The sequence below is a fragment of the Oryctolagus cuniculus genome, chromosome 15 (assembly GCF_051225735.1).
Source record: "Oryctolagus cuniculus isolate XC-2025 breed Fujian yellow rabbit chromosome 15, ASM5122573v1, whole genome shotgun sequence".
NCBI lineage: Eukaryota > Metazoa > Chordata > Mammalia > Lagomorpha > Leporidae > Oryctolagus > Oryctolagus cuniculus.
Genome location: NC_142881.1, coordinates 95912253 through 96024901, shown reverse-complemented (window position 1 = coordinate 96024901; position 112649 = coordinate 95912253). Strand labels below are relative to the sequence as shown.

Below are 112649 nucleotides of genomic sequence, written 5' to 3'. Positions count from 1 at the left end.
TTGGGCCATCCTCCACTGCCTTCCCGGGCAACAGCAGAGAGCTGGACTGGAAGAGGAGCAACTGGGACAGAACTGGCATCCCAACCAGGACTAGAACCCAGAGTGCCAGCACTGCAGGTGGAGGATTAGCCAAGTGAGCTGTGGTGCTGGCCAAGATCATTTATTTTTTAGCATAGTAAGGTCATCCAATCCTGAATTCTGTGTCCGCTCCTACATTAATGGCAAACATATGGATGGGGCTGCCCTGAGAGCCTGAGGTGCCTGAGGACTACCACAAGTGTGGGGGTCCTCACTGGGTGAGGATGGGATGATCTTGCATGGGTTATTGCCTCGAGGTTGTCTAAGTTCATTCCATGAGTATTTGGGGGTGGCTGACTAGGTATTGTTGCGTTGTCTGCTGCCATGTCATTTTCACTGTGGGAACGCTCTCTCCCTAAATCATCAACTGTTGCCTGTGAGGCAGAGGCCTGGAGTGACAGGCTCTTTTTACTCACAGATTCATTGTGTTTGGTAATATGTGTGTGCTTCTGAGAGTGGGGTATCTTTCCCATGTTTGAACACTTAAGAGCAGTGCACCACACCAATTCTAGCCAAAGGAAAGACATGCACAGCACTGCTGCCATAACAAAACAAATTGCTAGCACCTCAGTGGCTGATGGCATTCTGCAGGGGTTCTCTGCCTTAGACGGACAGACTGTGGTATATCAGATTGTACATATGTCCTGTGCTTAGTGGGGACTTCCTTGATTCATTAGGTCAAGGCCGTATGCCCACATGGTGTCTCTGGAGTGTCACCTCTGTCAAGTGAGGGAAGATGACTTGGTTCTGAATTCTGGGATGATCAGCCCCTTATGTGAATTTGACGGGCAACCTGAAAGTAAAAGGAGGAGCTGAGAAGCAGCGTTACACTTCTGGGTGATGTGTGCCTACCTGGGGCACTTAGACTGAGGACAAAGAGAAGGAAAGGGGCATAGGAGGGGGTTCTGTGCTCACCCTTACAGAACCAAACAGCACACAAAACACTGAGGGGCCTACTTGCCAAAATCAAGGGGGGACCTTGTCGAGTTTGACAGCCTATTTCTCTCTCAGTCACATTGGGCACCAGATTTTGAGGTTGATGCATTCTGAGAGGAGGAGTGTTGTGAGAGCAGGAGGCATAGAGCCACCACACAGACCCCGGGAGTCAGCCTGAGGCAAGCAGCCCGCAGACTTATTTATTTCAGTTGGTACAGCAGCTTAAATAGCCAAGGCAGCCAATCTGGTCAAGGGGCTGTCTATGCCCTAACCAATAACAGCCTGTTGGCAGGCAGTTTCCAAAGCCATACAATCATAGCCTGTTGTCAGGCAGGCTCCATTGCCATGTGGTTTCCAAAGCCATCCAATCACAGCCTGTTGCCAGGCAGTTTCCATTGCCAGCAGCCATCTTGGCATAGCCTTCTCATTGCACCACAAAAGTCCACCAAATTTTTGAACTCAGAATATTAAAATGTGAATGTAACATAAATAGGAAAATGTCTTATGAACTAAACAGGGTGAATCAATATTTTACAAATGAAAAGAGACAACAAACCATTTCTACAAACAAAATTTCAGTCCCAGATTTATGGAACAGCCCCCAATTTTTTTTTTTTGACAGGCAGAGTGGACAGTGAGATAACTTTTAAGGAAGAAAAAAATTTCTAAATTTTGCAGATTCATCCAAAGTGGAACCAAACAGGAAATAGTTTTGGTGTGAATCAGCATTACATTGATGACATAGTCAGACAAGGACATGAAATAAAAATGAACTTAAGGACCATCTCTCTATATAAGAGATACAAATATTTTAAACAAAGTATTATTATATTAAATTACATATTGTGACTGAACCCCTATAATGTAAAGGCAGGACCCATCATTTCATTTGTTTCCCTAGACCAAGGTCCTTGCTTGTCCTTTAGCAAAAGAAATTCACTGAATTGAAGAAGTGATACAGCTGTGCTGACAAATCATCAGGCTCGTGTGATATGGGATAAGGTAGCTAAGTGAGCTGGAGGTCAAAAACCATAAAGCCCTGCCCCATGTAATTCTACAATATTTGTCAGAACACCTCCTTTCCCAGGAAACCTTCTTTTCATCTGGGACCTAGGGGAAAGTCATGTAAATATGTATATTGAGCTCCACTTGGAATTTTATGGAGCTGCCATATACCTCACAAGTGACCACATTATCTCATAAAAGGAGGTGCCGGGAGGTGCTTATGCTGTCTTCCATTGGAGATCAAGACTAATGGAGGTGATGAGGTGCCATCTCTGTATTTCCTTTCTCCTACTCATTCTCTCTCTGACCAACTCTACTCTTCAATTATGCCCACTCATGTTTGTGCTTGCTTTCTTACCTTTTAAATATACTTTATTACATCATTCATCACCTATGTGCTTGCACCTAGAATGCTTTTAATGTAAAAGGCAAAGGATATGATTAAAATTAAATGCCCTTCTCCCACAGTACAAGGAGGCACTTGCTCCTGTAGTAGATCAAATCCTGCTGGTCAATATTCCCTGGATGGGTTTGTTTAGGGGGATTCCGGGTTCAGCATGGAAATTCCAGGTCTGGGCAAAAGACAACCACCACTTATATGTAGTCCCCCAGACTAACTGAAGCCCACTGGGCCATTGTAAAAAAAATTCCCTAAAGTGCACCATGCCACCAATCAAAGGAAGGTCATGAGTACCACTGAAACACCAGGGCCTTGCGCACAAGATAAACCTCCACCTGTCAGCCCTAGCTTTCATTTATAAAAACCTTCAACCCTTACTCCTTGGGGAGTCTAGGAATTAAGCAATAGCTGCATGGATTCTTGCTCTGTCTTTAAAATAAACACCTTTTTCCTTCTACATTGATGTCAGTAATTGGCTTTCGGCATGTTGGACAAGTAGGCCATGTTTGGGGTTCTAAAACAACACTTCCAACTGGTTTGGGGGGTTGTTCTGCAAAAATATGAAATGATAATAAATTAATAATTAACAGAATATACTAAAATGTTCAAAGGAGGTTAACAGACCAGAACAAATAGAGTAAACATTCACATGGATGAAAAATTCAAGAGAATAATGTGATCATTTAGAGTAAATGTTAAAAAACATGTAATAAAATTCATCATTGGGCCATAAACACACAACAACTAATAGAATATTAAAATAGCAACTTCCACATTCCGACTAAGATTGTATAAAATGAACCTATGGCAGCATAATTACTACAGAACATTGCAAGCTTTTTTCCTGGGAACAGATCTAGATAAGTCTATCTCTTCTCATTGTTTCTTTCCAACTTCATCTTGGAAGTATAATCAGGCAAATAAAACAACAAAAAAGGAAATATTAGGTATAAATTTTTGATAAACTTTTAAGCAACAAAATTGTTAATATATTGGATGATACTATTGTATACAGAGAAAATACAACATAATCCCTAGGTAAATAAAACTAATAAGAGAATTAAGCTTACTAGGTATAAAATAAATACATAAAAATCAACTGGGTTACTATGTACCAGCAAGAAACAAATGGAAAACTTTTTAAAGGACAAAACACAGACTAGAAATCAAATGCTTATAAGAGAAATGAAACAAAAAACTAACCTACATAATGTTTTTAGTCTTAAAATCAATATAAAAAATTGTCAAACAACCTCATAAAATAAGCTATGAATACAAAGAAAAAGAAAGGCCCACAGTCCAGCCAACATTTTGTAAATTGTAGCTCATGTGAAGCAGGTTACTGCAAGCGCAGGATCACGAGATCTCAGTAGGATTGTGATCACTGGAGGGAGGGAGAAAGAGGGGGGATCCAAGGAGGTGGGACCATCGAGAGGGGAAAGTGCCTCCTACTGCCAGAAGAGTTGCCATCTGAGAGAAGGAGGCAGCTTAAGTCCAAGCTTCTCCCCTCTCCAGGAATAGTCGCAAGGAACCTTAACGAGATTCTGATTGGCTACACCTTTTCTGACTTCGTGCATTCTTGCCGGTTGGGCAAATTGTTCAATCAAGACACCCAGGGGCATCATTGGGGAACCACGTGCGATATTATTTTTTGGCACCGCTGTACTCAACTCCCCGGATCTGCTCCCGAGAGAGGCCTTAGCTGGCTCCATTGCTCTGCAAATTTTGGTCATCACCAGACCCCTCAAGAGGGCGCCTGAATATCACGGAAGCAAGGAAATGGTGAGTGTGTTGGGCCAATTTGCTCGAATTGAGCAGGTAGCTGGGCCCCTGGGCATTCTGTCCTGTTCCTGCACACAGAAACTTCTGGTCAGCGCTGGAGGCCCTCTGGATAGCCGCACATCTCCCTAAATAGTGTGGTAGGATGAGAGGTCCTCAGAGGGAATATGCCTGCAGATATGCTATTCACTGGGGGGATCTGCTGTTATCTGTAGGATCCTTAAACCTTCCTCTCATACCAGGGGTGATCTGGTCCCCCTGAGTTGGGAAACAAGATTTCTAGTCCATGACCCTGACCTCTCAGCATGGCTCTTCCTCGGGACCTTAATCTGTATTCTCTTGTTAGTAACACAGTATCAGACTGGGTAAGTTACAAAGAAATGGTTTTATTTGGCTCAAGGATTAGGTCCCAGGTTTGGGGGCAACATCTGGTGCTGGCCTTCTTATTGGCAAAGGCCTAGCACAAGAACCATGTGGACCAATAAAGCTGAGTATAGGAGAGGCTAATGTAAAGTGACTGCTGAAACAGACCCCTGGAGATAAACCTGCAACCCATTAATCACATGAAAGAATTGATCCTAATCACCTCCTCTCAGGTTCCACATGATCTCATCTCTTACTATGATAATTTGGATTAAATTTCCCCACGGGTTTCAAAGGGGACAAACCATTATATGTGGAAATAAATCCTAAATATCTGCATTTAGCCCCACATTGTCAAATGGCACCTTCCCCTCTGAAGTTCCCAACACTATTAAATATTTTCTGCCATGATACCTTTCATTCAGCTTCAGTATTTCAGCATTTTTCCAAAGAACAATCAGCATTTTCCCCCAGGAATAAAAAATGGTTTGTTTTCTATTTGTGAACATTTCACATAAGAAGACAGTGGAGAAAATCTATTTATCATTCTCATGTAAAAACTCTGCTTTGGTGGATGTTTAGAGCAGTGTTGCATCCATTCATCAGCTAAAATAGAATATTACAAAAACAAGTGACAGTCATATGTGAATTTAATTGAAAATGAGAGGCAAGGCATCTGATTGGGACCATCACTCCTTACCAGAGTGTGGTCCCCAACAGCAAGTTACACAGTTTTTTACAGTCATTCTTCCACTAAGGCTCATAATTTCAAACCCATGGTATGCAGTGAACAATAAAAAAAAAAACAGAATATGGTTGTAAGATAACAGTTAACAATAACAAACCCAGGAACAATAACAACTATAAAATATGGTTGCAAGATAACAGTGCAGGACACATTTCTCTCAACTTATTTCCTTGGAATTTTGGCCCACATAGTTTTACAAGACACACCATTAGCCATTATCAAGCAAAGCTAATATGTACAGAAGCAAGAGATCTGAAATCATATCTTAGCCACACTTACTCCATTTTGATTTTGATTCTACAACAGGTGTTAAGATGTCACTTCAGATGTCCATATTCCATATCAGAGTATCAGCCTTCCTTCCAATCCACTTTGCTGCTATTACACACTCTTGTAAGCAGTGGATGATGGCCTAAATACTTGGATCTCTATCACCCATATGGGAGACCCAAATTCAGTTTCTGGCTTCTGGCTTCAGCCTGGTCATCTTTGTTGCATGCATTTGAGAAGTGAATCGATGAAGGAGGAAAAAAATTCTTTCTTTTTCTGTCTATTTTTCTACATTTCAAATGAGTAAAATAATTTTAAAAAATATTTGCACATGTCCTTTTAGCTACCATAAATGCAGATATCTCATCATGAATTGTTGGCTTGTTCCCTTGTAAAGTTTACAAGGTGGTGTCTCCTGAAAGCTCCCTTCACTCTTTTCCTTGTCCTAAGTTTCAAAACTGTGTGAGTGGTGATCTAAGATGCTCCCAGTGGCTCAGTCCCTAGGACTGTGCAGTTTAATCCTAGCTCATTCTTTCTGGAAGAAAGCAAGGTAGTAGCTTATGCCCTAAGCCTGAGAAGTAGCTGTGGTATATCCTTGATCTAAAGAGCTAACCCATAGGGACATTAAGATTCTCCTCTCACAAGAACATTCTCATTCCTGGGAGACATGTTAGTATCTGTTCATTCAGTCATATATCATCCATCCACTGGTTCACTCCCCAAGTGGCCAGCAACTGCCATAGCTGGGCTAATCTGAAGTCATGAGTCTGGAGTTCATTGAAGTCTCATGGTGGGACAGGGGCCTAAGGACTTGACATCCTCTGCTGTTTACTCAGGTTCATCACTAGGGAGCTGGATTGGAAGTGGAGCAGCCAGGACCTTCTCTCTCTCTCTCTCTCTCTGACTCTGCAACTCTGCCTTTCAAATAAATAAATAAATAAATCTTTAAAAAAATCATGAAGAGCTACTACAAATAGCTATACATCAATAAATTGGAAAATCCTAGAAGAAATGGAATGTTTTATGGACACATACAATCTGCCAAAATTGACTCCCAAAGACATAGAAAACCTAAATAGGCCAATAACCAAGATGGAGATTGAATCAGTAATAAAGACCTTTTAACAAGGAAAAGCCCAGAACCAAATGGCTTCACTGCTGATTTAAAAAAAATTATTTAAGGTATACAAATTTCATGTATTTCATATATACTGACTTAGGAACATATTGATACTTTTCCTCCCACCCTCCCTCCTCCTCTCTCTCCTTTTGCAGTCTTAATTTTTATAAAGATATATTTTCATTTTACTTTATACTCATAAGATTAACCCTACACTAAGTAAAGAGTTTAACAAATAGTGAATGCTACTGATCTTAAAAGTTCTTCCTCAGTCATGACATTGTCTGTGTATATAAAGGCTATAGATTTTTCTGTTGATTTTATATCCTGCCACTTTACCAAACTCTTTTATGAGTTTCAGTAGTCTCTCAGTGGAGTCTTTTGCATCTCCTATATATAGGCTCATGTCATCTGCAAATAAGAATAGTTTGACTTCCTCTTTTCTGATCTGTATCTCTGTGATTTCTTTGGCTTGCCTAAGGTTTTAGCTAGAGCTAAACCTTCAGGACTAGATTAAATAACAATGGTGAGAGTGGGCATTCTTGTCTGGTTCCAGATCTTAGGAGGAATTCTGCAAGCTTTTACCTTTTCAATAGGATACTGGCCATGGGTTTGTCATATATTGCCTTGATTGTGTTGAGGAATGTCCCTTCTACATCCATTTTGCTTAGGGTTTTCATCATGAAAGAATATTGTATTTTATCAAATGCTTTTTCTGCATCTATTGAGATAATCATATGATTTTTCTTCTTCAGTTTTCTAATGTGGTGTATCACATTAATTGATTTGTGAATGTTGAACCATCACTGAATACTGGGATAAATCCCACTTGGTCATGATGAATGATTTTTCTGATGTTTTGTTGGATTCAATCAGCTATTTTGTTGAGGATTTTTGTGTCTATGTTCATTAGGGATATTGATCTATAGTTCTTTTTCTGTTGCATCTTTTCCAGGTTTAGGCATTAAGATGATGTATGCTTCATAGAAGGAGTTTGGGATGGTTCCCTCCTATTTGTTGGAATTAGTTCTTTTTAAAATATCTGCTAGAATTCAGCAGTGAAGCTGTCTGGTCCTAGGCTTTTCTTTGTTGGGAGGGTCTTTATTACTTATTCAATTTCCATCTTGGTTATTGGTCTATTTAGGTTTTCTATATTTTCATGACTCAACTTTGGTAAATTGTATATTTCTAGGAATATATCCATTTCTTCTAAGTTACCTGGTTTGTTGGCATACTGCTCTTTTAATAGTTTCTGATGATTCTTTTTATTTCTATGATATCTGCTGTTATATTTCCTTTTCCATCTCTGATTTTATTGGTTTGGGTCTCTTCTTTTTTTTTTTTTTTTTTGGTTAGTTGTGCCAATGATGTATCTTTTTTTAATCTTTTTAAAAAACCATCTTTTTATTTCACTGATTTTTTTGTATTTTTTGTTTCAATTTTGTTTCTTTTCTAATTTTAACTATTTCTTTCCTCCTACTTGTTTTGGGTTTGGTTTGTTGTTGATATTCTAGGTCCTTGAGATGCATGGATAGCTCATTTATTTGGTACCTTTTCAGTTTTTCCTGGTGGCACCGATTGCTATGAACTTCCCTCTTAACACTGCTTTTGCTGTATCCCATAGGTTTTGATATGATGTATTATCACCTTCATTTGTTTCCAGAAATTTTTTGATTTCTTCAATGACCCACTGTTCATTCAAGAGCTTGTGGTTCAGTCTCCATGTGTTTATATATGTCTAGAGATTCTTGAGTTGTTGATTTCTAGTTTTATTCCATTGTGGTCAAAGATGCATGGAATAATTTTTTTTTTTTTTTGAATTTGCTGAGACTTGCTTTGTGGCCTAGCATATTATCTATCCTAAAGAAAGTTCCATGCACTGATGAGAAGAATATGTATTCTATAGTGTCAATTAACTTTATTGTTCCCTGCTAATTTTCTGTCTGCATTATATGTCCGTTGCTAAAAGTGGGGTATTGAAATCTCCCATTACTATTGTATTGAAGTCTGTCTACCTTTAGGTCTATTAACATTTTTTAAGTAGCCAGGTGCCCTGTAATGGGTGTATATACATTTATTGTAGTCACATCTTCTTCTTGGTTTGATCCCTTAATTATTACATAGTGCCTTTCTTAATCTCTTTTAACAGTTTTTATGTTAAAGTCTATTTTCTCTGATTTTAGGATGGCAACACGAGCTGTTTTTTGGTTTCTGTTACCATCGATTATCTTTTTCCATCATTTCAGTTTCAATCTGCTTGTATCTTTGTTGATGAGATGTTTTTCTTGTTAAGTAGAAAATAGATGGCTCTTGTTTTACAGTCATTCAGCCAGTTTGTATATTTTAACTGAAGAACTGAGGCTATTTACATTCAAAGTGACTGTTGGTAAATGATAACTTGGTTCTGCCATTTTCCATAAATATTCCTATTGTTGACTTTGGATTTCTGCCTTCTCATCCTTTCATAATGCTAGCTATCTTTCTGTGTTTCTGTGTGTAGCATATACTTAAACATCTTTTGTAGGCTGGACAAGTGTTGCCAAATTCTTGCAGTTTCTGTTTGTTATGGAAGATCTTCATTTCACCTTCATTCATAAATGCGAACTTTTCAGGGTATAATATTCTGGGTTGACAGTTTTTTTTTTTCTTTTAAGATTTGGACTCTATCTCACCATTCCCTTTTAACCTGTAGGGTTTCTGATGAGAAGTCAGCTGTGAGTCTAATTGGCGAGCCTCTGAGGGTAATCTGATGTTTCTCTTGTGCACATTTTAGAATCTTTTCTTTATGTTTCACTGTAGAAAGTTTGACTACAATGTGTGGTAGGGAAGATCTTTTCTGGTCCTGTCTGTTAGGAGTTCTATGTGCTTCCTCTATTTGAACATCTCTTTCTTTCTCCGAATTGGGGAAGTTTTCTGTAATTATTTCACTAGATAGGTTTTCTATTCCCTTCTCTCTTTCCACTCGCTCAGGAACTCCTAAGATGCACATGTTGGGTCATTTGAGAGTATCTCATAAATCTCCAACACTGTTTTTAGGTTTTCTAATTTCTTTTTGTTTTATTTATTTATTTATTTATTGCCTGATTGTAAGATTTCTGAAAGTTTGTCTTCTAGTTCAGATATTCTTTCTTCTGCCTCATCAAGTTTGCTGTTAAGGATTTCCACCACTTTTTTTATTTGATCATTTAAATTTTCATTTCTAAAATTTCATTTTGATTTCTCTTTAAGTTCTCAATTTCTTAGGAAAAAATTTTCATTCATGTCATGTATCATTTTCTTTTGTGGATTTGCTTCTGATTTTTTTTTTGAGTGACTCATCCTATGATTAATTTTCTAAATTGCATTTCTGGCATTTCCTTGATCTCTACTTTAGCATTCTAATGTTGAAATGTTGTGTTCCTCTGGGAGGGTCATGGTGACTTCCTTATTCTAGTTTCTTGCATTTTGGTTCTTATTTTTCAGCATTTGTGGAGTTGATTTTTAATTTTTCCTTTTGTTTGTTTTTGTCTTTGGGATATGCTTCTGTGGCTTCTTGGAATGCCTGCCCTTCCAGTGACTAACAGGAGGTATATGGTGAGTGTGGCCAAGGGGCTCTGGCCAATGCTTTATGGTGGGACAAGTTTCCAGGGTAACACCTAAGTTCCAGGAGCATGGGGGAAATCAATACCCAGCTATGCCCTACACCTTTACTTGTAGCCACCGAGTCCCCATGGTCTCAGCACTCAAGTCTCCCACAGTTGTTGAGTCCAGAGGACATTGCTGGCACAGACACCCATCTGTCCTTCATTGCTGTCCAGCTGTCTCCCAGCCAAGCTCTGAGTCAGTGGGGGCTGTGGGCCATGCCCACTGTTTGAAGTTCTGGATCACACACACCCTAGAGTCACTGGCTGAATGCCTGCCTGCCACTGCTGCCAGCACTAACTTCAAGTGTCCTGTCTCAGTGAGCTGTTATGTGCACACCTGCAGGCTTCTGTAGTTTTGCCCTGTTTTAAAATGGCACCTGCCCTCTCTCAGCTGGATCACAGTTTCTGTTTTGGAGTCATTGATTGGAATTGGACAACCCTCTACACTTCCACTAGGACCACTGACAACTGCCAGCAACTACCAGCACCCTGGACTCCAGTCTGGACACACACCATATTCTCTCTCTGCTCTAACCTCATGGGTTGGTACCGTCTATCCTCCCTCCATCTCAAGAATGCTGCCAGCTCTGGCTTTCCATAGCTTTGGCTCTCCACCCTCTCTGGCTGCATATCAGCACTCACTATGCAGGTTCAGGCCATTTCCCCTCCTCCCATGGGGCTTCCTGGGTGTTTTTTCTCTCCAATTCTCCACCAAGAGTGTACCTCCTACACTATTCTCCTTACTGTTTCTCCCTAGCCTTTGAAGCATGCCACTCCCTAATCCTCCATTTTTTTTCTTCTTCTGGTCCTCCTACTGATTTTGGGTTTGGTTTGTTCTTGTTTCTCTAGATCCTTGAGATGTATTGCTAGATCATTTAATTTTTGCCTTGCCAACTTGTTGATGTAAGCACTGATTGCTATAAACTTCCCTAAACACTACTTTTTAAGTATCCCATAATTTTTGATATGTTATATTGTCATCTTCATTTGTTTTCCAGAATTTTTTGAATTCTTCTATGCTTTTCCATGACCTACTGTTCATTTAGGAACATGTTGTTCAGCCTCCATGTGTTTGCATGTTTTCTCACATTTCTTTAGTTAGTTAATTTCCAGCTTCATTCCATTGTAGTCAGAAAAGATACATGATATTATTTCAGGCATTTTTTTGTTTATTGAGACCTGCTTTATGGCCTAGGATATGATATATCCTAGAGAAAGTTCCATTCACTGATGAAAAGAATGTGTATTCTTCAGTTTGGGGACGACATGTTCTGTAGATAACAGGTCCATTTGGTCCATGGTGTAAATTTGTTCTATTGTTTATTTGTTTGTTTGTTTTTTTGCCTAGTTAATTTGTCCATTGATGAAAGTAGTGTGTTGAAGTGTCTCATTATTGTATTAGAGTCTGTGTCTCCCTTTAGATCCACTAACATTGCTTTTAGAAAGCCAGACGCACTGGTATTGGGACATGTACATTTATTGTAGTCATATCTTCGTATTGAATTGATCCTTTAATAATAACATAATGCTATTCTTTGCCTTTTTACAGTTTTTGTGCTACTCCTGATAATTTTTGCTTTCCATTAGCATGGAATACCTTTTTCCATCCTTTCACTTTTAGTCTGTTTGTATCGTTGTTGGTCATGTGTGTTTCTTACAGGCAGCAAATAGAGGAATTTTATTTTTTTTAATCCATTCAGCCAGTTTGTACCTTTTAATTGGAGAATTATTATTGATAAGTAAGGAGTTTGCCCTGCCATTTTCCCATAACTATTCCTATTGTTTGGTTTGGAGTTCCTTTGTACTTTTACTAGATTTTCTGCCTTTACATGCTTTCATAATGATGACTACCTTTCTGTTTCTCTGTGTAGCACATCCTTTTAAAGCATCATTTATAAATCTGGATGAGTGGTGACAAATTCTTTCAAATTCTGTTTGTTATGAAAGGTCTTTATTTCACCTTCACTCATAAATGAGAGCTTTGCATGGTATAATATTCTGAGTTGATAGTTTTTTTCTTATAAGACTTAGACTATGACTCTCCATTCTTTCCTAGCCTATACGGTTTCTGATTCGAAATCAACTGTCCATCTAATTGGAGATCCTCTGAAGGCAATATGGCATTTCTCTCAGGTACATTTTAAAATCCTTTTTTTATATTTTCCTGTTGAAAGTTTGACCACCATATGTCATGCTGAAGATCTTTTCTGGTCATGTCCATTAAGAGTTCTATGTGCTTCCTGTACTTGATTGTCCCCTTTTCTCCAAATTAAGGATGTTTTCATTTATTACCTCACTGAATAGACCTTTTAATTGATTCTGTCTTTCCACACCTTTAGGAAATCCTAAAACCCGTATGTTTGTTTATTAAATAGTATCACAGAGGCTGGCACTGTGGCTCAATAGGATAATCCTCCACCTTGTGGCACCGGCACACCAGGTTCTGGTCCTGATCGGGGCACCAGATTCTGTCCTGGTTGCCCCTCTTCCAGGCCAGCTCTCTGCTGTGGCCAGGGAGTGCAGTGGAGGATGGCCCAAGTGCTTGGGCCCTGCACCCACATGGGAGACCAGGAGGGGCACCTGGCTCCCAACTTTGGATCAGTGCAGCGCACCAGCCACAGCGGCCATTGGAGGGTGAACCAACGGTAAAGGAAGACCTTTCTTTCTGTCTCTTTCTCTCTCACTGTCCACTCTGCCTGTCAAAAAGAAAAAAAAAGAAAAAAAGAAATAGTATCACAGAGTAGTTTTTTTCAGGTAGGGTTTTTGCCCATTGAGGATGCCTGGGAAGATTAGCTTTTGCTGGCTGAGAAAGGGTTTATGAATTTGAGAGTTTATTTGAGAATGTAGTTATAAGAAATAAATTATTTGGCTTTCTACTTATTGTCTAGCACAGAGATTTTAAAGCCTTTATAATTTCCTGAGTAATAGGTGTAGCTCTGATTCTTCATAACACACAGCTTTCTGGCAATAACTGTGAGCTCACTGTACAACTTCAGAATGGAGAGAGTAGACCATAAACAGCAAACATGCTTGGGTCTGGCATCTTCAAGTTCTCTTCTAGCTCTAGATGGGATCAGAATTGAACTGTCTGATAATTAGTAGGTGTTGGGGAACTGGGTTGGTGTTCAGGAAGCATGGAAACTTTGGTGTTAGAAGTGACATCCAAAAATTCTGGGGCAGGCACTATGTTGCAGTAATTTAAGCAGCACTCACATCCCTTATGGGTCTCAGTTCAATTCCCAGCTGCCCCATTTCTGATCCAGCTCCCTGCTAATGTGACTTGAAAAGCAGCAGAGGGTGCACCCATGTGGGAGACCTCTAAGTTCAGTCTGAAGTGAATATAGCTATTTTGGGTTACTTTGGACTATTGTTCTAATAGTCTATCTTTCTGCATGTTTTTATATTTAATTTGTGTTTTTATATTTATGTTACTTTTATAATACTTATTTGAGATCTTGCTGCTGCTGAGTGTGGGCACCAGAAGATCATGGAAAAACTCCACCTTGAGACTCCGACCAACACTGCTTGGCACCCAGTGCTTACCTCATCGATGAACATGTACTCCCATTTTGCCACTACTCAAGCTCTGTGGAGAAGTTCCACAGCACCACAGCCTTCAGAATGAAATTAGAAATGCTGAGGGGCCACTGTCATCACCAAGCCAAAGAATAAAGGTAAGGAGGTAAATAAAGCCACAGAGATTAGAACAAGAATTCATTTTATCTAAGTGGAAGTCAACATTTTACATTTCAGCTTTTTTAAGATTGTTCAGTTTGGATTTTGCCTTCTCCCTTAAAGAAGTTTCAAATTTCATTAACATTATTATAATTTATTAAAGCAGAAAGATTTGTTTCTTTTTTTAACTTTTATTTAATGAATATAAATTTTCAAAGTACAGAATATGGATTACAATTGCTTCCCCCCCATAACGTCCCTCAAACCCGCAACCCTCCCCTTATCCACTCCCTCTCCCCTTCCATTCACATCAAGATTAATTTTTTTATTCTCTTTATATACAGAAGATCAGTTTAGCATACATTAAGTAAAGATTTCAACAGTTTGCTCCCACACAGAAGCATAAAGTGAAAAATACTGTTTGAGTACTAGTTATAGCATTAAATCTCAATGTACAGCACACTAAGGACAAAGATCCTACATGAGGAGTAAGTGCACAGTGACTCCTGCTGTTGACTTAAATTGACACTCTTGTTTATGGCATCAGTAATCACCCTAGGCTCTTGTCATGAGCTGCCAAGGCTATGGAAGCCCCCTGAGTTCACCGACTCTGATCATATTTAGACAAGGCCATGGTCAAAGTGGAAGTTCTCTCCTCCCTTCAGAGAAAGGTACCTCCTTCTTTGATGACCCATTCTTTCCACTGGGATCTCACTCGTGGAGATCTTTCATTTAGGTCCTTTTTTTTCCCCCAGAGTGTCTTGGCTTTCCATGCCTCAAATACTCTCATGGGCTTTTCAGCTGGATCTGCATGCCTTAAGGGCTGATTCTGAGGCCAGAGTGCTGTTAGGACATTTGCCATTCTATGGGTCTGCTGTGTATCTCACTTCCCATGTTGGATCATTCTCTCCCTTTTTGATTCTATCAGCTAGTATTTGCAGACACTATTCTTGTTTATGTGATCCCTTCGACTCTTAGTCCTTTCATTACCATCAATTGTGAAGAGAAATTGATCACTGGGACTAGTGAGATGGCATTGATACATGCCACATCGATGGGATTGAATTCGAATCCCCTGGTATGTTTCTAACTCCACCATTTGAGGCAAGTCAGCTTGAGCATGTCCCGAATTGCACATCTCTTCCCTCTCTTATTCCCACTCTTATATTTAACAGCAATCACTTTTCAGTTAAGTTTCAGCACTTAAGAACAATTGTGTATTGATTACATTATTCAACCAAAAGTATTAAGTAGAACAAACAAAAACAATACTAAGAGGGATAACATATTAAGCTGCTCATCAACAGTCAGGGTGTGGGCTGATCAAGTCACCATTTCTCATAGTGTTCATTTCACTTTAACAGGTTTCCTTTTTGGTGCTCAGTTGTCACCTATCAAGGAGAACAAGTGGTATTTGTCCCTTTGGGATTGGCTTATTTCACTCAGCATAATGTTTTCCAAATTCCTAATAGGGATCACTTTTCAGTTAAAATTTAGACACCTAAGAATAATTGTGTGTTAATTACAGAGTTCAACCAATGGTACTAGAACAAAAAAATACTAACATGGATAAAGTATTACATTGTACATCAACCGTCAGGACAAGAGCTGATCAAGTCACTGTTTCTCATAGTGTCCATTTCACTTCAACAAGTTTCCCCTTTGGTGCTCAGTTAGTTGTCAGCAATCAGGGAGAACATATGATATTTGTCCCTTTGGGACTGGCTTAATTCACTCAGCATGATGTTTTCCAGATTCCTCCATTTTGTTGCAAATGACTGGGTTTCATTGTTTTTGACTGCTGTATAGTATTCTATAGAGTACATGTCCCATAATTTCTTTATCCAGTCTACTGTTGATGGGCATTTGGGTTGGTTCCAGGTCTTAGCTATTGTGAATTGAGCTGCAATAAACATTAATGTGCAGACTTCTTTTTTGTTTGCCAATTTCATTTCCTTTGGGTAAATTCCAAGGAGTGGGATGGCTGGGTTGAATGGTAGGGTTATCTTCAGGTTTCTGGGGAATCTCCAGACTGACTTCCATAGTGGCTTAACCAGTTTGCATTCCCACCAACAGTGGGTTAGTGTCCCTTTTTCCCCACATCCTCGCCAGCATCTGTTGTTGGTAGATTTCTGAATGTGAGCCATTCTAACTGGGGTGAGATGGAACCTCATTGTGGTTTTGATTTGCATTTCCCTGATGGCAAGTGATCTTGAACATTTTTTCATGTGTCTGTTGGCCATTTGGATTTCCTCTTTTGAAAAATGTCTATTGAGGTCCTTGGCCCATCTCTTAAGTGGGTTGTTTGTTTTGATCTTGTGGAGTTTCTTCATTTCTTTGTAGATTCTGGTTATCAACCCTTTTTCAGTTGCATAGTTTGCAAATATATTTTCCCATTTTGTCGGTTGTCTCTTCACTTTCCTGACTGTTTCTTTGGCAGTACAGAAACTTCTCAATTTGATGCTTTCCCAAATGTTAATTTTGGCTTTGACTGCCTGTGCTTCTGGGGTGTTTTCCAAGAAGTCATTGCTGGTACCAGGGTTTTTCCAATGCTCTCTAATAACTTGATGGTGTCAGGTTGTAGATTTAAGTCTTTAATCCATGTTGAGTGGATTTTTGTGTAAGGTGAAAGGTAGGGGTCTTGCTTCATGCTTCTTCACGTGGAAATCCAATTTTCCCAGCACCATTTATTGAATAGACTGTCCTTGCTCCAGGGATTGGTTTTAGATCCTTGATCAAATATAAGTTGGCTGTAGATGTTTGGGTTGATTTCTGGTGTTTCAATTCTGTTCCATTGGTCTATCCATCTGTTTCTGTACCAGTACCATGCTGTTTTGATTACAACTGCCCTGTAGTATGTCCTGAAATCTGGTATTGTGATGCCTCCTGCTTTGTTTTTGTTGTACAAGATTGCTTTAGCTATTCGAGGTCTCCTGTGTCTCCATATAAATTTCAGCATCATTTTTTCCAGATCTGAGAAGAATGTCTTTGGTATCTTGATTGGTATTGCATTGAATCTATAAATTGCTTTTGGGAGAATGGACATTTTGATGATGTTGATTCTTCCAATCCATGAGCATGGAAGATTTTTCCATTTTTTGGTATCCTCTTCTATTTCTTTCTTTAAGGTTTTGTAATTTTCATCGTAGAGATCTTTAACGTCCTTGGTTAAGTTTATTCCAAGGTATTTGATTGTTTTTGTAGCTATTGTGAATAGGATTGATCTTAGAAGTTCTTCCTCAGCAATGGCATTGTCTGTGTATACAAAGGCTGTTGATTTTGTGCATTGATTTTATACCCTGCTACTTTGCCAAACTCCTCTATCAGTTCCAATAGTCTCTTAGTAGAGTTATTTGGGTCCCCTAAAGAATCATATCATCTGCAAAGAGGGATAGTTTGACTTCTTCCTTCCCAATTTGTACCCCTTTAATTTCTTTTTCTTGTCTAATAGCTCTGGCTAGAACTTCCAGAACTATATTGAATAGCATGGTGAGAGTGGGCATCCCTGGCTGGTACCAGATCTCAGTGGAAATGCTTCCAACTTTTCCCCATTCAATAGGATGTTGGCTGTGGTTTTTTCATAGATTGCTTTGATTGTATTGAGGAATGTTCCTTCCAAACCCAGTGCTTAGAGTTTTCATCATGAACAGGTGTTGTATTTTATCAAATGCTTTCTCGGCCTCTATTGAGATAATCATATGGTTTTTCTTCTGCAGTCTGTTAATGTGGTGTATCACATTGATTGTTTTGCCCACATTAAAGCATCCCTGCATACCAGGGATAAATCCCACTTGGTCTGGGTGGATGATCTTTCTGATGTGTTGTTGCATTCTATTGGTGAGAATTTTATTGAGGATTTTTGCATCTATGTTCATCAGGGATATTGGTCTGTAATTCTCTTTCAATGCTGCATCTTTCTCTGGCTTAGGGATTAAGGTGATGCTGGCTTCATAGAAAGAATTTGGGAGGACTCCTTCTTTTTTGATTTTTCTGAATAGTTTGAGAAGACTTGGAATTAGTTCTTCTTTAAATGTCTGGTAGAATTCAGCAGTGAATCCATCTGGTCCTGGGCTTTTCTTTGTTGGGAGGGCCTTTATTACTGTTTCAATTTCTGTCTCAGTTATGGGTCTGTTTAGGTTTTTCAATGTCTTCCTGGTTCAATTTAGGTAGGTTGCATGTGTCCAGGAATCTATCCATTTCTGATAGGTTTTCTATCATCAATATTGTAAACCATGTGTTGCAGACATTGTGGATACTCATATTCTTCAGAAAAATTATTTCTATTTTACAAGGCAGTTAGTTGGCTGGATTTAAATTCTAAAGTGTATTCCTTACAATGGTCACTAGGTAACTCTATTTCTTTCAGCTTCTTGTGACTGCTTTTTTATTGCTTTTTTTAATCTGAAGTGTCCCATATAGTGTACTGTAGTGTTTTATATCCAAATTTAGGGACTTAAATTCTTTGGTTTTCTCTATTCCAGGGCCTATTTTTTTCTCCCATTCTTTGGTTGTCTTTGTAGCCTGAAATTTCTACCAAAACACCCTAATTAAAGCTGTAACTTTGATTCCCTTTATCTATGTGTAAATAGGAAAGTGTCCTCTGGTAAAATGCACAAAATGAATAACTTTCTCTTCTGCCAGTTCCCTCAGTTCAGCATCTGCCTTTTATTGTGATGCACTCCAATTCCCAAATGGTTGTGCTACAAACTGTGAATTTTATATTTTTTTTTCTTTCATGGGTTCATCTTGTTGAATACTTTGTCATGAACATGATACTTTTGAGTTGTTTCTGTTATAAAATTTTCTCTACATTGTACTATTGATTTAAATAGTTGTTAGTTTGATTTTTTCCTCTGCATGTCAGGTCCTTCTTGAATAGGAATAATTTATGTAAAATGGAAATAGAACTAGCCAGATTTAGCTCAATTTAAAAAACATTTTGGGTTGGCGCCGTGGCTCACTAGTCTAATACTCTGCCTGCAGCACTGGCACTCTGAGTTCTATTCCTGGTTGGGGTTCCAGTTCTGTCTTTGTTGCTCCTCTTCCAGTCCAGCTCTCTGCTGTGGCCCAGGAAGGCAGTGGAGGATGGCCCAAGTGCTTGGGCCCTGCACCTGCATGGGAGACCAGGAGGAGGCACCTGGCTCTTGGCTTCAGATTGGTGCAGTGTGCCAGCCGTGGCAGCTATTCGGGGGGTGAACCAACAGAAGGAAGAGCTTTCTCTCTCTCTCTCTCTCTCTCTCTCTCTCTCTCACTCTGCCTGTCAAAAAATTTTTGAATTTATCAAATATATTACATGGAACAATATGTTCCCTTGTAATTTTAATTTGTGTTTCTCAATTATTTGTCCCTCTATATTCACCTTTTTTATACTTTAAAGAGTGTCTTTCTGGACTATGCACATTTTCCAATTATTTTGCCAACTATATTTTCTTTTCTTAAGATTTATTTATAAAGTCAGAGTTACACAGAGAAGAAGAGGCAGAGAAAAAGAGAGAGAGAGAGAGAGAGAGGTCTTCCATCTGATGGTTCACTCCTCAATTGGCCACAATGGCAAGAGCTGCACCGATCTGAAGCCAGGAGCCATGGGTCTCCCATGCAGGTGCAGGGCCCCAAGAACTTGGGCCATCTTCTATTGCTTTCCCAGGCCATAGCAGAAGCTGGATCAGAAGCAGGCACCTATATGGGATGCTGGCACTGCAGGTGGTGGCTTTACCTGCTATGCTACAGTACTGGCCTGCCAATTTTTTCAATATTTTTTATATTTCAAAATGTTTGCCAATTATTTTTTTTTCATATGATTGGTCATTTTTTGCTATTAGAAAGGTAACTTTTCTGTGGTGTAACTTTTTTCTTTTAACATTGTTTTGTGTTTTTTAATTTTGTCATAAGGAATATGGATATTTATATATTCAGATTTCTCAACTTGGGCTTAGATAGCTTCTGAATATTGAGTTTCAGTTAGAATGGACTTTCCAACTGCTGGTGTTGTGGCATAGTGAATTAAGCCACAGCCTGTAGTGCCAACATCCCATTCAAGTCCTGACTGCTCCAATTCTAATCTAGCTCCCCACTAATGTGCCTGGGAAAGCAGTGGAGGATGGCCCAAAGTCCTTGGGACCCTACACTCATGTGGGAGACCCAGAAGAAGCTCCTGTCTCCTGGCTTGCCTGGTCCAGCCCCAGCCATTGTGGCCATTTGGGGAGTGAAGCAGTAGATGGAAAATATCTTACTTCCTCTATGTCTCTCCTTCGCTCTCTCCCTCTCTCTCTGCCTTTCAAATAAATAATAAATAAATAAATAAATCTTTTTAAAAGACTTAATTCACTTTGTTTTCTTGTGTAAAATCCTATTTTGTAGCCACATCTGGAGCCTGGGTCCTCTGCACAAATACTCTGGTGTGAATCTTCATAAGATGGTCCATGCTTTCCTGATAGGGAGACTTGGTGAATACATTCTTTTTCCAGAGGTTGGGGATCAGATTGCTGTAGGTCTTGGGGATAGCATAGAAGGTGCCCTTTGTGGCCCAGGGTAGCAGTGCACCCACTGGCTGAAGTGTGGCAGCCACTAATGCCAGCTATCATCAGCAACTTCTTGGGGACACGGTGAAGACAATGCCAGTGCTTCTAGGAGCAAGAATTGAGGCACAATAGCACAGAGACACATCATCTGGTCACCTTGCAAGGCACAGTGTGGGGTTTGCCTATCTTGTTTCCCCAATAGCACCTCCACGTGGGCAAAATGGACAGCTTAGCAAGGATGATGGCCCCTCAGATGGTGGTGGCTATTTCCTTGGAGCACTTCACACCCAGGCTGACATGACCATTGTGTTCTTCAATGGCAACAAATGCCTTGAACCTGCTTCTATGCCTGCTTCTGCACTGACATGATCTTCAAAATCTCACTGAGGGATGTCCCCAGGGAAACATCAAAGATCTCGGACTCCTTGATGGGCAAGGAGAAGAGATATATCTCCTACAAGGATTTGATCTTCATGTTCTTAAACAGGTGGCCAAGCCTGGTGACAGGCTCCACGAGTTCCATGACCTTGGCTCTGGACCTGGCCCTGGCTTTGAACACAGCCATGGATGCCACTACCAAAACCTCAGCAGAAGCTGCCATGGCCTTCCATTCCAAGGTCCTCAGGGCCTCCAGACCCTCCTGCATCAGCATCACCCACCATTTGGTATTCTCTCAGAGAAGAAGGAAACGAATCTTAAAAAATAAAGAATGGACTTGTCCTACTCAACATTATAAATCAAACCCCACGCACATTTTCAAGCTGTTACATACTTGGTGTGAAATTCATCTTTAATTTTGTTCTGTATCTGTTTTCCACACCATTTATTGAAAGGTCCATAGGGCCACCCCATAGACTTGCAGTGACATCTATCTGTGAGGGTGAACTGTTCTAAGTAATGTTTTTTCTGGCTGTCTCAGAATATTAGGTGGTAGTAAATTAGCTTATGGTTAGGAAACCACTGACTTACAGGCTCTGCATTCAAAATGTGTAACAAATCTATTTTTCTCAGGGTGGTAGAATGTCCTTTACTAGAACATGGGTAGAGTTTGTGAGTGGAGAACAAAATAGGCACTGAATGAAACAGTGACACAATTAATCTGAAATTACATTTTCTTGGCCAGAATCATCTGGCCCTGCCTTGGTTTCTCCAGACTTGGGGAGGATAGGTTATTCTCCCACATGAAACAATATTGAGATGAGTGGGAAATGGACACTGCATATTAGAACTCCTCTTTCCGACATGTGTATCTCAACTTCATCCCATACCCAGGAGACAATCTTCAGGGCTCATTTATTCATCACTTTGTACTGATATTCAGGATCTCTGAATGATTCCAGAAATGTAGATCATGTCAAGATGTGGCTTCCTTTTACTGATAGACTCATGTCCCTAGCAAGCAAGATATCTGTTTTAGCCCTACTCAGAGTGTAGGTGTTAAGCACACTATACCCAGCTGTATTGATTTATTGGGAATTTTCTGTACCTATTGTCATTCTGAAATCCTGAAAATGTCAGGGTTTCTAGAAATATGGGGAAAGTAGTCTTTGCAGAGTGTGGGGAAGAAGAGAGTTTTTTATTTAAAAACTCCATACATGCTGATAACCATTCCTCCTGAAAGACTAAGCATGAGAATCTGTTCCTAAGCTGTGGTCCTGCTTAACAGACTTGTTCCTCTCCTGCATCTGCAGGTAAATAATACAATAAAATTTTTCCATCATTCATGCTGAGAGCTCTTCAGAGAAACACAGAAAAAGAAGAGAGAAAATAAATGGCTATTCAAAACCACTCAGCTTATTACTCCATTTAGTCAGTGAGTAAATTTTTTTTACTAAATGTTTCCCCACTTTTAAAAATGCTTATTTGGTTATTTTCTTCTACTTGAAAGAAAAAGTGACAGTGGAACTGAGAAGATCGTCCATCTACTGGTTCATTCCCCAACTGCTTGCAACTGTTAGGGCTGGCCAGGCTGAAGCCAAAAACCTGAAACTCCATCAAGGTCTCTCAAGTGTGTTATTCTTAAGTGTGTGAGGACCCCAAGCACTTGAGTTTTCCTCTGCTGATTTCCAGGGTACATTAGCAAGAAGCTGTGTTGGAAGCAAATTAGCCAAGACTTAAACTGGCACTGCTATGGGTTTGATTCAGGTATCCCAAACACTGGTGTACCATAGTACACCACCCCACTTAGAGAAAACACTAAAGATTGTAGGACCACATGACTGAAAATGGGGAAATATATTGATGTCATTTTTTATGTTACTATATCAAGAGAAAAAATGTTCTAGTCATAAATAAATACATTTTCCTGATATGTTAAAATCATAGGCCACTAGGACAGGAATCAACTTCATTGCTTTTGCATGAGCATTACAAACAAACATATATGTTCAATTGATGTGTTTTTTTCTCATTCCAGTTGTCCAGTGGATGATTTGGTTGTGAAAAACCAGGAGTGTCAAGACCTGAATCTGAGGCAAGATGTACTGTTGTTGAACAATCCAATCATCCTTTTCTTTATCTTCATCCTTTTTACATATAATGCTGTATATTTTTCTTAAATATATATCTAAGGTTAAATGTCATTATACCCACATTATTTGACATTTTGTTACAAGAAGAGGCCATATATGTCTCTAGAAGCATCTTTTGTTTTAAAATTTATTCTCTGTATTGTGGGATGACTAACCAACGTAGCCATCTTTCTTACGTTTTTGCATCTTTTTCTTGTACTTAATCAGCTTTTTATATATTTAAGTTAAATTTTTTTCTTCTATACAAAATATGTTGTTTGATATTATCTGTTATTTTAAACTCATCTGACTTCCTTTGCCTTTAAAGACTTAAATAATTAAAAAATTATTTGAGAGGTAGAATTACATAGAGAGGGAGAGAGAGAGAAAGGCCTTTCATCCACAGATTCACTTCCCAGATGGCTGCAACAGTTGGAGCTGAACCAATCCAAAGTCAGGATCCAGGGTTTTTTATGGGTCTTTCAGGTAGGTGCAGGGGCCCAAGCACTTGGGCCATCTTCTACTGCTTTCCCAGGCCATATCTAAGAGCTGGATTGGAAGAGGAACAGCCAGGACTAGAATCAGTGATCATAAGGGATGCTGGTGCTACAGAAAGAGGCATAGCTGACTACACCACAGAGCCAGCCTTATCCCTTGCCTTTAAAACATAGTGACAGAGAGAGGGATGTGAAGAATAAGATTTCTGAAAAAGCACTTTTAGTGAAGTGTTTTCTTCCTAGAACACAGAATGTGACCACAGGATCTGACTAAGGATATTTTATGGCCTTCTAACAAGAGCACTGAGCCTTTGTTGGAATGTTGGCTTCACAAGGACATGCAGCTGCTTTCCCAGATAGGCTTACCTAATATGTCTTGCAAAACATTTTTCAGAGAAACCTTAGAGTTATTTGAACATGCACATATACTGTTGTAATCCTTATCAATAAGGAAAAGACGCTGGGTTGGCCTGGCGGCACTTTTGGGAGGAAAAGTTTCCATGTCCTGTCTCTCCTTTCACTTGCACACCACAACATCTTGTGCCCAAACAGGGACCCTTAGCATAAAATGCAAGGGATGGCTCACCTTGCATAGCAATGGTTACAGATGCATCATTCATCTCTTTGAGATTTGGGTGAGTCACTAAGATGGGGGACTCCCTGTCCCCAGTGCAACAGAAACATAAGGATGAACTGCTTTATCCTCTTAAGAATGTGGGGCAGTCTTTATCAGAAAAGGTACTTGGACACTTGCTGCAAAAAAATCAATAGTTGGCCGGTGCCGCGGCTCACTAGGCTAATCCTCCGCCTTGTGGCGCTGGCACACCGGGTTCTAGTCCCGGTCAGGGCACCAGATTCTGTCCCGGTTGCCCCTCTTCCAGGCCAGCTCTCTGCTGTGGCCAGGGAGTGCAGTGGAGGATGGCCCAAGTACTTGGGCCCTGCACCCCATGGGAGACCAGAAGTACCTGGCTCCTGCCATCGGATCAGCGCGGTGCACTGGCTGCAGCCCGCCAGCCATGGCAGCCATTGGAGGGTGAACCAACGGCAAAAGGAAGACCTTTCTCTCTGTCTCTCTCTCTCACTGTCCACTCTGCCTGTCAAAACAAACAAACAAACAAAACAAAACAAAACAAAACAAAATCAATAGTTGCTGCCCTTGGTACTCTGATGGAAGCACTTTAAAAGTAACTGATTGACAGAAAATCAGTCAAAAGTTACACTTTATTCCAGTTTTACATGTGTGGTATCTCTGCTGGGATGCCAGTAGTAAGGTTACAAACCTCTTGGCAGCTCTCCCTGGCCAAGAGAGTCAGTCAATGGGCTTGTCCCTACTGCCTGAAGATGAGACCTCTGTGTTCCATGCTTACTGATGTAACAGTGGTGTCTGAGTCCCCTTCAGTTGTGTCAGTGGTACAAGGTATGTTTCAGGAAGCCAAGGAGCAAGGAGAATTACCAATGTTAACTGTCCTGTTGTTATATCTCAAAATGTCTCTCCCTGGCTTGAGCATCTTCCCTACGTTTACAGAGTTAAAAAAAGAGCTTGACAGAGTACAGGATGCAAAGTTCTTATACAGTGGGCATATTGGAGGGAGTTGGAGGGGTATATGAGACATATGAAATGGTGCCATGGGATTGGAAAACCCTAGTTAAAATTTTAGTTACCCTAGCCCAATACACTGTTTGGGTTTGAGAATATAAAGAATTGGCTTCTGTACAAGCTATAGATAACTTAAATAACAATGTCCCCATCATTTTGGAGTAGTTGTTAGGAGAAAAAGTGTATTCATATCTTGGTCAACAAATTGTTTATCCTTGAAAGGAAGCCCATGTGTGAATTTCTAGCATTGCATTAAAAGCTTGAAAAAAGATTCCTGATATTAAACACCCTTCCACTTACTTTTCTGCAGCCTATCAATGGCCAACTGAGGGCTATACATCCTTTGTGGGTAGGTTAGAAAAAGCTATGGAACATCAGGTAGATAATCAAGAAGTGACAAAAAATATTAAAACAAATGGCTTATGAAAATGCAAATCAGAATTGTTGTCTCCAAAGCTGAAACTACTATGGCAGCAATTTCAGTAAGGACTGAAACTTACAACACTAATTTACTGGCTGCTGCCCTTAAACATTCTGATTAAAAAAAAAGCTTTGGATGTGGGGAATTAAGGTCATTTTTAAAAGAAACTGTCAGCCTGGAAAAGCAGAAGAAGATGGCTCAACTCCTTGGGCCCCTGCACCCATGTGAGAGACCCAGAAGAAGCTCCTGGTCCTGGCTTCCAATCAGTACAGCTCCAGTTGTTGTGGTCAACTGGGGAGTGAACAATCAGATGGAAGACTTCTCTCTCTCTCTCTCTCTCTCTCTGCCTCTCCTCTCTGTGTAACTCTTTCAGTAAATAAATAAATCATTAAAAAATAAATAAAAGAAACTGTCACTGCCAAAATCAGTTATTTGACCTTCCAAAAAATACTCAAGATGTCATAAAGGATATCGTTGAGCTAATCAGTGCCACTCTGTTCTTTCAGGAAACTTCAAGTTGGGCCAGCCCTCAGCCCAGGCCCAACAGAAGGTGTTGACTGTCCAACAACCCAATCCCCTTCATCAACCTTCCAACAGTCCTTTCATGCTACTGCCCATAGTGCCTAAATAGATTCAGGAACCAATCCCCCTTGAAATGCCTGGCACTGTCTATAAGGTTCCCACACAATTAACAGGTCTCTTACCAAAAAAGTCTATGGGCAGTGCTGGCATCCCATGTGGGCATTGGTTCAAGTCCCAGCTGCTCCACATCCTATCTAGCTCTCTGCTATGGCCTGAGAAGGCAGTAGAGGATGGCCCAAGCCCTTGGGCCCCTGTAACCACATAGGAGACCAGAGGAAGCTCCTGGTTCCTGGCTCTTGGCTTCAGATCAGAGCAACTCTGGCCATTGCAGCCACCTGGGGAGTAAAACAGTGGATAGAAGACCTCTCTCTCTGCCTCTGCCTCTGCCTCTCTGTAACGCTGCCTTCCAAATAAATAAATATTTTTTTAAAGTCTATTGGACTAGTTTTGCCAAAGTCCCACACCTATAAAAAAGGGCATTTTTTTTCATTCCCAGAGTAATAGATGTTAATATACAGAGATTATTTATGTCCAATTGTGGTCAAACTTATCCCAAGAAATTTCCTCTCAAGCAGAACTACTTGTTCTTCCATTTATTTCTACTTCTAATAATGATGTTTTGTGGGGAGATCAAGTCTCTGGATCTATGTTCATATATTCTATTAATCAAATTTCTAATAACCATCCTCAAATGACTGTCCAAATTGAGTCTCAGAGGAGTTTTCTGGACTAGTTGGTACTGAGGTTGACATCTCTGTCATTCCTTCAGCACAGTGGCCTGCTTTAGGGCCTTCAGTTTCTGCTGACGCCTTGTGTGGAATAGGCAGTAGCTCCCAAACCCAACAGAATCATAAGTGCATGGCTTGTTACAACCCCACTGATCATCACTTTGTTGCTCATATTTACCCTTTAATTCTTCCTGTTCCATTTCCCATCTGGGGATGAGATCTTTTACAGCAATTTCAAGCCACAATATTTTTTTTTTAATATTTTAGATCCTACATGAGGAGTAAGTGCACAGTGACTCCTGCTATTGACTTTACAAATTGACACTCCTGTTTATGGCATCAGTAATCTCCCTATGCTCCAGTCATGAGTTTTCAAGGCTATGGAAGCCTTTTGAGTTCTCTGACTCTTATCTTATTTAGACAAGGTCATAGTCAAAGTGGAAGTTCTCTCCTCCCTTCAGAGAAAGGTACCTCCTTCTTTGAAGACCTGTTCTTTCCACTTGGATCTCACTCACAGAGATCTTTCATTTAGGTCCTTTTTTTTTTTTTTTGCCAGAGTGTCTTGGCTTTCCATGCCTGAAATACTCTCATGGGCTTTTCAGCTGGATCCGCATGCCTTTAGGGCTGATTCTGAGGCCAGAGTGCTGTTTAGGACATCTGCCATTCTATGAGTCTGCTGTGTATCTCGCATCCTATGTTGGATTGCTCTCCCCTTTATTCTATCGGTTAGTATTAGCAGGCACTAGACTTGTTTATGTGATCCCTTTGACTCTTAGTCCTTTCATTATGATCAGTTGTGAACTGAAATTGATCACTGGGCTAGTGAGATGGCATTGGTACATGCCACCTTGATGGGATTAAATTCGAATCCCCTGGTATGTTTCTAACTCTACCATTTGGGGCAAGTCAGCCTGAGCATGTCCCAAATTGTACCTCTCTTCCCTCTCTTATTCCCACTCTTATGTTTAACAGGGATCACATTTCAGTTAAATTTCAACACTTAAGAATAACTGTGTATTAATTACAGAATTAAACCAGTCATATTAAGTAGAACAGATAAAAAAAATACTAAGAGGGATAATGTATCAAGTTGTTCATTAACAGTCAGGGCTATGCTGATCAAGTCACCATTTCTCATAGTGTCCATTTCACTTCAACAGGTTTCCTTTTTAGTGTTCAGTCAGTTGTCACCAATCAGGGAGAACATATGATATTTGTCCCTTTGGAACTGGCTTATTTCACTCAGCATGATGTGTTCCAGATTCCTCCATTTTGTTGCAAATGACTGGATTTCATTGTTTTTTATTGCGGTATAGTATTCTAAAGAGTACATGTCCCATAATTTCTTTATCCAGTCTTTTGTTGATGGGCATTAGGTTGATTCCAGGTCTTGGCTATTGTGAATTGTGCTGCAATAAACATTAGGGTGCAGACCACATTTTTGTTTGCCAATTTAATTGCCTTTGGGTAAATTCCAAGGAGTGAGATGGCTGGGTTGAATGGTAGGGTTATATTCAGGTTTCTGAGGAATCTCCAGACTGACTTCCATAGTGGCTTGACCAGTTTGCATTCCCACCAACAGTGGGTTAGTGTCCCTTTTTCCCCACATCCTCACCAGCATCTGTTGTTGGTAGATTTCTGTATGTGAGCCATTCTAACCGGGGTGAGGTGAAACCTCATTGTGGTTTTGATTTGCATTTTTTCATGTGCCTGTTGGCCATTTGGATTTCCTCTTTTGAAAAATGTCTATTGAGGTCCTTGGCCCATCTCTTAAGTGGGTTGTTTGTTTTGTTGTTGTGGAGTTTCTTGATCTCTTTGTAGATTCTGGTTATTAACCCTTTATCTGTTGCATAGTTTGCAAATATTTTTCCCATTCTGTCAGTTGTCTCTTCACTTTCCTGACTGTTTCTTTTGCAGTACTGAAACTTCTCAATTTGATGCAATCCCAATAGTTGATTTTGGCTTTGACTGCCTGTGCCTCCAGGGTCTTTTCCAGAAACTCTTTGCCTGTTCCAATATCTTGCAGGGTTTCTCCAATGTTCTCTAATAACTTGATTTTGTCAGGTCATAGATTTAGGTCTTTAATCCATGTTGAGTGGATTTTTGTGTAAGGTGAAAGGTAGGGGTCTTGCTTCATGCTTCTGCACGTGGAAATCCAGTTTTCCCAGCACCATTTATTGAATAGACTGTCCTTGCTCCAGGGATTGGTTTTAGATCCTTGATCAAATATAAGTTTTCTGTAGATGTTTGGGTTGATTTCTGGTGTTTCAATTCTGTTCCACTGGTCTATCCATCTGTTTCTGTACCAGTACCATGCTGTTTTGATTACAACTGCCCTGTAGTATGTCCTGAAATCTGGTATTGTGATGCCTCCTGCTTTGTTTTTGTTGTACAAGATTGCTTTAGCTATTCGAGGTCTCTTGTGCCTCCACATGAATTTCAGCATCATTTTTTCTAGATCTGAGAAGAATGTCTTTGGTATCTTGATTGGTATTGCATTGAATCTATAAATTGCTTTTGGGAGAATGGACATTTTGATGATGTTGATTCTTCCAATCCATGAGCATGGAAGATTTTTCCATTTTTTGATATCCTCTTCTATTTCTTTCTTTAAGGTTTTGTAATTCTCATTGTAGAGATCTTTAACGTCCTTGGTTAAGTTTATTCCAAGGTATTTGATTGTTTTTGTAGCTATTGTGAATAGGATTGATCTTAGCAGTTCTTCCTCAGCCGTGGCATTGCTTGTGTATACAAAGGCTGTTCATTTTTGTGCATTGATTTTATATCCTGCCACTTTGCCAAACTCCTCTATGAGTTCCAATAGTCTCTTAGTAGAGTTCTTTGGATCCTCTAAGTAAAGAATCATACCATCTGCAAAGAGGGATAGTTTGACTTCTTCCTTCTCAATTTGTATTCCTTTAATTTCTTTTTCTTGTCTGATCGCTCTGGCTAAAACTTCCAGAACTATGTTGACTAGCAGTGGTGAGACTGGGCATCCCTGTGTGGTGCCAGATCTCAGTGGTAATGCTTCCAACTTTTCCCCATTCAATAGGATGCTGGCTGTGGGTTTTTCATAAATTGCTTTGATTATATTGAGGAATGTTCCTTCTATACCCAATTTGCTTAGAGTTTTCATCATGAAAGGGTGTTGAATTTTATCAAATGCTTTCTCTGCATCTATTGAGATAAGCATATGGTTTTTCTTTTGCAGTCTGTTAATGTGGTGAATCACATTGATTGATTTGCAAATGTTGAACCATCCCCGCATACCAGGGATAAATCCCACTTGGTCTGGGTGGATGATTTTTCTTATGTGTTGTTTTATTCTATTGGCAAGAATTTTATTGAGGATTTTTGCGTCTATGTCCATCAGGGATATTGGTCTATAATTTTCTTTCAGTGCTGCATCTTTCTCTGGTTTAGGGATTAAGGTGATGCTGGTCAAGCCACAATTTATACAAATTTAAAATAGGGGCCTCCACTTATGCATCCCCTCAATATACTGCTCTCCCCTTAACCTGGCTTCCTGGAGAGCCAGTATGGGTAAAACAATGGCAACTTTCCAAAGAAAAATATCTGCAGTGGAGGCCCTAATTAAAGAACAATTATAATTAGGACATATTGAACAATCTACTAGCCCTTGGAATACTATCTTTACTATTAAGAAGAAATCTGATAAATGGAGATTATTATATGACCTCTGGGAGATTGATGAACATATTCAACCTATGAGACCCCTTCAGTGTGGATTATCTAACCCCAATTTAATTTCTCTCAAATATTCTCTTTATAGTAGATTTAAAGTATTGCTTTTTTACCATTCCTTTGGTTAAGACTGATAGTAAAAAATTTTCCTCTATAGTGCCTGTTTTAAATCATTCTTAACTTGCTATGAGATATCAATGGACAGTTCTTCCATAGGAAATGTGAAATAGTTCTGCTTTATGCTAATATTATGTCCATCAACCCCTATGTCCCTTTTGATTTGAATTCCCCCATCTTCTTGCCATATATTATTTGGATGACATTTTGGTGGCTGGACCTCAGGTTTTGCCTTTTCATCTTCAATGATTAATTTATTACCTCTTACAATATGGACTTCATATTGCCCCTGAAAAGATACAAAAGGAAGCCCCTTACTTATACTTAAGCCACAAGTTGTTGATAACAAAATCTATGCCTTATCTTCCTCAGCTTTGACTACCAAACCCCTTAAACCTAATTCAGCAATATTTAGGACATCTTAATTGTGCTCATCCTTATGAACTATGCAACAACTACAAACTCCCCTTGAAGCCTTAAAAGGTAAGAATCATTCTGCTGACACTATTTCCATTTCACCTGAGATGCGGTCTGCTATAGATACAATTAATTTCAACTATGACAGAGTTTTGTTGACTGGATTCCTGAAAATACTGCTTTACAACTGGCTTTACTTCCCACTTATATAAACTCCATAGGAGTCTTATTACCTCAAGCTTCTGGAAGCATATTTTTAATGGAATAGCTCTACCTGCTTCACACTCCTCCTCACAATATTTACCCTTATATACAACCCATTGCTGATTTAATTGCAAAACTTCATAATTGATCACTTAATGTTTTGAGTCTTCACCTAATTAGCATCTATGTTCCCTTCTCAAAACAGGAATATGAATATTTGCTCCATTTCAATTAACTTATCAAATTGTTCTAACAGTATCATAACCTTCCTAAGGACCCACCCCCTCCATGTAACTCTTCTATCTACTTTACCTCTTTCCATTCCACTATCTCTAAAACCCCTACCCTCAAGCCTTGACAATATTTTCTGATGATTCTCCATATAAGGGTGTTATTACTTATTAATAGAAACAATATTGGGTTGTTAAATACACTTTATTCCCCCCAAAAAAACACAACATAGTGAATTAGTTGCAATAGTTTTGGCTGTATGTTTATTTAACTCTCAACCTTCAAATTTAATCACTGACTCCCAATATGTTGCCAATTTATTTCTCCACCTGACACTTGATCTTAATTTACTCAATTTTCCCCCTACACTTCAGACATTATTCACTAAACCCCATCATCCTTTCTACATGGCACATATTCACAGTCGTTCACCTCTCCCCAGTATATTATCAGAGGGTAATCAGTGTGCTGATCATGCTCTTCTTGTTGCTGCTCTTTTTACAGATCTTTTGCAAAGTCATGAATTTTTCTTTAATCTGCAAAATCTCTTCATAAACAGTTACACATACCCATCAGAAGAAGCATGCCCCATTAACTCTAACTGTACTCAGTGTGCTCAAACAACATTATTTTCCTTTTACTGCAGCTTATCCACATTAAGCTAATGAACTTTGGCAAATGGGTTTTACTCAATGTTTGTTACTTAAGCCTTTCTCTTACCTACATGTTGTCATTGACTCATACTGTTTATATTTGGGCCACCTCCTTAAAGGTGAATCGACTTATCTTGTTATCAAACATCTACTCATGGCAATGGCTGTCATGGATAAACCTAGCCAATTAAAAACTGATAATGCTTCCCACATACACTTCAGATATATTTTCCAGCTGTTGTTGTTTATGGGACATCAAACTAAAACATGGTATTCCCTATAATGCTACAGGCCAAGCTATTGTAGAGCATGCAAATCGCACTTTAAAAAAAAAGATTTTTTATTATTTATTTGAAAGAGTTACAGAGGCAGAGAGGGAGAGAGAGAGAGAGAGAGAGAGAAAGAGAGAGAGAGAGGTCTTCCATCCACTGGATTACTCCCCAGATGGCCACAACAGCCAATCAGAGTTGCACCAATCCAAAGCCAGGAGCCAGGGGCTTCTTCCAGTCTCCTACATGGATGCAGGGGCCCAAGACCTGGGCCATTGTGTACTACTTTCCCAGGACACAGCAGAGAGCTTGATCAGAAGTGTAGCAATTAGGACTCAAATAGGCACCCATATGCGACGCTGGCACTGCAGACAGCAGCTTTACCTGCTAAGCCACAGTGCCAGCACCACATCACACTCTTTTTTTTCTCATCTTTTCTTTAGTACCAGTAGTCGTTTATTAAAAAAAAAAAAAAATTAGAAACAAGGATCATAGCCTAGAGGCACCCAGGAAAAGGGGGAATTCAGAGACAGAAAATATGGCTCTAGAGATATTAAAGTGACAATGAGTTTCACTGAAATTTTTCACCCTTCTGAGAAGTGTCAGGTGTGTGCATGGACCCTTCATAAACTGCCGTTTACATTCGTGTATTTGCTTTTCCTGTGAAATAAAAGAAATGGAAACCCAAATGCTCGGTACCACATGCTTTTGAGGCTTAAACGTCCACTAACAAGCATGGTGTATCTCTTGGTTGAAGGGTGGGGAGGGGACCACTTTGTAGAAAAAAATAAATAAAACCGTTAGAAGAATCTCCTCAAAGGGAGACTGAAGTCAGGTTCCTGCCCCAGCAGCCCTGAGGGAAAAGGGAGCAGACATTGCCCCCTACTTGCACGTGGGATCACCCTTTCTCCTCCAACCTCCCTACACCTCTCCTCCTCAGGTCAGGCCGCCTTGGGAGGTCGCTGGGAGAAAAAGCGGCGCTCAGTCCTCCATGGCAAAGCCTTTGGTCTTTTCCTCCTGTTCCCCCACTTTGTAGCGCAGCAGCACGCGCAGGCGGCGGGGGTTGTCCCGGGAGGGCAGCAGAGTAATCTCTCCAGAAATGTCCGTGTCTTGCTCCACTTGCACCGGCTCATTCAACTAGAGGAGCGCCTGCTTCCAGTGTGTGGCCGGGTGAAAAGGCGAGGTGGACAGCACCAGGGGTTTCTCCGAATCCCCTCCAGGGAAGATCACCTGGAACCAGATGGCAAAGCCGTGCAGGGGCGCCGAACCGTCGCGCCCACCAACGCCAGCCTCCAGCTCCTGCTCCAGGCACGGGCCAGCTCAAGCTGAGCAAAGCGCTGGGGCCGGGCCAGCACATCCTCGCCGGACAGGCCCTGCACCACGATCTCCGAGTGGCCCATGAGGCAGCACGTGGCGGAGCTCTCCAGGCAGCTCATGCCCACGCCATAGTGCTGCTTCACCTGGCTCCAGAAGCCTCGGCGCCATTCCAGCATCTGGTCGCTGATGGGGGCTACGAAGAGCTCGGCAGAGGCCGGCAGGAGAAGCCCACCCTCCTTCAGCCACTTGGTCCGCGCGTGCAGCACGGAGCTCAGCATGGACTCGTGCAGGAGTCCGTAGCCCATCCATTCGCTTACGATGGCATCCACTTGCTCTGGCAGCTCCACTGTCTCCACCGGCCCCAGCAGGATGAGCACCCGGTCCTCCAGCCCGTTGAGCCGCACCACCTTGCGGGCCCGTTGCCAGATGGCGCTGGCCTCCACCGCGTACACGCGCCGGCCCCGGCCTGGGCACAGAAGACGCTGAGAATGCCGGTGCCCGTACTCACATCCAGCACCGTCTTCGCTCGCAGCGCTGCCCAGTTCCGCAGGATCCCCAGGCGGTAGGCGTCCGTGCGGACGCGACCGGCGATCATCTCCTCCGTGGACCGACACGTCCGAGTAGCACTCTAGTACAGCTGGTCCCGCTCCCGCTTAGTCCTCCCGGGTCGCGGCACGCCAGCCTCCAGCTCTCCACCATCTTCCTCCTCGGCTCCCTCCCCTCCTTCCCCGCCCCCCTCCCCGCTCCACCACATCACACTGTTAAAACCTTTTTACACAAACAATTAAAGAAAGGGGTAAACATTGCAGTACAAATTAATCAAGCAATGTCTATTATTTTATTTACACTTAATCATTTATCTTACCCTTCAGGCAGTTTTTGAACAGAGGAAGCCCAAGCAAGGAAACATTTTTGCCCCTCAAAAGCTGCACCATTGTCCATTAGTGGATTATAAACAAACTCCTGAACCAACATGGAAAGGACCAAAACCACTACTAATGTGGGGGAGATCGTGTGACTCTGTTCTCTCTCCCATAGGACCTGTGTGGATTCTTGCTTGTTGTGTTCACCCTGCATGACATCATGAGCTGCCTCAAGGACTTCAGGACCTGATCCCTCAGTTTCAACTTGGGTTCAAGAAAAGAGAGACAATATCTCACTGTCGGAGACCTCCTTGACCTGACAGACAAGTGGTTACCTGGGGAGACCTCAAGTCACTACTTGCTTCAGCTCAGTGGTTGCTTCAACAAGAACACCAAGAAGAAACCCCTGACACTCTTTTGATAGCCATAATGATTCAATTGGCAAAAGAACTCATTGTTGTTATTATGCTGTCTTATGTTGCTTTTTTCCATCTCTATTCAAGAACACCATCTGGTTAAAACAATTGTTTTCTATGGTTGCCTTGCCATAGCCTCATTGATCCTGATATGCTGCTTCTTTCTTTGCATCCCATCTTTGACTAATACTTGTAAAGGATGCAATCTTTGCTTTAAACAATCATATTACTGACATTTATTAAAAAAAAAAAAGTGGGGGGGATGCAGAATGTAGAGAGCAAAAATTCTGCCAAAGCACTCTCAGTTGAGAACATGTTTATCCTGAACACAGTGTGGCAGCTGAATGCAAAAAGCAAAATTACTGCCAAAATCATATTGCTAATAAACATTTATAAAACAAGAAAAGGGAGAAATCTGGAAAAAAGCTTTCTGCCAAAGCACTCTTAGTGAAGATATTTTCTTCCTAGAAGACAGAGTGTGACCACAGGGACTGATTAAGGGTAGTTTATGACCTTCTAACAAAAAGAGCATTGAACCCTTGTGGAACATTGTCTCCACAAGGACATGTAGCTGATTTCCCAGACATGTGTATCTGAAGTAGCACCTTGACAGTAGGGACTCCATTTTGAAGCACTTGAGACTGCATTCTGGGAAAGTAACCCCCACCATGAGACTCTGGTTTGCAACTATGATCTCAAATAGTCGGACAATAGCAGTGCACTACATCACCCTTGGCAGAGCACAAAAACCCCCTAGCATGATTGCTCAAGCTTGAAAGTAGAAAGGTTGTACCTGGGTTAATGATAAAGATGTGATTTGTCTATGTCTTACATATAATGTGAATTAATGTCAAGATCATAAATGATAATTGTACGATTGTGACTGGTATAGTCAAGATTATGATGAATATTGGTTTCACTTAGGTCTTAGGTTATGTTGACCCCAGTAACTATGTACTCTCTTTGGATTTTTTGTACTCTCTTTTGATCTTAGCAACCGTGTATAGCAACCGTACATTCCCTCCCTCCCGATTTTGCAGTTTTTGCCTTTACAAACCCTATGCTGTAGTTCCCCGAGGCTGCTCTGTTCTGGTCTGACCAGAGAGCCCCATCATGCTGGAAAAATAAAAATAAAATCCTTTGCAATTTGCATGAGAGAGGTCTTTTGGAGACGTCCCTCGGGCGGTGGGCGTTTCGGACTCTAACATATCTAATATGTTTTGCTGCACATGCTTCAGAGAAACCTTAGTTATATGAACACATGCATGCACTGTACAATAGGCTGTTGTAATTCTTATAAATAAAGAAAAGATACTGAATTGTCCTGGAAGCGCTTTTCAGAGGAAGAGTCCTCGTATCCTCTCTTTCCTTTTACTTGTGTACCCCAACAGAGGGGGAGAAAAAGAGATCTTTCACTCACTGTTTCACTTCTCAGTTACCCACAATAGATGTGGCCAGACCAGACTAAATCCAAAAGCAAGGAATTCCATCTAAATCTCCCATGAAGTTGATAGCCATTCTAGTACTTTTACCATTATCCCTCCTCCACCCAAGTGCTTTATCTGGAAGCTGAGTTGGAAAAGAAAAGTTGTGGGAACTCAAATCAGGCATTCAGATATGAAATGCAGCATCACAAATAGTGACTTTACCCACTGCACCACAATGCTCACCCAGATCTTTTACCTTTAAAATTTTTATTTTATTTCTTTTTTAAGCAAACTTTTCTTTTTCTTTCTTTTTTTTAAAAAAAGAATTATTGTATTTATTTGAAAGGCAGAGGTACACACACACACACACACACACAGAAGGAGAGGGAGAGATCTTCCATCCACTGTTTGTCTTCCCAAATTGCCACTGTGGCTGGAGTTGGAGTTGAATTAGAAGTGAATCAACTGTGAGCAGATTAATATGTTACCCCTCTTAGTATTTTTTTGTTTGTTCTACTTAATACTTTTGGTTGAATACTGTAATCAATACACAATTCTTCTTAAGTGCTGAAACTTAACTGAAAAGTGATCGCTGTTAAATATAAGAGTGGGAATAAGAGAGGGAAGAGATGTGCAATTCGGGACATGCTCAAGCTGACTTGCCTCAAATGGTGGAGTTAGAAACATACCAGGGGATTCGAATTCAATCCCATCAAGGTGGCATGTACCAATGCCATCCCACTAGTCCTAGTGATCAATTTCTGTTCACAATTGATCATAATGATAGGACTAAGAACCAAAGGGATCACATAAACAAGAACAGTGTCTGCAAATACTAGCTGATAGAATCAAAAAGTGAGAGAATGATCCAACATGGGAAGTGAGATACACAGCAGACCCATAGAATGGCAAATGTCCTAACAGCACTCTGGCCTCATAATCAGCCCTTAAGGCATGCGGATCTGGCTAAAAAGCCCATAAGAGTATTTGAGGCATGGAAAGCCAAGACACTCTGGGGGAAAAAAAACCTAAATGAAAGATCTCCATGAGTGAAATCCCAGTGGAAAGAATGGGTCATCAAAGAAGGAAGTACCTTTCTCTGAAGGGAGGAGAGAACTTCCACTTTGACCATGGCCTTGTCTAAATATGATCAGAGTCGGTGAACTCAGGGGGCTTCCATAGCCTTGGCAGCTCATGACAACAGCCTAGGGTGATTACTGAGGCCAAAAACAAGAGTGTCAATTTGTTAAGTCAACAATAGGAGTCACTGTGCACTTACTCCTCATGTAGGATCTTTGTCCTTAGTGTGCTGTACATTGAGATTTAATGCTATAACTAGTACTCAAACAGTATTTTTCACTTTATGCTTCTGTGTGGGAGCAAACTGTTGAAATCTTTACTTAATGTATGCTAAACTGATCTTCTGTATATAAAGAGAATCGAAAATGAATCTTGATGTGAATGGAAGGGGAGAGGGAGTGGGAAAGGAGATGGTTGCGATTGGAGGGACGTTATGGGGGGGAAGCCATTGTAATCCATATTCTGTACTTTGGAAATTTATATTCATTAAATAAAAGTTAAAAAAATAAAAAAAAAGAACTGAATCAACTGGGACTCAAACTGGCATCCATATGGGATGATAACACTGCAGGCAACGGCTTAACCTGCTACACAGGTTTCAGGTCCCTGAAACCTTTATTTTCAACTGACAAATATTTGCATGTTTGTGAGCAAAGTCTGAAGTTTTGATAGATGTGTTTTATCACATGTTTTATCACAGAATTATCAAATCAGGCTTTGAACATATCTATCACTTTATGTACTTTTTTAAAAAGCCACTCCTAGCAGTTTTGAAAAATTCAATACAGTTTAATCATCTGTCTTGTGCAGTAGGACAAAGAAACTAACCTTCTACTGAAAATTATATTTCCCTAGAGCACCGTCTCTTCTTATCCCTACTCCCACTTCCACCCTGCACCATCTAATATATATTCTTGCCCATATACCTACATGATTTTTACTTCTACAAAATACACATATAAACAAACTCATGTATTTGTCTTTCTGTGCCAGGCTTGCATCACTTATAATGCTCTCTGTGTTCATATATGTTATCCTAAGTGACATCATTTCCTCTTTTGTAAGAAGAGTAGAGTTCATGTGTGTCACATTTTCACTCCATTCATCTGTTGGTGGAAATGGTAGTTTAATTAGGTTAGCTGGTTTTCTGGGCTTCTACTCTGTCTTCTGCATCTGGGGAAGCTCCCAGGTGATGGGGGTATAATTTTCCCTATTATTAGGTAGCTAAGGATATTGTGTAGCCTCCCAGCTAACCTTGTGATTTTCTAAGCCTCTGAGCTAAGGCTGAGGCTGGTTTCTGACTTTTTATTGTCTTGTTGGTCCATTGATGGGATGTGTCAGTTTATTTCCCTATCAAGAAGTTTACTAGATAATATGTAATGAATCTCTTTCAACCTATTCCAATCCCTTTCTAGTAAACCTTTCCTCATGATATAAACTTAAAAGTTAACATATCCTTTCTAGAAGAGGAAACCTGAATATTGGCCTCCAAAGATAACATCTCTTAATCCATGCAAGCAAGAAATGCTGAATTATTTTGAAAGATGTTTTTGAATGTGAAATAAAGTTAATGATTTTGAGATTACATTAACCAGGTTTTTCCATGTGAACCCTGTGTATAATCACTTATGTGCTCATAAATCAAAAGTAAAGGGAGATTTACACATTAAGAAGAGGAGAGGGGCCAGTGCCATGGCACACTAGGTTAATCTTCCACCTGTGGTGCTGGCATCCCATATGGGCACCCTTTCTAGCCCTGTTGCTCCTCTTCCAGTCCAGTTCTCTGCTGTAGCCTGGTAAAGCAGTGGAGGATGGCCCAAGTGCTTCATCCCCTGCATTCACGTGGGAGACTGGGAGGAAGCGCCTGGCTCCTGGCTTAAGATTGGTGCAATTCCGGTCGTTGTGGCCATTTGAGGAGTGAACCAGTGAAAGGAAGACCTTTCTCTCTGTCTTTCTCTCTCTCACTGTCTGTAACTCTGCCTGTCAAATAAATGAATAAAATCTTTAAAAAAAGAGAGAGAGAATTTGATATCATTGTAAAGGCAAAGATGGGAGTGATGTGATCACATGTAATGGCAGATGTTACCAGAGCTGGAAGTGTCAAGGAACAGATTCTCACCTAGAGACTGATTGGAGCATAGTACTCCCTATACTGCAATTTAACCCAATCACAGCGATGTTGTATTTACATTCTCCAATACAGTGAAAGAACATATTTCTCTTGATTTAACCTGTAAGTCTGAGATCATGTCTTTCTTTTTAAAAAAATAAAGATTTGTTTTATTTATTTGAAAGAGTTACAGAGAGAGAGAGAGAAAGGTCTTCCATCCACTGGTTCACTCCCTGGATGGCTGCAATGGCCAGAGCTGAGCCAATACAAAGCCAGGAGCCAGGAGCCAGGAGCTTCTTCCCAGTCTCCCACATGGGTGCAGGAGCCCAAAGACTTGGGCCATCCTCTACTGCTTTCCCAGGCCATAGCAGAGAGCTAGATGGGAAGTGGTGTAGCTGGGACTAGAACCGGCACCCATATGGTATGCCGGCGCTTCAGGCCAGGGCTTTAACCTGCTGCACCACAGCACTGGCTCTGAGATCATTTCATATAGAATAAGAAACCAGATATCCTTGCAACTTGAATCCATGATGTGGCAAAAGTTCTGTCTGGCAGATGAACTAAGTCTTAAATGGTAGCTATGAAAGGAGCGATCAGATCTTCTGGGAAATTTTACAGAAGTTCTACTTGGGTGAGCAACAGATTGTTCAGATTGTTCAGATAGCTTCTTGATCCAGATCTAAGTGTGATTCTTCACAGCATCTTCTTTTTTTCTTTTTTTTTTTTAAGACTGATGTCATTTTTAAATCTTTTTTTAAAGATTCAAAGAGTTTGTTGGTGCCATGGCTCAATAGGTTAATCCTCCTCCTGTGGCACTGGCACCCCGGGTTGGTTCTAGTCCCAGTCGGGGTGCCAGATTCTGTCCCAGTTGCTCCTCTTTCAGTCCAGCTCTCTGCTGTGGCCTGGGAGTGCAGTGGAGGATGGCCCAAGTCCTTGGGCCCTGCACCTGCATGGGAGACCAGAAGGAAGCACCTGGCTCCTGGCTGCAGATCAGTGTGGCGCACACCAGCCGTGGTGGCCACTGGGGGGTGAACTAATGGAAAAAAGAAGACCTTTCTCTCTGTTTCTTTCTCACTGTCCACTCTACCTGTCAAAAGAAAAAAAAGATTCAAAGAGTTACACAGAAAGAGGAAAGGCAGAGAGAGAGAGAGAGAGAGAGGTCTTCCATCTGATGGTTCACTCCCCAATTGGCCGCAATGGCCAGAGCTGTGCAGATCCGAAGCCAGGAGCCAGGAGCTTCTTCCAGGTCTCCCATGTGGGTGCAGGGGTCCAAGGATTTGAGCCATTTTCTATTGCACAGCATCTTCTTAACAACATGGGTTTGTGGTGTGCATTTAGGGGCCATTTCTTTTTCTTTTTATAAAAAAAGCTTTATTTTACTTATTTGAAAGAGTTTTATATATATATATAAATTATATATATTATATATATATATATAGAGAGAGAGAGAGAGAAGGAGAAAGAGAGGGAGAGATCTTCCATCCAAATGGCCACTGCAGTGGCCAGAGTTGAGATGATCTGAAGCCAGGATCCAGGAGCTTCTTCCAAATCTCCCACTTGGGTACAGTAGCCCAAGGACTTGGGCCATCTTCTGCTGCATTCCCAGGCACATTAGCAGGGAGATGGCTCAGAAATGGAGCAGCTGGGACTCAAACCAGTGCCCATATGGGATACTGGCTCTGCAGGATCAGGCTTAAACCCATTGTGCCACAGTGCTGGCCCCTAGAGATCATTTCTTAAAACCAGATGGTGGTGTGTCTTTGCTTTTCCAATAGTTCTGATAATTAATGCCCCAAGCAATCACCTTCTGAACTCATTGTAAGTAATATTTTGTTACTTGCAAGCAATAATCCTGAGTGACACCATGAGAGTATCATTATTGTCTGAAATCCTCCAACCTCATTGAACTTTTTAGTTTGTCTAATTCCCATGTGGATCCTATCTTCCATTATGTTCAGAATTGGTCAGTTTGTCAGTTTGCTGTCTGATATTTGCAATCCATTGTGTTGGTTGATTGTGGTGAGGTTGAGGGCTTAAAGTTCTATCTGTCCTTTTTATTTTTTTTTTGAAGGGGATGATGGTTTTCTGGATGGGCATTATATCATTGCCTATGTTGATCAAAGTAGGGGGTGTTGTGATCTGGGTTTGTGGAGGCTTCTTTTACCTAGTGAATTTGTAACTTCAAAATATTTACCTTGCTGGCACCATGGCTCACTAGGCTAATCCTCCACCTTGCGGCGCCGGCACACCGGGTTCTAGTCCCAGTTGGGGCATCAGATACTGTTCCGGTTGCCCCTCTTCCAAGCCAGCTCTCTGCTGTGGCCAGGGAGTGCAGTGGAGGATGGCCCAAGTGCTTGGGCCCTGCACCCACATGGGAGACCAGGATAAGCACCTGGCTCCTGCCATCGGATCAGAGCGGTGCACTGGCCGCAGTGCACCAGCCGCGGTGGCTATTGGAGGCTGAACCAATGGCAAAAAGAAGACCTTTCTCTCTGTCTGTCTCTCTCTCTCACTGTCCACTCTGCCTGTCAAAAAAAAATATTTACCTTAATTTTAATCCATTACTTATGGTTAGTGCCTCTCTGTCCACCTATATATATATATATATATATATTAGTATATTTGACTATAGAAAATTAAAATGTTGTTTAAGTAAAGAGTACCAAATAAATACATTTAATTTTCTTCTATTTTATTTTTACTAACTTTCGTAAGACCATAGGTAATACCTTGCTTCAATTTAGTGGAAGAACATGTAGGACTTTGATTTCAGTCACACTACTGGTTATCCCATAAAGTTTTGGAAAGAAAAATAGTTCAAAAGCTGTGAAAGTGGACTTAGATCTCATGCTGTAGAAACACAAAAGTCAAGCCAGGTCTTTTTTATTTTTCTGATTATATAATTTTAAATTAAATTTTAGAGTTCTATTTGGATCAAATCATGGACTTTTCAAAAACATGAATATATAATTTATTCAGTTTTATAATTAATTTCCCCTAAATCTAGGTTTCTATAAATAATTTTTCATTTTTTTGGACCTCTTGCCTTTCTTCTCTCTATTTCTGGCTTTGGCTTTATAACTCCTGAATCCACCACTTTTAATGCCTGTATTCCTGATAACACATTGTGTGAGCTCTCTTGGTGGCTGCAGTTAAATCTGGCAGAAGTGAGGCTGTATTTCTTTTCCAGGGTCACCATATTATCATAAATAGGGTGCTTTAAGTTACAGACATTTAGTTTTCCTAGTTCTATACACTGGAAATCCAAGGTCAAGGCGCTTGCAGGCTTGGGTTCTCCTGAGGCCTCCTTCCCTGTTTTCCAACTCAGCTACCACATTGCTGTGTCTTCATGTGGTATGTTTCTTCTGTGCATGTCATCACAACATGTGTCCTTATAAGGACACAAGTCAGTTCAGACTAGGACCTCACATTTTTATATCATTTGACTTTACTAACCTCCTATAAGGCTCTTTCTCCAAATAAAGTCACATTGGGAGTTAAGGCTTTAAGATTTGAATTTTGGGGGAGAAACTTTTCAACTCACAACAGTGGAATAGAAACCAGTGGTCTGCTTCATCGACAGCCAGCTCACAGGTGGTGTTTGAAATGATGGCTGGGGATCCTCATTGTATTTTCAGTGCTATCTCTCTAATATGGGCACATGCACTCTCTCTCTCTCTCTCACACACACACACACACACATCACACATCTGTGTACACATATACAACTAAAATAGGAATATCTTGGTGTTGTGTACTGTAGGCAGCCTTTGGACAAATCAAGGCCAGTCTTGGCTTGTGGAGTTCTTGGGATAAGAAAGTCACAGACTCCCATCCTGAAGGAGGATGTTAATCAAGAACACTCTGTTAAAATTATCTGTGTTACCAGAGCCCTGATAAGTTGCTTACATATGTTGTTATCCTTTGTGCTCCTTTGTGCTGGTTATGTTTAAATACCACCGAGACATTGGAATAAATGAGCCTTGATCTGCCTTGTCGTTCTCTTCGCCCTTGTCCCTCTTTTAGGTCCCTCTCTCTACCTTAGGTTTCATTCGACTGGTGCAGCTGGCCTGCACAAGTGGTGCCCAAACAGGGATCTGAGTATGAGGGAAATGAAGTGAGAATCACCCACCCCAACAAGAAAAAGACTGCAGCAATAACAGAATAATGAAAGGAAGACAAGTACCCAATACTGCTTGCCTCTGGATCACGTGTGTAAGGGGAAATTATGGGACAAGAACAAAGTAAACAGGCCATGATAAAGGCAATAAAGACTCCATTACAGGCACAGGGGATAGGGTTAAAAAAAAAAAGTGAGCCATAGAACAGTTCATTGATGCCATAGGAATAGTCAGTCCTTGGTTTGCAGAAGAAGGAGTCCTGGATGAGCAACAATGGGATTTGCTCAGAAAAGATTTAAATGCACATTTAAGAAACAAAGCAAGCCATGATAAAGGCTGTAAAAACAAGGTAAGCAAGCCATAAAGGCTGTAAAAACTTTATTGCAGATGCAGGAAATAGGGTTAAAGAAACAAACCATAGAGCAATTTATCAGTGCTGTTGAAAAGTTAGTCCTTGGTTTGCTAAAGATGGTGTTGTGAATGAAAATGTAACTACTTACTCTGGAATTGGAAAATATAAATCAGTGTACACTGGACACCCCCCACTCTACATTTAAATATTTCAGTTGAAGTAAATGTTACCTTTGTAAAGTTAATATTACTATGTGAAATGAGGAATTGTGGTGATAAAGTGTCTGGACTACTCATTCTGTTTTTGTATTATGTACTAGCTCTGCCCCTATTGTTGATAGGAATGCTTGGGCAGATTATGCTTGGTTTGCTTTACAAAAAGAATGTAAATCAAAATATGCCACAAATGGTTAAGATTCCATGAAAGTACAAGAATGTAACAATTACAGATAAGAAGAGGCTACTATCATTATGGCTAAATGGTTACCTACCGTGTTCCATCCACTGAAAAATTTGTTGTCTTATCAAAAAGAAATGTTGCAAAAACTTAATGAAACACAAAATCACTAGTTTTAGAGTAATGCAAAATGTTAACGCATTTGTTAATTGGACTGTGTGCACCTCAACATGTTTGTTTAGCAAGTAACAATGCCTCAGATCTCCATGCCATGGGATTGTCTTGCCCATCCTCAGGCTGTCTGCAGCAGCTTGGGTTGTTATATTGGAACGGTGATGTTTTTTATGTCCTGACATGGGTGCCCAAGAGGCTAATTCCCCCTCAGATACGTTTCAATTTATCCTTAAAATTTGTTGAATATTATTGTGTTTGATTACTGGATTACTTGTATAAAAAATTTGTATTGTATTCTTTTTTTTTTTTTTTGACAGGCAGAGTGGACAGTGAGAGAGAGAGACAGAGAGAAAGGTCCTCCTTTTGCCATTGGTTCACCCTCCAATGGCCGCCGTGGCCGGCGCGCTACAGCCAGCGCACCGCGCCGATCCGAAGGCAGGAGCCAGGTGCCTACCCTGGTCTCCCATGGGGTTCAGGGCCCAAGCACTTGGGCCATCCTCCACTGCACTCCTGGGCCACAGCAGAGAGCTGGCCTGGAAGAGGGGCAACCAGGACAGAATCCAGAGCCTCGACCGGGACTAGAACCCGGTGTACCAGTGCCACAAGGCAGAGGATTAGCCTATTGAGCCACAGCGCTGGCCTGTATTGTATTCTTATGATGCAATGAGCCCATGTTATTTATGCCTACACCTCAATGCAACCCTAGGACAAAATGTAAGGACAGATTTTGGAAATGGAGAGGCTTGTATCTAGGTTTGGCTCTGATAAACAAGTAACTTGTCTGCCAGATAACCTCATGCTCCTTGGGAGCCTGGACAGTTCCCAGGGAGGAGGATAAAGGAATGTTTCTAATAAACAGGTGGGCATGCTTCATGTCTTGGCTTTCTGGCCAAGATCTGGGATGGGATGCACTGCTTGCCTAAAATCTTGGCAATGAGCCACCCTTGTCCTTGGGGGCTTTAAGAGGGAGCCAGAGCAAGCCTCTGCTGCTGCTGTTTCATCCCAGGGGAACACGTAGTCAATCTAAATGTTAAACATGCCCATGATGATTATTAATGATGTATAATTCTCAATATGGATCCTTTTCTGGTGCTGTGTAAAGATTACCTAGTGATGACCACAGTATTGTAAATTCTACAAAACATAAGTACAACATGAACATGGATTGATTGGCTACTGTGGCTGAGGTGTTCTGTGATAGTCTCTTTGATGAGGAATTAGCAAAATGTATTCATTTAAAAAGAGACATTCAGGACCTGCCACTCTGTTTGGTATGTCATTACAAAAATCAACAAGGAGGGTTATGCCCAATAAATGAGGGTGCTATAAATGTGGGCAGCAGGGACATGTGTGAAAAAATTGTCCGAAAGTTAAAGATCAAAATAAGACTTCTGGGATTTGCCCCCGGTGCAAAAGGGGAAGGCATAGGGCCAATGAATGTCACTCCAAAACTGATTAAAAAAATGTAATTCATTAAAAGAACAAAGCTCAAAAAACTAGAAGCAGGGCTGGACCCAGGCCCCATCCCAACAAAACCAACAAATTTTGGGGGCCATGATATTTTTTCCTCAACAGAACACCCTAAGTCCAAAAATTTCCCTCCACAGAGCCTCAGAGGGTAGTGCAGGACTGGACCTCAGTGTCACCTCCTATACAGTATTGACCCCTGAGATGGGCCTGCAAGCCCTCTCTACTGGGATTTTTGGTCCTTTGCCAACTGGGTTTTTGGTCTCCTACTGGGCAGAAGTAGTACAACTATGAAAGGGTTACAGGTTTTTCCTGGAGTTATAGACTCTGACTTTACTGGTGAAATAAAATTTATAGCCCAAGCCAATAATGTAATTGTAACTTTAACTCCAGGACACCACATTGCTCAATTGATTCTGCTCCCCTTGTCTTCAATTGGTAAGTCTTTTTTAAATAACAGAGATAATAAAGGTTTTGGATCTTTTGATGCTTATTGGATACAACCCGTAACTAAGGACTGACCCAAATTTTCCTTAAAATTAAATAGAAAATTATTCAAGGGTCTTTTAGATACTGGAGCTGATGTTTCCATTATTTCAGCAGCAAACTGGCCCACAAATTGGAAAAAGGAAATTACCATGACTCAATTATGATGTATTGGTCAGAGTCAGGGACTAGAACAAAGTTCAGAGTTGTTACAATGGAAAGATAAAACAGGCAATACAGACACATTTTAATCATATATTCTAGGAGGACTGCCTATTAACCTATGGGGGCAGAGTGTTTTAACACAAAATGGGGGCTTTAATGTGTAGTCCAAATGAAGTTGTTACCACTAATATGCTTCAACAGGGTCATTTGCCAGGTAAGGGTCTAGGTAAACAACAGGCATTACATCTTTTATTACTTTAACTGTTAATCATGACTGGAAAGGCTTAGGTTTCACTAGATGGCCACTGATCAACCTGTGCCCCATGTGGAAAAAATAAAATAGAAATCAGATGATCCCATGTGGGTGGATCAATGTCCTTTAGTGCATGAAAAGATAAAAACTACACAGATATTAGTGGAAGAACAATTAATAGCAGGATATATAGTTTCCTCTTATTCTCCTTGGAATAGTCCTATTTTTGTTATCAAAAAGAATCTGAAAGATGGCAGTTGCTTCAGGACCTTAGGGCTGTTAATGCTACTATGGAAATTATGGGGGCTTTGCAACCAGGTCTACCGTTGCCTACTGCAATTCAAAAAAAAACAAAAAAACCTCTTATATTGCAATAATAGATTTAAAAGACTGTTTTTATACTATCCCTTTATATCCAGAAGATTGGCCCCGATTTGCTTTCACTGTTCCATCAGTAAATTTTAAAGAACCTATGAAAAGATACCAATGGAGGGTCTTACCTCAAGGAATGGCTAATAGCCCTACTTTGTGTCAACAATTCGTTGATGTTGCCCTTCAAAAAATTCGCAAAATATATAGCAATTTATATATTATACACTGTATGGATGATATTTTGATAGCTGGACCCGAGGTATTTTTGGTGATGCAATGTCTGATGGTAATGAAAGAGCAGTTATCTGCTTTTGGTCTTATCATGTCCCTGAGAAAATGCAACTTTAATATCCTTATCAATATCTAGTCTTCCAAGTGTACCCACGAAAAAAATACTTCCACAGAAAGCCACCTCACAACAGGAGAGCTTAAACCTTTGTTTGATATCCTAAAGGGAGATAGTTCCTCTACCTCTCAATGAGTGCTTACTCGCGCAGCATGGCTGGCCTTGGAAAAGGCACAACAAGCCTTATCTCAGAGCTTTGTTTTTTATATTGATTATAATCAACCTTTAATTCTTATTATTTTGATTACAGATTATTTACCCACCGCTCTGTTGCAGCAAAAGGCTCCTTTACTTTGGATATATTATAGGCTACTCCTAAAAAGAATGTTGTACCATATTACAATGCAATAGCTGAGATTATAGCTAAAGGGAGACTAGAATGTAGAAAGATATTTGGAATAGAGATGACATGTATATGTCAACCATATACTAACAAACAGCTAATATGGCTCCTGTCTTTTACTGAAGACTGGCCTCTTGCATTAGCTTCTTTTTCAGGACAAGTTCATAATAACTATCCAGCAGATAAAATAATACAATTTTTACGACAACATCCCTGTGTATTCCCACAAAATACAAACTTTCAACCCTTAAAAAATGCTGCCTTGATATTTACTGATGGTTTTTTTTTTTTTTTTTGACAGACAGAGTGGACAGTGAGAGAGAGAGAGAGACAGAGAGAAAGGTCTTCCTTTTGCCGTTGGTTCACCCTCCAATGGCCGCCGCGGCTGGCACGCTGCGGCCGGCGCACCGCGCTGATCCGATGGCAGGAGCCAGGAGCCAGGTGCTTTTCCTGGTCTCCCATGGGGTGCAGGGCCCAAGCACCTGGGTCATCCTCCACTGCACTCCCTGGCCACAGCAGAGAGCTGGCCTGGAAGAGGGGCAACCGGGACAGAATCCGGCGCCCCAACCGGGACTAGAACCCGGTGTGCCGGCGCCGCTAGGCGGAGGATTAGCCTAGTGAGCCGCGGCGCCGGCCGTACTGATGGTTTTAACACTGGTCAAGCTTCTGTAGTTCATGATGGCTACTGTAGTTATTAATACCCCTTTTTCATCTCCACAGCTAGTTGAATTAGCTGCTGTTGCACTTGCATTGCAGTCTACTTTGGATGTAGCGGTTAATATATACACTGATAGTAAATATGTGTTCCTATTGGTGCCTCATTAGAAATTTGTTCATTCTTTCCTAAATCCTCTGCTACTTCTCCTTTGTTTTCTCACATTTGCACTGTCATTTGACAGCATACCTGCCCTTTCTTTATCGTTCATATTGGAGCACATTCCAATCTTCCTGGACCTTTGGTAGAAGGTAATCATTTGGCAGATTCTGCTCTGTGTGTATATTCTATTGAAACAGCAACAAAAGATCACGATTCACATCATTTAAATACTCATACACTAGATTTAAAACATAAAATTACTAGAGAACAAGCTCAACAAATTGCAAAATCCTGCTCTACTTGCTCTATTCAGTTACCAGTACCTCATTATGGAATTAATCCTTGCAGTTTATTCCCCAATCAACTATGGCAAATGAATATCACCCACTTCCTGGAATTCGGTAAACAAAAATATATACATGTGTCTATTAATACCTGTTCTGGATTAATTTTGCTTCCTTACATACAGGTGAAGTTACAAAACATGTTATTGCTCATTGCTTGCAAGTTTTTACTTCCCTAGGAACTCCAAAACAAATCAAAATGGATAATGGACCTGCTTATATTTTTGCCCCATGTTGGGTGCCAATAAAATAAAAAAGGGGGAGTTTGGGGTTTCTGCCCATTCTCCTAACAAATGGTTCTCACATGCTTTATTCATTTTAAATTTTCTCACATTGGATAAAGATGGTTATTCTGCAGCTGATCGACACTGGCATCCACAAACAGCTACGAAAAGAGCAATGGTAAAATGGAGGTATCCTATCACCAATCAATGGAATAGACCTGATCTGGTAGTAGTATGGGACATGGGCTCCTAAAGGATGGGTATTTTTATGCAACCAATTTGCTTTTACATCGTTAGCCCCTGATAATTTTCGCAACTGCTCATTGGGCTGTGTGGCCCCAGTGCTAACATCTGTATTTCCAAAGACACGACAGCGACACTCATTACCTGAGAACTGTGATGATACTGTCATCTTAACTGGAGACCTGCCTTTACCATAGCTATATAGCTAGTGGGAGTTCCTGGATTGGTTTATGGAAATAATCGTGGACTACAAAGGCTTACATGTCTGGTGACCAAAACAATCAATCTTACTGCTACTGCACTATCCAATATAGCTGAAGAATTGGATCAAGTTCACTCAGGAGTACTCTTAAACTGAGCAGCTATTGATTACTTGCTGTTAAAAGATCATATAAGCTGTGAATCTGTGCCTGGGGGATGTTGTTTTAACATTACTAACAATATGCCATATATAGAGTCTGTTATTGATAAACTCAAAAATGAAATGCAACACATGTTTATTACTAACCCCCTAACATTTGGAGGGTTTCAATGGATTCATTGGTTATTGGCTGGACTGCAACTGCTTTTCCTATTTTGTATGGGATGTTTTCCGTGTGTTCTGCAATTTATGCTAACTTTGCTGCAATCTGTATGAACTGAGGTTCATCATTTAAAGCTTTGTACAAAACCTCTTTTATAATAAAAATAATTGATATTTGGCTGTATATTTCATCTCTCACCTCATGTTAAACTGGAATGGTCCTCAAAGATGGGTAAGAAACTCAGCATCCTGTACCAACCTAAGACAGGGCTCTAGGCCAAGCTGCCAGAGTTACCAATGATGGATAAGGACAGAGATGACTGAGGGCAACCTAAGACAGAGGCCATTCTCAATAAAATCAAAAAGGGGGAGATATAGGCAGCCTTTGGACAAATCAAGGCCAGTCTTGGCTTGTGGAGTTCTTGGGATAAGAAAGTCACAGACTCCCATCCCGAAGGAGGATATTAATCAAGAACACTCTGTTAAAATTATCTGTGTTACCAGAGCCCTGATAAGTTGCTTACATATGTTGTAATCCTTTGTGCTTCTTTGTGCTGGTTATGTATAAATACCACTGAGATATTGGAATAAATGAGCCTTGATTTGCCTTGTTGTGTTGGCTCCATTCTCTTTGCCCTTGTCCCTCTTTTAGGTCCCTCTCTCCCATAGGTTCTGTTCAATTGGTGTGGCTGGCCCGTACAGTGTACAGGTAAAATCAATACAGTAACTCATAAGATGGATTACTAGAAAACATTAAAACTGAAGAGAAATAGAGAAATGATTAAAAATCTGCAGTTACATAAGAGCATTATGGTATCTACCTTTTATAACTCCTGAAAAATAAATACCATTGTATAAGAACCCTAAAAAAACCTACACCTGGAGGGCCAAAACTGTGGTGTAGTAGGATAAACATCTGCCTGCAATGCTGGTACCACATATGGGTGCTGGTTTGAGTCCTAGCTATTTGACGTCCAATCCAGTTCCCAGCTGATGACCTGGGAAAGCAGTGGAAGATGGCCCAAGTCCTTGGGCTTCTACACCTGTGTGGGTGATGCGGAACTATCTCTTGTCTCCTGGCTTTGGATCAGCACAACTCTGGCCATTATGGCCATTTGGGGGGTGAATCAGCAGAGGAAGACCTCTCTCTCTGTATTTCTCTCTCTCTATCTGCAACTATGCCTCTCAAGTAAATAAATAAATCTTTACAAAGAAAAATGTACTTACAGGAACACAGTGTACATGATGGATATTTCTTAAAGATGTAGCAAATTTTAAATCATGGATGCTATAAACTATCAATTAATATTATATGACAAATAGGAAGGATGCATTATGTACAAATATAAATATATTACTTTAGCAAATTTTTTTATTAGTCCTTCCTTTTAGCTCCTCTGCCTTATCTGCTAAATTAACTGCATGATGGATCACTGGATTTTAAAATTCCTGACATCTTTTACATAATATGAAATAGTTTTCTAGTTTATTCTCAGGTATTTTCAGCATGTGCCCTAATTTCATCTATTTAATGAACTAGAAGATGATTGCTACACAATTTAAAATAAAAATGTCAAATTATGATAAGTGTCACTTTAGCTTCTTGAGGGCCTCCAAAACCACGTCAATTATAATAAGTCACTCACAGGAGACTGACAACTGATTGAGTTTAATTGTTTTTAGTAACTGATGTATCATTAAAATACAGCAATTAAAACATAATTTACAGGATATTGAGCATTCTAACTATAAAATTGAATGATTTTTGGAGAGACTTCTGGCATGACAATAAATAGTTCTATAGATCTCCATTCTATTGAAAATTACTTTAAAACAAAATATAAAGCCAACCATGTAATGCTGTGTAAATGGTCTCGAGGACATTCAACAATGAAAAAACATTAATTAAGACAATTTACTAAGCTTCAGTAAGAACTGAAGACTCAGTGGTATTTTAATGCAAACCTGCTCTCCCACCCATTTCCTATCTCAGTGAATTGGAAACTTCAGACATGTGCAGTCAAGACCATGGGGTTCTGTCTCCTGCCAGTTGGCTGGCTAATATTCTGGATGTCACAATGAAAGAGATGAGGATGTGAGGAGTTACACAGGCTTATAACATATTATTAGTTGGAAGGCTGTTATGCCTATTTGGAAGGCACTTAGGCCAATTAACTGCACTTAGCTTTACCAAAGCTAGACAAGATAGTAATACCCACCTTCTGATATAGCTGTTATTTTGATCCTCCCCTGATTGGTTAAGTCTGGGTCAGATTTTCAGAAAGAGGCCAATCGGAGAGAGCCACTTCATGTTTATAAAGGGAAGACACTGGTAAGCTTCTTTGGCATCTCCTCCCTTGGAGCCCTCCCCCTGACTGCTGAGGCAGGAGGTGCTGGCTATCAACAAATCTCACTTTGCTCACTGTCCCTGTTTGCATACAAATTCTTTGACATGAGATGAGAGCTGAGATAACCCTTGTCCTCATTCCGCCACAATACCTTGATGTCATGACTCAGGTTTAACTCAAATCCAACTCTGATCAGCCTCACATCATCGCACCAGATGGATGAGCAAGTGACTGCTTATGCCTCTGTTTTTCACAGAGCTTCACTGTCCCTCATAGCAACCCTCTCTCTCTTCAGAACACCAGTTCCCTGTCAGCCAGTTAAAATCAGTTAGTGCAGCTGCCAGTCTTAAGACTCAGGGGCCAGGCTTGCTGACTAAGGCTGTATTAATTGCTTAGAGCTGAGACTGCTCTAATCTCTACTATGTGGATCTGTCCTTTGTGAGGGACTAGGAAATGACTTGAAATGACTGATGGATCCTGGCAAAAGACACCCAGATGACCAGAACTCATATTCTAGTATGGAACACAGAAGACCAATGAGACTTCACTCAGCCTAAATGAGCTCTACTTGAGGCCCCTGACCTAAGTGTTTCAATTGGTTAAAAAAAGGATGGCTTTAGGAGTATTGACTCAAATTAGAGAACCAGCTCAACAATCTGTGGGATATCTTAGTGAGGAGCTTGATTAGTGGCCAAGGGATTGCCGACCTGCCTCTCAGCAGTGGCTACAATCACCCTCCTGACTCCTAAAGCCATGAAACTTACCCTGGCTCAGGACTTAATAGAATATATGCCCCATAATGTAACTGGATTGCTGACCTCAAAAGGAAGCTTCTGGTTAACAGATAACCATCTCGGAGCCAGCACTGTGGTGTAGCAGGTAAAAATCATCATCTTCAGTGCCAGCATCCCATATGGGCACTGGTCCAAGTCTTGGCTGCTCCACTTTCTGTCCAGCTCTCTGCTATGGAAAACAGTACAAGATGGCCCAAGTCCTTGGGCTACTGCACCCACATGAAAGACCTGGAGGAAACTCCTGGCTCCTGGCCTTGGATTGGCTCAGTTCCAGCTGTTGCAGCCAACTGAGGAGTGAACCAGCAGATGGAAGACCTCTCTCTCTCTCTGCATCTCTGTAACACTGCCTTTCAAATAAAATAAACAAATCTTTAAAAAAGCAGATAACTCTTGAAATACCAGACATTATTACTAGAGGGTCCTGCAGTTTGGATCAAGACATGCTCCTCTCTTAATCCTGCCACTTTTCTTTGAGAGGTAATGAAAGTCCCAGGCAAGTTTGTGAACAGGTAGTCTTGCAGACATAGGCAGCCAGAGATCTTAAGGAAACTTCCCTAGAAAATCCAGACTAGGTCCTCTTCTCAGATGGGAATTCCTTTATGGAACATGGAACCTGCCGACTAGTAAAGGGCTCAGGCCATGATACCTGGTCCCATCATACTAGAGTAAAAGTTTGGACCTCTGAAACTCCAGGAGGCCAGATTCTGGAAGACAACCCCAGATACAACACAAGCAAGGACAAATGCTTGTGGGAAGCCACAAAAAGACTCGAGTTATTGTTTGATAAGATCCCACCTTGAGATAAGTAATCAATACAACTCAGCTGTTTGCTGCTGAAATTCTGGGTCTGCTCTTTGTCCTCAGTTCTCTGATCATCCTTATTTCTTGTATTCCTTCCCATAAAATAGCCCCATATATTACTTTAAAAACATCCTCCTACAGTTGTTTCTCTTTTTACAACCCATTTCCCTAACTGGTTCCAACACAGTGTTCAAACATCAAAGCAAGGTCCATGTGTGCAACTCTGACTAAAGTTAATGGGGAAGGTGTGCACAGTGCACTGAGTTTTTTAAAAATATTTATTTATTGATTTGAAAGGCAAAGTTACAGAGAGGCAGAGGGAGAGAGAGAGAGAGAGAGAGAGAGAGAGAGAGAGAGAGAGAGAGGTTTCCATCTTTTGGTCCACTCTCTAAATAGCCACAATGGCCAGAGCTAGGCCAATCTGAAGATGGGAGCTTCTTCTAGGTCTCCCACATGGATGCAGGGTCCCAAGGACTTGAGCCATCCTTTACTGCTTTCTCAGGCCCTAGCAGAGAGCTGGATAAGAAATAGAACATCTGGGACTCAAACTGGAACCCATATGGGATGCCTATACTGCACTTGGTAGCTTTACCTGCTATGCAACAGTGTCACCACCTAGTGCACTGAGTTTGTAATGGAGCAAATATAATAAGGGAAACAATGATGCATACTACAGCCATGCACTCACAGGCCAATTGTAGCCAGGGTGACATACTACATAGATGTGGAGATAGGCCAAACCATATGCACCAAGCCCAACCCTGATTTGGCCAATTGTCCCTTCCAAAGCCAGCCTGATTTACAGAGAAAGCTGCTCTGTTCTTTTGAGACCTTTTGATGTGCCTAGGTGGAATAAAATTTCACTGGTAAAATCAGACTGTCAGAATGGTAGCTTAGAGTCCTTGCCTTCAATTATGGTTTATACAGCCCAACCTCTTGATTTATAATGTCAAAATAGATATCCAAAGCTAACAGGTAACATCCTCTGGGTAAGAGACGGAACAGTGTTAAGCCCAACCAAACACCAACCTGGATGATATAACCTAACTGACCACACCAGATGGAGCAATAAAGACCTTGGCATTGGTCTAACCTTGTCGTTGGTCAAAGAAAAGGCACAGGCACATATAGCCATGTAATGAAGGGGGTTCTTACTAACACCACCAACCAACTTAAAGACTAATACATCTGTAACTCTCTTCACTAAACCAAGCTCTGTTAAATGTACTGGAAATTTGTGTACTCATCTAGTTTCCAATGAGTTAAATCAAACATACTTTTGCATGCATGGGGGAACCTCCTCTATCATGCATAATAAACTATCTTACAAGCTTTGTGTCCTCTAGGATCAAATAAATGGAAGTGATGAAAGGTGGTACTCCAGATGAAGCACCTAAGAAAATCTGCATTTTACCAGGGACTAATAGATTGACCCTCAGAGGACTGCTCTCCTGTTATTCCCCAATGACTTCCCCTTTCAGCATGAAGCATCCAGAACGGTCATCACCCCACACTACTTTCATCAGTTAGGTCCCATTTTTCTGAGGAGGGAAGGAAAGAGATGAGGATGTGAGGAGCTGGATGGGCTAATTGGCAGTTAGGCTGCTTGGAAGGAAGTTAGGTCAGTTACCTATGATTAGTTTTTTTTTTTTTTTTTGACAGGCAGAGTGGACAGTGAGAAAGAGAGACAGAGAGAAAGGTCTTCCTTTGCTGTTGGTTAACCCTCCAATGGCCGCCGCGGCCAGCGCGCTGTGGCCGGTGCACCACGCTGATCCAAAGCCAGGAGCCAGGTGCTTCTCCTGGTCTCCATGTGGGTGCAGGGCCTAAGCACTTGGGCCATCCTCCACTGCACTCCTGAGCCACAGCAGAGAGCTGGCCTGGAAGAGGGACAACTGGGACAGAATCTGGCGCCCCGACCAGGACTAGAACCCGGTGTGCCAGTGCTGCAGGTGGAGGATTAGCCTATTGACCCATGGTGCCAGCCTGTGATTAGTTTTTTAAGATTTATTTATTTATTTGAAAGTCAGTGCTACTCAGAGAGAAAGAAAAAGAGAGAGAGAAAGAGAGACAGAGAGAGAAAGAGAGAGAGAGGTCTTCCATCCAATGGTTCACTTCCCAGTTGGCTGCAATGGCTGGAGCTGTGTCAATCTGAACTCAGGAGGCAGGAGCTTCTTCTGGGTCTCCCACATGGGTGCAGGGGCTCAAGGACTTGGGCCATCTTCCACTGCTTTCCCAGGCCATAGCAGAGAGCTGGATTGGAAGTGGAACAGCTGGATCTCAAATCAGCATCCATATGGGATGTCGGTGCTACAGGCCGGGGTGTTAAGCTGCTGTGCCAGAGGACTGGCCCCCTGCAATTAGTTTTTATCAAAGTTAGGATTGTAATCCCCACCTTCTGATTAGTTGTTATTCTGCTCCTCCTCAATTGCATTTGATTTTCAGAAATCTGGATTTGATTTTCAGAAACGGGCCAATCAGAGAGAGCCACTTCATGTTTAAAAAGGGCAGACACTGACAAGCTTCTTTGGCAACTTCTCCCTTAGAGGCTCCCTCCTGACTGCTGAGGCAGGAGGTTTCTCACCTTCAACAAATCTCACTTTGCTCATTGTCCCTGTCTGCAGTGGAAAGTCTTCAATGTGAAACAGGAACTGAGCTCACCCTGTTCCTCATGCTGCCACAACAGTAATACAGCCCCATTTCTCCTCCTTTCCCTGTTATCTGTCACTAGTCCTATGCTCTGGTGAATACACCTCAAAGGTGGGTCCCAGACCCCTTTTGTGGATGTAGGCACTACACTGGGCATAGAACACTTTCATTTCATCATCTGTCACATTCAACACCCACAGCTGGAAAATCAACCATAATAATGATTATGGGCTAGGACTATGGTGAATACTTATTTAAAAACATTTTATTGTAATAAAATACATAAACATTGGACAGTCTAAATGTACATTTTAATAGCATTAATATTTTTTGCATTAATGTTCAGCTATCAATGCTATCCATCTGTAGAGTTTTCTTTTCTTTCTCAGGTGAAACTTTGTGTTCATCAAATGCCATTCCCTTTGGAAATGGAGTAGGATTAGATAAAGTCACCAGAGTAGGTCCCTCATGATTGGATACTGATGACTTATACAGATTTAGAGAGACCAAGAGTCATGTATGTTCCCTGTCTCTTGCTATGTGATGGCCTCTGCTGCCTCTGGACTGTGCCAATGATAAGACCATCATCAAATGCAGTCCTTCACCCTTCAATAAGAACTGTGAGCCAAAACAAACCTACTCTTTTTATAACTTTCCAAGTCTGTGAAATTATATTATTCGTAGCAGAAAAGAAACTAACACATTTGTATACACCACACATTGTTTTTATCTTCATCCTTCTGTGAAAGCTGGAGTTGCTTCCTCCTTTTTCCTTTTTTTTTAACTTTTATTTAATGAATATAAATTTCCAAAGTGCAGCTTATGGATTACAATGGCTTCCCCCCCATAACTTCCTTCCCACCTGCAATCCTCCCCCTTCCCTCTCCCTCCCCCCTTCCATTCACATCAAGATTCATTTTCAATTCTCTTTATATACAGAAGATCAGTTTAGCATATATTAAGTGAATATTTCAACAGTTTGCACCCACATAGAAACACAAAGTGAAAAATACTGTTTGAGTACTGGTTATAGCGTTAAATCACAATGTACAGCACGTTAAGGACAGAGATCCCACATGAGGAGTAAGTGCACAGTGACTCCTGTTGTTGACTTAACAAATTGACACTCTTGTTTATGGCATCAGTAATCACCCTATGCACCAGTCATGAGTTTCCAAGGCTATGGAAGCCTTTTGAGTTCACTGACTCTGATCATATTTAGACAAGGTCGTAGTCAAAGTGGAAGTTCTCTCCTCCCTTCAGAGAAAGGTACCTCCTTCTTTGATAACCTGTCTTTTTTTTTTTTTTTTGACAGGCAGAGTGGACAGTGAGAGAGAGAGAGACAGAGAGAAAGGTTTTCCTTTGCTGTTGGTTCACCCTCCAATGGCCGCCACGGCCGGCGCGCTGCGGCCGGCGCACCGTGCTGATCCGATGGCAGGAGCCAGGATCCAGGTGCTTTTCCTGGTCTCCGATGGGGTGCAGGGCCCAAGCACCTGGGCCATCCTTCACTGCACTCCCTGGCCACAGCAGAGAGCTGGCCTGGAAGAGGGGCAACTGGGACAGAATCCGGCACCCCAACCAGGACTAGAACCCAGTATCCCGGTGCCGCTAGGTGGACGATTAGCCTAGTGAGCCGCGGCGCCAGCCGATAACCTGTCTTTTTCACTCGGATCTCATTCGCAGAGATCTTTCATGTAGGGTATTTGTTTGTTTGTTTGTTTTGTTTTTTTGCCAGAGATCCTTCATGTAGGATATTTTTGCCACAGTGTCTTTGCTTTCCATGCCTGCATTGCTCTCATGGGCTTTCCAGCCACACCCAAATGCCTTAAGGGCTGACTCTGAGGTCAGAGTGGTGAAAATGAAATTTGGACTCTCTCTCTCTCTCTCTCCCCCTTCCAAATAAAGAAATATGATGTTTTAAAAAAATGCAATTTGATGTACATGGTTTCAATTTGATGTACTTGCTTTGTATATTTTTCTTTGATTTATTATACATCAATGTTATATAAAATGAATGATTGCCAACCCCAATGTCTCAAAAATTTTTCCCTATATTTTTTCTTAACATTTTAAATTCAAAGTTAAACTTTGAGATCACAACAGAGAATTTGAGGTGATCATTATTTATTTCAAGACAGATAGTCAACTTTAGCATGGTTCCAGTTAGGTGCTATGCTTTCCCCTAGTGAATTTTATAGCATTCCAAATATGTCAAATTGTGTTGGACTAATTGCTAATGTCAGCCCACATTCAAAGTGCATTCGTTGCTACCTCACAGGTGGAATAGGGAAAAATTTGGCCACCACTTATCTACCACAAACATCATTGTCATGATACATTTTGTTCAGCACAAATTCCAATTTGATCGTGTAATTTCTTTTTTTTAAATTTTTAAAAGATTTTATTTATTTATTTGAAATCAGAGTTACACAAAGAGAGAAGGAGAGTCAGAGAGAGAGAGAGGGAGAGAGAGAGAGGTCTTCCATCTGCTAGTTCATTCCCCAATTGGCCGCAATGGCTGGAGCTGCACCGATCTGAAGCCAGGAGCTTCCTCTGGGTCTTCTAAGTGGATATAGGGGCCCAAGGACTTTGGCCATCTTCTAATACTTTCCCAAGCTATAGCAGACAGCGGGGAGCTGCAATGGAAGTGGAGCAGCTGGGACTCAAACTGGCACCTATATGGGATGCTGGCACTGCATGCAGTGGTTTTACCCACTCTGACACAGCGCTGGCCTCTAACCTTGTAATTTCTTCCATCACTCACAGATTAGTATAATACTTGAATTTTAGTATTGGAAGAATCTTCTCTTCTTTCTTATTGACTTATAACTTAATTTCATTGCACTCACTAGTAAAATTTTAAGCTTTTATGCTTGATGCTTAATTTTTGGTTAAGTATATATACTATCTTGCTGAGGGTTCCAAAGAGTGCTCTATAATATTAGCTTAATCAATACATTGTAATTAATGTTTAGATTTGACTGAGTTTTTACTCATTTCATCAATTCCTAAAGGAGTATTAATTGTCTAATATTAAGTGTTGATGACTTTTAAAAATATTTATTTAAAAATATTTATAGGTAGAGGAGGGAAACAGGAGGGGAGAGAGAGAGAGAGAGAAAGAGAGAGAGAGAGATATCTTTCATTTGGTGGTTCATCATTCCCCAGATAGGCACAATGGCTGAGGCAGGCCAACATATAGCCAGGAACCAGGAGCTTTATCCAGGTATCCCATGTGGGTGTAGAGGCCCAAGCCATTGGGCTATTTTCTGTTGCTTTTCCCAGGCCATTATCAGGGAGTTGGATTGAAAATGGAGAAGCTGGGATACAAACTGGTGTCCACATAAGATGCTAGCATCACAAGTGGCAGCTTTACCCACCATGCCAAAATGCTGGCCCCGTGGATTACTTTTTCCTTATTTACTTATATGGATTTTGTTTCATGTCATTTAAGGCTTCATTTTTAGGTACAGTAACATCTATAATTGTTTTGTCATCCTGACATATGATACATTTATTAATATAAAGACTCTTTTAACATACTTAATGTATTTCACATTGAAGTTTTTTCTCTTACTAAGATATCCATTTGAGTTTTTATGATCAGAATTTGCATAGTGTAGCCTTCTAAAATTTGTATTTATTTGAGAACATAGAGAGAATACACAGAGAGGAAGAGACCCCATCCATTGGTTTATTTCCCAAATACCCACAATGGCTAAGAGTGGGCTGATTCCAAGTGAGGAGCAAGAAACTCAATCCAGGTCTCCTACATGGGTGTCAGGCAAGTTTTCTACAAATATTTCACTAGATAGGCCTTCTAATCCATTCTCTAGTTCCACACCTTCAGAAACTCCTAAGACCCATATGCCTGGTCATTTGATAGTATCCCATAAATCTCCAATGTTGTTAATTTTTCTCATTTCCTCTTTTTTTCCCCTTTGGTCTGACTGAAAAATTGTCAAAGGTTTGTCTTCCAGCTCAGATATTCTTTCTGCTGCATCACAAAATCTACTGGTAAGGCTTTTCACTATAATTTTATTTGATCTATTGAATTCTTCATTTTTAATATCTCATTTTGATTTCTTCCAAAAATCCCAATTTCATGGGATAAAATTTTCATTCATGTCATGTGTAATTTTCTTTAATTTGTGGATTTGCTTCTGACTGGTGCTGAGTAATCCTATGATTAATCTTTTGAATTCCATTTCAGGCATTTCATCAATTTTATCTTCAAATTCACATTTTTTTTGACAGGCAGAGTAGACAGAGAGAGACAGAGAGAAAAGTCTTCCTTTTTTCCATTGGTTCACCTCCTAATGGCCACTGCAGCTGGCACACTGTGGCCGGCACACCACACTGATCTGAAGCCAGGAGCCAGGTGCTTCCTCCCAGTCTCCCATGTGGGTGCAGGGCCCAAGACTTGGGCCATCCTTCACTGCACTCCTGGGCCACAGCAGAGAGCTGGAGTGGAAGAGCAGCAACTGAGACAGAATCTGGCACCCCAACGGGGACTTGAACCCAGGGTGCCGGCACCACAGGCAGAGGATTAGCCTATTGAACTGTGGCGCTGGCCAAATTCACATTCTAATATTGAAGTGTTGCTGTGTTCCTTTGGGAGAAGAGTCATGTTGTCTTCCTTAATGTTGTTTCTTGAGTTTCTGCATTTACTTTTAGGCATTTGTAGAGATACTTTTTTTTTTTTTTTCCATTTTATGGATCTTATCTTTGAATTATGCTTCTGTGGCTTAGTGGAATGTCTGCTATTTTATACCCAGGAAGTGTGTGCTGGGTGTGGCCAGGGAGCCAACAGGCAACATTGAGTGTGACACCCAAGTTGGGCATTAGATCTCTCTTTTTTTTTAATTTGGGATTTTTTTAAAAAAGAGTTTATTTGTTTACTTGAAAGTCAGAGTTACAGAGAGGCAAATGCAGAGAGAGAAATAAATCTTTCCATTTGCTGGTTCATTCTCCTGATGGCCACAACAGCTGGAGCTGTGCCAATCTGAAGCCATGAGCTTCTTCCAGGTCTCCCACATTGGTGCAGGGACCCAAGGACTTGGGCCATCCTCTACTGCTTTCCCAGGCCATAACAGAGAGCTGGATCAGGAGTAGAGTAGACGGGACTCTAACTGGCACCCATATAGAATGCTGGCATTGCAGGCGGCAGCTTTACCCACTACACCACAGTGCTGGCCATGATAGATCTCTTGTTATCAGAAGGGGGGCTAGGGTCACCTCTGTTCATTAGATCACACCCTCACTTCCTCTCTTCCCAGAGAGTTAGTGCCCAGGTATTAGCCCTCAGTGGTTGTTTTACTCACCTGTGATTCCACATGGACTATACAAAGGATCTGTGCAGTTCTCAGTGTGAGCCCAAATCCTGCTACAGTGACCCATCCCAGGCAATCAGGGAGCTCTGAGCATGTGGAGCTGCTCACAATGATTGCCCCAATACCCAGCTACACTCTGTGCCCTCTCATGCAGTCATGTGTTTTCACAGTCTCAGCACTCAGGGCTCCCACAATCATGAGGTGTCAAAAGTCCACTCTGCACCACTAGCCTGCCCAATCCTCAGAGTGTCTAAGAGTTTCCCAGAGCCTGCTGCCTGTGGGTGCTCTGCCTAGGCAGATTGAGCCCAGTAGCCTGGTGCTTGTGATTTCTTGAGAGGTTAAGGGCACTTCACAGTTTGTGACAGCCCCCTGTCAATCCTCCCAGCCAGACTCATAATCAGTGGGGAATGAAGATTTTTTCCCCCTGGTAAAATCTCTTGATCTCATGTATGCACAGTACCTGCTGGCTGCAACCCTACTCATTTCTCAATCATACTGGGTGTATACAAGAGTCTGCAGGTGGTACTAATGCCAGAATGGCTCCTTTTCCAAGCCCATTGCCAGGAGGGTGCAGCAGAGCTGCTGAGGATTACTCTGTTAACAAAATGGAAACTATCTCCACCAGTTGCTGAGTGTGCACACAAGTCCTGCAGCAGTTGCTACCTACTTCTGTGCAAAATGGTTCCCACCCTCTCACAGTCATTTGTTAGGTGCCATTTGTGGCAGGGGATAGGGAGAGAGACATGTCCCATTTCTTTTTCTCTGGGTGAGCAAGCTCCCTGTTCCCTTTGGGGCTCTCTGCCTACTCAAAGACAGTGTAGTTCACTAGACTCTCCCTCCAGCTATATCAGTAGTGGCATGGGGGCCACTGCAATGTGATCTCATCTTGCTTTTCAAAGCTGATGTTTACTCCAACTCAGGGCTGCTGTGTCCTTTATTGTGTCTTCTCATTGCTGCAATTCTGCACCTTCCACACAGATACATGGCATCGCTCCTGCTTCTGCAGAATCTCCACTGCAGCTTTTCCTGAAACTTTCTCCTGAGAATGCACTCTCTCCGCTTTTTTTTTTTTACAGGCAGAGTGGACAGTGTGGGAGAGAGAGACAGAGAGAAAGGTCTTCCTTTGCCGTTGGTTCACCCTCCAATGGCTGCCGCGGCCAGCATGCTGTGGCCAGCACATGGCACTGATCCAAAGGCAGGAGCCAGGTGCTTCTCCTGGTCTCCCATGTGGGTGCAGGGCCCAAGCACTTGGGCCATCCTCCACTGCACTCCTGGGCCATAGGAGAAAGCTGGCCTGGAAGAGGGGCAACTGGGACAGAATCACAGAATCCGGTGCCCCAACAGGGACTAGAACCTGATGTGCCAGTGCCGCTAGGCAGAGGATTAGCCTATTGAGCTGCAGCGCTGGCCTCACTTTTTTTTTTTTTTTTTTTTTTTTTTTTACTATTTTCGCCTAGCCTAGAGCAGACCACCCTGTCACTATTCTACCATCTTGGAGTCCCTACAATGAATCTTTTTTTTAAAGAATCCTTTGAAAGAAAGAGAGTTACCAAATCTCCCAGCTCAGAGTGGGTGGGGGCTGGGCTTCCCTTATCTCCTTTCTCAGTCACTGTTACCTGAGGTATCCCTTGTGTTTTCTCCCTGAAATTTGCAGTGGAAACAGGTTCCAGTCATCAAGTTCTCAGTAGTACTTCCAATTCAGTATCTTCACAGCCTCTTAGTTTCAATTTTCCCATTGAATGCCATCTTCCAGGCATTCTGGTGCTGCACTGACTTCAGTCCTCCATCTGGTGATGCAGCCTCCACTGTCTCCCAGAAGCTAAGCCACTCTGGCTACTGTCACTCTGTATGGAATTGCTAAAACCTGTGACATGTGCTTTCCCAGGAAGACTCCCACTCTGTCATCTCCTCAACTGTCTCAGTGAGAGAGCCACCTTCAAGTTCTGAAAGCAAAACTGCCTTTGATGAAGTGTCTCCTTAGCAGCCTAGTGGGGCTTCCCCTAGACAGGAAGTTTCCTTAGGTTTAGGATGTTATAGCCTCTGAGCATTATTTCTCTTTCAGATATGCTGTATGCTGCACATCTCTGTTGAAGTTCTCATTACTGGTGGTTTCAGGAAGACTTGGCTGATTAACCTACCTCAAAGGTTTCTTTCCATCCCTACCAAGTAAGGCCATGATTTTGGCAGGCTGAGCATATTTTCTTATTTTTCCCTTGCACTTTGACCCATTTTCCCCACTGTTTTCTGCCTTACTGCTGTTTATGAAGCCTTAATTGGTTAGAGATATGAAAGGAGTACATGGAAGGGGTTGTAAAAAGTATCTGGGGGCCGGTGCTGTGGCTTATGGATAAATCCACTGCCTGCAGTGCTGGCATCCCATACAGGTGCTCCCAGTTGCTGCACTTCTGATCCATCTCTCTGCTATGGCCTGGGAAAGCTGTACAAGATGGCCCAAGTCCTTGGGCCCCTGAACCATGTGGGAGACCCAGAGGAAGATCTTGGCTCCTGGCTTCAGATTGGCAGAGCTCCAGCCATTGTGGCCAGTTGGGGAGTAAACCAGTGGATAGAAGACCTCTCTCTCTCTCTCTCTCTCTCTGCCTTTCCTTCTCTCTTCGTGTAATTGACTTTCAAGTAAAATAAATAAATCTTTTTAAAAAATGTATCTGGTGTTTGAACAGACTTTGTCCACATTCAATCTTTTTGAGTAGGATAATCCCTCCCAAAGGAAACCCTTCCATTGGCCCAGCGTCTGTGCAGGCGCAAAACATGTGGTGGTCCATTTACACTAGTTCATAAATGGAATTTGAATTCATGGCCTGAGGACCTACTTGAAAAGTCATGTAATAAAAGTAGCATATAATTTACCCTGATCCTCCTAAAACCAAGAAGCTGAAGCCTTAATATCTCACTATCTGTTGAGACCCCTTGCAGATTACCAAATACTACTATTATTCAAAATAAAACAGCAGCAGCTCAAATTCTTAAGTCAGGGTCCCCTAGATACCATAGTTATTAGCTTAAGACCAGCATCTGTAAAATTGGTTGCATAAAACAAAACCACTTACCTGTTGACTCAGTGGCCATAAATTATAGCAACTCAGCCAACATCAAATTACACACTATGAAAAGCTTAAAGCTGTGTGCTAGAAGTTCAAGAGGGTAGGAAAACACCAAGTCACAACAATCATATTACACAATATGGCAGACAACAGGCCACTGCAAATTTCTAAGGATATGGATCTGCATGGCGTGGTCCAAAAAAAAGCCTCAGTCTCTGAGTATTCCTTTGCTCTTGATACATGACCAATAACAGAATTTCTTCAATGTCCTACAAAACTTCCAATGCCATAAAATCTTAACCAAATATAAAGATCTCTTACATTGGGGAATAACAAGTTTTCAAAATACACATCAAAAGTCTATACTCTAAGGCACATTTTTTATTTTTATTTATTTTTAAACTTTTATTTAGTAAATATAATTTCCAAAGTAAAGTTTATAGATTACAATGGCTTCCCCCATAACTTACCTCCCACCCGCACCCCTCCCTTCTCCTGCTCCCTCTCCCATTCCATTCACATCGAATCATTTTCAATTATCTTTATATACAGAAGATTGATTTAGTGTATATTAAGTAAAAATTTCATCAGTTTGCTCCCACACAGAACATAAAGTGTAAAATACTGTTTGAGTACTAGTTATAGCATTAATTCACATTGGACAACACATTAAGGACAATCCCACATGAGGAGTAAGTACACAGTGACTCCTGTTGTTGATTTAACAATTTGAAACTCTTGTTTATGGCATCAGAAATCTCCCGAGGCTCTAGTCATGAGTTGCCAAGGCTATGGAAGCCTCTTGAGTTTGCTGACTTCAATCTTATTTAGACAAGGTCATAGTCAAAGTGGAAGTTCTCTCCTCCCTTCAGAGAAAGGTACCTCCTTCTTTGATGGCCCATTCTTTCCACTGGAATCTCACTCGCGGAGATCTTTCATTTAAGGTTTTTTTTTTTTTTTTTTTTTTTTGCCAGAGTCTCTTGGCTTTCATGCCTAAAATACTCTCATGGGCTCTTCAGCCAGATCTGAATGCCATAAGGGCTGATTCTGAGGCCAGAGTGCTGATTAGGACATCTGCCATTCTATGAGTATGCTGTGTATCCCACTTCCCATGTTGGATCGTCCTCTCCCTTTTTTATTCTAACAGTTAGTATTCACAAATTTTTTAAAAAGATGAACAATTTCTGAGTGTTTTCTCTTAGGATTAGAGCCAAGGCAAGAATGTATATCTTTTCCACCCTTATTTAACATATTCTTGGAAGTTCTAGCCAATGTTACAGGAAAATAAAAATATAAGAATTTGAATAGAAATTAAGAAATGAAGCTGATGTCCAACTTTGGCCTGTTTAGGTAGAAAATTCTAAGAAACTCATTGTTTAATATCTCTTCAGACTACCAAATAAATCCAGAAAGGTTATAGGATGCAAGACAAAGATACAAAAATCAACTTTCCTGGGGTTGATGTCTAAAGCAGCACATAACGCATTGTTTTGGATGTCCAAATCCCATATTAGAATGTCTAGGTTAAAGTTGAGCTCTGTTTCAGATTCTAGCTTCCATCTAATGTGCAGCCTTGGAAAAAGTAGATGATAGCTTGATTATTTAGGTCCCTCTCACTACCATAGGAGGCCTGGATTAATTGCCTGACTCCTGAATTTTGCTTGCCTCAGCTTCAGCTATTGTAGGCATTTGGTGGAGCAAACTAGCAGATAGAAGATCTCCTTGTTTCTATATCACTGCCTTTCAGATAAATAAAAAATTAAATCAACTTGCTTACTGAACTAAAGATGCAATATCCTGAACAATTGCTCAAATAATGAAATACTTGGTATAAATCTCTCAAAAAAAACATAAGACTTATATGTGGAAAACCATACTATATTGATTAAAAAGATTTAATAACCAATACACAGTTCAATGGAACTGAATATAGAGGTCATAATTAATCCATGTACTTACAACCAACCAATTTTTGACAAAAGTGCCCAGACCATGTGTTACAGAAATGATAATCTCTTCAGTAAATGGTGCTGGCAAAATTGGATGTGTATGTGTGGAAGAATGAAATTAGATCCCTGTCACCATATAAAAAATAATTCAAGATAGATCAAAGACCTAAACTTAAGACCTAAAATTATGAAGTTATTGGAAAAAATGTGGAAGAAACACTTCAAGACATTGGTATAGGCAATGACTTCTTGAAAACCCCCCCAAAGTACAGGCAAAAAAAAATCAAAATCAGAAAAAAATGGGATTATATCAAACTCAGAATCTTTTGCACCACAATGGAAACAATAAATAAGGTGAAGGTATCACCTGCAGAATGAAAAAATATTAGCAATATATTTATTTGACAAAGGATTAATATCCAGAATACATCAGCAACTCATAAAGCTAAACAAACAAACAAACAAACAAACAAAAAACAACTAATCCAGTTAGGAAATGGACAAAGGATATCAACAGACTGTTCTCAAAAAGGAAGAAATAGAAATAACTAGCCAATATATGAAAATGGTGCTCAATATTTCTAGGCATCAAGAAAATGCAAGTCAAAGCCAAAATGCAAGTAATAGCCATATTAGAATGGCTATTATCTAAAAGGCAGTGAGAGATAAATGATGTTGAAGAAGTGAAGAAAAGGAAACTCTTAAACATTGTAGATGGGTATGTTAACTAATGCAGTAACTGTGGAAAATAATACAGAGAATTCTGTAAAAAACTGGAAATAGATTCACTATATGATTCAGTTATCCCACTACCCACTATATACCCAAAAGACACAAACACACTGTATTAAAGAGATATCTACATAACCATGTTTATAGCGCTGGCCTTAATTTGATTTATTAAAAGCTTGATAAAAGCTGGCGCCGCGGCTCACTAGGCTAATCCTCCACCTTGCGGTGCTGGCACACTGGGTTCTAGTCCCAATCGGGGCACCGGATTCTGTCCCGGTTGCCCCTCTTCCAGGCCAGCTCTCTGCTGTGGCCAGGGAGTGCAGTGGAGGATGGTCCAGGTGCTTGGGCCCTGCACCCCATGGGAGACCAGGAGAAGCACCTGGCTTCTGGCTTCGGATCAGTGCGGTGCGCCGGCTGCAGCGCACTAGCCGAGGCGGCCATTGGAGGGTGAACCAATGGCAAAAGGAAGACCTTTCTCTGTGTGTCTCTCTCTCACTGTCCACTCTGCCTGTCAAAAAATAAAAAAAATCAAATTAATAATAATCATATAGTATTAGAGTATATATTATTGTTATATATTACTATAGTTTTAATGATTTTGTGACTATTTTAAAATTTATTTTACATGAGTAAACTTGAGCATCTTTTATTTGAATATTATTTATAAACATCAACTATTTTCCTGATAAAATATGATCATTTAAATTTTTATTTGTTGAATTCTTTGTTTAGTGGAGTACTTAGTCTTCAACTATAGTGTAAATTAAAATGTTATCTCAAAAATAATAAAATTTAAAGAAGATATAAATAAATAAATTTCATGTTCTTGGAATAGAAGGTCCCCCAGAATGAAGATGACAACTCCTAATTTGCATACACGAGGATCTAGAATTCATGGAACACGAGCATTCTGAAAAGACTACGGGTGTATTCTAAAAATTTTGGTACAAAAATCAACTTATCTTTTAATTCCACCTTCCATGAACTTTTTGTAGTGCCACCATATGTCTAACACAGTAGCTAAGACCCAATGGTGACAATAAACTCTAACCATAATCCTTTCCTCACCCCTCACCCTAACTCTAACTGAATAAATAGTAAATATCATCAGTGATGGAGTAACATTCCATTTCCATCTAGTGGGTTGCACAGAGAGTGCACAAAATTATGGCCATAGTATTCCTGCTAAACATATATGAACTGAATCCATTCTGAAGAAATATCTGAAAAACTGAAATATAGACACATTCTACAACATAAAAGAAGGGTTCCTCTCAAAAATGCCAATGTTGGAGTGGGCTGTAGTCAAGATGTCCAAGTCCTATATCTAGGTTTTGAATCCAAGCTCTGGTTCCTTTTTCAAGCTCCTGCTTATATATATCCTGACACACAATGGTGATGGCTCAATTAATTTCATTCCTGGCACCAAGGTGGGAGACCTGGATTGTGTTCCTAGATCTTGGGTCTCACTATTGTAGGCACACAGTGATTCAGTGGATGGGATCTTCTGTGCTCTCTCTCTCTCTCTTTTTTTTTTTTTAATTATTTTTGACAGAGAAGGAGAGGGAGAAGGAGAGAGAGAGATATTCCCACATGGCCGCAATAGTCAGTGCTGAGCCAGGCAGAATACAAGAGTCAGCAGCACCATCTGTGTTTCTCACATGGGTGGAAGGGGGACAAACACTTGGGCCATCTGCCACTGCTTTTCCAAGGCCATTAGCAGGGAGCTGAATCAGAAGTGGAGCAACTGAGACCAAATCAGTGCCCAAAGGGGATACCAGCATTTTAGGCAGTTTTACCCACTATGCTACAATGCTGGCCTTAAAAATTTTTTTTATTTTGGGGCTGGCACTGTGGCACAGCAGGTTAACAACCTGGCCTGAAGCACTGACATCCCATATGGGCACTGGTTTGAGACCCAGCTGCTCTACTTCTGATCCAGCTCTCTGTTGTGGCCTGGGAAAGCAGTGGAAGATGGCCCAAGTCCTTGGGCCCCTGCACCCATGTGGGAGACCCAGAAGAAAATCCTGGCTCCTGGCTTCAGATTGGCACAGCTGCCACCATTGTAACCAAATGGGGAGTGAACCATCGGATGGAGGACCTCTCTTTCTCTCTCTCTGCCTCTCCTCTCTATGTAACTCTGACTTTCAAATAAATAAATAAATCTTTAAAAAAATTCTTATTTTATTTGAGAGGCATAGAAACTGAGCAAGAACAACACATGGGGGACTTCTGTGGTTAGTTTCTGTAGATGAAACCAAATGATGTTGGACATTTCAGGCAGTGTCTGCACACAGTGAAGCTGTCTGGTTAAACTCTTCTTTGCAACTCAAAGACTACATTTACCAGAGGTCCCTCTGGTGAGATATGAACATGCTGAGTGCCAGTTCAGATAGTACTACCCTGAATGTCCAGGGTTGCCTGGATAAGCATGTGACCTTCAGCTCCCAGGGGCTTATACAGTAAGGGATATGGTGATGCAGCACCAAGAGAAACACTATCCAGGATACCTAGGGTTAACCAAGAGGGCAAGGGAGCAAGTAAACACTAGTGTACTAGTTTCTGTTTGAATACTTGTTTTCACCACTTTTTTATTTGTATCTAAGAGAAAAATGGATGGATCACATGGTAACTTTCTTATAAATAAGATTTATTATATTTCTTTGAAAGAGCTGCAGAGAGGAAGACACACGCACAACACAGACACACACAGACACAGACACACAGACATACTAGTTCACCCCCCCAAATGGTTGCAATAGCAGGGGCTGTAACAGGAAGAAGCCAGGAGCCTGGAACCCCATCCAGATCTCCCACAAGGATGGCAGGGGCCAAACTTGGGCCATATTCTGCCTCAGTTTTAGGTGCATTAGGATGCAGGCAGTGGAAGTGGAGCAGCGAGGATGCACATATGAGATCCTGGCATTATAGAAGTTGGCTTAACATACTATGATACAACATTGGTTCCCATATGGCACTTCTATGCTTAACTTTTTGTACAATTGACAGTTTTCTACCATGATCAGGCAATTTTACATTTTTTTCCCATAGACTGGCCTGGAAGTTGGAACATCATGTTGGAATGCCCATATCCCATGTTGTAGAAACTGGGTTTAGGTCCTAGTTCTGGTCCCTATTTATTTTGGTTTCCTGCTGGTGCACACCCTGGGAGGCAACAGGTATAGTTCAAGGAGTTGGGTCTCTGTCATTCAAGTGAAAGACCTGTATTGAGTTTCCAGATCCTTATTTTGGCCCATTCCAATCCCAGATATATTGTGAATTTGCAGAATAAATCGGTGCATGGGAGCTCTGTCTGTCTCTACCTCCCCTACTCACAAATAAATAGATAATTTAAAAACTTCTCCAGCAAAATAGATACATTAAAAACCTCCCCAGCAAATGACAGAGCATATAGATTTTATTCTATAATTTTTCCAATTTTCACACTTGAAAATTTAAGTTTATAGACCATTGTGAGTGGATTTTTGGGCTAGCTATGAGATTTGTGTCTGTGTTGATTTTTTCTCATGTGATTTGCATGTGGTTAATTTTTCCTCATAATTATTCAGTTGACATCTGTGGAACAGAATGTTCTGTGTTGAATTGGCTTAGTTCCATTGACAAAATTAGTTAACTAAATTTACATGCTGTATTTTCATTCCATTTATTCTGTTTCATTTATCCACTCATGTATTTCTTCCCCAACATCACACTGTCTTCATTACTACAGCCTTCTGACAAGTATGAAGATTCACTAGTGTAGTTCTTTAACTGGTCTTCAGCCCTGTGTCATCTATTTTAGAACATTCTGCTAGTACCAGAGAATATAGTGTGGACATCATGTTCATAGAAGAGACTGCCATGTATATATGAGATTCATCCTAGGGACTATGGCATGGACACCATATTCATATTAGAGACAGTGGAGAACACGTTATATTAGTCCCAGGAGCTTCTCTGTGTATATTAATTCTAATTAGAGATCACTGTGTATATTTTACATCAGTGAACACATCAGTGAACACATACTGTGTTGGAGAGGAAACAGTGAATATTTTGAATTATATTTTTCTATTGCAAGGCCTTCCTCTGCTGAGTACTTTGAAGAATCCTCCCTCTGCAGGGAGGCTAATGAAGAAAGGCTCTTTACTCATCACTGCAAAATGTGTGCCTAGCACTTCCCTTGCCACCAGGATGGTTATTAATGTTTTATCACATTTTTATTCCTGGTTTGAAAATTACTTTTTCATAATGCATCATTAACTTAATAATCTGCTAAGTTCATTTTTCTAAGATTTAAACTTTTTTCAGATGAAATCGGATGCATTCACCCATAGGCTATGACAGCAGACTTAAACTTTATTCATAAGTGACCATATGGTTCTCTTTTTCATTCTATTTTCATTAATCATCATTATCAAAATTATTCTGGCCTCTCTCTTTTTTTTTTAAACAAGTAACAGGAATTACATGTTCTTTCAGTCTTTTATTTATTTATTTATTTATTTTTTGACAGGCAGAGTGGACAGTGAGAGAGAGAGACAGAGAGAAAGGTCTTCCTTTGCCGTTGGTTCACCCTCCAATGGCCGCCGCGGCCGGCGCGCTGCGGCCGGTGCACCGCGCTGATCCGATGGCAGGAGCCAGGAGCCAGGAGCCAGGTGCTTTTCCTGGTCTCCCATGGGGTGCAGGGCCCAAGCACCTGGACCATCCTCCACTGCACTCCCTGGCCACAGCAGAGAGCTGGCCTGGAAGAGGGGCAACCGGGACAGAATCCAACGCCCCAACCGGGACTAGAACCCGGTGTGCCGGTGCCGCTAGGCGGAGGATTAGCCTAGTGAGCCGCGGCGCCGGCCTGTTCTTTCAGTCTTAATTTCTTTCTTTCTTTCTTTCTTTCTTTCTTTCTTTCTTTCTTTCTTTCTTTCTTTCTTTCTTTCTTTCTTTCTTTCTTTCTTTCTTTCCTTCTTTCTTTCTCTCTCTCTCTCTCTCTCTCTTCCTTCCGTCCTTCCTTCCGTCCTTCCTTCCTTCCCTTCCTTCCTTCCTTCCTTCCTTCCTTCCTTCCTTCCTTCCTTCTTTCTTTTCTTCAAAAAAGATGTGTTTGTGTGCCCTCTGGTGGCCTCCCAGGTTAAACACAGGACACTCAGCATTTGCTGTTCAACAATAGTAGTACCATCTGGGCTTAAACATTGTACACATTTTGTTTTTAATTTGTCATTATACATATTTCAAAAATTTTTCAAACTGTATAATAATTGTTGATATATCCTTTTGTTCTTTTTCATAAAATTGATTATGGTAATATGTAATTTCCAAAAATAAATCCATTTAATCACCAAAAATGTTATTGAACCAAAGTTATGTGTGACATAATATCTTACAGTCTTTAAGTTTTTGAAACTTGGGTGACATCCACTTTCTCCACTCAAATCACATCGCATGTGCTTTCTTTTTCTTGTTCAGTCTTGCCAGAAGTTTATTAATTAATTTATTGACACTTATAGAAGTCACATTTGGAACTGTCTGTTATAGGGCTGTAGACACATTTTCATTTTTATTGATTTATGGTTTTAAAAATATTTTCCCTTTTTAAAAATTGACTCTTCTGGTGTTTTAAGTTCAATTTTTGCTTGTAGTCTTTAAACCAAGACCTAGAGGTTCCAAGTACTTCTGTGAGAATGCACCCATGCTTTCTCAGTGCTAGCACAGGGTCATCTCTTACATCATGTCCCACTCTGTCATCCAGCAGCACAGGGCACAGCACACCACTCCTTTATTCTTGGGGGATTTCTTCTCTGGGCTTCCATGCAACACCTTGCTTTCATCCAGTAACACTAGCTGCTCCAACTAGGGATTTTTTGATTCTTCCCTCTTTCTGATCTTTTTTTTTTTTTTTTTTTACTAATTTTATTTAAGTTATACAAGTTTTACATATTTCTTTTTTTTTCCCTTTTTTTTTTTTTGACCCTCTTTCTGTTCTATTTCTTAGTGTTGGAGAGCCCAGGGCCTTGTCTTTGGTCTGCTTTGCTTCTGTTCTTTGTTCTTGGCTTCTCCATGCCTCAAGGTTTCACTTACCATCTACAGGCTATGAGCCTCACATTTATTTCTGCAGTCTACTCTTGCCCACTGAGCTACAGACATGAATATAAGTTAGTGTCTCAGGATTATCATGGAGCCGTCCCCCAGGTACCTCACACTGACCATGTTCAAAGTGAAACCCTGATACTTCTCTGCAATTTGTTTCTTTCAAATGCTTCCTTCCTCCTTATTCAGTGACAGCCTCACCCTCCCAGTTGCTCATGCCCCAAACCTTGGAGTCATCCTTGTCTTCTCTGCTTATTTTTCATCTTTGTCAAAAAAAAAAAATACAGGTAACTCTCCTTTAGAAAAGCAATCCTACTTGATCATGTTGAGTGAAATTTTTGATGTGTAGTATGATTCTATTGGTTAGTATTTTGTTGAGAAGTCTTGAATTCACATTGATCAGAAATATTGGTCTATATTTTTCTTTTGCTGTTTTTGCTCTGGCCTTGCCTAGCTGTGGTGTCAGGATAATTCTAGCCTTGCAAAATGAGTTTGAACAGTTTCTTTCCCCTTTCAGCTTATTAGGATAGTTTTTAAAAACATTTATTGCCTTATTGGGAAATCAGAGGAGAGAGAGAGAGAATATTTTACTCACTAGTTCACTCCCCAGATGGCTGCAACAGCCAGCAGTGGGCCAAGTGAAACCCAGGAACCGGGAGCTTCACTCAGGTTTCTGATATGGGTGGCAGGGTCCAACAACAAATGCCTATTTAGGATGCTGGCATTGCAGGTAGTAACTTAATCCACAGTGCTGGCACCCCAAATAGTTTTATAGGAGAAAGTGTTGTGATGTAACAAGTAAAGCGAAGCCTTAGTACACCCCCATCTCATATCAGAATGCTGGTTCAATTTGTGCATCTATATTGATAAAGTGGCTTTATTTTAGGCAGTATATCATTGGGTTTTGGTTTCTATCCATACAACTATTCCATGTCTTCTAATTTAGAAATGTAGTCCATTTACATTCAAGATTAATATTATTAAATGAAGACTTAGTCTTGTCTTTTAAAATTTTTATTTTGTTTGTTTTGAAAGACCTTTGTTCTGCTCTTTGTCTTTTGATGTCCATTTTGGGGGGCTGATGGTTTACTGAATTCATACATTTAGATTCATTTCTATTTCTCTTTTGTGTATCTATTCTTCTAGTGGTGTTTACATGTTTTTGTAATAATAGTTCACTTTCTTTCACTTCATTATATAGGACTTTCTTAAGCATCTTTTGTAAGTATGGTCTTTTGGTGATTAATTTTTTTAGTTTTTTGCCTGTCTTGGAAACTCTGATTTTCATTAATTTCTGAATACAGTTTTACTGGATAGAGTATAGTTGGTTGGCAAGACTTTTACTTCAGGATCTGGCACTGTGGCATAGTGGGTAAAGCCACTGCCTGCAGTGCTGTCATCCCACATTAGTGCTCATTTGAGTCCTGGCTGCACCACTTCTGATCTGGTTCTCTGCTCATACACCAAGGAAACAACAAAGGATGGCCTCAGTACTTTGGCATGTGCACCCTTGTGGGAGACCTGAAAGAGATTCCTGGCTCCTAACTTTAGACTGGCTCAGTTCCAGCTGCTGCATCCATTTGGGGAGTGAACCAGTAGACAGAAGATTTGTTCATATGAATGACCTGGTCCTGTTGTGCCCAGATCGTTAGATCCCCACAGAGACCCCCAGAGAGTTGCTCACACCAAACTGCAAAAGCAAGGTTTATTCGGGAGTATAAGCCGCAACAGGGACCCCATCCAACCAACCAGCACAGTGGAGGAAAGAGTGAGGCCCCAGTCTTTGGGAGAGTTTTTAAAGGGAAAAAGGGGCTACATTAGCAGGAAAAAAGAGTTACATACAGCATGGAAGCTTTGGGTACAGGGAGTTGCTTTGTTGAGAGATCTCTGCTGTGCTGCCCTTGGTCTACCAAGCTAGCTGTCCCTGGTAAGCTTTGATATCTCCAGAATGCCTGAATGCCTCCTTTTACAAGGACCCGGGTCTGCTATGGGAAATGGAAGCTGTTTTTTTTTTTTTTTTTATTATTATTGTTTAAAAATGGAGTCACTTTGGTTCTTTAGTCCCAGCCTCCTTCTCTCTTCTATCTCAATCATCCCCAGTGCTCTTTATGCACTGGACATCATGCAGTCTTAAATGTTTTAACAGCAGTGTTCTTTGTGTTAATTTCACATGCTCTTCCCACCAGTCTTGGCCTGGTTGATGCCACAAGTCTCCCACATGTGAGATTTCATTACTGCCTTCCTCAAAATTAGTAAGAGCCCCCCTGTTATTAGCATCCCCAAGATAGGTTCTCAGTGCATTTCACATTTTTCTTTTTTCAACACATGGCCAGTGCCACAGCTCAATAGGCTAATCCTCTGCCTGCAGCACCAGCACACCAGGTTCTAGTCCCGGTTGGGGCACTGGATTCTGTCCCGGTTGCCCCTCTTCCAGGCCAGCTCTCTGCTGTGGCCCAGGAGTGCAGTGGAGAATGGCCCAAGTCCTTGGGCCTTGCACCTGCATGGGAGACCAGGAGGAAGCATCTGGCTCCTGGCTTTGGATCAGCATGGTGTGCCAGTCACAGCACGCTGGCCACAGTGGCCATTGGAGGGTGAACCAATGGTAAAGGAAGACCTTTCTCTCTGTCTCTCTCTCTCACTGTCCACTCTGCCTGTCAAAAAAAAAAAAAACACTTCAACACACTTACATTCTTTGCTTAATGTTTGTTTCCTGTGTCAGCATATAAACCACAGGGAAGCAAGACCTGTTTCTGGCTTGTTCACTTCTTCATCATAAACATTCTTTGACTTATACATGGTGTCCAATACATTTTTGTTTGAAGAATAATTCATTGCTTGACCACTATCTCTCTTTGTTCTTTTTCCTCCTTAATTTTGGGAAGCTCACTTATAATGCATGGTTTCATAACTCAGAATATGTGCCTCCTGTTTAGACATCCTCATCTATGGTTTTATTGTCATTCCCCAGCCTAGCAGAACTCCTTGCCTGGAAAAGAAAGGCTGCATGTTTAGGTGGGAAGAAGTTTTATTAGAAAACAGATCTTTTATGTTGTTTGATTTGGAAAGGAAAGCTATGTCCCAAGCTCCCCATATTGTGTGGGAATGGAGGAACTGTGTCAAGCTGTTAGGCTGCCTCTCTCACTATCACTGTCAGTGAGGGATGGGGGAAGGTGATAAACATCACCAATGGAAAAGGAAGTGGAGGTGGATACACATGCACTGGCTGCTCATTTCTTCCTTTGGAAGTACTGAGAATGTTTCCAATTCTTGCTGTTTCTTTTTCTTAAGACACATAAGTGCACATTAGCCAGCTCCCCTACCCCGTGTGTCTCCAAACATTGAGGTGGCTGTTATCTGATCACCCTTACTTCCATGTGTGCTTTCCTCATGCAACAAGTATTGATTGGGGCCTCCTTTGTTATCATCCTGGACCATGGAGCCAGTGTGCAAAATGAATATATTAAAGTCTTCTTTCTTGGAGAACTCCACATGCTGGCAGGAAAGAAAAAATCCATCAGTCTTTTTTTTTTTTTTAAAGGATTCCTTCTTTTTAAAAAAAAGACTATTTATTTATTTAAGAGACAGAGTTACAGAGGAGAGACAGCAAGAGGCCTTCCATCCACTCTGAATCATTCAGTTGTGACTGAATCATTAAGAGAGTTGACATCTTACCAAGTAAAAGTAGGAAGAAGTTTTTATATGTCTTTTTTTTACAAAAAGATTTATTTAGTTATTTGAAAGTCAGAGTTACACAGAGAGAGAAGGAAAGGAAGAGAGAGCTCACAATGACTAGAGCTGGGCCAATCCAAAATCAGGATCCAGGAGCTTCTTCTGGGTCTCCCATGTGAGAAGCAGGAACCCAAACACTGTGCCATATTTTGCATTTCCAGGCAATCAGCAGGAAGATAGATCAGAAATAGAGCATCTGGGGCTTGAACTGGTGCTCATAAAGGATGCTAGTGCTACAGGCAGAGGCTTAACCTATGCTAAAGCATTAGCCCCAAATCCACCAGTTTTTAGAGGTGTCACAGTCTCATGGTCAGCAATGCTTCAGGACCTGGATCAAGTTTAGGGTGTCTATCAGCATAGCATTACCTCTGGTGCTTGCATCCTTATTCCTCACCTCATTCTGAAGATACTCCAGCTATAGCTGAAGCTCCAAAAACCAAAAACACTGGTGATGGTTCTTAGCAGGCAATCTCCTAAAAGCAAAGATGGTAGGAAAATTTGTTGGTCTAGAAGACAGAACCAACATAAGCCTTGAAACTGCGAGTCATTCAGCATCTGTTCTGTCTGCCCCTCTCAAGAATTTCAAGTGCCTTTTACACATAGTGTTTAAGTCATCAGCTGCTTCCACTGTCACATTTTAGATACCTGAAAAATTGAATAGTTAAGCAATCAACTATCCCACAGCCCAATAGATGGTAGCAGGTGGCAATGGGGGAGGGGATTCTTCTCTGATTCTTCCCTAGATTCTCTCTTTTCACCCCTTCCCTTGTGAATGTTGGGATGAATCTCCTTTTATGGGTGAGTCAGAGGTCAGTGCAGGTTATCTCACTGGAAGGTCAAGGTTGTGAAGAAAGACTTCAGCACAGGGAATCCAAAGAGGAGAATGTGCCCTGCGCTACCTAACCCAGGATCAATGAGCTAAAATTACTAGAATTGTTAACATTTGACAGTTGTGACAATCAACACAGGTATAATTTCTGGCCATGCCTGTTCAAAAATAAATTGGCTTTTACAAAGAATTAAGATGGTGGGGCCAGCACAGTGGCACAGTGATGGCACAGTGCAAGCCCCGGCCTGCAGCACAGGCATCCCATATAGGCATCTGGTTCAAGTCTCAGCTGCTCCACTTCTGATCCAGCTCTCTGCTATGGCTTGGGAAAGCAGTAGAAAATAGTCCAAGTTCTTGGATCCCTGCATCCATGTGAGAGACTCAGAAGAAGCTCCTGGCTCCTTACTTCAGGTTGGCTCAACTCCAGCTGTTGCAGCCATCTGGGAAGTGAACTAGTGGATGGAAGACCTCTCTCTTTCTCTCTCTCTCTCTCTCTCATTCTACCTCCCTCTGTAACTCTGTCTTTCAAATAAATAAAATAAAACTTTAAAAAAAAAACAAAAAATTAACATGGCTTGTGAAATTCACACACATAATATTCTTCACATCTATCCCCTTCTTTGCTGGCCCCTAGAGGGAGGGTTTGTCTAAGGAATAGCTAACAGTGAATGTGACACTTACATAACTGATTCTATGCAGGCAAGAAGCAGCTTTTTCACCCAGTGTTGAAAGATACAGGTTGTCTTCTGTGATTCTCTCTTGCTGTTAATGTACCCCAAATCATCATCACATATCTTGGAAAGAGAACCAGAATGATAATCATTTAAGTGTTTCTAAGGAAATCCCTTAAAAACATGAAGTCAACAGTCCATTGGTATCTATGGCAAGCAAGAATCTTGCAGAGTTGATCAAACATGAATTCAAACAGACCTGTGATTTCAGGCCTGTTTATCCTGAGACTCAATTTCTTTATTTCCTAATAAGTGGTCATTTAACATTTCCCTTCAAGTTAGTGGTGAACATTTTGCCTAACGCTTATACAAAGTGCCTGACACATAGTATTAATAAATGACAATTTTGATGTTAGTTCAGGGTGGATATTGTTAAACATGACATTCTTAAGCATCATCAGAATCTCAACTTGGGAAAAACATGAAGTTTAGATCATCCCTGAGTCTAGCCCTAAGAAGCAGCCCAAGATTCCTAGGATCCAAGATGGCTGAATTGGGTAAAGTCATACTGACTGCAGTTTCATTAGGATATGAAAACAAAGAAATGATCTCATTTCCAGAGGTCTGACTGACAGAAATATTCAGTGGAGGTGAAATAAGAAGAATGAATATCCCATGGAACAGTGAGGACAGAGGACAGAAACATGCTTAAGATTGGCAGCACAGCACAGACAGCTGCAAGCTGAAAGTTGACATCTTACCAAGTAAAAGTAGGAAGAAGTTTTTATATTTTTTTTTACAAAAAGATTTATTTAGTTATTTGAAAGTCAGAGTTACACAGAGAGAGAAGGAAAGGAAGAGAAAGAGAGAGGTCTTCCATCCACTGGTTCACTCCCCAATTGGCTGTAGTGGTGGAAGCTGCAGCTGTGCTGATCCAAAGCCAAGAGCCAGGAGCTTCTTCCAGGTCTCCCATGTGGGTACAGGGGCCCAAGCACTTGGGAAATCTTCTACTGCTATCCCAGGCCATAGCAGAGAGCTGGATTAGAAGTGGAGCAGCTGGGACTCAAACCAGCACCTATATGGGATGTCAGCACTGCAGGCTGTGGCTTTACATGCTAAGGCACAGCGCCGACCCCTATATATCTTGCCACCTACAGTTTTAGCTGAGGGAGAATTCCACAGTCACTCACTGACTGTAACTTTACCCTGGGAAGCTGAATGGGGTCTGAGAAATTGCTAGAATCAAAGAAATGAATTCACATTGTCTCCCTTGCATCCCTCATCCCCATGGAGTGCTGGACTCTCCTGGAAAAAATCACACAACTGATCTCTGGACCACTGCTATCAGAAGACAAAGAGTCAGAGTAGGGGCAAATTGTGGTGTAGAGGGCATGTCTCATTCATATTGTAACAATTGGAGCTTGAGAATATTAGCCCAAGAACCATGCTCACTCACTGTATGTGAGCTGGGAGTAGGAATGGGGTGACACTTAGCTTCTGGGAACTAGCACCAAAATGTACTTGCATCTAGAAGATTTGGGTAATGACTCTGCTATACCACATAACACCAGGATTATAACAATCAGTTTGATTTTGTTTAATCCCACTGGAATCTACCCAATGGACCTAGGGGAGAACCCACCTGCATTCCACCTTGGGACTCATACCTGCCAGGAAAAGTCTCCTGTGTGCCTTAAAGTCACCCTGTGGAACTGGAGCAGGGTTCAGTTCACATTGCCCATTCCAAGAAATAGGGCTTTGGACATTATAATCTGCAGCACCAGTTGCACTTTCCTAGCAAGACCAATGGAGGGGTTCATACACTTTACACAATCCTAGAGTCATAGAAATTCATGCCACAAGCCCTACAATCACTCAGGATTGCTTTTGGGACAAGGGAACAGTCATTTATATTGACATCAGCACTCACCACCAAGACACTGGCTTTCACACTTCCAGAGTAACTGATACAAAATTGTGTGGACTGAAGATCCATAGCCTAGGAAACCTACCTTCATCTCAAAGTCACGCTTGTAACCCTATGGCTTGCAGCAGACTAGACCAGTGTGTCATTTATAGACAGGATGACATTGATTAAAACAAAAGATATAACTGAGAGACTGAACTTCTGGAATTACCTAGAACCAAAGCCAAAAGAACCAGCGAAATGATATGTTGCATTTCATCCAAACCTTAAGCTCTTTTTTAAGAAAACCTACTTCATAAAGAAGAAGGAATTACTATATCAGATGTACAGATGTCAATGTAGGGACACAGGAAACATGACGGAGCAAGCTAGCATGACATCTCCAAAACAACACAATAATTCTTCAGATTTAGATCCTGATTGGAAGGAAACTATGAAATTCTGGAAATAGAATTCAAAATAGTGATTGTAAGGAAACTTAATACAATCAGGAGAATACATATAGACAGATTAAATAAGTGAGTAAATCAATGAGTGACATGAATGAAAATATTAGTAAGCAGACAGAAATAATTAAGAAGAACCAAATGGAAATTTTGAAAATAAAATCTTCAGTCAGTGAGATAAAAAATATAACTGATAGTTTTAACAAAGGAATAGACCAAATGAATGAAGGAATTTCTGATCTGGCAGACAAGACTTTTGAAACAACCTAATCAGACAATAAAACAAATGAAAAAGAATGAAGAAATTCTATGTGAAACTTGTGATATGATTAAATGACTGGATATTTTTATTATAGGTATTCCTGAAGCAGAAGGGAAGAGAAAAGATGTTTAAGGCCTTCTAAATCAAACAATAATTGAAAATTTTCCAGGTCTTGAGACATCAAAGCCAGCACTGTGATGTAGTAGGCTAAACCTCCGCCTACAGTGCCAGCATCCCATATGGGTACCAGTTCAGGTATAGGCTGCTTCACTTCTGATACAGCTCCCTTCTAATGGCCTGGAAAAGCAGTAGAAGATGGCCCAAGTGCTTGGGCTCCTGAAATAGCTGGAAGAAGCTCCTTATCCTTGGCTTTGGATCTGTTGAACTCTAACTTTTGTGGCCATTTGGGGAGTGAACTAGCAGATTTAAGACCTCTCTTTCTGTCTCTTTCTCTCTCTGTCTGTAACTCTGCTTCTCAAATAAATAAATCTTAAAAAAGAGAAAGAAATGTGGCTATCCAGATAAAAGAAGCTCAAAGAACTGCAAGCAGACTGAACCAAAAAATATCATCTACAAGGCATATTGTTGTCAAACTGACAAAAGTTAAGGATGAGGAGAAAATACTAAAGCAATAAGGTTAAAATAAATGTATCAAGTTATATATAAATAAAAACTAATTTGGTTGACATCAGACTTTTCATCAGAAATCAAACAGGTGAGAAAAGAGTGGGATGATATATTCAATGTCTTCAAGGAAAAGAACTTTCCACCAGGAAGATTGTATTGAGAGATGGTATCCTTAAAATGGAGGGAGAAATAAGCTATTTTTCAAATAAGAAAAACTGAGGGAAATCACCACTACCAGACAAGTCTTATAAGAAATTCTGAAATGAGTCCTGCATTAGAAGTAAACATCCTGAAAACATATGACACCACCAAATTCACTAACAGAGCAGGTAAAATCAGTACCCAATCAACCAAATGACAGGTGTTAATTCTTATTCATCAATACTATCATTTAATATAGATGGATTAAATTCAACAACCAAAGGACTTAGGTTGGCTGGATAGTTAAAAAAAAATCAAGACCCCACTACATGTTGGCTACCAGAAACTCACGTCACAAATAAAGATACACATAGACTGAAAGTGAAGGACTAGAAAAAGATACACCAGGAAAATGGATACAAAAAATGAACAGGAGTGGCTACATTCATATTAGATAAAACAGACTTTAAGTAAAAAATGGTAAAAAGAGACAAAGAAGGACATTGTATTTTGATAGGAGGCTTGAGTCAGCAAGAAGATAGAGCAATCATAAATATTTTTGCATCCAAAACAAGACCACCCAGATATATACAGCAAATAACATTAGACTTAAAGGAAAGAGACCCCAACACAATAATAGTGGGTGATTACAACACCCCACTCTCTTCAGTGGACAAATCAAGCAGACAGAAAATCAATAAAGATAAATCAGAGTTGAAACGTACTGTTGAGCAAGTGGACATAACAGACATTTACAGGACATTTCACCCACCAACTATAGAATAACCTTCTTTTCATTAGCACATTGAGTATTGTCTGAGCTAGACCATCTATTAGGCTACAAGTAAAGATTCAGTAATTTAAAAAGACTGAAATCATACCATGAATCACCTCAGACCACAAAGGAATAAAAATTAGAAACCAACAAGAAGATGCAGCACTCAAAAAGACACGTAAATAAAACATTTTGAATGATCAATGAGTCATTGAAGAAGTTAAAAAGAAAATATAAAACTTTCTTGAAATAAATTAAAATGAAAACACACTGTATCAAAATCTGTGAGATAAAGCAAAAGAAGTTTTAAGAGGGAAGTTTATAATGTCAAGCCCTTACATTTAAAAGAGAAAGTCTCAAATAAGCGACCTAATGATACATCTCAAAGATTTAGAGGGGCTGGCATTGTGGCATAGAAGCTTAAGCTGCTGCTTGCAATGTGGGCATCTATATAGATGCCAGTTTGAGTCATGGCTGCTCCACTTCTTTTTTTTAAGATTTATTTATTTATTTGAAAGAGTTACACAGAGAAAGGAGAAGCAGAGATAAAGAAAGAGGGCTGGTGCCGTGGCTCAATAGGCTAATCCTCCGCCTGTGGCACCAGCACACCAGGTTCTAGTCCTGGTCAGGGCACCAGATTCTGTCCTGGTTGCCCCTCTTCCAGTCCAACTCTCTGCTATGGCCCAAGTCCTTGGGCCCTGCACCCACATGGGAGACCAGGAAAAGCACCTGGCTCCTGGCTTCAGATCAGCACAGAGCACTGGCCACAGCGTGCTGGCTGCAGTGGCCATTGGGGGGTGAACCAAAGGAAAAGGAAGACCTTTCTCTCTGTCTCTCTCTCTTTCACTGTCCACTCTGCCTGTCAAAAGAGAGAGAGAGAGAGAGGTCTTCCATCGGATGGTTCACTCCCCAGTTGGCCACAATGTCTGGAGCTGTGCCCATCCAAAGCCAGGAGCCAGGAGCTTCTTCCAGGTCTCCCACAAAGGTGCAGGGGCCCAAGGACTTGGACCATCTTCTTACTGCTTTCCCAGGCCATAGCAGAGAGCTGAATCAGAAGTGGAGCAGCCAGGTCTTGAATTGGTGCCCATATGAGATGCCAGTGCTTTAGGCCAGGGCATTAACCCTTTCCTCCACAGCGCCGGCCCCTGCTCCACTTCTGATCAGACTCCCTGCTAATGCCCCAGGAAAGCACCAGAAGATAGCCCAAGTCCTTGGTTTGTGCACTCATGTGGGAGATATGGATGGAGCTCCTAGCTCCTGGCTTCAGCCTGGCCACAGCCCAGGCTTTGTGGTCATTTTGGGAATGTGGCAAATGAAACAGTGGGTAGAAGATCTCTCTCCCTCTCTCTCCCTTTTTCTTTCTCTCTCTCTGTCTCTCTCCTTCCCTTTATCTCTGTATCTCTTTCAAATAAATGAATAAATATTTAAATCTTAAAAAAAGTATTTGTCTATTTGAAAGTCAGAGTTACATAGAGAGAGGAGAGGCAGAGAGAGAGAGAGAGGTCTTCCATCCATTGGTTCACTCCCTATCTGGCCACAATGGCTGAAGATGCACCTATCTAAAGCCAGGAGCCAGGAGCCTCATCTGATTCTCCCACATGCGTGCAGGGGCCCAAGGACTTGGGCCATTCTCCACTGCTTTCCCAGGCCATAGCAGAGAGCTGGTTCAGAAGTGGAGCAGCTAGGACTCGAACCAGCACCCATATGGGATGCCGGTACTGCAGGCGGTGGCCTTAGCTGTTATGCCACAGTACTGGCCCTAATAAATATTTAAAAATTAGAAAAACAAAAACAAATTACACTCCAAATCAGCAGTAGGTAAGAAATAATAAGAGATAGGGCAGAAACAAATGAAATTGAAACTAAGAAAACAATACAATAAACAAAATGAGAAGTTGGTTTTTTGAGAAGATAAATGAAATAGACAAACCTTTCACCAGAATAATGAAGAAAAAAGAGAGAGAAAACTCAAATAAATAAAATTAGAGATAAAAATGGAGATATTACAACTGACACCACTAAAATACAAAGGATTTTAAGAAACTACTATAAAAACTATGTTCATAAACTGGAAAACTTCAAATAAATGGATAAATTCCTAGATACACATGACTTATACCAAGATTAAGTCATTAAGATACTGATAATACAAGCAGAACCATAACAATCAATGAGATAAAGCATTAATTAAAAGTTTTCCATGAGGGAAAATTGCAGAATCTGGTGGATTTACTACTGAATTCTACAAAACATTTAAAAATGAACTAACTCCAATTGTCTTCAAACTATTCCAAAATATTGAACAGGACAGAACTCTGCCAAATTTTTTTCTATGAGGTCAACATCACTCTGATACTCAAACCAAAAACAAAATATGAAATGAAAAGTATACTAGATCTTTGATGAACATAGATTTAAAAATTCTCAAAAAAAAAAAAAAACAACCCTAGCAGAGTAACATCAAAAAGATCATACAACATGATCAAGTGGGATTTATCTCAGCAATGCAAAGTTGGTTCAATATTTACAAATCAATAGATGTCATAAGTCATATTAACAGAAAAAAGAACAAAAACCATATAGTCATCTCAGTCAAGGTAGAGAAAGCATTTGATAAGATTCAACACCCCTTCATGGGTGTAGCTCCACTTTGCAGAAGATTCCTAAAAGATAGCTCTAACAATGACCTCTGCTAGAGCAGCTATGGTATGGGGCATCTCTGTATTCTGACTTTGTGCATAGAATTAGGACTCAACTTTTGGGGAATGTGAGGCCTTGCATTCTCTCACTGTTTCTCAAGCAGAAGTTGAAGTCCTCTGGGGGACAGGGGGCTTTTAATTTGACATTGTAAATAGCAGTTGACTGATGGTTTTGCTTTTATTGACCTTGGGTGTTGAGCAGCATAGATCCTCTAGGTGGAGCTCTCTGTCCTGAACTTAATAAACCCACTCCCACACATCACCAGGATAAGCCTCTATAATCTGGGGTTGCTTTTGCTTTTTGGAAACTGGCTTCAAAAAATTTTAATACTTGAACTTGGTGACTCAGTGCATCATACAGCTTTATCTTTTCAGTGGAAAGTGTGCACCGGCTCCCCGCTATTCTCAATGGCACCTTTGTTAGAGTCTAGGAGTTTTCTTGGCAACCCAGGTACCCAGCTCTGTTGAGTGTGTGTGCACAAACATTCACACACACACATCCACACACACTGTGGTTTGTGCCACCTCAGCAGTAGTCCACTGGAGGGCTTACAGGAGAACACAGGCTGTAACGTCTGGTGAACCTGCTACAAATGGGAGAGGCAGATGAAAGGCAGTGTATGCAGAGGAGCAAGAAAAACTGTGGCAGCTTTGCTTCTTGTCCTGCCTGTGTAGGCCTGATTGTGTCTCCTGGCTCCTGGCTCCTGGCTTCAGATCAGCGTAGCTCCAGCCATTGCAGCCTTCTGGGGAGTGAACTATCAGATGGAAGACCTCTCTCTCTCTGCTTCTCCTTTCTCTGTGTAACTCTGACTTTCAAATAAATAAATAAATCTTTAAAAAAAAGATGAGGCATTTTTCCATGTGAGCATTCTGAATATCTCATTTGTATCAAAAACAACATTTTCAATTCAACTTAATAGCCATTTGCAGTTGTGTTTTGTTTTGTTTTGTTTTGTTTTTTTACTTCACACAGACTATCACTGGCAATGGCAGACTGGCAACTGACAGAAAATCTTGGTTGGAATTTAGTTCACCACTGACAACAAACAAAATTGAGAGATGAAAAATAAAAAATCCTCATATACTTTATAAATGGTGTTCTGTATACCAAAGAAATAAATCTTTATTTTAGAAAAGGATTCACCATATTGATATATGTGTAAACTATAAATCTTTTCCTATTAAAATACACGGATTAAATCTTAAGTGTTTTCAAGTTTATGCCTTTGTGGCCTGGGAAATTACCTTTTGATACTTATGGCTTGCATAAGCAAAGTCAAATATTATATCAAACTTTTATGTAGAGAAAAGAATTATTAAAATAGTGGTATGAACTCACAAGTTTGTGGTAGGTAGACAGAATTATCAAAACTCCAGACATAGAACATTTGACATAGAACATAGAATCTATTTTATGGAATAGATTTTTCTTTTTTTGACAGGCAGAGTGGATAGTGAGAGAGAGAGAGAGAGAGAAAGGTCTTCCCTTGCCGTTGGTTCACCCTCCAATGGCCGCCACGGCCAGCGCGCTGCGGCCAGAGCACCGCTCTGATCCCATGGCAGGAGCCAGGTGCTTCTCCTGGTTTCCCATGTGGGTGCAGGGCCCAAGCACTTGGGCCATCCTCCACTGCACTCCCGGGCCACAGCAGAGAGCTGGCCTGGAAGAGGGGCAACCGGGACAGAATCCGGCGCCCCGACCGGGACTAGAACCCGGTGTGCCGGCACCGCAAGGCGGAGGATTAGCCTAGTGAGCCACAGCACCAGCCTTATGGGATATATTTTAATCTATTTAGTGCTATTAATGTAAATTTTCTATGGGATGTCCATTAGACAACCATAACAAGATAAATGGTCAAGTGTCTCCTCAAAACCTACATATGAGGAAATTGCACATATGAGGAAACTGCTTATAAAATGTTACATTATTTAAATTTTTCTTAGAAATCAAAGCAGTTGCTTTTGCAGAGCTGCATTTTTCAGAACTGCTCAAAATATCTCATTTAAATGAGTGTTTAAAAATATATATAAAGTCTACAATGAGACTTCAAATGTATTTCACATTTTTGGGGTTTGTAAAAATCATATATCCTTTCTTTAAGGTTCTTCAGAATAAAAAATAAAAATAAATTCTCACATTTCATTAGAAAAATGTGGAAACATTCATGGTCTGAAATTTTCTAGACTCCCCAAATCTTCAGAAAATGTGCAATTTCCTCATATACAGGAATTATTTATATATATATGTATATATGTTCTATGTCAATTTATATATATATACATATAAAGCTAAAAGGAGGGTTTTTTCTTTTTCAAAAGTGCTAATTATTACAAGTCTCTTCATCACAATTTGTCCAGTTCTTTGCACAACTTAACCACCTTGCATTAGGCACACTGCTTGATGAATTTCTAAGAAGCAGAGAGGGAAACATTGCTTGTCAATTAATCCAGCTTCCTTAATTTTACTGAAGAAGAATTTCTCTAGAATATTGACACATTTGCAGTGTTCACTCTCAGGGGGGTTGTACTCTTTACAATTGGTAAAGACTCACTGTAAGTCTGCCATGAATAATTTCTTAGATATGTGGTACCCATTCTTGAGGCATTCACTCATGATTTTCAGATCCATGGGAAACCTTATAACTTCATGATATTTCAGAGCTTCTGTTCTCTTCACCGGTTCCATGAAGGGCCAAGTGCTTTGATGGCTCTTCACCTGCTGAAGGATGTTCTTCAGCATGCTGTAAAGCTGTTCAGGGTTTTTGGGTTCCTTACGTTTATCCTTTCCACTTGGTGTCCAGCCTGTCTCTCTAATTCCAGGAATGCTTTCTATAGGAATTTGCCAAACTCTATCTTTAAAACATGAAAGTCCGGGGTAAACTTTCTGAATCTGGGCCTGCTTTCTATCATCTTTTTTTTTAAAATATTTTTATTTATTTATTTGAAAGGTAGAATTACAGACAGTGAGAGGGAGAAACAGAGAGAAAGGTCTTCTGTCCATTGGTTCACTCTCCAATGGCTGCGACAGTCAGAGCTGCGCCAATCCAAAGCCAGGAGCCAGGTGCTTCTTCCCAGTGTCTCATGTGGGTGCAGGGGCCCAAGCACTTAGGCCATCTTTTACTGCTTTCCCAGGCCACAACAGAGAGCTGTATTGGAAGAGGACTAGAACCAGCACCCATATGGAATGCCGGTGCCGCAGGTAGAGAATTAACCTACTGCACCATAGTGCCAGCCCCATCTATCAGCTTTTTAATGATCTCTTTCTACTTTTTAATGATGACAGAAAATTCTGCATATGGTATCTGAGAATTTAGCTCACATTCCATTAAAGTGGCTCCTTCGTAATCCTTAATATAGCCAACATGTTTAGCTTTAGGTATTTTAATTTCTTTGGAGAAACCGTATTTCTTAAAGTACCCAACTGCATATTCATTTGCATATGTGAAGAAGTTCAGGATGTAATGTTTTATATGATATTCTTTCAAATGATTCATCACATGTATTCCATAATCCTTGACTTATTCATTTGAAGTTACAGCACAGAAAACAATCTCTGTGAATCCTTGGGTTGGGAACATATGGAAACATATACCACCAATAACATAGCCATCTTTAATTAAAGTGAGGGTTTTGTGTTTCCGGTCACAGACAAGTCACATGATATACTCTTTTGGCATTTGGGGCAGCTGATGGAAGAACACATTCTGCTGGCCTATCAGCCACATCAGGATCCTCTTGTTTGATTTTTGGTTCAGGGAATTGCCCAGCAGGTGAAATTCAATCCTGTCCCTGTGCTCTTCCAGCCTTGCTGCCTCATCCCTGGCTGAATGGGCTGACAGAAAACTGGTCTCTGGTCCAAGCATTGCTGCAGGGTCCATGATGGTGGACATCACCTCATGGATTAATTCCATTGGAATATCCCCCATTACTCGGAGTTTCTTGGCCTTCTCCAGAACATAAGAGTCATTCATTTTCCTCTTTTCTCCTGGGCTTGCCTCTAGCCCAGAAGAAGCTTTGCAGGCAGGACTGCTACTCCCTCCATTTGGCTGCTCAAATGAAGATGAGTTTGAATTGTAGGAAACTGTCCTGGCCACAGGAGGTGGGTTGATAACTGTTTGGATTCTGGAAGAGGCTGAGAGAAAATCCTGATCCCAGATGGGAGAGTTTTGTCTATAAATTTCTTCTAACATGGACAGAAATTTTGGGAAATCAGTGAGGATCAGAGTTTGTTTCTCAGGAGGCAGTTTGTCTTTTTCTTGTCTTGCTTGTTCCAGGAGTTGTCTCCTCATAACAGTGAAGACTGAGGAAAGCAATATTCTCCCAAACACGTGGGTAGTTTCATACCGAGGTAGACTGTCACAGAACTGTGGCACATTGTGGTAACACAGCCACCTTGTGCAGTTCTCTTCATATCCAGAAATATCAACATTGGGAAATCACAGTCTTCATTGAGACAGTGCCACAAATGCCAATTGTTGATGTGGTTTAGGAACATTTTTGCCAACTCAACTATTGTTTGTCTTTCTTTTGATGGCAGGTGACTAAATTTATATTGTACAAAGGTATTCACAGCCTGTTCAATACTAGGCTTTTCAAATAAGGGTTTCTTCTCCAAGGAGCCTTCAGCCACAGGCTTTCCTCTTTGTAAAATAAACTGTCTCAGGAGCTTAAATAGGTAGAAATAACCTTGCATGGTATCTGCATCTTCCTCCTTCTGGACACATGTAAAGAGATGCTCCACATCCAACATTATTCCCGGGAGTCTGTTCATTTCTTCCTCTGACACATTCTCCAGGTGAGAAACATGAGCAGCTAGGCCATGGCTACAACCCTGACAGGATTCCATTAGACTGATGATTATTTCCTGCAGATGGGCTCTGAGGGGAGTGGGAGAGGGGTTGGGGTTTTTCCAGCCTGCCGGGGTCCAGCCTCCGCAGGTCCAGGGGATTCTGAAGGAGGGGAGGCATTGGCAAAGAAAGGAAATGAAGGGATGAGGTTTAGGTGGCAAGGGAAGGCATCATTTTGCCGTTCCTTCTTATTGCTTTATCTTATACTCTTTTTACATATACTTTTATTAAGCCTTCTTCCTCCCAAATCTCTCTTCTTTCGGGAAAGAACACACCACAAGTGATCATGTATGCATACCTTTCTCTATTAATCTTGTTTTGTTTCATTTTCCTTTCATGGCCTCATCGTAACCTTTCCACTAACTTTTTCTCTATTCATAGTGGATACATTAGCTATATGAAACTTGCTTAACTTATCTAAAGGTGCTAGACAAAATGTCTAAGATTTTATGTTAATCGATTTATTTTAAAGGGTTAAAACTGTATAGAGAAAGTTCTAATGATTATATCCTATTTTTCTAAAGGTAAACCACACCTCCAACAACTGTTTTTTATAAAACCTACTCCATTGCCTAATGTAAGTGTTCCTTGTTCCTTTGTTCTACATTTCCAAGCAGGGGCATAAGGTCGTAACCTTTGTAAGAATAGTAGTGCTTGTTCATCATTCCATTTGCTGTATTATTAACTACGTACCTCCCAGTCTCATCATATACTCCTGTGTAAGGCAAAGGGGAGGTCTGTGGGAACAAGCACCTGCATGCTCTTTCTGTTCTATTTTCTCATAAAACTCATTACTAATGTTGCTAATATTTTACTCTATACAAATTTTAGGGGATTCCCCTCATTACTCCAGTCACCTCCTGTAACTCATTTTTTTACAAGAAACAACAATTTTGCTTACATTGATATCCTTTATTCTCACACCCAAACCCAATGATTACATCACTATTAAGCCTAATAAAAACAACAGAGAAGATGGCTTCAGTTCAGTCAGGGCCTTCCTGCTTTGCTGAGTTCTGCCTCCTGCAGCTGTGACTTTGTCATACAGCACGGGTGACATCGCCTCCGCCCCCAGCCATTACATTTACAGGACGCCTCAGCCTTGCAGGAGGAGTACACTCCAAGTTTCTCCAGTTTCTTCGCCCGCGGAGCGGAATGCAGCTGTGCCTTTTTCAGGGCGATCTGAGCCGTCCACGGCCTTCCGGTTCTTGGGCCGTGCCAGCCGCAGCCACAGCTGTAGCCGGACCTCAGGAGCCCGAGCGAGCGGCGGTAGCACCCGAGGAGCCCTGCGGCGGCGCGGGCGGCGGCGCAGGGGACTGCGGGAACAGCGGCCCGGGCCTGGCCCCGCCAGCCTCGCACAAGCCGCCCTCCTGCACGACAGGAGGCGCCGAGTGGCAGGCGCCGCCGCCAGGGTCTCCCTCTCGGGTTCTGGTCGTCGGGAGAGCGAGACCCTCCCCGCACGCCCTCCCGCCCCTTCGCCCACCCTCCTCCCTTCCTCTATCCTCCCGGAGCGCCACCAGCCCGGCTCGCCCTGGCCTTGGCCCGCGCGCTGGTGGCGGTGCTGTAGCCTCAGGAAGGAGGGAAGTAGCGGCTCCAATGCCGAGGCCGCCGTCCCTCGGCTCTCCTTCCCCAGCCTCGAAATTCTTTTAACATGTTGAGCACTCTATAATTCTGAGACATTGAGAGTTTTTATTCCTGAAGAAGACTCCACCTGGTCTGATATAAAATGCTATGAAAGAATCGAGATGGATGTAGGTTGTCAAAGAACAAAGGTTGTTTCTTCAAAATAGTGAATCCATGTGTAACTATTTATTTTTGTGTTTGTGTGTGACACATTACAGAGTCCTTGACTCATAGCCCTTTCATGAACAGTTCCCAAAAGGTGATTCTCTCTTAGTGCAAGGGTGACCTTTAGGGTCTTGATCAACCAGGAAGCCTGGACTGGCCATGTTGTCACGTTTCTGCCAGGCCTCTAGTTCCTCCTGCGCTGCTAGGTCTCCACAGTGCTCCATGTCTAAGCTGCAGTATTGTGACCCCAGGGACTATGGAATGAGGCCTCTGATCACTCACTAGGGTGTGATCACTCACTAGGATCATGATTCTTGAGTGCTGCTTTCCTGTGGGTGAGATGGGGGAGCATGAAAGGTGGAGACAGGAGAGAAGACATGGCTGGCTTCACTAGCTGCAGCTTGGCAAGGGATCAAGATGAATGGAAATGGTTTCTTATCCCCAAAGGGTTCCTCAGAGACTTGGTGCCTGAACAGTTGCTGCAATCTGCCCCAGACTCTTCCAACAAAGAAGCCATCATACAAACTCCTTCTCCATGTTAAGTTTCCTCATAGTTTGTCCAAGGAGACTAGTGAAAATGCCAGCTGTGTAGTCTGGGGCAGCTCAGTTGTCATGAGGACATTTGGATTCAGGGCTGTTTCTGTCTGGTATTGCATTACCACTCAATCAGTCCATTCTCAGGTCCCACTGATCTTATTGAAAGGTTAAGAAAGGGCTTGAAGGACTGGCACTGTGGCATAGTAGGTTAAACTGATGCCTGCAATGTTGGCATCCCAAGTGGGTGCCAGTTTGAATGTTAGTTGCCCCACTGCTGGTCCAGCTCCCTGCTAATACACCTGGGAAAGCAGCAGAAGATGGCCCAAATCCTTGGGCCCCTACCACCCATGTGGAAGTTCTGGGTGAAGCTGGTGCAGCCATTTGGGAAGTGAACCAGTAGAAGGAAGATCCCTTTCTGTCTCCCTGTCACCAACCCCCCTCTGTAATTCTGCAATCCAAATAAATAATCTTTAAAAAAGAGGAAGAGGCTTGGGTTTTATGACATCTAACAGAATCATTGGCTGGATGTAGGGTTTCTCTGAATGTGGTGGAATGAGAAGGCCATGCCAAGATGGCCACAGGCAAGTGAGCATCATTAACTCAAGAATGATTTCAAAACCCACCTGGCAACAGAACTTGCCTCACAACAGGCTGTGATTGGTTAGGGCATAAACCGCCCCTTGACCAGATTGTCTGCCTTGGCTATATAAGCTACTTTACCAACTGAAATAAAGGAGTCTACAGGATGATCGCCTCTGGCCCACTTTCACCCAGCTCTCAGGGTCTGTGTGGTGACTCTGTGCCTCTTACCCCCACTGCGCTCCTCCTCTCAGAACAAATCCACAGCAACATTTGGCCCCCAATGTGACTGAGAGAGACAGCGTGTTGGACTTGGTGAGGTCCCCCCTTGATTTCGGCAAGTAGGCCCCTCTGTGTTTTGTGTGCTGTTTGGTTCTGTGAGGGTGAGCACAGAACCCCCTCCTGTACCCCTTTCCTTATCATTGTCCTTGGTCTAAGTGACCCCAGGTTAGGCACACACTGCCCAGAAGCATAATGCCACTTCTCTGCTCCTCCTTTTACTTTCGGTTCATCTGGCAAATTTACGTAAGGGACTGATTATCCCAGAATTGGAAACCAAGTCATCTTCCCTCACTTGAGAGAGGTGATGCTCCGGAGACACTGTGTGGGCATACGGCCTTGACCTAATGAATCAAGGAAGTCTTCCACTTAGCACAGGCCATACTTACGATCTGATACACCACTGTCTGTTCGTCTAACGTAGGGAACCCCTTGCGTAATGCCATCAGCCACTGAGGTGCTAGGAATTAGTTTTGTTATGGCAGCAGTGCTGTGGGTGTCTTTCTTTTGGCTAGAATCGGTGTGGTTGCCGCTATTAAGTGCTCAAACATGGGAAACATATCACCCTCTCAGAAACCCACACAGATTACCAAACATAATGAATCTGTGAGTGATAAGAGCCTGTCACTCCAGGCCTCTGCCTCACAGGCAAGAGTTGATGACTTAGGGAGAGAGAGCTCCCATAGTGAAAATGACATGACAGCAGACAACGCAACAATGCCTAGTCAGCAACTCCCCAAATATCCATGGAATGAACTTAGATGACCTTGAGGCAATAACCCATGTGAGGTCATCCCATCTGCACCTAGTGAGGACCCTCACATTTGTGGCAGTCCCCGGGTACCCCAGGCTCTCAGGGCAGCCGCTAGACCCTTTCCCACCCACATGTTTTCCATTAATGTAGGAGTGCATGCAGAATTCAGGCCTTGGATTCCAATACCTACAGATGACCTTACTATGCTAAAAAAGGCTTCTCAAGAGTAAGATCCTGACTCTCCCTGCTTTGAACAGGTGCTCACACAATGGGCAGCGAATCTTCAAACTCATTTTGAGTGGATTACACTGCTCAAAGCATATTTGTCAAGACCACAGTTCAGTTCTTACTGTGGAAAGCCTCCTATGAGGAAGAGGATGAAACCGTGGTGAGGAATAATGCTGCCTATGGAATAGCAGTAACCTTTGATATGCTTAGAGGCCATGGCACCTAAAAATATTCTCATGAACAGGCCTGCATTGGAGTAGTTACCTATTTTGATCAGGTCAGAGATTTGGCACTTAGAGCCTTAAAAAATATAAATCCTCCTAAATATAGTCAGCTCTTTAGAAACCTAGTTCAAGGCCCAGGTGAATGGTTCCCCGATTTCCTTTCCAGAGTATTGGAAGCAGTAGAGAAAAGATTACTGCTTGGACCCAATCAAGAAAATCTGGTCAAACAATTAGCTTGGGGAAGTGCTACCAAAGAGGCAAAAGCTCCAATTGCCCCAGTCCATAATGAAGACCTTTCTAAATGGATAGTAGCTACAAAGGAGGTAAACCCTGCTGATACATCAATACAGGCCTTAAATGTGGCCATTAACAAACTGAACACAAGGAAGTCTAATGACCCTCCAGTTTGTTGGGGATGTCAGGAAACAGGACACCTATGGCAAAACTGCCCAAACACTGACAGATGGGGCAAGCCCAAAATGCTGTGTCCCAGATGTAAAAAAGGCTTTCATTGGGCAAATGATTGCAAAACCAAGCCTTTAAACTCCCAGTGGGGTGGCCCTCAGCCCAACAAGTAAGAGGGAGTCCCACCACCATTAACTGGTCAATGCCTATCTTCAATTTGAGGCCAAAATGGACCCTATACTTAGATTACATTGCTTTTGTGGGTTTGATATGGGGGTGGATGCCACTATCTTAAAAGCTAGGGACATAAGAAAAATGCAACATTGGAAGACAGCACCTGGGCCTGACCTCCAAGGCATTGGAGGATAAAATCAGCTGATCAGGTCATCAAGCCAGTAATGTGGTGAGATGACACAGTGTGGTGAGATGGTTCCATACAGGAACCATCTTTCTACTAACTGCTGAGGTTTCCACGAGCTTTCAGGGGAGACATGTGCTCTCACAAATGCAAGTGGTCCTTACTACAGATCACAAATCTCCACAAGCCAACAGCTTTAATGGAGAGCCTACAAGTAAGATTCACCCCCAATTCTAGGGGCCACTGCTCACCTCATACAAAAACCAGGCCCAATCCCCATTAAATGTGAAAGAACAGGAAACATCTGGGTAGAGAGAGCAGTGGCCAATATTACAACCCAAATCTGTAGGTATTGGAATTGGTACAGGAACAATTGGAAAAGGGACACATAGAGCCCTCCACTAGCCCTCACAACACACCCATTTTTGTGATAGCAAAGAAACAGGGAAAATATAGGCTACTATAGGATTTGAGAGCCATCAACAAAATCATAAAAAAGATGGGAACATTCCAGGCTGGCATTCCCCATCCAGGGGCCATTCCTAACAGATTCCACATTGTTACCATTGATATTAAAGATTGCTTTTTCCATTCCCATCGCAGAGGAGGATATGGCCTGCTTTGCCTTTACAGTATGGGAGCCCAATTTCTAGCTCCTCACAAAAGGATTTCAGTAGACAGTACTCCCACAAGGCATGAAAAATTGCCCTGCCATTTGTCAAAAATATGTTTCTCATGCAACTAGCACACCTAAAGGTCAGTTCTTGGTCATACATTATCAGGATGATATCTTACTTGCTCAGGAGAATGTGATGACTCTGAAGGCCTAAGTCAGACAGTAAGAAATTTACAATTCCTGGGTTTGTCTATTGCCACAGAAAAGGTACAATATTTTCCTCCTTTTCAATTCCTGGGTTATCAAATCTCCTCCCATATATTTCCAATGGGTCCAAATCTAAAAGTCAAGCATAAATATTCACTTAATGAACTTCAGCAACTATGCGGCCAACTCAATTAGTTGAAGCCCTTCCTTCCCTTAACACCCGCAGAGCTTAAATCACTATTTGACTTACTAAGGGAAACAGCCCTCCCTCAAAAATCACATTGACATCAGCAGCCAAATCCACTATAGAAAAGATCAACACTCAGTTGTCAAATTTAAAAACCCTTAGATATGAACCTTGGGTGCCTCTATTTGCCATAATCGTATCTACCCTCAAGGCCCCATTAGATACTGGGTTACCTGACATGATTTTCCAAGGCAATGAAAAGGTTGATCATCTTATCTCCTGCAATACGGCTTCCATTGGATACCTACAACAAGCCCATATTCTACACCAAAAATTTCATATGTCAGCAAGCAACATAAAATTGCTTTTTCCAGAGCTAACAATGATCCAATGCAAACACCTAGTGCGCTCTTGCAAGAATTGTATCCTCCTCACCCCGTTAGGCCCACTGCAACAAGCAGGGTGAACTCTCAAGGCCTTGCTCCTAATAAGCTCTGGCAAGTGGACATCACCCACATTAACTCCTTTGTTAAACTTAAGTTTGTCCATGTGGTGGTAGATACTTATTCAAAGGTTGTATTTGCAACAGCCCAATCTGGAGAAAAGGCTAGTAATGTGATAAAGGCTCTCAAGTCAGCCATGTGGGTCTTCAGTATCCCTTGGACCATAAAGACATAATGGGTCACCATATACATCACAGGAATTTAATTCCTTCCTGAGGTCCTGGAACATACAGTGCCACAGGTATCCCATACAACCCACAGGGACAGGCATCATTGAAACAACTCATAGGACTATTAAATATCTCTTACAAAGACAGAAAAACAATCTTATGCCCCCAGACACACCGTTTGCTTTGACTGAGGTTCTTTTCACTATCAATTTTCTTACTTTTGGTTCCCAAAGTGTCAGCCCAGCTTATAAACACTGGAGATCCTTTCCATCCCAGATCCCAGCCCCTATGTTTAGGTGGAAAGATCCCCTGATAAGAGAATGGAAGAGACCACACTCTCTGCTAACCAAGGGCCTAGGATATGCTTGTGTCTTTCCAGAGAATGTGGGACAGCACATTTGGGTACCAGCCAGAAACATCAAGCCTGCAACTCACAGTCAACCAGAACCAGCTGAACAAAATTGAGAGTCTGTCTTGTTAGTGGATGCACCTACTACCAATTGTCAAGCTGCCACTCTATCATCCTACCCTGAGGAACTGCCCATAGCCACATTCTCTACTGCTTTATACTCTACTAACTCTGGTCAGCCACTCAAATGGCCCACAGCCTGTGTGCAGTCACTCTGTTCCTGATTACCATTGTTCCTCATTCCTACTCCCATATGAGCAAGCACTCCTGTGGTCTCCCATTTTGAGGGCTGGTTAGTCAATTATGGGTAAGATCCCCTGGGGGACAACCTAAGACAGGCACAGCCACATACAGAGACCACATGGAAACAGAGTCAACAATGATATGACAAAGGATCATGCCTCCTGTTGCTCAAAAATAAATGAAAAGGGGGAAATGTGGTGGAATAAGGCCATGCCAAGATGGCCACAGGCAAGTGAGCATCAGTTACTCAAGAATGATTTCAAAACCCACCTGGCAATGGAGCCTGCCACTCAACAGGCTGTGATTGGTTAGGGCATAAACCACCCCTTGACTGGATTGTCTGCCTCAGCTATATAAGCTACTGTACTAACTGAAATAAATGAGTCTGTGGGCTGCTCACCTCTGGCCAGCTTTCACCTGACTCCTGAAGTCTGTGTGGTAACTCTGTGCCTCTTACCCCCACTGCACTCCTCCTCTCAGAAATAATCCACAGCAACATCTGAAGTAGACTTTTAATTTTAGTAGCATCTTTGGTTTCTCGTATTTTGTGAGTGTTGACAGATACGAGCTATGTGACAAAGAAAAACTGGAAGATTTGGGGCAAGATAATCTCCCATCTCAGAATTCTATTACTGTGATGCTCTCTAAATCCCCTCCAAGCCTGAATGCTCAGTGGGTCTTGGACTTGCTACACACAATGATCCTGAGGTTATTCATTTTTTATCTGAAAGGCAGAGTTACACACACACACACACACACACACACACACAGAGAGAGAGAGAGAGAGAGAGAGAGAAGCAATCTTTACCTGCTGGTTTACTATCCAAATGGTCTCAATGGCTGGAGCTGGGCCAGTCAAAAGCCAGAAGCCAGGAGCTTCTTCTGGGTCTCCCTCATGGGTGCAGTACTTGGGCCATCCTCTATCGCTTTCTCATGTACATTAACAGGGACCTGGATCAGAAGTGGAGCATCTGGGACTTGAACTGGCACCCATATGGGATGCTGGTGTCACTGGCAGAAGCTTTACTGACACAGCCTAACCTTTTTAAAAAATATTTTTATTTTATTTTAAAGGCAGAGACAGAAATTTTTATCTGCTGGGTTATCCACAAATACCCACAAAATCCAGGGCTGGACCAGGCTAAATCCAGAAGCATGGAACTCCACCTGGGTATGCTATGTGGGTGGTAGGAATGGAGTCATCATTTGCTGCCTCCCAACATGCACATTAGCAGGATGTTGAAGTGGAGTCGGATTAGCCAGGACTTTTGAACCATAAATGCAAGTGGAGATCATTATACTTAGTAAAATAAGCAAGTCCTCAAAAGACAAATATCAGATTTTTCCTGATTTCTGGTAATTAATATACAGAGTACAAAACAATATAATGTATATGAGTAATGTTGGCATTTTAGGATTTGATTTTTAAAAAAGATTTATTTGAAAGGCAGAGATACAGAGAGGAGAGAGGGAGAGGGGGAGAGAAAGAGAGGGAAAGAGTGAGTAAGAGAGAGAACCTTCCATCCACTGGTTCACTCCCCAAATGGTTGCAACAGCAGGGGTTGGAACAGGCCAAAGCTAGGAGTCTGGAGCTTCTTCTGGGTCTCCCACATGGGTGGCAGAGGCCCAAGAACTCAGCCATCCACTGCCCTCCCAAGCACATCATCAAGGAGCTAGATCAGTAGTAGAGCAGCCAGGGTTTGAACTGGTACCCATATGGGATGCTGGCACTGCAAGCAGCAGCTTAGCCTTCTATGCCACAATCCTGGCCCTCATAGATTTGATTATTATTTATAGTCCTATATTCCTTGTCTATACTCCTGAGGAACAGTGGTTATTCTGCTTACTACTTGTTGAGCCTTTTATTTAGTGGATGATTAAGCTTGTGATTATAAAGTAAATTGAAAGTTTGTCATAGCAAACCTTAAAATATGAAAGGAATATGAAGGGGGAGTGTGGATGGAAGTATCATTCGCTCTTAAAACCATATATATGAAAAACATGAAATTTGTTGCCTGTCCTTCAAGTTAATTTTTAAAAAGAGTTATCTATTCATACACCACTGATTCTTTTGAATTGCTGTTGCCATACATTTTCCATATGGCACCAATTATTTCACCATTCTTCCACTTGAGTTGTACCATCAATGTGGAGTTTTCTCTGTATTTTCAGAATTCATGTTGCATTACGAGCTCTTTTGAAATTGTTGCCTTATACATCCTAGCACCTCAAACTACATCCTGTTCAGATATGTTGTAATAAGTTAATATGAGTTTATTTTAAGGCAAAAATATCAAAATTTATGCACTGTTTTTGTAGTATGCATTTCCCACCAATGTTCTGAAGACCCCTTTTATTATTATGGTTTCTCTCTGCATAGTGGACTTAGAATGTATTGAGAACTTTGCCTTTTTCATATCAAGATATAGCATATTTCAAGCACTTGGTTGGAATTCAGCATTGATGTATGAGTGACAGATGGGAACTCCTTGCAATTGATATCTCAGAAATAATCATCAAAGTTAAAAAAAAAGCTTAATTCATACAATTTGTGTGTGTGTGATTTTCAAAACTGTTTTTGAGAAACAGAGAGAGAGTGCTCCCATAAACTGGTTCATTCCCCAAATATTTGCAATGGCTGCAGCTGAGTCAAACATTTGAGAATCACTTTTATTTCACTTTCCCTGATATGAAGATATTCTTGATAGACTTGAAAATGCAAACTTATGCTTTTCACAGGAATTTCTAATCTCCTATAGATTCTTAATGTTTGGTTTATGGTGTTTTTGCCTTGAAGAAAGTTTTGATTTATGTGACTCAGATTTTATTTTATTTCTTTTGTGTCTTCTAGATTTTATGACTTCCTTTGTAAAGGTTTATTTATGGGCCATATTGTGGCAAGCAGACCAAGCTACTACCCACAAAGCCAGCATCTAGTATGTTCCCAGTCACAGAGGGGAGGGTAGTTACTGGAGTGAATTCAGTGGGTTCCTTTCCTTAGCCCAGTAAAGAAAAAAAGCCTGGAAACAATGGCAAGTGAGTGGAAACTTTATTGCTTATTTGTTTTGCAAGTGAAAGTGAGCAGCTCATCTGAGAGGTGAGATGGAGTGCCAGAGTGGGACACTGGCTTTTCCACAAGTGCACTGGGTTTTTAAGAATTTACTATTTTCTTATTGGGTCATCTTATGGGCTTTCCCATTGGATAGGGGTTTCACATACTGTATGCTCATTGGCTTGGGGCCCATAGTAATAGTGGGATTTTTGTTGGTGACAGTCTGAATGGGAATTTCTAAATGCTAACTTACTCTTTTGGTGGCCTCAGCCCTCTCTCTGCTAGTTCTGAGTGAAAAATTGCAACTAGTTTGAAGACTTTGCCAAAATCACAGGCTGTAGCACAGGATGCTACAATGGGGAGAGGTATGAGCAAGTCTCAGAGAAAACCACACTGTCACAGCCTACAGCCTGCATGCTAAAGACATTCTGCTAAAGCCTGAGAGGCCCACAGATGCCCAGCCCAACTGAACAGGCTCACCATTTGGGCACTGGTTCATGTTCTGGCTGCTTCAATTTTCTTTCCTTCATTTTGTTTTTATTAAAACATGTTTGCTTAATTTACAGCAAGCAGAAAATAGGCTGGGTCTTCTTTTGATCCAAACATTGATGTTTTAAAGGTTGTACACAATATTTTTAAAAAGGACATATAAAAATACAATATTAGAAGTTTCCATAAGAAAGAAAATACAACTTTTAACCCCACAACTTTTCCTTTTTCAGAACTGCAAAACTACTGCTAGTAGTTTTATTTTTAAAACTACAGTTTTAAGAAATAGAGAGAGAGAGACAAAGAGAGACAGAGAAGTCTTCCATCTGATGGTTCACTCTCCAGTTGGCTGCGATGACTGGAGCTGTGCTGATTTGAGGCCAGGAGCTTCCTCCAGGTCTCCCACATGGGTGCAGGGGCCCAAGCATTTTGTGCCATCTTCTACTGCTTTCCCAGGCCATAGCAGAAAGCTGGATTGGAAGTGGAGCAGCCGGGTCTCAAACCAGCACCCATATGGGATGCCAGTGCTTCAGGCCAGGGCATTACCCCACTGTGCCACAGCGCCGGACCCTAAAACTACAGTGTTAAGTAGACTCCTTCCCCCTGAGCTGGATCATCTTGTGGGAAGTACTGAAGCAGGAGCTCTTAACTCAAGGTGGCCCACGGCAATCTGTGGAGAAAAGCACCGCCAAGCCACAATCAGGGCTGGGCACCTACAGGAAGGCTTCTCTGCGTGGTTACCAACCAAGTAAACCAGTTATTTGACATTGAATCCGATCCATTCCAGATGCTGAAGGAGCAGAGACCAAGAAAAAAGAAGCCGGCAGAAGGGGGGCTGGGGGTGGGGTGCATTGGAGTCCCCATGGCCAATAATGCAGCTCAGGCAGAGGCCCAGACCAACTCCAAAGCAGCAGGCAAACAGCCATGGAAAGAGTCCCAGAAAGACCAATAAACTCACTGCCAGATTGGCCTGGTTGACAAGAAAGAGGAGGTGCAGCCACCTGTGGCATTCAAGAAAGAAGGAATAAGACATGTTGGAAGAAGACTGATCAACAACTTCAGGGTGAAGGAAAAATCATTGATAGAGGACCAAAAAGGTGACCACCTCTTGAATGGTGGTGAAGAAGGGTGAAGAAGCAGGTTTTCTTTTCTTTTAAACACTGAAAAACTGCTATTTATTTAAAAGGAAACTTTTCAATACAATAAAGAAATGGCAATAGCTGGTACATACATTAAATCAAAATATTTTCGTTAAGCACCAAGTAGCATCATTCTCATTCTTTTCATTAAGAGCACCTTTTTTATTAAAAGACTAATACTTTTAAGTTTTTAATCAAATTTAAAGCTGCCAATCAGAGCTTCTAATTAGCTTGAGATGACTGGGTAAACCTTCTTATAGTGTGAGCAAAAATGACTTATAAAAACTTTGTTTAACTGTAACTGAAGGGATTCACTGGCTTCAGGCTGAGAATCAGTGCTGGGGGCTAAACGCTACCCACAACAGAAAAATGAGTAATGAGTACCACGTATCAATGATAGATGACATATGGTTTCTTCCTAGTCAAAGGACTAATACCTAACTCTAATAGGTCTTGAAGGATTGACCCACAGGGACTGATTCAAATTCTTAACCTTCCAGGGTGAACAAGTCAAGGACAAGGAAAGAGGTGAAAGTCCTGCACCCTGGGTGGCAGGGGAAATGGCAGCAAACCAGGTGGGGAACATCAAGGAGTGTTTAAAGGCCAGGGAGAACAAAACAGCTGAGACTCAGACCCACAAAAGTACTAACTGCTCAGAAGGCAGTTCAACACATGTTTTGGGAGGAAGGACGTAATCCACTAACAGATTATATGCATCATATAAAGGAAAATGTCATTCAACAAGAGAGGGAAGATGTCTCTCCTAGCACAGAGACTCCTCAGCTGTTTGGGGAAGCTCTGAGGCTGAGGATCACCCTGGGATCCAGTCCACATTCCAAAGCCCTACCCCCTTGCAATTAAATCCACAAACCAAAACTTTATTAATGGAACTGTCTGCTCCAAAAAAGTGAAACACAAACACAAGCAAAGAAAACAAACTGAAGGGCCATTAGAGTAAGCTTTAATCCCTGCTACTATCCCTTCCCTGCAAGAACAGGATCTGCTCTGTTACTTCCATTGATTCACTTCTGCAAAGCTTGTCAAAACCCAGCATCTTACTGTTCCTGCTACATCCTCTCCTAATGAAAGCAAATACTATGCAAAAACACAAACACACCACAAATAGAAGCCAGCATCAACTTAATGACCCCCTGGAATATTACAAACCTAACCTAGGATATTTTAATCATCTTCTGACTTATTCACAGAATATCCATTTCTGTAATGTTTTGGGAGCATTGCAGACTTGGTTGCATTAGATTCCTCTTCTTGAAGTAGTTCAAAGTTTGAATGCAATTTAGATAATTTTCTAAATTATCTGAGGGGAAATTATCCTAAAAGGCCCAGGAAAAATCCCTTTTCCTCTATTCTCAGGCTCCAGTAATTCTTTTTCTCAGATCATAAAACCTAACCTAACAACTGGAAAGAGGATAAAAAGTCATACAAAAAATACAAAAAAAAAAAAAAAAACGGAAAAGGGAACCAACATCATCATAAGGGTCTGTCAGGGTCATCACACTATCTCAACATGGCACAAGACAAAAAAAAATGGTACTTTGTTTAGCATAGTTATAGTCATTTTGTAAAGTATGCAAGAAATTAACAATTTATAAAAATAGGGGAAAGTTTTAATTGGGAGCATAAAACTAAAATGTCATTCTCTGGCCGGCGCCGCGGCTCACTAGGCTAATCCTCCGCCTAGCGGTGCCGGCACACCGGGTTCTAGTCCCGGTTGGGGCGCCGGATTCTGTCCCGGTTGCCCCTCTTCCAGGCCAGCTCTCTGCTGTGGCCAGGGAGTGCAGTGGAGGATGGCCCAGGTGCTTGGGCCCTGCACCCCATGGGAGACCAGGAAAAGCACCTGGCTCCTGGCTCCTGCCATCGGATCAGCGCGGTGCGCCGGCCGCAGCGCGCCAGCCGCGGCGGCCATTGGAGGGTGAACCAACGGCAAAGGAAGACCTTTCTCTCTGTCTCTCTCTCTCACTGTCCACTCTGCCTGTCAAAAAAAAATAAAAAAATAAAAATAAAAAAAAAATAAAATGTCATTCTCTGGCAAAGAGTGCTTCCCAACATCAGGTCTACAGGTGGAAGTTGAGGCACAACTGTTGGCTCAAGGCTGCCTCAGGTCTGCTTCAGAGGGGCATGGATATTAGCAGATGAGAGGTGAGTTTTCTGTTGATACATTTATAATTGACTGACCTGAGGTAGTGGTGGTCTTAGAAGAGGTCAGGAGGCCATGGATGTGGAATGGGCCTAGGAGATGGATTTGGTTCTCATGGCAAATGTGAATTTGATAGACACAGTAAAAGCAATAGATCTTTATCACATTACAGTGGTCTAAAGCAGGTAGACAAATGTGGAGGTTGTGGGTCTCACAAATGGGAAACTGTCAAAGATGAATTAACTGACTTTGATTCATCAAAATGTGACTCAGGAAACACTTGAAGGTGAAGAACATCTAGTGGCCAACATGGAAAATGGGGAAATGTGAATGCAAGAGGTAAAAGAGAGTACAAAAGAGATTACTTTGGATGAGTGGAAGACAATTCATAAAGACAGGATAAAACTAGAATTTAATATCTGAAAATCAAATCAAGGTGCTGATTGGCAATGAAAGGATTTGTTTTTCATAAATCAAGGTGTGAAGAGGCTCATGCTGAAGATTCTATTATGGCCTATCATTTTTGGAAACCAGCAAATGATATAACATCTTAGCTAGAGATCAACTTTGGAGACTTAGGCCACCTAGAATATGGTGGTAGAAGAGGGCAGAGGTAGACATGGGCATGATGGATGTCATGATGGATGACCTAGTCCAGCAGGACTAAGTCAAGTGTTTCTGTTTCTGATATGAATGATCCAGAGGCATTTCTAGCTATGGCTTAATGGAATGTCCTAACAACCTTAGTTCCTTTGTGGACTTTCCTGTGCAATGCTTTTGCATGCTTAATGATCCCAAAGGACTAAGAAATTAAAAAAAAAAAAGCCTAAAGATTGAATTTTATCTGTTTTGCAAATGAGTTTCTCTCACTACCCAGAAGTAACAAATATGGTAGTCACTTTTGTACTTAGGAATGTATTAGTAGCAAGGATGTTTTAATAATTTTCATAGATTATGAATTATTCATGGACACTTTTGCATGGCTGCTTGCAAATGTGCATTTCCAAACTTGAAGTGCAGGTGTTAATAGTGTGTAACAGTTTAATAAAAAATTGACTTTGTTGTTTATACATCCAGAAAAATCTTAAAAAATTAAACAAATGTGCATAGCATGATTTTATAGCAAAACATGAACATTAACTGCAAACAGTAAATAAATGAAAGCTAGAAATACTATCCAATATATAGCAATCCTAGAATCAATCCCTCAAACACAATCCACAAGCAGTATCTAAAAACCATTGTCTTGTTCTTCACAGGCAAAACCTAGGTTTCCAAAACCAAAATTGGAAAGAGTACTCCTCTGAAAGAAATTTTTTCCCCACAATATTACCTAGATCTACAAGTAAACAATCTGAGATTTTAAAAAGATGTTAGCTTCTTACTCTGAAATCAGTTTGGATATGTCAAGTCACTTTTAGTTCCTCAAAGAAATCTTTCAGAGAAATTACAGAAATTATAGATGGTTAAGGATTTTATTTCCTCATTTTTAGTCAGCTACATTGATAACTAAAGCTGAGAGATGACTCTTGCTTAGAACTGATCCTTTTCCTGAAATATTTTAAACTTCACAACACAACCTCACCTAAAATGGGAGTGTTGTCTCTCAGCTTGCCACGCATTAAATAAAACTGAAGTGTGAAAAGCAAGCCTCCCTCATAAATAGGTAGGCACATTTTGATACAAATACACACTCTAAGTGCTATAAGCATCACCATTTAGTTTACACAATGCACACTCACACAAACAAAACTTACTTTGAAACAACTTACTTCTAATGGCACTAAGATAATTAGTCAGCAATTCTCATTAAACTTCAGAGTAATTATGTGAGAACATTCTTTCCCCCTTCAAATTGTTTCTGCCATCAATGATCTGCTCAACTTCTAAGGTGAGATTTTTGTATATTCCAAATCTGTACAGAAGCCAGAATAAAAGCAGTGAAGGCTCTGTGTTTCAGCCAAAATCTCAATCACCCTGAAAATGTTGTTTAACCCAGCCGGGGGGCGGGGCAGTCCTACAAGTACTGGGGTTAACAAAAGAACTATTCTAAACTGTGTCATACATAAACTTTTTGAAAGATTTATTTGAAAGTCAGAGTTACACAGAGAGAGAAGGAGAGGTAGAGAGAGAGGTCTTCACTCCCCAATTGGCTACAGTGGCCAGAGCTGCACCAATCTGAAGCCAGGAGCTTCTTCTGGGTCTCCCAAGCAGGTGCAGGGGCCCAAGGATGTGGGCTATCTTCTACTGCTTTCCCAGGCCATAGCAGAGAGCTGGCTTGGAAGTGGAGCAGCCAGGTCTGGAACTGGCACTCATATGGGATGCCAGCACTGCAGGCAGTGGCTTAACCCATTACACCACAGTGCCAGCTCCATAAATAAAATATTAACAGGGGACTAGACATCTTAACAAGACCTAAAAGTTCACCATGAACCTACTGTGTTTGAACAGTCAGTGTTATACTGTGGCTGCTTCATTTTTGTATTAATCTATCTTTTTTTTAACTTTTATTTAACGAATATAAATTTCCAAAGTACGGATTATGGATTACAATGGCTTCCCCCCCCATAATGTCCCTCCCACCCGTAACCCTCCCCTTTCCCACTCCCTCTCCCCTTCCATTCACATGAGGATTCATTTTCATTTCTCTTTATATACAGAAGATCAGTTTAGCATGCATTAAGTAAAGATTTCAACAGTTTGCTCCCACACAGAAACATAAAGTGAAAAATAATAGATGATTTTTTAAATGATGATGAAATCAGATCAGACCTATTGTCATGTTTAATCCCATAAATAAAGGGGAGAGTGATCCAACATGGGAAGCGAGATACTCAGCAGACTCATAGAATGGCAGATGTCCTAAACAGCACTTTGGCCTCAGAATCAGCCCTTAAGGCATTCCGATCGGGCTGAAAAGCCCATGAGAGTATTTCAGGCATGGAAAGCCAAGACACTCTGGAAAAAAAAAAAAAAAACCTAAATGAAAGATCTCCATGAGTGAGATCCCAGTGGAAAGAACAGGTCTTCAAAGAAGGAGGTACCTTTCTCTGAAGGGAGGAGAGAACCTCCACTTTGACTATGCCCTTGTCTAAACAAGAAAAGAGTCAGAGAACTCAAGGGGCTTCCATAGCCTTGGAAACTCATGACTGGTGCATAGGGAGATTACTGATGCCATAAACAGGAGTGTCAATTTGTAAAGTCAACAACAGGAGTCACTGTGCACTTACTCCTCATGTAGGATCTCTGTCCTTAATGTGCTGTACATTGAGACTTAATGCTATAACCAGTACTCAAACAGTATATTTCACTTTGTGTTTCTATGGGTGTGCAAACTGTTGAAATCTTTACTTAATGTATACTAAACTGATCTTCTGTAAAAAAAAAAGAAGAAGAAATTAATCTATCTTATTAGCAAGTTACAGCTCTAGGTTTCCAGTTCTATGAAATATGGAGATGAAATTTCATTTTTAGTAAGACAATGTTGCAAATTCTAGTCAATCAACATCTTTTCAATGAATACTTCAAGCATAATGAGAATCTTTGAGAAAATTGCAGATCCCACAGATTTGTTTTTATTTTTTTTTAATTTTTTGACAGGCAGAGTGGACAGTGAGAGAGAGAGACAGAGAGAAAGGTCTTCCTTTCGCCGTTGGTTCACCCTCCAATGGCCACCATGGCCAGCGCACTGCAGCTGGCGCACCGCGCCGATCCGATGGCAGGAGCCAGGTGCTTTTCCTGGTCTCCCGTGGGGTGCAGGGCCCAAGGACTTGGGCCATCCTCCACTGCACTCCCTGGCCACAGCAGAGAGCTGGCCTGGAAGAGGGGCAACCGGGACAGAATCCGGCACCTCGACCAGGACTAGAACCCGGTGTGCCGGCGCCGCAAAATGGAGGATTAGCCTAGTGAGCCGTGGCACCGGCCGACCCCACAAATTTGTACCTGCCCATGACATTAAGTAAATTGGACTCTTCAGAGTGGCTTCTAAATAACATGTCATTTTAATTATAACTGGATACATGGAAGGCTAACAAGTATTTCTAAAGTATCATTACAACATTGTACTTCTGATAATTTAAGTAAACCACACTATGAGTAAAATAATGATATATGCCTAAAGATTATCATGGTTTATGTTATCAGTAGCCACTGGACTTAGGACTAGTCTAAGATCTTGATCTAAATTTTGACCTAGACCTAGACTGTGATCTTGACTGAACTTTGGATTTAGGTAGTCCTTTTCTCCCTGGTTCCTTTTCATCACTTGAGCCAGACTTATAATGTGTTTTGGAACCTGTTTTAGGGGTGCCTTTAATTTTTTTGTGAGATGCAGATCTAGAATGTGATTTAGTCTCCAATTATTTATTGGGCTGGGATATCACGATCTTTGGTGTTTGAATCTAACAATGTTGGAATGGCTTCTGCTACCGTGAAGTCTTCTAATCAGTCTACTGTTTCTAGGGCTATAAGATTTATACTTGTAATTAAAAGACTGACTTCTTGCTCTCCCTTCATAACATTAGATTCTAGAACATCAATATTTGTCAAATCATCATGACATAAAGAACTATACACATTCCTCCCTTCCTTGGCTTCCTTCTGATTTGGTGTCTTCTGATTGCCCTGTGCAAATTGTATTTTTGATGCCCACAAATCTATTTTCTGTCCAAGTTATGTAAAGCATTTTTGGAATCATGAGCATCCTCAAATTGAATGTAAGCAAATCCTCTTGGATGGTGAATGTAGAAATCAAGTGGAACATACACATGAACTTTAGGATCATAACAACAAAATTTTCACCATAAGTCTTCAGACCTGGTGTTGTCCACTACGTTCCTGACAGAGATGTGTTTGCAGGGCACAGGTAGTGGCGTGAATCTTGCTCAGGGTACTAATAGGCTCAGCAAACCACTTGCAGCCAAGTCTGACACAGACACACAACTTTTTTTTTTAACTTTTTTTTTTAACATTTATTTATTTATTTGAGCTGGTGCCATGGCTCAGTTGGCTAATCCTCCACCTGTGGTGCTGGCACCCTGGGTTCTAGTCTCAGATGGGGCACCAGATTCTGTCCCAGTTGCTCCTCTTCCAGCCCAGCTCTCTGCTGTGGCCAGGGAAGGCAGTGGAGGATGGCCCAAGTGCTTGGGTCCTGCACCCACATGGGAGACCAGGAGGAAGCACCTGGCTCCTGGCTTCATATCAGTGCATCGCACCAGCCGTAGTGGCTACTTGAGGGGTGAACCAACAGAAGGAAGACCTTTCTCTCTGTCTCTCTCTCTCTCACTGTCTAACTCTGCCTGTAAAAAAAAACATGATAATCGGATTGATATACCTTCTTAAAAAAAGATTTATTTGTTTATTTGAAACTCAAAGTTACAGAGAGGGAGAGATGGGGGAGAGAGAGTGAGAGAGTAGAGGGAGAGGGAGAGAGAGAGGGAGAGAAAAAGCAAGAAAGAGAGAGAAAGAGGGAGATGGAGGGAGGGAGGGAGGGAGAGAGAGAGAGAGAGAGAGAGATCTTCCATCCACTGGTTCACTCTCCAGATTTCTTCAAAGGCCAGTGCTGGGCCATGCCAAAACCAAAGCCAGAAGCTTTATCCAAGTGAAGCAGCCAGAACAAGAGGTAATGCCCATGTGGGGTGCTGCCAATAAAAGTGGGTGACTTTACCCACTATGCCACAATGTTGACTCTGAGTCTGCTCTATTTCTGATCCAGCTCCCTGCTAATGCACCTAGAAAAGAAGCAGAAGGTTGTCAAAGTACTTGGGCCCCACCACCCATGCAAGTGATCTGGATGACACTCATGGCTCCTGACTTCTGCTGGGCCTAGTTCTGGTCATAGCCATTTGGGGTGTGACTCAGCAGATGGAAGACTTCTCCTCTGTGTCTTTTCCTCTCACTCTGTACTCTTTCAAATAAACAAAAATAAATCTTAAAAAAGTGAAAGGGGCTTATTTAGCCTACACAGACATGTTAATGATTTTTCAAGTAGGAAACAATAGGTTTTAAAATATCGGCAAACACAGACTATGATTCATGTGACACGATGAATTACTTTTGTCCTACCCTGATATAAACACACATACTGGCCCCTGGTTTTGGCCTGGCCAAGTCCCAGCTGTTACAGCCATCTGGTGAGTGAACCAGTGGGTGAGATAAATCTCTCCCTCTCATTCTGCCACTATGTCTTTCAAATAAACTTTTTAAAAAAGATTTGAACTTAGGGACTTTGAGATATTAATCAAAATGCTGAGTCAGATACTCCTCTCAATGTGTCTTCCGTGGGCCAGCTCCCCATGTGTGACTTTTTTTTACTCTCTTTCTATAGATGACTCACAAATTTATGGCTGTAGCCTCTGAATTAGAAACAATCTAGTGGACATTTCCATTTGGATGGAATTTAGCATGATTATATCATATACTGGAAAGATCAGACTGCTGTTTCTCATAATTCTTGGTAGAAAAGGTTGGAAATTGACAGCATGGGACACTTAAATTCAGGTTCTCTACCTAAGGTTGGTGCCTTTCTTCAGTGACTTAGGTTTGATTCACCAGCACCTCCTACAGACCCTGGTACCTGACCTGAGAGAATTTTCATTGATTCAGCTTTATTTGCATGTCATTGTTCTTTTAAGGTCAACAAGTCCTTTGGAAGGTGATTACCTTTATCCCACAAGTTCAAAGTACTGTAATTTATATTCATGATGAGAATATTTCCTAAAAGTGAGCAGGGATTCTTCTCAGAGAGCAATCATCACTGAAAGTCTGAATCTATGTAAATCCCCTTAGAGTCTTTAATCCATTGGAATTAATAATCACAGAGAACTCAAGGTAGCACATTAGATTTAAAGCAGTTCAATTCAAGCAAGTAAAGGAAACTTGGACTGAAAAGAGAAATCTTTGCACCAACAGGTTGGGTTTTAAGATTGAAATTGACAATCTCTATAGGACATGCATTGCCATTTTCAGTTCTTTAGAATGATGCTTTTCTTTTAAGGTTTCCATTAATTAAAATATATAAAAGTAACATATGCTTATTGGAACTATGACAATACTACAAACCCCTAGAAGTGACTGTTATTAATAGCCCACAGTGCATTTCTTATGCTGCTACAGGCTCAAAAACTGGATACCAATAGGTTTCATACATGAATAGTGTTGAATTATCTATTTTCTTATTTATTTTATGTCTTCAGTAATAGAACTATAACAGGTTGAACTATGTGTTTGCTTATTTATTTATGTCTTCAGTAATGGAACTATGCAATGTATATTACTCTGCAACTTGCTTTTCTCACTTAATGCTATAATACGGACAGCTCCTCAGTCAGGTAACATAGCCTTCCATTTTG

General features: G+C 41.2%; 5 pseudogenes; 1 reads left to right on the top strand and 4 right to left on the bottom strand.

Moving 5' to 3' along the window:
- Positions 1-20343: 20343 nt before the first annotated feature.
- Positions 20344-21093, bottom strand: LOC149122203 (small ribosomal subunit protein uS5 pseudogene; annotated as a pseudogene).
- A 12334-nt stretch (positions 21094-33427) lies between these two features.
- On the bottom strand, positions 33428-76821 carry LOC100357632 (protein arginine N-methyltransferase 6-like; annotated as a pseudogene).
- Positions 76822-88499: 11678 nt separating this feature from the next.
- On the bottom strand, positions 88500-94604 carry LOC138848120 (histone acetyltransferase KAT2B-like; annotated as a pseudogene).
- Positions 94605-101491: 6887 nt separating this feature from the next.
- On the top strand, positions 101492-106025 carry LOC149122202 (SERPINE1 mRNA-binding protein 1-like; annotated as a pseudogene).
- A 3414-nt stretch (positions 106026-109439) lies between these two features.
- The window catches only part of LOC108176158 (uncharacterized), a 5186-nt pseudogene continuing 1976 nt past the window's right edge, over positions 109440-112649 (bottom strand).